At 51.1% G+C, this 108,497-nt stretch overlaps 38 protein-coding genes across 38 annotated transcripts; 22 read left to right on the top strand and 16 right to left on the bottom strand.

Moving 5' to 3' along the window:
• Positions 1 to 3,222: 3,222 nt before the first annotated feature.
• On the top strand, positions 3,223 to 4,542 carry LRP88_04473 (uncharacterized protein; the record flags this gene model as incomplete). Its single annotated transcript, XM_083241046.1, has 1 exon — positions 3,223 to 4,542. One exon carries the CDS (start codon positions 3,223 to 3,225, stop codon positions 4,540 to 4,542), a length of 1,320 nt encoding a protein of 439 aa, XP_083102194.1.
• Positions 4,543 to 5,523: 981 nt separating this feature from the next.
• On the top strand, positions 5,524 to 7,975 carry LRP88_04472 (uncharacterized protein; the record flags this gene model as incomplete). Its single annotated transcript, XM_083241045.1, has 2 exons — positions 5,524 to 6,756; positions 6,809 to 7,975. 2 exons carry the CDS (start codon positions 5,524 to 5,526, stop codon positions 7,973 to 7,975), a joined length of 2,400 nt encoding a protein of 799 aa, XP_083102193.1.
• A 398-nt stretch (positions 7,976 to 8,373) lies between these two features.
• On the top strand, positions 8,374 to 9,669 carry LRP88_04471 (aldo/keto reductase; the record flags this gene model as incomplete). The annotated part of the gene is made up of 4 exons (XM_083241044.1): positions 8,374 to 8,386; positions 8,444 to 8,458; positions 8,521 to 9,152; positions 9,208 to 9,669. 4 exons carry the CDS (start codon positions 8,374 to 8,376, stop codon positions 9,667 to 9,669), a joined length of 1,122 nt encoding a protein of 373 aa, XP_083102192.1.
• A 778-nt stretch (positions 9,670 to 10,447) lies between these two features.
• LRP88_04470 (sugar porter family MFS transporter) lies at positions 10,448 to 12,322 on the bottom strand (the record flags this gene model as incomplete). The annotated part of the gene is made up of 5 exons (XM_083241043.1): positions 10,448 to 10,638; positions 10,691 to 10,785; positions 10,849 to 11,242; positions 11,299 to 12,135; positions 12,208 to 12,322. 5 exons carry the CDS (start codon positions 12,320 to 12,322, stop codon positions 10,448 to 10,450), a joined length of 1,632 nt encoding a protein of 543 aa, XP_083102191.1.
• Positions 12,323 to 13,053: 731 nt separating this feature from the next.
• On the top strand, positions 13,054 to 13,975 carry LRP88_04469 (uncharacterized protein; the record flags this gene model as incomplete). The annotated part of the gene is made up of 3 exons (XM_083241042.1): positions 13,054 to 13,684; positions 13,748 to 13,836; positions 13,892 to 13,975. The coding sequence occupies 3 exons, from the start codon at positions 13,054 to 13,056 to the stop codon at positions 13,973 to 13,975; spliced, it is 804 nt and encodes a 267-aa protein (XP_083102190.1).
• Positions 13,976 to 14,793: 818 nt separating this feature from the next.
• LRP88_04468 (uncharacterized protein) lies at positions 14,794 to 15,865 on the bottom strand (the record flags this gene model as incomplete). The annotated part of the gene is made up of 5 exons (XM_083241041.1): positions 14,794 to 14,801; positions 14,870 to 15,170; positions 15,233 to 15,343; positions 15,399 to 15,709; positions 15,766 to 15,865. 5 exons carry the CDS (start codon positions 15,863 to 15,865, stop codon positions 14,794 to 14,796), a joined length of 831 nt encoding a protein of 276 aa, XP_083102189.1.
• A 508-nt stretch (positions 15,866 to 16,373) lies between these two features.
• On the top strand, positions 16,374 to 17,256 carry LRP88_04467 (SDR family NAD(P)-dependent oxidoreductase; the record flags this gene model as incomplete). Its single annotated transcript, XM_083241040.1, has 2 exons — positions 16,374 to 16,726; positions 16,794 to 17,256. The coding sequence occupies 2 exons, from the start codon at positions 16,374 to 16,376 to the stop codon at positions 17,254 to 17,256; spliced, it is 816 nt and encodes a 271-aa protein (XP_083102188.1).
• Positions 17,257 to 18,590: 1,334 nt separating this feature from the next.
• LRP88_04466 (transcription factor domain-containing protein) lies at positions 18,591 to 20,155 on the top strand (the record flags this gene model as incomplete). The annotated part of the gene is made up of 4 exons (XM_083241039.1): positions 18,591 to 18,998; positions 19,089 to 19,146; positions 19,282 to 19,857; positions 19,926 to 20,155. 4 exons carry the CDS (start codon positions 18,591 to 18,593, stop codon positions 20,153 to 20,155), a joined length of 1,272 nt encoding a protein of 423 aa, XP_083102187.1.
• A 222-nt stretch (positions 20,156 to 20,377) lies between these two features.
• Positions 20,378 to 21,323, bottom strand: LRP88_04465 (ketose-bisphosphate aldolase; the record flags this gene model as incomplete). The annotated part of the gene is made up of 2 exons (XM_083241038.1): positions 20,378 to 20,660; positions 20,722 to 21,323. 2 exons carry the CDS (start codon positions 21,321 to 21,323, stop codon positions 20,378 to 20,380), a joined length of 885 nt encoding a protein of 294 aa, XP_083102186.1.
• A 455-nt stretch (positions 21,324 to 21,778) lies between these two features.
• Positions 21,779 to 22,489, top strand: LRP88_04464 (SMP-30/gluconolactonase/LRE family protein; the record flags this gene model as incomplete). Its single annotated transcript, XM_083241037.1, has 1 exon — positions 21,779 to 22,489. The coding sequence occupies one exon, from the start codon at positions 21,779 to 21,781 to the stop codon at positions 22,487 to 22,489; it is 711 nt and encodes a 236-aa protein (XP_083102185.1).
• A 573-nt stretch (positions 22,490 to 23,062) lies between these two features.
• LRP88_04463 (uncharacterized protein) lies at positions 23,063 to 24,170 on the bottom strand (the record flags this gene model as incomplete). Its single annotated transcript, XM_083241036.1, has 2 exons — positions 23,063 to 24,004; positions 24,054 to 24,170. 2 exons carry the CDS (start codon positions 24,168 to 24,170, stop codon positions 23,063 to 23,065), a joined length of 1,059 nt encoding a protein of 352 aa, XP_083102184.1.
• A 1,949-nt stretch (positions 24,171 to 26,119) lies between these two features.
• LRP88_04462 (uncharacterized protein) lies at positions 26,120 to 27,123 on the bottom strand (the record flags this gene model as incomplete). Its single annotated transcript, XM_083241035.1, has 3 exons — positions 26,120 to 26,200; positions 26,263 to 26,779; positions 26,954 to 27,123. The coding sequence occupies 3 exons, from the start codon at positions 27,121 to 27,123 to the stop codon at positions 26,120 to 26,122; spliced, it is 768 nt and encodes a 255-aa protein (XP_083102183.1).
• Positions 27,124 to 27,918: 795 nt separating this feature from the next.
• Positions 27,919 to 29,876, top strand: LRP88_04461 (uncharacterized protein; the record flags this gene model as incomplete). The annotated part of the gene is made up of 6 exons (XM_083241034.1): positions 27,919 to 28,357; positions 28,413 to 28,686; positions 28,748 to 29,059; positions 29,120 to 29,178; positions 29,232 to 29,365; positions 29,421 to 29,876. The coding sequence occupies 6 exons, from the start codon at positions 27,919 to 27,921 to the stop codon at positions 29,874 to 29,876; spliced, it is 1,674 nt and encodes a 557-aa protein (XP_083102182.1).
• Positions 29,877 to 36,147: 6,271 nt separating this feature from the next.
• LRP88_04460 (uncharacterized protein) lies at positions 36,148 to 36,657 on the top strand (the record flags this gene model as incomplete). Its single annotated transcript, XM_083241033.1, has 1 exon — positions 36,148 to 36,657. The coding sequence occupies one exon, from the start codon at positions 36,148 to 36,150 to the stop codon at positions 36,655 to 36,657; it is 510 nt and encodes a 169-aa protein (XP_083102181.1).
• A 4,896-nt stretch (positions 36,658 to 41,553) lies between these two features.
• On the bottom strand, positions 41,554 to 45,542 carry LRP88_04459 (uncharacterized protein; the record flags this gene model as incomplete). Its single annotated transcript, XM_083241032.1, has 4 exons — positions 41,554 to 42,195; positions 42,247 to 42,799; positions 43,584 to 44,969; positions 45,382 to 45,542. 4 exons carry the CDS (start codon positions 45,540 to 45,542, stop codon positions 41,554 to 41,556), a joined length of 2,742 nt encoding a protein of 913 aa, XP_083102180.1.
• Positions 45,543 to 46,059: 517 nt separating this feature from the next.
• LRP88_04458 (uncharacterized protein) lies at positions 46,060 to 46,938 on the top strand (the record flags this gene model as incomplete). The annotated part of the gene is made up of 1 exon (XM_083241031.1): positions 46,060 to 46,938. The coding sequence occupies one exon, from the start codon at positions 46,060 to 46,062 to the stop codon at positions 46,936 to 46,938; it is 879 nt and encodes a 292-aa protein (XP_083102179.1).
• Positions 46,939 to 49,481: 2,543 nt separating this feature from the next.
• On the top strand, positions 49,482 to 50,477 carry LRP88_04457 (uncharacterized protein; the record flags this gene model as incomplete). The annotated part of the gene is made up of 1 exon (XM_083241030.1): positions 49,482 to 50,477. The coding sequence occupies one exon, from the start codon at positions 49,482 to 49,484 to the stop codon at positions 50,475 to 50,477; it is 996 nt and encodes a 331-aa protein (XP_083102178.1).
• Positions 50,478 to 50,746: 269 nt separating this feature from the next.
• LRP88_04456 (ABC-2 type transporter-domain-containing protein) lies at positions 50,747 to 55,696 on the bottom strand (the record flags this gene model as incomplete). Its single annotated transcript, XM_083241029.1, has 11 exons — positions 50,747 to 51,164; positions 51,223 to 51,493; positions 51,544 to 51,730; positions 51,781 to 52,163; positions 52,213 to 52,783; positions 52,872 to 53,178; positions 53,230 to 53,825; positions 53,875 to 54,362; positions 54,413 to 54,509; positions 54,557 to 55,008; positions 55,057 to 55,696. 11 exons carry the CDS (start codon positions 55,694 to 55,696, stop codon positions 50,747 to 50,749), a joined length of 4,410 nt encoding a protein of 1,469 aa, XP_083102177.1.
• Positions 55,697 to 57,734: 2,038 nt separating this feature from the next.
• Positions 57,735 to 58,706, top strand: LRP88_04455 (thioesterase-like superfamily-domain-containing protein; the record flags this gene model as incomplete). The annotated part of the gene is made up of 1 exon (XM_083241028.1): positions 57,735 to 58,706. One exon carries the CDS (start codon positions 57,735 to 57,737, stop codon positions 58,704 to 58,706), a length of 972 nt encoding a protein of 323 aa, XP_083102176.1.
• Positions 58,707 to 59,454: 748 nt separating this feature from the next.
• LRP88_04454 (SDR family oxidoreductase) lies at positions 59,455 to 60,597 on the top strand (the record flags this gene model as incomplete). Its single annotated transcript, XM_083241027.1, has 1 exon — positions 59,455 to 60,597. The coding sequence occupies one exon, from the start codon at positions 59,455 to 59,457 to the stop codon at positions 60,595 to 60,597; it is 1,143 nt and encodes a 380-aa protein (XP_083102175.1).
• Positions 60,598 to 61,622: 1,025 nt separating this feature from the next.
• Positions 61,623 to 62,240, bottom strand: LRP88_04453 (uncharacterized protein; the record flags this gene model as incomplete). Its single annotated transcript, XM_083241026.1, has 3 exons — positions 61,623 to 62,012; positions 62,086 to 62,151; positions 62,208 to 62,240. The coding sequence occupies 3 exons, from the start codon at positions 62,238 to 62,240 to the stop codon at positions 61,623 to 61,625; spliced, it is 489 nt and encodes a 162-aa protein (XP_083102174.1).
• Positions 62,241 to 62,885: 645 nt separating this feature from the next.
• On the top strand, positions 62,886 to 65,527 carry LRP88_04452 (beta-glucosidase; the record flags this gene model as incomplete). Its single annotated transcript, XM_083241025.1, has 3 exons — positions 62,886 to 62,942; positions 63,004 to 63,075; positions 63,134 to 65,527. 3 exons carry the CDS (start codon positions 62,886 to 62,888, stop codon positions 65,525 to 65,527), a joined length of 2,523 nt encoding a protein of 840 aa, XP_083102173.1.
• A 609-nt stretch (positions 65,528 to 66,136) lies between these two features.
• LRP88_04451 (uncharacterized protein) lies at positions 66,137 to 67,983 on the bottom strand (the record flags this gene model as incomplete). Its single annotated transcript, XM_083241024.1, has 4 exons — positions 66,137 to 67,046; positions 67,335 to 67,680; positions 67,751 to 67,856; positions 67,921 to 67,983. The coding sequence occupies 4 exons, from the start codon at positions 67,981 to 67,983 to the stop codon at positions 66,137 to 66,139; spliced, it is 1,425 nt and encodes a 474-aa protein (XP_083102172.1).
• A 395-nt stretch (positions 67,984 to 68,378) lies between these two features.
• On the bottom strand, positions 68,379 to 70,215 carry LRP88_04450 (uncharacterized protein; the record flags this gene model as incomplete). Its single annotated transcript, XM_083241023.1, has 2 exons — positions 68,379 to 69,910; positions 69,984 to 70,215. 2 exons carry the CDS (start codon positions 70,213 to 70,215, stop codon positions 68,379 to 68,381), a joined length of 1,764 nt encoding a protein of 587 aa, XP_083102171.1.
• Positions 70,216 to 71,076: 861 nt separating this feature from the next.
• Positions 71,077 to 72,312, top strand: LRP88_04449 (uncharacterized protein; the record flags this gene model as incomplete). Its single annotated transcript, XM_083241022.1, has 1 exon — positions 71,077 to 72,312. The coding sequence occupies one exon, from the start codon at positions 71,077 to 71,079 to the stop codon at positions 72,310 to 72,312; it is 1,236 nt and encodes a 411-aa protein (XP_083102170.1).
• Positions 72,313 to 72,558: 246 nt separating this feature from the next.
• LRP88_04448 (Zn(II)2Cys6 transcription factor) lies at positions 72,559 to 75,222 on the bottom strand (the record flags this gene model as incomplete). Its single annotated transcript, XM_083241021.1, has 1 exon — positions 72,559 to 75,222. The coding sequence occupies one exon, from the start codon at positions 75,220 to 75,222 to the stop codon at positions 72,559 to 72,561; it is 2,664 nt and encodes an 887-aa protein (XP_083102169.1).
• A 474-nt stretch (positions 75,223 to 75,696) lies between these two features.
• On the bottom strand, positions 75,697 to 76,661 carry LRP88_04447 (fumarylacetoacetate hydrolase family protein; the record flags this gene model as incomplete). The annotated part of the gene is made up of 2 exons (XM_083241020.1): positions 75,697 to 76,313; positions 76,376 to 76,661. 2 exons carry the CDS (start codon positions 76,659 to 76,661, stop codon positions 75,697 to 75,699), a joined length of 903 nt encoding a protein of 300 aa, XP_083102168.1.
• A 438-nt stretch (positions 76,662 to 77,099) lies between these two features.
• LRP88_04446 (2,4,5-trihydroxytoluene oxygenase) lies at positions 77,100 to 78,161 on the top strand (the record flags this gene model as incomplete). The annotated part of the gene is made up of 3 exons (XM_083241019.1): positions 77,100 to 77,891; positions 77,945 to 78,001; positions 78,051 to 78,161. 3 exons carry the CDS (start codon positions 77,100 to 77,102, stop codon positions 78,159 to 78,161), a joined length of 960 nt encoding a protein of 319 aa, XP_083102167.1.
• A 1,185-nt stretch (positions 78,162 to 79,346) lies between these two features.
• LRP88_04445 (uncharacterized protein) lies at positions 79,347 to 80,266 on the top strand (the record flags this gene model as incomplete). Its single annotated transcript, XM_083241018.1, has 2 exons — positions 79,347 to 79,607; positions 79,685 to 80,266. 2 exons carry the CDS (start codon positions 79,347 to 79,349, stop codon positions 80,264 to 80,266), a joined length of 843 nt encoding a protein of 280 aa, XP_083102166.1.
• Positions 80,267 to 83,308: 3,042 nt separating this feature from the next.
• On the top strand, positions 83,309 to 84,359 carry LRP88_04444 (uncharacterized protein; the record flags this gene model as incomplete). Its single annotated transcript, XM_083241017.1, has 2 exons — positions 83,309 to 83,974; positions 84,348 to 84,359. The coding sequence occupies 2 exons, from the start codon at positions 83,309 to 83,311 to the stop codon at positions 84,357 to 84,359; spliced, it is 678 nt and encodes a 225-aa protein (XP_083102165.1).
• A 772-nt stretch (positions 84,360 to 85,131) lies between these two features.
• LRP88_04443 (uncharacterized protein) lies at positions 85,132 to 86,461 on the top strand (the record flags this gene model as incomplete). The annotated part of the gene is made up of 2 exons (XM_083241016.1): positions 85,132 to 86,065; positions 86,115 to 86,461. 2 exons carry the CDS (start codon positions 85,132 to 85,134, stop codon positions 86,459 to 86,461), a joined length of 1,281 nt encoding a protein of 426 aa, XP_083102164.1.
• A 105-nt stretch (positions 86,462 to 86,566) lies between these two features.
• Positions 86,567 to 87,238, bottom strand: LRP88_04442 (glutathione S-transferase; the record flags this gene model as incomplete). The annotated part of the gene is made up of 1 exon (XM_083241015.1): positions 86,567 to 87,238. One exon carries the CDS (start codon positions 87,236 to 87,238, stop codon positions 86,567 to 86,569), a length of 672 nt encoding a protein of 223 aa, XP_083102163.1.
• A 1,054-nt stretch (positions 87,239 to 88,292) lies between these two features.
• Positions 88,293 to 89,580, top strand: LRP88_04441 (uncharacterized protein; the record flags this gene model as incomplete). Its single annotated transcript, XM_083241014.1, has 2 exons — positions 88,293 to 88,441; positions 88,491 to 89,580. The coding sequence occupies 2 exons, from the start codon at positions 88,293 to 88,295 to the stop codon at positions 89,578 to 89,580; spliced, it is 1,239 nt and encodes a 412-aa protein (XP_083102162.1).
• Positions 89,581 to 90,475: 895 nt separating this feature from the next.
• LRP88_04440 (class I SAM-dependent methyltransferase) lies at positions 90,476 to 91,898 on the bottom strand (the record flags this gene model as incomplete). The annotated part of the gene is made up of 9 exons (XM_083241013.1): positions 90,476 to 90,709; positions 90,761 to 91,115; positions 91,174 to 91,230; positions 91,283 to 91,437; positions 91,489 to 91,530; positions 91,579 to 91,585; positions 91,639 to 91,689; positions 91,742 to 91,779; positions 91,827 to 91,898. The coding sequence occupies 9 exons, from the start codon at positions 91,896 to 91,898 to the stop codon at positions 90,476 to 90,478; spliced, it is 1,011 nt and encodes a 336-aa protein (XP_083102161.1).
• Positions 91,899 to 94,018: 2,120 nt separating this feature from the next.
• Positions 94,019 to 95,581, top strand: LRP88_04439 (uncharacterized protein; the record flags this gene model as incomplete). Its single annotated transcript, XM_083241012.1, has 5 exons — positions 94,019 to 94,115; positions 94,184 to 94,452; positions 94,565 to 94,639; positions 94,697 to 95,302; positions 95,357 to 95,581. 5 exons carry the CDS (start codon positions 94,019 to 94,021, stop codon positions 95,579 to 95,581), a joined length of 1,272 nt encoding a protein of 423 aa, XP_083102160.1.
• Positions 95,582 to 97,794: 2,213 nt separating this feature from the next.
• LRP88_04438 (uncharacterized protein) lies at positions 97,795 to 98,718 on the bottom strand (the record flags this gene model as incomplete). Its single annotated transcript, XM_083241011.1, has 1 exon — positions 97,795 to 98,718. One exon carries the CDS (start codon positions 98,716 to 98,718, stop codon positions 97,795 to 97,797), a length of 924 nt encoding a protein of 307 aa, XP_083102159.1.
• A 348-nt stretch (positions 98,719 to 99,066) lies between these two features.
• LRP88_04437 (uncharacterized protein) lies at positions 99,067 to 99,747 on the bottom strand (the record flags this gene model as incomplete). The annotated part of the gene is made up of 3 exons (XM_083241010.1): positions 99,067 to 99,110; positions 99,351 to 99,617; positions 99,675 to 99,747. The coding sequence occupies 3 exons, from the start codon at positions 99,745 to 99,747 to the stop codon at positions 99,067 to 99,069; spliced, it is 384 nt and encodes a 127-aa protein (XP_083102158.1).
• Positions 99,748 to 104,238: 4,491 nt separating this feature from the next.
• LRP88_04436 (uncharacterized protein) lies at positions 104,239 to 105,568 on the top strand (the record flags this gene model as incomplete). Its single annotated transcript, XM_083241009.1, has 4 exons — positions 104,239 to 104,417; positions 104,478 to 104,650; positions 105,084 to 105,186; positions 105,244 to 105,568. The coding sequence occupies 4 exons, from the start codon at positions 104,239 to 104,241 to the stop codon at positions 105,566 to 105,568; spliced, it is 780 nt and encodes a 259-aa protein (XP_083102157.1).
• Between the last annotated feature and the right edge of the window lie 2,929 nt (positions 105,569 to 108,497).

The raw sequence follows: 108,497 nt of genomic DNA, 5'->3' as shown, positions 1-108,497 counted from the left end.
CCACTAGCGGGGTGAGATGAAATCTCGCTTAAGGCACAAAACTCACGTGATGCATGTTCATCAGGTACTAAGTTAGGATTAACATAAAGTACGGAGAGATGATAGGCGCTCGTAGTTGAAGTAAAGGATTAACCATAAGTGCATACGATGAGATAAAAGTATAAAATAGTATATTCTTTAGGCTAGTACACTTTAATACCAGTACTGGTCTATAAGCTAGCTAATATATATATAACGTACATGATAAGCGAGCGGCGCAGATAAGCGAGCGGCGCACTTTTCCTAACCTTCAATATAAGAACTCAAATAATAACATAACATAGCATTTAATCAATTAAAGTAAATCACTATACTATTACCTAGATGTATTAATAACTATCTGATATGTTCTTGTATTATGACCGGTCTTTCTGTATGTTTTATAATGCCTTTCCTTCGCTCGCGCCGACTCTACTTAACCACTACTTCTCGACGATTCGGCCACTCCCTGCGTATTAATGTCCATTTGATTAATTGCTTCTCTTCCCTTATCTATAGTTATCTTCCCTCTATTCTATAGGCGGGTTCTTTTTGCTTTATGCCGCTTACTAAGGGTCTTATTTGCCTGTTAAAGGATCTAATTCTTAGACTTTAATAGTGCTATTTAATATATTATTGCCTTTGTTCCCTTAGAAAATAACTTAATAGCCTCTAAAATAGATGCTAGAGAGCTGCTCTGATATCTCTTAACTCGTCTTTTAAGGTATTTAGACTAAGAACTAGTCTTAAGGACGGTCTTTGGGGTCTTTGAGACCCAAGGGTCAAGAAGGCTAGCCTCCTCTTCAACGGGTATTAGAGTCTATAGCTACACATCAAGCTTTAATATGATATTTTCCGGGTCTAAAGGAATAAGCCTAGCCCCTCTAAAACCCCCCTTGATATTGCTCTCTGTTATTATGGCCTGGTGGGCGGCGTAAAAGGCTAGAAAGAACTCGGTCTTAGAAACGTGGGTTATAGAGCATCTGATCAGATGCTCTATTTGCCGACCGTAGGCCTTCTTAAGCGGTCCAAAGCATCTGATATTAAGAGGCTAGAGCAGATGAGACGAATGAGCTGGCATATAAAGCGTAATGATATGATTATCTTCGTAATATTTTTTAAATTCAACTAAGTGGTGACTTTCGTGCCCATCGAGGATTAAAAGACGATAGCGACCGGTTGATCGGGCCTTTATATGCCGGTCAAAGTGCTTTAGCCATTCGAGACCTATATTATTATCGGTCCAGCCATTTTGAGTCGTCGCAATAGCCCAATCGCCCGGGAGGTTGCTTTCTTGGTACCAGCTGGCGAGGTGATATTGGCCTGCAACCACGATGAATGGCGGGATCGCCTAGCCTTCCATATTAATCGCCTAAATAGCTATAACCCATTCCCGGTTTCTAGGCTGGATTGATTTCGGGTTTCCACGCCTTTCTGCGCCCATGATAACTATTCCGCTTGCAATGATGCCCATTAGAAAGCCAACCTCATCAAAGTTATAGATATCGGCAAGGTTGATACCATATTTCGCGATTATATTCTCCACGAGCTTAAACCACTTTTAAATCTCGGCTAGATTTTCGCATTTAGCCCTCTAGTAATTATATCTATAAAAAAACCGCGTCTTAAGCTTATTATATCGCTTAACGAAGTTAGAAGCCTAGCGCTTGCCGACGGGTGACGCGTCGCGGTCAGCGAGCAGTCAGTTAGCCATTTCTTCAATACCACGCAGCCGCGGGGGAAATCCTCGCGAATCTAGGTCAAGAATGAACTAAACAACGACCTATTCTTCCAGGTCGGATAGTTTCCGCGAGTTGGGAATAGTATCGCGTCGAGATTGAATGCCATTCTGCCGGTGACGTAGCCTCTGCTCCTTGACCCCATAGATACTAGAAGCCCGCCGGAGACTTAATTTTAGATCATTTTGGAGGGCTTGAAGGGCAAGAAGGGTATTTGCCTCAGTATTTGATTGCGACATACTTAGTGGCGAAAATTTGATTGATGAAGTGGAAAGTTAGGTGTAGGAGGGAAAAGTGCGCCGCTCGCTTGTCTGCGCCGCTCGCTTATCATGTACGTTAGTCTTAGCACCTTGAGAGCACCCCAGACTAGAGCCTAATAAAAGGTATCTTAGACTTGTCGTATAAAGATAATATTTACTCGTGTTGTTAATAGTATAGCTAATGCTTCCCTGCCAGATCAACTTAGCAACAACAAATAAGTACCCTCTGAGACAAAATACAAATGGAATGACAAAGGGAGAATTTACATGCATGCCACCCCATTAGGCACAATGCATGGCTGACAAGGCGGATTTAGTCCTAACCCAACCAACGATAAAAGCCTTGCAGATCCCAACTGCGGTTTGGATTTACACTTGCCTCCCTCTACAGCCTATTGAGTTTACAATGGCGATTTGTACCACCTGCAGCAACGTGGTCGTCGCGTTATATCTCAGACTTGACGGACTTGAACCCCAGCGCAGCACTGAAGCGACTTATCCATCGTACAATGCAGCTGCAGTACAGAGTTGCTGGATCTGCGCCAAGTTCGCCAACTGGCTGAAGGATGACGATGACGAATCTTGGCAAGCGTGGTTTCAAGGCCCTTTGACGAATGTATTCCGGGTCGAAACATGCGCTTTGATTGGAGATGGATCCTCTGATCCTAGTTCTGTTGACATGGAAGAGGATCTCCCCGCTAACAGTATCGGCCGGCGCAAACTTCGCATCAGTAGCATGTTCCTATGGCGCTGCCTTGACGGCGAAGAAGCTGGATATGAAATCCAGCTAAACTTCCTCAGAGATACAGGTAAAACTCCTGGCGTAACAGATGTCGATAATGAGAACGGTAGCTAAGCAATGCGCAGATTTTCAGGGCCCGGATATGTATGTCAACCAGAAGAGCCCACCCGGCGTGGATATTGAAAGGGTCCGTGAATGGATCAAGGGATGCGAGAAAGACCATAAAAATTGCGTCTTATCCCATCAAATCTGGTACCCAACCAGACTGTTGGATCTGGGGACGCCAGGAGTCACCATGAAACTCATCATCGCCAAAGAGACCTCACCTACCGGACCGTACATGACACTGAGTCACAGATGGGGGAAACATGTCTATGAGCAGCTCACTTCTCAGTCAGAAGGCCGCTTTAAGGCGTCTATCGACATTTCGGCACTGCCACGAGTTTTCCAAGATGCAATCGACATGACTCGCAAGCTCAATGTTCGATATCTGTGGGTCGATTCGCTGTGCATCAAGCAAGACAAAGAGTGTGGAGACTGGAAGGTTGAGGCCTTGCAGATGGGCAATGTGTATGCTCACTCATACCTTAACTTGTCAGCGTCCTATGCAACCGAAGGCAATGACCCCCCGCTCTTCGCCCCCAGATCGTTGGACAACACTTATCCATGCCAGCTTGAAGTGGAATGTGATGGGCCGCTGAAGAAAGACTACGTGGTAGATGGAGACGTTTGGGCGGATGAGGCCCTTGAAGCTCCGTTGATGGGCAGAGGCTGGGTCTTCCAAGAACGGTTTCTTGCCCCGAGAGTTTTACACTTTGGTAAGCGGCAGCTGGCCTCGGAGTGCAATGGACTGGATGCGCTGGAGATGTTTCCTCACGGCTTGCCCAGGGGCATGGGAATGCTTTCGAAGAAGGAGGTGCACGTCGCCGTTACTCTCCCAAAGGAGAGTACTAAGCAGGCCGATTTCTGTCGAGTTTGGCACGACCTGGTCTCAAAGTACTCGGCTTGTTCTCTCACGTTTCCCTCGGACAAGTTGGTGGTTTTTGCAGATGTCGCCAAGATGATAGAAGCTCGCCGGAAAGACGAGTACATTGCCGGTGCATTGCAGAGCATCTTCCTGGCCGACCTGGCTTGGTTCCTTACCGAGTACAGAAAAGGACTGACCCCAGTCAGCGAGACAGCAACCCGCGCTCCCAGCTGGTCATGGCTCTCCCTGGATGGGGAGATATGCTTCTATCCTGAGATTCCTTGGGCTGACAAACTTACTGAGTTTGCCAGCGTTCTGGGCATGCCAGCTTCCGGTAGCGTGGGAAGCTCAGCATTGGTTGCCCACGGAGCCATTCGATTGAAAGGGCTGCGGCTACAAGTTACAAGAGTCATCTATGAGAAGTCAGGAAATGTGGCCAGAAAGTTTAAAGTGCGCGGGCACGAGTTTGAACAAGGCCCTAGTCCTGAATCTACGCGCCTGGACCCGGACAAACCCAAGTCTGACATTAAGCGTCTGATCGGGAATGGAAATCTGTGGTTTGTTCCCTTGTACGCGAGCCACGCGGCGATAGTCGCCATCCTGGTTTCTGCAATAGGGAAAACAGGCGATTATCGCCGGGTTGGCGCAGCTCAGATCCAGTGCCTCAAGATCCCGCACAAGAGTGAAGGACCTCATCTGGATGGTTGGACACCAGTCAATGGGAGCTCTTTTGTTGCTCATAAGGTTGCTCTGAGCCTGTATGCGGACATACTGAAATTGAAGGATGGCGAGGAGAGTGTGTTTAACCTGATCTGATTATAACAATTTGACGTGCAATCATGTTTCTTATTACGCGGGTGTTTATCAACGGTGTGTAGATCAAGTACCTAGTTAACCTGACCAAGGACTCAAATGCAGAATGCGACAATGTTATCGAAGTGAAAGGGTTTTCTGCTTAAAACGCACGCAAGCCCAGGGTTTAAGACTACAGACGTCGAGGTATCTGCCTTGCAAAATTTATCAACCCTCTCCAGGTTCAGGCACACACGTGACTGCCGGATGACGCGTACGTAGCATCCCTGAAACGTGATAAATTAACCTAGGGTCAGCCATGTAAACGGCCCTTTATGCTACGCGAATCCAAACACAGAACCCTGATTGCTGGAAATACCGTGCACGAGCCCAGGGAAAAGTTTTATCCTCTCCACTCGAGATGCGTAGATAAACTGGTTTCAGATATACAATTCCTCCATCATGCCATGAGGCCCAAGCTGGTTTGGCCTTCTTGTGCCTGTAACGAGGTCCACCAACCTCGGCACCAATAATGGCTCCGCGATAAAGGCTTACGCCGTTCCTCCTTGTCGCGAGGATATTACCATGGGGCATTGGGCACGGAGAATCTCGTGCTGAGTTTCTCCGAAGAGTTTGTGGATATAATGTTCCACCGTCGCTGAAACAAGGAGTCGGGATATGGTCGATTTCGAGTCAACGCCATTGGGTCCTTGTTTCGTGTTCAGGATGACAACCCGAAAATTCGGGATTGAAGTGCCGTTGGCCAAGAATAGGGAATTGCTTCTAGAATTTATATAATACAGGGCATGCTGCTCTTCCGTTGCATTAGGTAGTTTGCTTGCTCACTTCATTCTGGCCTGGCTTGCCCTTCATTCCTTTTTAGCACTGGTTGCTTGTATTTCCACGTTCTTTTCTCGCTGGTAGAGATTCATTCACCAGCACATACGTTCCTTATTCGTCACTCTTTTCCCCTTTAAGCCAGACACTCTCTCGCCACCAGACACGATGCAGTTCAAGTTTCTCCTTTCATCAGCGGCTCTGCTGCTGACTGGATTCGCCCAGGCCCAGTCAACCGCCTATACCGACGCCAACTCTGGCATCACGTTCCAGTCATGGACCGACCCCAAGAGCAACGCCACCTTTGGTATTGCCCTCCCCGAGAACCCCACCACCGACTTCATCGGCATGTTCTCTGCCCCCATCACCCAAGGTTATGCTTCCATGTCTCTGGGTTCGTCTATGGCCAAGAAGATTCTCATCGTAGCGTGGCCCAACGGCGACGCCGTTGTCTCGTCATTGCGAAAGGCCAGTGGATACTCCAACCCTGACGTCCTCGACGATAGCTCTGTTGTCCTCTCGCCCATTGAGAAGGGAACCACTGTGGGAGCATCTTCCTTCACCTTTACCTTTCTGTGCAAAGGCTGCATCAAGGACGACGGCTCGTCATTCAAGGCAAGCGATTCCCCTGGTATCTTGGGATTTGCTGTGAGCGACACTGCCCTCTCCAGCCCCAAGTCCGCCGACGGTGCGCTCAACTACCACGGCGCCGGCTTTGGTGGTTTCTCTCTGGACCTCGCCGCCGCCAAGTCATCAAAGTTCAGCTCCTGGACCGAACTTGCTTCTGATGGCACATCCAACACCGGCCCCAGCACCGGTGGTGGCTCCGCTGGCAATGTTACCACCATCGTCTCCAACGCAACCTATGACTACATCGTGGCAGGTGCCGGTGCTGCTGGCTTGATCGTTGCCGAGAGGTTGGCAGAGTCCAAGAAGTCCGTCCTCCTCCTCGAGCGTGGCAAGGCTTCTTTCTACTCCTCCGGTGGCCGTGCTGTCATGGACTGGAATGACACCGTGACCCAGTACGATGTTCCTGGAATGGGTTACTACCTCACCACTGCCGCTGATACCAGCGCCTACTGCACCGACACTGCAAGCATGGCTGGCTGCATCCTTGGAGGCTCGACTTCCATCAACGCCATGATGTTTGTTAGGCCCCAGCCCGTCGACTTCGACGACAAGTGGCCCACGGGCTGGAAGTGGGAAGACGTCCAGGCTTCAGCTGAGAAGCTGTACGAGCGCACGCCCGGTACTACATCCCCAACCAAGGACGGCAAGTTGGTGGACCAAGGAGCTTGGAATGTGCTGAGCAAGTGGCTCTCTGGGAACAACTTTGTTGAGGTTGACGGCATTGAGCAGTCGGACAAGAAGCGGTCCGTCTTTACTCACCCGCCTATCATGGTGAGTAATTAATGGCACTGTATCCACAAGAGCAAACACTAACATTGTACAGGTTAACAATGGTCTGCGTGCTGGCCCTGTCCGTGACTACCTCCCCCTCGCTCAGGCTCTTCCCAACTTCAAGCTTCAGCTCAACACCAAGGTTCTCCGCGTTATCCGAGAGGGCAGCACCGTCACCGGCGTCGAAGTCGAGACTGGACCTACCACCCGCCAGATCATCAACCTCAAGGCCAACGGTGCCGTGATCCTCGCCTCCGGTGCCCTTTCTACGCCTCGAGTCCTTATCAACAGTGGAATCGGCCCCTCGGATCAGATCGCCACCGTCTCCAACGGCACCACCCGCATCACCCTGCCCGCTAAGAATGACTGGATCAACCTGCCCGTTGGAAAGCACCTCATGGACCACCCCATCTTCACTGCCACGTTCAAGACCAAGCAGCCCCTCGCGGCTCTGCCCAGCACGGAGTTCACCGACCCTAGCCAGACCAACATTGACCTTTACGCTCAGGGATCAGGTCTGATGGCACAGTCTGGTCAACGACTCATCTTCTGGTCTTCCGTCAAGAGCGAGGCCGACGGAATCGAGCGATATGTTCAGGGAACTTGCAACGCCCCTTCCAACGATACCGTTAAGATGAAGATTTACCTGACTCACGGTGCCACTTCGACTGGATCCCTGGGCATGACCAGTGCTGGAGCTACCAAGCTTATCTCGGAGCCGTATCTGAAGACCGAGGGTGACAAGGAAGCTATCATCACCTTCCTCAACCAGCTCATCTCTTACGCCCAGAAGCCCAACAGCACCCTGACCATCGCCTCAAACACAACTGCTGAGTCCATCATCTCCGACTACACCACTGGCTCTCACTTTGTTGGAACTGCGAAGATGGGCACCGAGAACGACGGCTCCAGTGTTGTGGATGTCGACACCAAGGTCTGGGGCACTGATAACCTCTTCGTTGTTGACGCCAGTATTCACCCTGATCTTCCAACGGGTAACACCCAGGCCATGGTCATGGTGGTCGCTGAGCACGCTGCGGACAAGATCATCAACCGAGGTGGAACAGTCGTCACACCTACCGTTCCCACAAACGGCACTGCTTCATCTGGCACCGTTGGTGGAACTGTTTCGTCTGTCACAACTCCTTCCGCTGCGACCAAGACGTCTGGCTGCGGAGGTCGTAGACGTCGACGATCACTCCGACACCGTCACTGGTAGGGAAAGGCATGGTTCGTCAGCCAAGCTTGATGTTCTCTACCGGCGATATATGGATTTCGTGAAGTAGATATTAGAGTTCACTGTATCGATAGACCTGAAACCATTTGGTCAAATAAGGATTGTAAATATTTGTTAAATTTAAGTCAATACATAACCACATTGGAACCCAATGCCTCCAAGCCCAATGCTTTAAAACACATTAAGCCATACCTATATATACTGTAGTTATACCTGAACTAGTGTCAGAGTCCTCTGTTTCAAGTTACCCAACCAGCTGCGAAGCCCATACCCACTAAACACAGCTTATCCCTCGTCACGGGGGACAAACGCCCGGCCCAAACTCTGACACAGTTAGCTAGTCTACCCCACAGACTGTTACCGTATCGTGTCGAGGGAGTATGAGCTTGCCAGGTTAGCCAGGCCAGTGCCATGACTCCCCCCGCGCGGCATGAGCTGAGCCCATAAGAGACTCCCTCGTGCTAGGTTAGAAATCAGAAGACGACGCATCTATTGCAACACCATTGGCACCGGGAATAATCAGCCAGGTACCACCATGCATTCCACCACGTCTCTGCTTCGGCGCTTCACGGCTGCCCGCCTGCGACGGGCCACCTGGACTGGCCTTGCTTGCCCACGCCATCAACAAACTAGAAGCATCATGACCCAACAGACACGCTTCAAGCTCAACACAGGCGCCTCAATTCCCGCTATTGGTTTCGGAACGTTCCAAGATCCAGATGCTCAAGAGGACGCCGTGTCGCGAGCTCTCAAGGCGGGCCTGCGACTCATCGACACTGCACGGGTGTACGATGTAGAAAAGCAGGTTGGAAGAGGCATCAAGAAGAGCGGAGTTTCGCGCGAGGAGATCTTTCTTGGTACCAAGCTGTGGTGCAATGATTTCCACCCGGATGACGTCGAAAGGGCTCTGGATGCGTCACTGGCAGATCTTGATACGCCGTATGTCGACCTGCTCATGATGCACTATCCCTGTACTTTTGCTAGGGGCGAGGAGCGGTTCCCCAGAGACGGCAATGGTAAAATGATCCATGGCGAAACCACGTTTGTGGGCACTTGGAAGGCTATGGAGAAGCTTGTCAAGACAGGCAAGACGAGGGCCATCGGCGTCTCCAACTTCAGTAAAGCAGAGCTCGAGACAATCATTGGAGAGTGCTCAGTGGTATGTTCTACAGCGACTCCATAGAGAGATCCTTGGCTAACATCTGGGTGCTCAGGTCCCGGCCGTTCACCAAATGGAGGTCCATCCCTATCTACAACAGAAGGGTTTCAACCAGTGGCTTCGCTCGCAGGGTATTCATGTCGTGCAGTTCAGCCCGCTGGGAAACATGAATGACTTCTATCGCGCGACGGGATGGAGCAAAGAAGTCTCTCACATGAAGAGAGTCATTGACCAGCCTCTTCTCCAGGACCTTGGGCGCAAGTACGGGAAGAGCGCAGTCCAAATCGTGTTGGCGTGGGGTGTCAACAACGGCCGTTCCGTTATTCCGAAGAGCACCATCGACTGGCAGATCAAGGAAAATGTCGAGGCCGACTTCAAGCTCGATGCCGAGGACATCAAGGCGATTGAGGAGCTGGATATCAAGGCGCGGTTCAACGACCCTAGTCTTGACTACCAATGGAGGCTGTACGCTGATCTCGAAGGTATTGAGGGGACAAAGGACGGGCGAACTCATTGATTTGGTGATGGAAACAGTGGAGATCAAGGACGGCAGGAAACTCGACAAGTAGCGAGGAACAGCTGGGATAACTTTAGTAGCTCTGAAGTATTGTTAGCAATACACATATCACATCACGCACTGCATACGTGGTTGAGCGTGTTTGAGGAGGATCTGACCTTGCCTTGGAGTTAACTCATGCGCAAAATTCTAGGAGAATGGATAAAAGTAGCCAAAGACCGGGAAGTCAGTGATCTTGGCCATTAGTACTTGTGAAGTTTTATCGTCTGGGGAGAAACCCAAGAACGACGAGGTAAGTAGCTTCCGAGATATTGTAAAGCAGGCTATAACTGAAAAGGCTAAAGACAATGGTGTTAACATTGGTTGAGAAGAGCATTCAAAATTCTGATGTCGTCATGTATTAATAACTATATATCTTGCTGTTGCGGCTGACGGCCTCTCGTGGACTCTTCACTGAACACAATAATAAGAAAGAGCGTTCATAGCGACCTGTTTTTGTGACAGATAGATCACGCCTATCAAGGCGCGAATTTGCAACTCAAGTTACAAAGGAGCAGGAAACTGCTATTACGTCGCGAGAGTGCTAGAGAGACTTAGGTAGTGGTAACACAAAGCATATTGACTCACGAGCAACATGGAGAAAAGATTTAGTCATATATCCCAGCGAAAAAGTGTAACACTGAAAGGAAGCATCAGGCCACTCTGTCTCGTCCTTCTCCCTTGACATCAGTTGGCCATTCCTAGCCGCATATCCAACTTGGCCACTCTCATGAATCTATCACACACTCTCCACAAACTCGGCAGGGGTTTCGCTGTTCTTACCCTTGACCCCTTCGCCAGCTGCATCTCTTTCCTCCTTGAGCCTCGCGAAAGTCTTCTCGGCGTCCCATGCCCAAGGAGTTGGAGCTGCAAACAGGAGATCCATTTCTTCCAGTGTGCGCTGGTTGGACTCGGGATACAGGGCATAGACTATTGTTCATTAGCATACGGGGCCCCCTGCGTTTTTGGGATTGAAACATACCGATGGGGATACTGAGGACGTTGACAACGGCAAAGATGTACATCATCTTCTCGTTAATGGCGCTGACAATGTATGGGAGTAGGAGAGTGAGTGTCCTAGGGAGCTGTGAGCCACACAACGCAGGTACAAGGTAAACAATCGCATGCTGAAGTACTCACCCGTTTCCAATACTCCATCCAACAACGCCCCACGAATTCCCCTTTGCTCTAATATGGATAGGGAAGATCTCGGCCGGGTAGAGCCAGGGAACCGTAAGCCAGGTAGCGCCAAAGATGAAGGTATACAGATAGACCATGGACGCAGCGGCAGCACCCCATTGATTAGCAGTGTCGATATTGCCATCTGCTCTCGCGTTGAGGCCGCCACGGGAGAGTCCACCGACGAGGAACATGGCGATCCCTTGTCCAACTGAGCCCCAGTAGAGGGTCCATCGGCGCCCGATGCGATCAATGGTGTACACGCAGATCAAGGTTGCAAACATGTAGAAGATGTTGTTGAGGCCGGCAACCCACTGTGTCTTGCTGGGACCAAAGCCGGCAATATGGAAAATCGCTAAAGGGTTATTGTCAGCAACCGGCACAGAAGCGGGGAGTTTCTCGAGAACTTACTCGGCCCGTACATGGTCACACCGGCGATTCCAGTCCAGCACTGGATAATTTGGAGCCAGATGACCAGCTGCACCCGGCGACCTGTATGAAGTTTGCCCGACTTCCAGCCAAAGAGCATATGGATGTAGGACGTGGCTTCAGAGCTCCTCTCAAGCTCAATGGCCCTCCGGATATCGTTACACTCGGTCTCGGCAACGCCTGCATCTTCACCCTCCGTGCCCCGAAGGCGTCCTAGGATGTAAAGTGCCTCCTCATTGCGGCCAGCTTTAACGAGCCATCGAGGGGACTCGGGGAAGGTCCAGCATCCCGCAAGGAGGCATAACAATGGGAGGATCTGGAATGCAATTGGAAAGCGCCAACGGATCTCAGACTCGCCGTTGTCGATGAAGCTCACGCCATAGGCAAGCCAATAAGCCACAACGACACCAAAGATGTTGAGTGTGAACTCCATAGCGATGAAGGTGCCTCTGCTGGTGTAGTCGGAGAGTTCCGAGGCCCAAGCTGGGACGATACCGTTCAAGATACCGGTTCCGATGCCATTCACGAACCGAGAACCGAGCATCCATGATGGATTCATGGCAGACGACTGAAGAGCAGCACCGAAGATGGCCCAAGCTGCCCCAAGACCGATAGTTCCAATTCGGCCGTATCGATCACCAAAAGAACCACCGGCGAGACAGCCGACGAGTGTGCCAAGATAAAATATGGCCATGATGCCTCCCTGAAGAAGAGTTTTGGTGATCACAGGGCTCCCATCTTCGGCGAGATGTCCAAGGCCCATGCGACGGATATAGTCGGTGCTCTGGTTCACACCTCCCATGAGTCCCTGATCATAACCTATATAGCTCAAGTATGGTTACTAACTGTCGCTGGGAGTCTTGCAGATATAGATGGACGTTTTGAACATACCGAAGAAGAAAATGGACATGCCAGCCAGCGCGTTGACAGCCACCAGCAGCGATCGTTTCCGCAGGTGGGCTGCCACCATCCACGACCGGGTCTGGTCTACTGTGAGGAATGCCATTGGAGTGTGTCTTTGTATGGAATGCGATGGTTTAGAACATGGAGGTTGGCGAATGCAGATGAACTTTGAAGCGGAGGAAGTTGGATCGCAGACATATATAGGGCTCGTGAGACCATGAACGACATCCCGCGCCACTCCTCGAAGCTAGGATTCTGAGGATACGGGGGAATTGACACGATGTTTCCTGTGATCCGGGGTCCCCGGATTGATGTCACGCTATAGGTATTCAAAGCTGGGGTCTGGGACTTGGATCCGGAGGGCATTTCCGAGTGACCACCTAGCGCTTCCAGAAACAACAGCACGGTTCATGCCAGCTCGCCATCCGATGCCTGGTCTTGTCCGTGCATTGGGCAGTCATTCCCTCGAGACGAGCAGCATGAACCAGCCCCGGGTTGCCAAGGCTAGCGCAAAGCAGAATGTGGAGAGGTTAGCGTGGTAGTAAGGTTATTGTGCTCGCCAAGGCCATTCCCTCTTGCCGACGGACGAGGACCACCACATGATGTTGAATTTACTCCACGGCTCAGGTGGTGGGATGGGAACTCCCAACAAGCTCAGGCAAGCTTCCTGCAATCGGGGCATTGTCAATTGTCTATGCTTTATTAAGAGCTTAGTATATATAACTTCGGGGGAAAAGGGTTTGGAGGATTCAGATATTTCAGTTGTTCCTCGTACAATCTTGACCATCAACCAAAGTTGACGCACGATTGAAATCTTTCCCAGCAACCGTCACCATGCCTCTCAATCTACCGGAGAATCCGGACGCCCCAGTCCTCTCCCAGTTCTCCCTTGCCGGTAAGATCGCCATCGTCACAGGGGGCTCCAGGGGCATCGGCCGCCAAGTCGTCACCGCGCTCGCCGAAGCTGGGGCAGATGTTGCTTTCATCTACCACACCAACACAAATGCACATGAAGTGGCCTCTGAGATTAGCGCAAAGACCGGTCAAAGGGTCCAGGCATACCAGTCTGACGTGACAGACCGGGTAAGGATAGCAGACACAATCCAAGAGGTTGTCAGCTCTTTTGGAGGAGGCAGGCTTGACATCATGGTTGCCAACGCAGGTGTCTGCCAGAATGTCAAGTCGCTCAAGTACACGGAAGAAACATGGGACTTCATCAACAAGGTCAACTACGACGGTGTCATGTGGACGGCCATCCCAGCGGGCAAGATCTTCAAGCAGCAGGGCAAAGGCAACCTCATCATCACGGTGTCTGTGAGCGCAGGCCTGGTTAATGTTCCCCAAACACAGGCCGCCTACAACGCATCCAAGGCAGGGGCCTTACTACTCGCCAAGTCGCTCGCTGTCGAGTGGGCTGACTTTGCCCGGATTAACTGTGTCTCCCCAGGATACGTACACACGGAGAGTAAGTAGCCGAGCTTGATGGTTTTAATTCAACTCCGTCTTGAATGATACTGACGTCAGCCAGTGATTACGACCCAGCCAGAGGAGCTGATGGCGAAATGGCTAAGCATGATTCCAGGCGGCCGCACTTGTCTTCCCCAGGAGCTGAAAGGCGTAAGATCCCTCTCCTATCTTCGAGCTTTTGGTGAAGCTAACAAAATTGAAACAGTTGTACACGTTCCTGGCTAGTGATGCTTCAACATACATGACGGGCTCGAATGTGATAATTGACGGAGGCTTTACTTTACCATAGATTATTTTTCCTCGCGGGTAAAAGGATAGCTAGCACCTAAGATGAGAAACAGACTGGATACGAACCCATCTGCATCACCATGTTCAACCATGCTTTCCCTGTCCTCGGTCATTTCGTGACAAGCCAGTGTGGCTGCTGAATTTTGCCAAGGACATTTCCCCAGTCAACCCAACATGTAACCCACAACCCCAAGAAACAAACGTGTCAAGACTTGACCGCAGTCATGGCGTTCGGTAGTATCGTTCCTGTGGCAACACGAGACAGATGTCAGTTGCAGACTGACCAGGAGTTGTGGTGGATGCCCTTAATTGCAAGTGGGCAAGTGGGCAGAGAGAAGTTTACGGACTATCTATTCCTCAGTTATCCCATCGAGGGCTGGGCCTCGACTATAACAAATAATACGATAGCGGTTTACGATCTTCTGGCTCAGTTAACCAATCAAGGGCTGGGCTTCAACTATAATAAAGAACACATTATCAACACATCATAGTATCATGACCCAATGCTAACACAGTGGCCTTTTTTAACCTTCTGCTGCCTGCAGTCGAAGACTCATGCCTAGCTGCATTAGATAGCGGTTTACAGTCATAGCTGATTTTGGGCCCTTTTTCGTGGGTTTTATGTGCATGAACGTGGCTTTTCCCATTTACGCAAATGGGCGGACGACAAAGGAAGTATCCAAGGAGCCAACTTGGTTCGTGGAATGATATTGGATTGCACAGTGAAGAGAAGACACATTTTTATTTGCTTGGACATCTATCAGGTTCCTTCCACTGTGCTATCTACCACAATGACAGATGTTCTTCGTCATTTCTTGATTAGCAAACTGAGAAATTGTTAGCTACTGCTGTTCAACTATTCTTGGGTGATCCAGCCATTCGACTGGGCACTTACTTCCAATAACACCGTTGACAGGAATGTCAATAGATGTCGTATAACTTGCGGCGTCACTGAGCAGGTACACATATGCACCGCCGAGCTCCTGGATCTGTGCAAGCCGCGGCATGCCGCCATAGTACTTGAGCTGCTGCTCCCAGTCAGGTTGCTGAGGTACCCAGTAGGTCATGGCCGTCTCAACCAGACCAGGAGACACCGAGTTGACGCGGATACCATACTTCGCCCACTCCATCGCGAGCGTGTGGGTCATGTTTCGAACACCGGCCTTGGTCGCGCCGTACGGAGCCGAAGGCACACGCTGAAGATTGGGCAGTTAGCGACCATGCCAGACCTGACTGCGGATGACGGGATGTGACTGACCTTGTTGGGGCGGTAGGAAGCCATCGAGGCGGTGAAGACAACAGCACCCTTGATACCGAGCTTGATGTAAGCCCGGGCGGCGGCTCGGGCGCAGTAGAAGGCACCAAAGAGCTGGTGACATTGGTGAGCATCGCACCCAAGGTAAGAAGCAGATTGATATACACACGTTGATATTGAAAAGGGCATGGATTTCCTCCTCGGTGAAATCCAACGCAGCCTTGTGGTTCGTCCGACCGGCGTTGACAACCATGCCATGCAAAGCACCGCTTTCTTCAACGATGCGATCAACGGCGGCAGTGACAGTGGCCTCCTTTGTGACGTCGGCTTGGATGGCCTTAAGCTTCCCTGGCCATCTCTTTTGGGCGGCCGCAAACTCCTCGCCGGGTTCGGCGTAGTCGATCGAGTAGATGAGGGCGGCGTCGTTGTCGAGGCAGGACTCTGCTACACCGAGGCCGATGCCGCGGTTCGCACCCGTGACTGACAGGTTTTTGTTAGCGGTGGTTCAGAGAGCTTCTTTGAGGAGGTGGGCATACCCGCGATGATCTTGCCAGTCAAGGCGACCTTGGTCTGATGCTGTTGGTCAGCTGTCGTAGCTGAGGTGGTCGTGGTCGTTTGCTCCGCTGATGGACTCATTGTTGCTGCTGCTATAATCTTGGGTACAGGCTAGGATGACATGGTGCAAGGGGATTCACGTTCGGTCGTGTAGATATATATCGAGTCTCCATAATTAGGTGCAGGCCAATACATAGGATCGGGAGATGGATTCCGCGGCTCCAGGGTACAATACTGCGGGCCTCAAGGCAGTCATGTTGGCCATTCCTGCTTCCGAAGTGTGGTTTGAGCTACTGCGGCTAAGGCTTGATCGGCGAAGAAGTTGTCCTGGACCCATGAACGTTGGGAACACGATGAGCTCTGCCCTCGTCTCGAGGGAAAAGGCGCCCTCATGTCTCCACAACCCCGCGCCTCCACATCATCCATGGGTGACCCCTCCTCGTGCTGCCGCACGATTCATGACTATCAGGGACAAGGCAATACGAAAAGCTGCTCCTGGTCACCAATCAATAGGTAGCATCTATCCTCACCCTCAACCATCTCTTGTCCTCAGACATCCGTCCTTTGTGCACCACCCTGTTTGACAAACATGAGTGCAGTTGTCCGATTACTCGCCGGCAAGACGGCTGCAATCACAGGCGGTACTACAGGAATTGGACGAGCCATCACCCTTGAGTACCTCCGCCAAGGCGCAAATGTAGCTGTCAATCATCTCGGTCTCTCCAAGGATGAACCGCTTCGCCGGAGTCTTGTCGACGAGGCCAAGCGTCTGAGCAGGGAGGCGCCTGAGGGAGCACCAACCGGGGAGCTGCTGGAGATTGCTGGAGATGTAACGGATCCAGATACGGGGAAGGCTCTGGTAGCGGAGGCAGTCAAGAAATGGGGGGCTTTGGACGTGTTTGTTGCGAACGCGGGCATCTTCAAGGCTAGCGAGTTTCTCGAGTAAGTCCTCTCCACACTTCTATCACACGGCATAACCGATGCTCATCATCCATGTCTTCTGTCGTAGCATCGAAAAGGAGATGTTTGACAATTCCATGAAGGTCAATGTCAACGGCGCCTTTTACACTTGCCAGGCCGCAGCTCGACAGATGGTTAAGCAGGGCAATGGAGGTTCCATCATCGGCATCTCGTCCATCAGCGCACTTGTCGGTGGCGGACTCCAAGTGCACTACACGCCGACAAAGGCTGCTCTCTTATCCATGACCCAATCCATGGCCATTGCCCTTGCCAAGGACAAGATCAGAGTCAATGCCCTCCTTCCCGGCACGATCCATACCCAGCTGGCTGACGCCGACATGGCCAACGAAGAGAAGCGCAAGTACTTGGCGCACCGCATTCCGTGGGGCCGGGTCGGGAAACCCGAGGATTTGGCCGGGCCGGCTGTATTCCTGGCTTGTGAGAAGATGAGTGGTTTTGTTACGGGGGCTCAGTTACTTGTGGATGGCGGAATGTATGTACATCTTCAATAACGGGATTGCAACACAAGTTAGACCTACGAGAATGAGGGAGTGCCGCGAGGATGGTATTAGACATTCAAGTGACCATAAAGAGGAATCTGCTTCTGGTATCCAATTTTATATCCTCTTGTCAAATAGTAAATACTCTCATTTGAGACGCTGATAGTTAAAAGTCAATATCTAGAATCCTTGGGTGAAACTATCTCACCTCGCAGCCTCTGAGGCGTCATGGAGATGATTGTCTTTTTCAGAACAGTGCTGTAAAGAGAATTTATTACGTTCTATGCGTATTTTATCGTGAATGACATGATTTACCCTGGGACACTGTATAGGATAGTTATGGATCCTGGGGTTGCGAGCCTCATGCTACAGACAAGGTAGCGTAGGGTAGCCCGGGGTCCATGACTTGAGTGTTTACCTCCGTGGGGAACTACCAACCAACCGATGGTCTAGTCCGATTTTGCTCTAGGCAGTTTTGGTACGTGCGGAGAAGCTCCAGTAACTTATTAATAGTACCAGGGCCAATGACTCGGCCCTCAAGGCTCTTCATCGCTCCATCCTCTGACTTCCCCATCGACATTGGCAAACGGCGCCCACGCACAAGTGCAGGTATCAGTGAGGCCATTGGTTCAGCTGCAACCCACCAGCTCTCCCTTTATGCATGGATGACAACCAGGAACCTCGTCGCTTCACCAGAGGCCGGCTGTCACGTGGGAAAGGCTTGCGCAGGACTACAGGCTGGTAAGATGAGTCGTCTTCAGGGCCATGACGTACTGGGGCTATCGCTGATAAGACTTTGCAGCTTGACCTGCCGTCGGCGACATATCAAGTGCGACGAGGGCAAGCCGCGTTGTGGGCCATGCGACCGCATCAGTGCCGTCTGTTCCTATTCAGGTCCTAAGAAAGCTGCACGAAGGACTGCCCAACACTCGCTGGATCGCAGTGGCAATGATAAGCCTTCACGCTCTCGGGCAGCCCCAGTCGAAGACACCAGGCAGAACGAAGATGACCAGGATAACCAAGGCAGCCCCAGTGTTACTGAGGCATCGCCTCCTTCTTCTAGTGACAACCAAGAAGACCCTCAGCCTTCTGAGAGGGCTCAAGAGGAAGAACAAGCACCAGAGACCGAGCCAGTACCACGCGAGGCCGCAGAACATGGACTTGATGACTGCCAGAGCTATTCTGTGCTAGAAGACGCTCTTGAGCTCAGTGCAAGAGACCCCGGACTCTCCTCTACTACTCAAAGGGACGCAGAGAGCTGGCAGATGGGGTGCGAAGCCATGGCATCATCTGGAACAAGCCTCGGCACTCAGAATTGCTACACCTTCCCGCACGCGCACTCGGAAATGCTGTCGCCAACTCAGGCGGCCTTCCAAACGGCCGCTCTAGCATACCATAGCACTCCAGACTCGGGGGCCAACCATGGGAATGGATCACTAACTCTCAGATGGCTCGATTTACTCATTGGCGACGCGACTCTGAACTACGGACCGCTTCCAGAGCTTGAGATCGGTCCAGACGTATTCGGCAACGCTGTCACCCAGACACCAACCAGCCTCGACGAAGCAGCTACGCCGGCAACCAATGATGGCGGCTCTGGTATCACAACGCAGAGTGTTTACCTGCAGGAGCGGCTTCCCGATAGAAGGGGTCCCTCCAGTGATAAACAGCTCTGGCAGGCCTCGGAAGCGATAGCCTTGCAGCCGCAGGAGCATATCCTATTTCGACACTTTACAGAACATATCAGCCGATGGGTACGTGTCGCGTGCCTTGACAGGTTACACCCTTGGTTTGCTTCGATATGTCATTCTGTGATGCCATCTTGCTGACTCCCTCTACCTTAGATGGACCTCTTTGAGCCGCAGAGACCATTTGGAACTCTAGTCCCTCACCTCGCTGTACGTTTTCGCTGCCAATGGTTACTTTCAAGTCTAACAGGCACAAAGCTCCACAACATTGGGCTGATGAACGCCGTCTTGGCCTTGTCGGCTCGTCATCTGCGCATCGTCAATAGTGATTCCCCATGCCACGCCGGAGGATACCGGCCCAATCCAAACGACACCATCCGCTACTACTGGAAAACACTTCATTACAGCCAAAAAGCCATGAAGTATGAGACGTACCAGACCAGCTTGGAACTCTTGGCGAGTGCCATCATCATCTCGTCGTATGAGATGCTGGACGGCGCGAGCACCGACTGGGAGAAGCATCTCAAGGGCGTGTTTTGGATCCAACGCTCACAGGTTATACACGGTGACTCTGGCGGCTTACGGCAGGCTGTGTGGTGGGCGTGGCTATGTCAGGATGTGTGGGCGGCGTTTCGGGAGAAGAGGAAGCCCTTTACCTTCTGGCAGCCCACTCGCTCTCTTGCAGAGCTGGATCCAAATCATCTGGCTGCCAGAGCCGTATACAACTTTGCTCATATTGTTGGTTTCTGTGCTGAAGAGAGTGAGCCGGGAACTGCCACTCTCAACACCCAAAAAGCAGCCCTTCTCTTGCAGCGGCTAGAAACCTGGAAGTCGTATCTAACCGTAGAGTTCAACCCACTTCCAGGGCCAGATTCAGAGGATAATAAGGACTTTCTACTTCTTTGGATCCAGCCGGCCGCATTTGGTAAGCACATCATCGCCCTCTACTAGTCTCGGGGTAGGCAAATCGTCTGGCTGACCAGCATCTGGCAGGGATTGCCATGCAACTATACTACTGTTCTTTGATACTACTGCACCTGCATCAACCATGCTACGGGGGCTTCAAAGAGTATCTGGAGAGGCAAAAGACTTTGAAGAAGTGGGCGAGGATGGTGTGTGGCATTGCAATGACCTGCACCGACTACGCAGCCAGTGTCATGTCCTCGCAGTGTGTCTTTATAGGTAACATGGCACCTCTAGCCTCCCTTACAGCTTTCATGTGACTGATCATCTTGAATGAGCAGCGGGAATGGTGATCGAAGACGACGCCCAACGAGCCGCAGTTCTCGAATACCTCGATACGTGTAACAAGCGCGCAGGCTGGCCGGGATACTCGCTAGGCCGTGAGCTGAGCGACATATGACGAGCGGACTAGACACAATTGGCTACAATATTGCCAGTTGACGGTGATGGGGGGCTAACGCAAGCTGTCTTCTTGTATCCGTCTACGAAGAGGGCGCTTTACCCGCTGAACCAACAATCTCCATCCACTCAATCGCCTGGTTCATCACCTTCTCCACACCTTCCTCCATGAGAATCGTATGCGGCTTGGCCCTTACGTTCTCGGCTCTGAGGTGGGCGTAGTAGTCGTCGAGGACGGCCCTATTGACGTTGATCTTGGTTGCCCCGGCTTTGATGCACTGGCGCATCAAGTCGGGCGGAAAGCCGTTGGTGCCGTGGAGAGCAACATGTGCTCTCTTGTTGAGCTGTGCCTTGATTGACTTGAACCTGGAAACCAGTGAGTTTCTTGTCCATTTCTCTCTCTGCTGTCTTTCTTTGCGCCACTAACCTCTCAAAGTCGAGCTGAGGCCCTTGCGGCCCGTATTCGCCGTGCACGTTGCCAAACGCGGGGGCCAACACATCGACTCCCGTTGCGATGAATTGTTCAACCTCTTCTGGGGTCGTCTTGCTGGCCTCGAGCCCTGCCGTGCCGGTAACGCCGTCTTCACCACCCTCGATCCTACCAGGCTCGGCCTCGGTCGCAATCTGCCTGTCGTTACAATACAACACCCACTTGGCCGTTTTTCTTAGATTCTCCTCCATATCGTGGTGAGACATGTCGACCATGATGCTATCGAACGGCAGCGTATCCGCCGCGAGCTTGATGACGGCCTCATCTTGTGCATGGTCAAGATGGACCGAAACGGGCACACTGGCTCGTCTGGCAGCGTCCGCAGCCGTCCTCACCAAGAGTCCATCTGAGAACCGGATGGCCCATGGAAAGAACTGGAGGATGAGGGGAGATTGAGCCTTTTCGGCGGCACGGACGAGACCGAGGATCTGCTCGATGTTATAGGCGATGGCGGCAATAACACCGTAGTGACCTTCCTCGGCAGCTTTGAGGACCTGAAGATGGCGGTTTGACGCCTTCCAGTCGCTTGTTTGGCTCATCGTGGAATGGAGGATGCGAGTAGCTTGACATAGGACTGCGGGAGACTATCAAATAGGTAGCCAAGGAGTGCTCTGGCAATATTGCAGTTACAATGGTCTATAGGCAGTTATAGGAGATTCATGAACAAAACTACTATTTTTTGCTGGAACCTCCACACTTGACTCAAGGGACGAAGTGTCTGGGCAATCCTCGACCGAGACCGGCTCCGTTGCTGCTCGTCTCGAGGGCAAAGTGCGGACTCAAGCCACCATTGGTGGGTCCAAACAGGTCGACGGAATCTTTGTCGGGAGGCATTGTGCATGATACAGTTAAGTCTTGTTTTTGTACTCTGTGAGACAGGCGCTTGTCTTTACCATACGCTGTCGTGCTGATTATTCTCAATCTCTCGCGCCCTTCCTCAAGTCAGATTCACAGTCAAGCTCACCCTCGGATGGTTGCCATCACTCCCACTACAATGACGAACACAAACCACCCCACCAACACCTGGCGGATCTTTCAAGATGAATTCAGGGACATACTCGGACCAGAGCCGTCACTCCAATTGCTCCTTCAAATCGACGAGTTCCCCTTTGCCCATGAGGCTGGTGTCTTCCTGCCCGATAAGAATAAACTCTTTGTCACGAGTAACCAGTTCAAGGACCATTCCGGCCATTCCGGCGAGAAGACAGTCCAGGTCTCTAAGATTTCCCTAGGCGGTGACAATGGCCCGGTCAAGTTGGAAAAGATCAAGTGCGACCTCATTCACATGGCAAACGGCGGGGTCAACTATCAGGATGGGATCCTCATATGCGCCCAAGGCTCTGCGACACATCCCAGTGGCCTCTTCAAGCTGCAGACCACCGACCCCTACGAAGCAGAGCCCGTTATCACAACCTACATGGGGAGGCCCTTCAATGCTGTCAACGACGCTGTTGTACACCGCGACGGTAGTATCTGGTTTACAGACCCGTCGTACGGCCATGACCAGGGCTATCGGCCTAAGCCCAGCCTCCCCAACGCTGTGCATCGCTATGACCCTGCTACTGAGAGTATTAGGGCTGTAGCTGACGGACTGGGGAGGCCTAATGGCATATGCTTCTCGCCCGACTATTCGACCGTATACATTACTGATACAGACCAGGTGCGTGGCCAGTCTGTCGACTATGGTAGGGCCGCTTCCATGTGAGTCTCACATCTGTTGCCTGTGACGCCTTTGCTCGATTGCTGACCGTTGATAGATATGCATTTGACGTAATTCAACGACATGGGCAACCGTTCCTAGCCAACAGGCGCCTGTTTGCTCTCGCGGACACAGGGATCCCAGACGGCGTCAAGTGCGACACGCTGGGAAATGTGTACAGTGGGTGTGGTGACGGTATCAACACATGGTCGCCTGGGGGTGTCCTTCTGGGCAAGATCATTATTCCAGGCGGCGTGGCTAACTTCTGCTTCGGATCTGAGGGTCAGCTCTTTGCACTGAATGAACACCGGCTGTGGCGGGTACAGCTGGACAGATGTGTGAGAGGAGCATTGCTTGATGGCCAAACATAGCTAGAAATTAGTATTTGAAGCGAGATTATCCGATACTGGCTTGGGAGCTGTAGAATATCTAATACTATAGCATTTGTACAGACTCACAAAAGGCTGTGCCTTGTTGGTAGACCGCATGACTCCTGCTTCACCGCAAAACAGAGACTCAATGCCACTGAGCCATTGAGCCCCAACGCTTCCCTAAAGTCCTCACCTACTGCTCGTACAACTAGTAGACTGTAACGAGCTCAACAACTCCAGAACCCTTCTTCTGTCCAAGAAACTTTCCCGATGCTGTGATGAAACCTTCATAAGCTGAGTCAACCAGGTCTTCAGGCCCGTACATCTCCTGGTCTGGCCGAACAGACTTGACAACGACGTAGTCACCATTCTCAAATTCAAGTCTCCACGAGAGAGGGTAGACTAGTCCTGAGTTGGGGGATGTCCACGTATTTTTCATGTCGGGAATCAAGCCGTAGGCGAGAACAAGCTGCGAGTCACCCTGGCGAACAGTCGCGAATTGATAAGTGGTGTCGTCAGGAGGACCCATCTTAAATGCCCAGATACTTGCCTTGATATCTGATCCAGGAAAGTGCAACTGAAACCAGGTCCAGTTTCGAGGGGCTCCATAGGAGATCTGGCGGTCATACCAGGTGAAGGAGTTCTTGGGATCAATCTTGACGTCTGTCCCGTTGAGCGTGACGCTTCCAGTCGTCTTCCCAGCGGGAAGTCCCCACTCAGTCGCGTTGGTAGGGCCGGGGCCGAAAGCAATAGTACCCGCTCCACCGTTGAGAACAAGCTTTGAGGTCGCCTGCCAGCTGATGTTGAAGGCAAATGAAGCGTTTGTGTCGGCGTATGCGTACATCTCAGAGACGCTATCATCTGATGTGGATACGAATCCGTGAGTTCCAAAGTCAGCATTGATGGGCCCGGGCGAATTAATCGTCCTGTCGCTCTTAGCAGAGCAGTAGACAAGATCAACCCAGTAGTCGAGGGTGTCCAGGTCCAGAACAGAGGATCGACAGACGTTCTTGGGGGCAGTCAAGATGTGGTCTATGGCAAGGTACTGCTTTCCACGGGTGCTAGTGATGAAGGAGCTCATCCACCAGGAGGATCCTCCTTCATAGTCGTACTGAGACTTGGTGATGTTGATAAGAGCGGGAATATGAGCCTTTGATGCGTCAGCTTGATCTCGTCTAACACGGGGAGGGCACTCTTACGTTCTGGTAAGTGACCTCATTCTCTGGCTTGAAGGTGTACTTCTTGCGAGTGGCAGCACCCAGCGCCGTAGCAGCGAATTGGAGTAATGCTCCAAGTGTTGCCAACTTGGTAACCATGGTTAGGCTATTTGGGAGTTCTGAAAACGGTGATCTAGGCTGGATGAGTGATAATAAGAATGGCCTGAAAAGGTGTGTCTGGTGGATTAAAATTCTTCTCTTCTCGTGTCTAAGATGGCGACTTTTATACACTTTCGAAGTTATTGCCAGTCGGTTGAGCCGGGCTAGCTGAGAAGTTTCGAGGCAGGGGTTCTAGAGGGTCTGAACTACCAGAGCGGATCACGATCAGGCCACGGAGCGCTGGAGGAGTCCGCCGCCGCGTAGTCGCAACCGGAAATGAGGACCTGCACCTTGATACATGCATATACTACCAAGACGGATCGGTAGATTAAAATGAACGGTGTTCTGAAGTGGGTTCTTGCTGCAACTAAGCTTAAACTTAGAGTGGGATGAGCCACGAAGCGCATTCAAGGCGGTAACAATGAAAGTCCTCTGATGTAATTGTCGACAGCTTCGCTCTTGCAGATGAATATTACTAGAGTTAGGGACTGCTCTGAGCGGGGGGGATCTACCTCTTTGTGGGTCAACAACTCGATGTTGGACCGTTTGCGGTTGACCCTGCTCATCATCACCCTACGAGCGGAGGCAAAACAAGCAGCTACGGTACTCCCCTCATTCGGAAAACAGTGTCTACGATTCCGAGTTGTACCAGATGCCTCGCCCTGGGCCGCTACGTTGATTAAAGGGCCGTCCACGTAAGGCAAAGCTGGTATCGATGGCCTGGAAGTCAGTGGATATTATCTCGTCAGGGTCCTAAAATTTCATCATACGCCGGTGCTAAGCTGGCGCAGGACATTGAAAAAGTCTTTAATGATTCTAGTATCAGGAGAATCTTCTTCCGATCCTCGTAGTTGTTGTTGTTGCTGTTGTTGTCATGGTCCGAGGCTGCACAGTGTATTGCCGGCCGATGGAAGAAGTTCCGTTCATGATGCACTTTCGGAAATTGATCAAAGTGGGGAGAAGACTCTGGGGATGCATGGAACTCAAGACAATATTAAGCACTGCAGTTCAATCTGTTCGGTAAAGGAAGAGGCCTCAGGGAACAAGGGGGTGGTTTGAGCTCACGTGAGAGAAACGGAGCAGATGCCAAGCCTGGTCTTGTCCCGGCCTGTGATCCATCTCCGTCGCCTTTATAAGCGGAGACGGCCTTCTAGTGTACTCCGAATCGCCGAATCATATCAGCCTCCTCGCCTCTATTCAGAAGGCATTGCCACAAGGAAATCTCGGTCAGATTAATGTGGTATCAAGCAGGCTCATCGTTTATGGGAAACGCGCCTAAATAGTGGCCAGACGGGAAATAGGGCCACAAGGCTCTAGATATGGTAGTAGAACGCGTAATCGGGACCACAATCCCTAACACGAGAGACGTATATTCATAAAAACTACGAACAGATCTTATTAGTGGCGCGTCAAGAGCCTCGTCACAGCAGCATGCCCTCATACCGAATGGCCCGGTTACACTGTAAAACCCTTGCCATGGACATCGGCGCAACTGTGTTCTTTACTATGACTGCTGATGGAATATCGGGAACGAACATATTTTACCTCGGTTAGTGCAAATCAAGCTCAGCAGAGCCGTAGTCAAGATAACATGTTACCTTTAGGGATGGCTGATGGCTTCTGGTGGAAGCGTCATGACGTTCACAAGGAGCCCAGCACGATGGCGTCAGCGATAGATATAAGATGAAATTTGACAATGGTTATACCTGACCAGCTGGCCAAACCCCAGCGACCCTGAAGAAGAACCGGATGATGCAACTTGGACTATGTGTGGGTACTACATTGTACCTCTGGAGGCAGCGAAAGCATGACCCTCAAGCCCAGCTGACCCTGTCAAGCAAATCTTGATACCCTTGCCAATGGACTCGAGTTTCACAACACATGTATTTTAGCTCAACTTGGAATTTACATTGACATTTACCACTATATGAGACAGATAGGAATACATGTCAAGAGATAACAGCAAGTTGCCCATTAGACTGGCTAACCTCATAGTTAAGATCAGGCTGAAACTCGATATATAGTGCGTCCTGGAAGGATTAGTTTGCCGTTATTCACCATAACAGAATTAAAGAGACAACTTGCTACTTACCGGCTCTTGGTAGATCTTGGCAGTGTATTCAGCTTCTTCTTTGCTAATCACCTTCTTCGGAAGACCAGTACTTTCCACCATGATCTGCACCTCGCACGATCGCTCCAACAGTGTGAACAAGTAAGCTGCCTCATCGACAGTTTGCCCCGTAGTGAGAATGCCGTGGTTTTGCAGAATCACAACTCGGTTCTTCTCACCCAAAGCCTCGGCAATTCTTTGTCCCTCCTCGCCTTCTAGAACAATGCCTCCGAAGTTTTCGTAAACAGCCTGAATGCCGAGGAAAGCGCACGTGTCTTGGCTGATGATGTCGAGAGGACGCCCGAATGTGGACCATGCTTTTCCAGCTGGTGAATGTGTGTGGCAAGCAGCGTTGATGTCGGGACGCGCCTTGTGAATAGCTCCGTGAATCTGGAACCCCGCTTTGTTAACTGCGACTCGGTTTCCGCCGATGACGTTGCCGTCTTCATCAATGTGAACCATGTCACTTGCTTTAAGCATGGCAAAGTGCACACCGAAACTGGGAAATCATCAGAATCGTTTTCTCGTGCGTTGGCCAAGATCCACTTGCGGGTTAATCCAGAAGGTATTTGGTTGCACAGGGTCGCGAACACTAATGTGTCCGGCTGTTCCCTCGGTGAATCCTTTGCGTGCAAATACTCTGAATGCAGCAGCCATATGTTCTAGTTGCCACTGCCGCTTTTTGTAAAGGTCGTCCAACTTAGGGATGCCTGGAAACGAGTATGCACCAGTTGTGTACACCTGAGTGTGCTCTTCTTCCTCCTTCGCAACAGACTTCTGGTTGACAAGGGTGGTTCCAGCACCCTCAAGGGTCAGGGCTTGAACAGTGGTTGTGGAGATCATGATGTGGTGCTAGCGTCTTTGCAAAGATGTCTGTGTTAATGTTCGGGATCAAGGGGCGATTTGCCCCATGGTGAGCACTGATACCCTTTATATATATGCCAGGGATTCAGTCTTTCATTCTCACGCACGATAATGCGCCCAATTTCGAAAACGGAAAAACACGAGAGAGACCGAGTCACGCTCGAGTGGACCATGGATCCCCGCGCTGATCTGTTATCGTGCCTGAATCGTTGCGCCCGCGGGGGGAGCCAACTTGTCATCCCCGGCTTGTTTAACCCGACACAGTAAAATAATACAATGGTATCATGCAGGGTATGGATTTGATTACTTGGAAAAGAAAAGATTTCCAGGGACAGGGCGAGCGGCTGTGATTTCTTTAACCCGCCTGCTAGGGGTCTGTAATCTGTACAGTACATACGTGATTTCCTTGCGATGACGTTGGTAGTCGTTATCTAGTTATCTGACACCGTTTAGACCTTACACATTCGGACTGGACTGCAATCCACCCTTGCTAGTCTCTCTTCTGCAGCGCCCGATTCGCTATCCCGCAGTCAAGGACTCTACCGAGATTCCGGCTTGCATATGGCCAATAAGTGAGCTTCATCGGGTACTTAGACCCACCGTCGAGTCCGGAAATGCTGAGCCGATGCGGGATATGACGAGTCATGAGATTTGGGGATCACTTTTGTCTAGGGTCTACATGGAGATAAATATGGAGTCGATTTCATTGAGATACGATTCAGTAACGACCTCAAGTTCCCAGCCTTTCTCTCACCCAAATTCTGTTAACCAAAGATGGACTACACAGCTAAAGATGATTCCAACAAACTTGCCTCTGAGGGAATCAACGACACGAGCTCCATCCACAGGGCCTCAATCTACACTGCCAACGTGGAGACCAAACGTGGTCTCTCTCCACGACATGTGCAATTGATGGCTATTGCAGGTAGTATCGGAACTGCCCTCTTTGTTGGTATTGGGGGTGCACTCTCCAAAGCCGGCCCACTCTCTCTTGTTCTTGGATATCTCTTCTGGAGCATGTTTTTCATCTTGCCATGCACCCTCAGTGTTGCAGAGATGTGTGCATATCTCCCTGTCCGAGGGAGCATTTTCGAGCTTGCCAGTCGCTTTGTCGACCCAGCCCTTGGCTTTTCCATGGGCTGGACATACTTCTACGGTGGTATTATGCTGGTCTGTGTCGAATATAGTGCTGTCGCGACGGTGATGCAGTATTGTACGTGAAGCTCCCTGATGACGCGAGTGCTTTCTTCTTAACATTAGAATGACAGGGAATACTGCGGTCAACCCAGGCGTATGGGTCGCCATGGCCTTGGCCGTCTGCTTCCTGTTGAACATGGCTGCTGTCAAGTGGTATGGCGAGTCTGAATTCATCATGGCATCGACAAAAGTGATTTTGATCATCGGCCTCATGTTACTCACTCTCATTACCATGTGCGGTGGAAACCCTCGAGGCGATGCGTATGGTTTTCGATACTGGGGTGGTGGAAATGCCATGCACCCCTATTACACTGATGGGGCAACTGGCCGCTTTCTTGGCTTTTGGTAAGATATCTTGGCACAAACGAGTAAGTTGTGGATGTACGTCCTGACGAATAAAATGCAGGTCTGTCGTTATTTATGCTGCATTCACCATTGGCGGCCCCGACCTGATCTGCTTCACAGCTGGTGAAATCCAGAACCCCCGGCACACGATCCCGCGAGTTGCTCGACTTATATTCTATCGCCTGGCCTTCTTTTACGTTGTTGGAGTCCTTGCAGTTGGTATTATTTGCTCAAGTCGCGATGATCGGTTGATGAGCGCTATCGAGAATGGTGATTCAGGGGCGGCAGCTTCACCCTGGGTCATTGGCATTGAGAATTTGGGCATCCAAGGCTTGCCGCATGTGATCAATGCCGTTATGTTACTGTCTGGCTGGTAGGTATACCCAACATGAGTCGTGGAGTCCTGCGTGAAGTAGCTAATTGTGCTTCAAAGGTCATGTGGGAATGCGTACCTGTACTCGACTTCTCGATCCCTGTACGGACTTGCTCGCGGTGCGTCTCCTTCAAACACTGAACACACAAAACATCGTCTAACAAGTTTTTAGATGGACTTGCTCCAAAGTTCCTTATGAAGTGCACTAAGTCGGGCGTACCCATCTACTGCGTCATAGTTGTCACTTTACTTTCTTGCCTCTCCTTCCTCGTCGTTTCCAATTCGTCCGTCCAAGTTTTCTACTGGGTCAGTCAATTGTTTCAAATGTCACTGTGGTTTTCATACTGATAATAGCCTTTAGTTCGTCGATCTCACTACTGGCGGATTTGTCTACGTCTATACTTGCATGCTCTTGACATTCATCGGGTGGCATCGCGCGTTGAAGGCCCAACCAACCGTTGTTCCAGAGTCATCTCTACCATTCTTGTCGCCATTCAGGCCGCACGGCGCCTACTTCGCCTTTGTTCTGGGATGCATCTTCCTCATCTTTATCGGTTGGGATACCTTCTCGCCCTTTGATGTTGAAGGCTGGATCACCTACTATTTTGCCACCGCGTTCGGCCCGTTGATGTTTGTCGTTGGGAAGATTTTCAAACGATCACGATTCGTCAAACCTTCGGAAGCTGACCTGATTACGGGCAAAGCTGAAGTCGATGAGGAAACTCGAGTCTGGGAAGATCCTGCGGCGTTGGAGAATCAGAGACTGCGTCTACAAGAGATGAACTGGGCTAGACGATTTTGGGAGAAGCTTTGGTAGATAGTTGTTGGTGTGGCACGGAAGTCGGTCCATCCGGGTACAAGGACAAAGAGATCTAGCCCTCGTGACCCTACAACAATATGAGTGGGCGTTCTCTCTATCCCATCAGTGGTCTTAAGGCTCCAAGCAGGTCACGACGGGGGGTTGGGGCCAATTAAAATGCATCAAATGAAAGGTACTTAGCGCCGCACCTAAATTACATGATGATAGAAGTCCCAACAATTTTGACTATTACAAATCGCGACATTGCACAAGCGGCAGCCGTACCAAGTCTGCTTACGCTGGTTATTGCCGCTGAGCTCCCCAAGAGGCCTTATTTTCCTACCTCTTGACCTCACCTGCCCCTGCCGAAAGCCCTTACAAGCTAGGCAGCTTGACTTTACCTTGCGATTGACATGATTGACCTCTCGATTGATATGATTACGCTGTAAATCAGGGCTTTGGAGGTCACTCTCGTCGCCCGCGCGGTAACGTTGCCGTGACTGACTTTCCTGGCCATAAGCGTTAAACAACTCATCATAAATGCACTCTCGCCACTCTCTCTGAGTTGTGAATCGCTTCCAGTTCGGCTGAGGACCTCGTAGCTGAATAATATAGCTATTCACAAGTGCAACGTCAAGGAGGAAAGTCCAACAGAGAGCCTGCCAAGGGCCGCGGCGCAGGGGATGATCATAAGCATAATATGACCTCAACTGGTCGCCTCGATCAACGTGATTCATTTCATCGTTATAGCCGGCGGCAACCCCAGGGATAGAGATATCCCTGATAGCCTCATCGCCGAAGAAGCGGCGTATCTGCCGGGCTTCGGGCTTCTTAGAGGTGGGCTTTTTTCTGCGGCGTTCAACGCGCTCTTGGCCGGAAAAAACGGTGGTAAAGAAGAGGACGAGGCGGTTATCCTTCCAAGCGATTTGGTTGACCTTATGAGATGGCAGAAAGACAAATTAGTAAGGGATTTACATAGAAAAGTGTCTTGGCGTGATACCATATTATCAGGCGTGGGGATAACCTTGATCTGGTTAAAGTCATAGCTAGTACTGAGCCGTTTATCTCCCTTGAGATCGTGAACGAGCTCCTCGTGAATGCCGCTGTTAGGTCGAGCCGTGCCTGTGGCTCCGTGGCCATGCATGCGGAGGCTGCGGAAGAGATCTGCCGACGAGAAGAGGTTATCAACGAAGACGTGATATATCGCTTTTGGCAGTGTATTTGCTAGGGCCACGACGACACTTTGGGTCGAATTCAACGGGATAAGCTCGTCTGTGGTATCTCCCTTCGTGCGGCGGGTGCAGCGGCGCTTTGCAGGAGGAAGCTCAACACCAACGGCGCCGTATTGTGCGCCCGTGATGTGCCAGAACCAGTGGATAAAGAAGCCGTGTTGCGCGATAACCCAGATCTTGAAGCCTCGAGGAATAGGCTTGCCCTTGACGACTGTTGTATCATTAGACCTGCCCGTATAGCGGATCATACACTCATCTACAGCGAGATGAGAGCCCGGGATGAAGATCTCTGCCGACGCAGCCTGTATATGGTTAGACCACTCATCACAAGCTTGGAATACCTTCGGAAGAGGCGCAGTCTCGTCTATCTTGGTGTAGTCAAAGGGGCGAAGATGGCGGTGAAGGATATGAAACTTCCAATAGGGCATGAACTTGATGATGGAGTGTAAAGGGCGTTGTTCCCCCGGCTTTGGAGTACCCCAGTGGCTTTGAATGGTCCTTTCCTTATGTATACCCATATAAATCAGTACTGTAAGCCATACGTATACTTCTGCAACAGAGGTCCCTTGCCAAGCTCGTAGCCTTGCGTTCTTTATCATCGGGTGTTTCCAGCTATCAACAACGTTATTTTCCTTGAGCCACGAGAGCCAGCTTTGAGTGTATTGGACCCATCTCTCAACAAGGGAAATAGGAAGGAAAAGCTGGAATAGCTGCAGCGGCGTTGGCGGCGGTGTGCTGATGTGAAATGTGCGTGTTTCTACAGGGAAAGGTTCAAAGTTGGTGCCGCGGTCCTTTTCGGCCGGAAAAACAGCCACCCGGGTGGGGTCATTAGGGTGCATTTGGTGGCTATGATCTTCCTTAATAAAGCTCTTGTCATCATAGGCATTGAGGGCCTGTGCCTCTTGTGGAATTAATAGGGAATTCATCGTTGACTTGAAAATGATTTCTATGGTGTTTTGGCTGTGATAGCTTCATTGAGCTAACTTTTCGTACCCCGCTTGTACTAAGGCTATCACGTGTTCAATGTGGGGTGAGGTACGGCTTGGAGCCTTAAGACCACTGATGGGATAGGTAGGGTGGACTTTGCGACCCTTGCATTCTAGTACATAGCCCCTCGCCCCCCGGACTAGCTAGACTAAACAAGACAAGTCACCGCATCTATCACCTTTCCGCTCGGTCGTTCATGGTTCAATAGTCATGTTGTCTGACAGAAGAGGCTACTCCCGTACTGGCACGTGGTTAGAAAAGAGGGGAAATCTGGCCATCTCACATGACGGAATTCAACACAATTATCATCAGGTCATCAAGAACGCCTTTTGATCAATTGGCTAGCCTGTGATCAGGACCCTGATGTCACCTGTTTTATCCCTATTTGGATTATCCGTATCAGACCGGCCGTATAATCCTCGTCTGTCCTGCATATGTAAATAAGTAACTATTTAATGATTCACATATCGATCTATTCATTACTTTATTCAGACAAGACTGGGTTCTAGCTTAGAGCGCCGCGGGATGTCGGGCGAGGGCTCACGATCAGCGTTTCTATAATAAGCCACCAAGTCGAGAGAGGTCAGAGTAGCATGGGGTTCTAGGAAGATTGACTCTCGTTGCTAGGGCTTGGAGGGGTTCAGCAGACAAAGGACTGTTGTCCCCCACAGTGTCATGTTAATCTGGGGTGATATTAAGGTTGACTCTGAGCTTGTTATGGAGACTCGATCCTCGTATCAGGATTAAGTGATTACTAGTGCATCCTACACGGGGAGAGACAGGGATTGGTATCACTGTTCCCATGGTGCGGGCAACAGCTGTTAAGACAGCAGGGGATACTGTCCATGAAGGGGAAACATGGGCTAAGGGGTCCTTTTCTGGACTAGACGTATTTCTCCTCAATACCTTGTAAACTATAGCATGTCTATCCAAGCCAGCAATGGCCTCAGTAGTGTACCATGAGGCAGGGAGCGTGGTTAGACAGGGCATTTTGAGTCAAGATTTTAGGTCAAGGCTGTTTAAATGATGATTTTAAGATTGTCATAAAACAAATCAGACTCGTGGAGATGACCGCACACATAAATCACAACGGCTTCGACACGTAAGTCATGGTAACTCGAGCTACGCCCCATGTCTAACATCTCCAAGAAGACAATGGATGGTCTTCCCATCCCAATTAGGAAAGCCAATCCGCCCCTGATCGACCAATCATAAGCCCGGTATGACAGGTATCTTCATTCCGAATCGGGTAAGCCCAGTGTCATCCTTCACCCATCCCTTATCTAGATTAGAATGCTTGTCCATGTGATCAACGGGCTATCAGCGCGGGTTTCGATTGCCTTGATAGGTATGGCCCGATGGGCTTATCGCAATGATAGCATGGAAACCTTGAATCGTAGACGGACTCTCGATGGTGAAGACGGCATCCAGGCCGTGCCTACTTTCAATTTCAAGTGTCAAGTTCATAGAGGACATCCATGAACATATCCGCCATGCCTGATGGGCCCATCCAGATAATTGCCTGTGCAGCTCGAGGATATATCTCCGTCATCAGCGGTATCTGGGCAGCCTTCCCATTGTCATCGTCTTGATTAATGCATATGGCATCTATCCACAGTGGCTTTGCTGGCGGGGGTCTGTAAAGGTGCAAGGACTTGAGTGCCGTCTTTAAGCGTGGTGTGACTATAACGGTCGTGTGATGGTTACAGGTGATGGGTACCGTGCGTCCTTCCGTTCCCAAGACGTATCATAGAGCCTCAAAACTCAATCCCCGATCAAATTTTAAACGTTGAGCCGGATCTCAATGTTGTCGTCATCCGCTGAGACCATCTCCAGAAGCCGAAGACTGCTACTGTCTAAGCTTTCGGGATAAGGAGAGCCATGGGGGAGGAACGGGAGTGCAAATTTCACGTTCAGGGTTTTTTTTTTTTTTTTGAAAGGACTCCAGATGTTCTTTGGGGCCCCGGACTAATGGTCCAGCCAGTAGTAACTCTTCAAGACTGGCCCTCAGCTGCCACAGTGGTTCTTGAACCAGCGTTGTCCCTGTCAGCCCTTCCATCAAGGGAAGCACAGCCTCTGTTATTTCCTTCACGAGCACCTCAACACGGCCCTCACTACCCCAAGGTAGGATAGTCGATAGGTACGAATTGGCCGATGGAGTGTTCTTATCAAGTTGGAGGTTCCGTAGTACGGTTCATAGTCGCACAGCACTCTTGTTGCAGGACTGATGAAGCCATGATATAGGTCCAGAACGTAGACTCGTCTTCCCACCACAACACGATAGCTTCAAGACCATCCCTGAGGGCGGGAATCTTGTCGAGAACCTAGCGCAGGGATTGGGGGGTCTACTTGTGTCTTTTATACTCTCGTACGTTGCTATTGTGTCTTCCGAAATGGCATCCGTAACTTGAAGTAAAGATTTCATTTCAGACATGACCCATGAGCCTACTGGGGCTAAAGGAAAAGATGCTTGCGGGAAGACCGTCTTATGCAACATGTCGTTGAGTGGACACTTGCCTTTTCACGGAGAATAGAGAGCAAGTGGAGTCGACATAGGTATTAAAAGAATTGCGAAAGAGGGTGTTGACAATCGCAGGTGTTCGTTCAATCGGTCCTGCTGACATGAGGGGATGTTGTGTTTCTTGAAATCACATGGCTCTTAAATGTGGTGGCAGCTGCATGTTTTGAGACCAACCCTACCAAAGCCGGATTGGGCAGTTGTATGGAGATGGGAGATGCTGCCCTTGCAAATGTAACCAATGCAGCGTCTGAACCACCACAGTTGTAGGTAGTTACGCTTCTCTCTCCTCAAGGTGGGAGATACTACATATCTTTGTGTTATAAGAGCGATGCTTCCCACCATCAATACTGCGGTAATTGCCAATCCGGTAACACCCCGCTCAGATTTGCGGTGGCCTCCCTGTTTTTCCCTTAACCGGCGGGCTGGCACTTCGGCATCATCCGTCTTGCCGTGCGTGGTACACTATGACCAACAGGGCAGAAATCCAGCGACTCGGTAGGATTCACTTCGCCGATGCGATGGTCACCTTTTCATGGCAACTTTAAGTGGACGAAGGTACTGTACAGTAATGGTTGTATTGGTGTAGGGTTGGGCGTGAAGTATCCTGGTAGGTGGTGGTTGGTAAATATCCTCAGTTCTGCCTGACCCGTCACGGCTACCCCTTTGAGTAAGGTATTGATAAGTCTTGGTACTCTGCACAGTAAGCAGGAGCTGAGGCTGGGTGAACTATCTCCTCAGTGCCCACAAGACTGCAACGCGTACCTCGCCCCACCTCGACCACGTGATAGCCTTAGTACAAGCGGGGTACAAAAAGTTTGATCAATGAAGCTATCACAGCCAAAGTCACATACAAATTATTTTGAACTGAACAATGGCTACGCTCTCAATTCCACAAGAGGCACAAGCCCTCAATGCCTACGATGACATGAGCTTTATTAAGGAAAATCATAGCCATCAAATGCACCCTAATGACCCGACCCGGGTGGCTGTTTTTCCGGCCGATAAGGCCCGCGGCACTAAATTTGAACCCTTCCCCGTAGAGACACGCAACTTGCATATTAACACACCGCCGCTATCGCCGCTGCAGCTTTTCTAGCTTTTCCTTCCTATCTCTCTCGTTGAGAGATGGGTCCAATATACTTAAAGCTGGCTTCTTTGGCTCAAGGAAAATGAGGTTGTCGATAGCTAGAATACCCCGATGACAAGGAAGGCAAGGCTGCGAGCTTGGCAAGGGACCTCTGTTGCAGAAGTATATATATAGCTTGGAGTGCTAATTTATATGGGTTTACATAAGGAAAAGACTATCAAGAGCCATTGGAGTACTCCAAAGCCGGGGGAACAGCGCCCTTTACACTCTATCATCAGGTTCATGCCCTATTGGAAGTTTCAGATCCTTCACCGCCACCTTCGCCCTTTTGACTACACCAAGATCGACGAGACCGGGCCTCTTCCGAAGGTATTCCAAGCCTGTGACGAGTAGTCTAATCATATACAAGCTGCGTCGGCGGAGATCTTCATCCCGGGCTCTCATCTCGCTATAGATGAGTGTATGGTCCGCTTCACAGGCAGGTCCAACGAGACAACAGTCGTCAAAGGCAAGCCTATTCCTCGAGGCTTCAGGATCTGGGTTGTTGCACAGCAAGGGTTTTTTATCCACTGGTTCTGGCACATCACGGGCGCACAATACGGCGCCGTTGGTGTTGAGCTTCCTCCCGCAAAGCGCCGCTGCACCCGCCGCACGCAAGGATCACAAGAGACACAAGAGGGCTCCTCAGACGAGCCTATCGCCTTGAACTCGACTCAAAGCGTCGTCGTGGCCCTAGCAAATACACTGCCAAAAGCGACATATCACGTCTTCGTCGATAACCTCTTCTCGTCGGCAGATCTCTTCCGCAGCCTCCGCATGCATGGCCACGGAGCCACAGGCACGGCTCGAGCTAACAGCGGCATCAACGAGGAGCTTGTTCACGATCTCAGAGGCGATAAAAGGCTAGGTACTAGCTACGACTTTAACCAGGTTAAGGTGATCCCTACGGCTGACAATCAGGTATCACGCTAAGACGCTTTCACATATAAATCTCTTACTAATTTGTCTTCTCTTCATCTCACAAGGTCAACCAAGTCGCTTGGAAGGATAACCGCCTCGTCTTGTTCTTTACGACCGTTTTTTCCGGCGAGGAGCGCGTTGAACGCCGCAGAAAGAAGCCCTCCTCCAAGAAGCCCGAGGCCCGTCAGATCCGCCGCTTCTTTGGCGATGAAGCTATTAAGGATATCTCTATCCCTACTGTTGCCGCCGAGTATAATGATGAGATGAATCACGTTGATCGGGGCGATCAATTGAGGTCATATTATGCGTATGATCATCCCTTGCGCCGCGGCCCTTGGCAGGCTCTTTGCTGGACCTTCTTGCTTGACGTTGCACTCGTCAATAGCTACGTTATTCAGTTACGGGGTCCTGAGCCAAGTTGGAAGCGATTCACAACTCAGAAAGAGTGGCGAGAATGCATTTACAACGAGTTATTTAACACCTACGCCCAGAAAAGCCAGTCGCGGCAACGTTACAGAGCAGGCGACGAGAGTGACCTTCAAAGCCCTAATTTACAGCGTGTTCACATCAATCGAGAGGTCAATCATGTCTATCGCAAGGTAAACTCAGCCTGCCTTGCTTGTAAGGGCTTTCGGCAGGGGCAGATAAGGTCAAAAGGTGAGAAAACAAGTCCCTTCCAGGAGCTCAGCAGTAACTGCCAAAGCCGGAAGCAGACTAGGTACGGCTGCCGCTTGTGCAATGTCGCGATTTGTAACAGCCAATATTGTTGGGACTTCTATCACCATGTAATTTAGGTGTGGCATTAAGTACCTTTCATTTGATGCATTTTAATTGGCCCCAACCCCTCGTCGTGACCTGGTTGCAGTCTTGTGGGCACTGAGGAGATGAAGCCAGGTGACACCAATCGCGTTGTTCCGAGTATATTCTTGTCATCGATGACGTCTCCATCGGGCACAATGCAAGAGAACATACTGATAGACACATGACAGCATCGAAACCCAATTGAGAAAGACCGAAACCTAGATAAAATTAAGTTTCTATGGTGAGAGCCATAGAAATTCAAGAGTGGAAAGGTAAGTCTTACAGTGCAAGATGCCACCTTTCCTTTTCCCACGAGAGGATATCTGGCTTCCTCCTCGTTCCGAATACATCCCTCAGATACTCATAGAGAACTACGGTATGCTGGTACCCGAAGTCACGCAAGCTTAGGTGGCACCCGCAGGTTTTACCAAGCGATCGCACAAATGCCGCAAACAGAAGCCCGCATGCAAACCCTGCAGGAGGCGTTCGGAGATGCGGAGAGATTAACGCGGTGGACGCACAAATCGCTCGGAGCCCCGCGGACCGCGCCGGCGTCGGGACAATAGTTGATGGAGCAAGTGTCAGCAAATTTGATGGAACCCCAGAACCGGGATGAATCTTCTGCGAGATTAGAGTAAATGACAACAGACAAGGTGTGGTGAGTTACCCCTGGATCGTGTGCAAGGAGCTAGACGTAGGCCTGGTGGAGTGAAGAAAAGGCTTGATTCCCACCAACCAGCCTCAGGCAGTTTTCTTATTAAAGATGTTATTCTACTTGACAAATACAGAGAGCATCCCGCGGACAGGACCTTGAAGCCCGCTCGAGATTAACCTCCCACTCCATATCAGACTTCCTTTGGCCAGGCAGGTGCCCGACCCGTCCCCCATTTACCGTTCGCTCCGTCGACGGCTGAGATGCGGGCTCATAATCCGTAGCCAAAGCTCTCTCGATAATCCTCATGGTCGTCAAAAGGAAACAAGGGCAAGTCTGTGTCAAATGGAGGAATCGAATCTGGATTGTCGGGCTGTTCGGATTGTGGCAGATCGCCCCAGACATGAGGCAGAGAAAGAGGATCCATTGATAATAATGGATCATGGAAATCGTGCATGTGGCTTTGCGACGGTTCGTCTGATATTGGCCCCAGAACTGCATCTAACGCCCCAAGCCAGTCTGGTGTTTGAGATGCCACGAGATGGGTAACATTGTCTGGTGGCGTCGTGCCCGTGTCATGGATAGGTTCGGGATGTTCGCTATTCAGGGCAACAGAGGTTGGTGCGGAATATGTGCCGTCGCTACCGGGAATATCCTGAACTATCGGGAAAAGCGGTGTTGCGTATGCTAGATGAGGGCTGAGGGCCATCTCGGGACTTCTTTGGCTAGACATTGCTGAAGGTGAGGATGTAGATGACCCGCAGTGCTTCCGACCAGTCTTGTAGGCGCACATGCAGTCGCCGCCCTCACAGCAGAGGCATCGCTCTGTGAATACGCGATCAGCCGGGGTCTTGGATGAATGAAACACGGATACATACCTTGGCCGAACTGCTTGAGTGTGGCCTGGCGAGAAGTCGAGCCGCATTTGCAATTGGTATGAACTGATCTTGAGGTTCGAAGAGTGCGACAGTGATTGCACTGCGATACCGGGCGGCCCTTTTTTCCAACTCTTTTAAGCGGGCGATCTGCACGCGTCAGCATTAATCACACCGTCTTGAGGAGCCATCGAAGATATACTTACCCGTATGTTGACACTGAGCGACACGGTGGCCGCGAATACAGCTCTCGCAGGCGTACTTTTCCCCGTTTGTGATCATGACATTGGTGTTTGATAATGAGTGAAGTCTGAGCTGAGCTGGGATGAGATCTGCCTGAAGAAATAATGTGGGTCGGGGCCAGATTATTAATGAAAGTCAAAACGCCACACAAAGCAAGCGCCATGTACCTTTGCCGCTATTGATAGAATAGTCGCTGATAATTTGTGTCACTTGCTTATTGCCAAGGGGCTAGAATTGATCAATCTTCTTGAAAGGACAGATCATCAAAGAATGGGCCTAGTCATGCCACTCACTAACTTGATAGTGCCAGTTGGCGTCTTGAGACCTAGCAAGCATCCAACATTTTATACAACCTAGCAGCGACAATATCGGCGTTGCAGCTGATCCCAACTCTACCTATCCAAGGATAGAGAACTCGGGTCACGTCTGGGGAAAGCTGCACTATGATATGACCTCATACTTGAACCCAATCAAGTCTAGCTTTACCAACAATGCCTCCAGTCATGTGATCCCCCAGACCCAAGCTGACCCCACCAATTCAAGGGTCTGACTCAAAGCGTCAACTACCTACACAATGTGAAATGACCTGCATGTATCCTCTTGTCCTCAGGAAGCCCGATCTTCTACAGCCCAAAAAATGAGCCAGGTGGCACTTCATGCAACCGCCTGCAAAGGATGCCGCCGACGAGGCCGCAAATGTGATCGAACACTGCCGGCCTGTCTGAGCTGTCAGCGCCGAGGAGTCGAGTGCGAAGGATACATCACAAGATGGCCTGGCGTTGCGGCGAGAGGGAAGCTTGCGGGAAAGTCTATTCCGGTTTGCGACAGCTCGGTAAACACCTCAAAGCCCAGACCTAAACGAGCCAAGCGGGGGAATGTTCCTGTGTCACCCGGATCGAGGGACACCATCGAGAGGGTGCTTAGACACGACTCCAACGACTCGTATCTCAATACCATGACATGGGTTGGAGATGATGAGTTGGAAAGTCTAATTAAACATTGCAAGACACCCTCCCGCTTAACCATTGAATGTCATGACTAACTTTGGCGTTTATACAGACATCCAGGACCTCAGCAGCATCTTTTATCTGGGAACTGGGCCCAGCGATAATCCAATGTTCCGTTATGTGCTTCCACTTATAGACACTGTGCCTCCTATACGCTATGCCATCGCTGCATCGGCATCCTGTCACCTTGCGGCTCGAACCTTAGATAAAGGCCTCGAGAAGAAGAGCCTATATCTGCGTGTCCATGCTACGCATCTATTGGGAGAGATGCTCCGAGATCCTTGCCCGGCAACAGATCAAAGCATACTAGCCAGCATGTTGATGCTGGCACAGCTTGACGTAAGCTACACACGCATTCTGCCGAGTTCTTGTCTCACCAAGATCTAGATGTGTTCCGGAGACTGTCTCGAGTTTGAGACGCATCTAAAAGCCGCAGTCGTCATAATTCGGGGCCATAATTATGGCCACGCATCAAATAGGCACTACTTTGAACAGCGGCTTGCGTGGTGAGTTTGCTATCCTTGTAGCAGCAATTCTCTTCTAACAATGCCTTAGGCTCGACATGATGGCATCTACAACTTCTGCTCGACTACCGAACTTGTCCGCCACAGAATTTAAGGCGGCTCTCGGACGCTGCTCGAATCATGGACAGAGGCAGTGGAGCTATGATGTTTTCCCGTGCCCGATCGACCTGTTTGAGATACTTGCAGACATTACCATGCTTTCCAAAACCCAACTGGACGTGACGAGTCCAAGCCAGGAGACTGTGGAGGAGGCGCATTGTTTAAAATGCCGTCTGGCGGCGTGGGAATGGCTTGGAGAAACTTCTGGCCCACGGAAGCATATGGTTGAAGTTTGGTGCCTCGGCATCATGGCGTACCTCGGACGACTATTCCCGTCTACCAACTCCTCGGGTGCAGCAGATCTGACAAGTCAGGTTCTGTATCACGCGGGGCTCATCCCACCGGCTTCGTCCTGGAGCTACTCCTTGCTATGGCCCATCTTCCAGATCGGGGTAACTTTGAGTAATGAAGCACTGGATGAGAGAGCGTTGGTAGAGAAGCGTCTCAAAATTGCCCTAGAGGCTGTTGGATGTCGGCATTTTAGTAACGCGCTCGAGACACTGCGTTTTGTATGGGACAATGATGTGCAATATGATCCTGTCACTGCTAGCATGAACGGACGCACCATAATGTTGGCATAGTTTGCCCAATCGAGGTAGCAATACACTGAAGCACGCACACTCATATGGAATCTGGATACTACTCGCATATCTGTCGCGTTTTTTAGACTGTAATATATCTTGAAAAAATACCCTCAAGAAATGCATCTAGCCTAGGTATCTGGCTGCTACAGCCTCCAGCTCATTCCTAATCTCCTTCTTGCACGTCTCGGTTGCCCAGCACATGTCAATAGCATATTTCGTCAAGGTTACCATGTCGCGATTATCAAAGCTGCACATGTTCTTAGCCAGTAGCATATCGTACAGGATCCAGCAATCTTCCATGTACGCCGGATCGTCGCTTGCAATTGCGATTGGGATCCCCACGTCATAAAGGGTGCGTATTCTCGGAAAGATCTCGTCGACTGGCTCATGGCGGAGATATCCCCATGGAGTAATCGTCATGCCAATGCCCTTCTCCTTGATGAGATGCACGAGACCCTCATCTTGAACAGCATTTAGGCCGTGGTCAATGCGCTCGGCACCCGAACCTCCTACATCTGCCGCAACTTGGCGGATATGCTCGTGGGTGTCCTTTTGGCCGACATCACAGTGCGCGGTAAGGTGGAAGCCAGCCTCTTTGGCCAGAGTAAAGACCTCTGAGAACAAGGAAGGGGGACGGTTGTCTTCGTTCGAGTCAAGACCAATGCCAATAACCATGTCTCGGTAGGGAAGAACAGCTTGAAAGTGCTCCATGGCAGACTCTGGCGATAGATCGCGCAGGAAACACATGATCCATTTGGACTTGATCTGCTCTCGGGGTCAGCATATGTGCAAAATCATGGTCTGCCGCTCACTTACGCCCAGGCGCTTTTCTGCCTCCCCCTGAGCCGCTCGGAATCCCCCCATCATGGTGTCCCAGGAGACGCCACGGCGAGTGTGACCCTGTGGATCAAAGAAAGGCTCACAGTACCGAACGTTCATCGAGGCAGCATGCTCAAAGTAGTTCATGGCCAGGTCATAAAAGTCCTGCTCGGTGACAAGCACTTCAAACCCGCCATAGTAGGCCTCAAAGAAGGTAAAGGTCTCTTCAGCATTGTTGATGGAGTGGCCTTCCCGGGCTGGAATGATGTTGTACGACGCCTTCAGCTGCTCCAGACTCGTGTACACGGTACCAGTCCGCTCGAGCTCCAGGGTCTGGTTGTTTCTCTGGGCAAGCTTCCACCTGAGCTCAGGAGTCAAGGTGCCCTCGATATGGACGTGCAGTTCCACCTTTGGAAGGTCGAGCACGAACTGATCGTTGGCATCCAGCAGTTCCTGCCGCAAAGCTAGGCGTTCTTCGAGGGGCATGGCGTACTCCATTGTAAGGTCTAGGAGGCGAGCGGTTGCAGTTGGGTAAAGAAGGTTGTTCTGACTGATTTCAATTAGTGAAAGCTTCTGTTTTCTAGCAATTAAGAAAGAAGAGGAGACTATGAGGGCGATTCGAGGAGCTCTTATACTTGAGTTCAACACAGTCATCCTGGATCCCTTCATGTTAGTGGATGTCGGGGTCTCTAGAGGCCCACGATACTAGTACTAAATAGGCTGCAGTTTCAGTCGCCTGCATAGGCTAAAGTTGTCATCCTACCCCTACAAGCCCTGTTGTACGCGCTAGTCCCAACTTCGTCGCAGTTTCCGTCAACCTGCTGCACAACTCCTCTCTGTTGTACAATCAGTTTCTTCTTTTAGTATACTTTATCGGCCTTGTGTTGATTCTCGTTTCGACGTAGCACGATTGACTCATACCGAGTTTAATCTGCGCGTGACACTGGGCAATCAATGATGGAAAGTGGATGCAACAGCCTGACCCTTGCAATAGAGATGCTCTGTTAGTCGAGGTTTGCCCATCTTGTTACTACTATCATGAGGCTATACTGATGAAAGACCGCCTATTCTTAACCTTATCCACTATATAGACAGGATATCTCGGGAAGTGGCCAGTTTAAGATCAGATAGTCAATCCGATTCAGTTCAACACAACACTGCCGTCCTGGCAGCCGTCTAGCCATTCAAATGCAGCCTTGAGTACTCGCCCTCGGCCAACCCGACGGCACGGTCCTTTTTTCTCTGGGGCATGTAAATCAGGCCGTGTGAAGTTTCCAGATACGGCCAAGAAATCAACACACATCGGCTCCACCTCATCGTCCTGTCTCAAGTACCTGAGCAGAGGAAACGCAAATATGTCCTCAGACTCAAGATCGGCATCCAAAGCTACCCATCCAATAACCTGGTCATCTTTGGATGACAGAAGCGTGTTCGTGTCGGGATGCATACCCAACTCTGACCATCCAAAGTGCGTGTCAGGAGCCCATCTTTCACGTTCCGTATAGTGAGGAATGTCACCTATCCGAGCCCCAACTCTGATGCTCTGGAAAGGCCCGGAGATGTGTAGTTCCTGGATTCTTTCGTTTACTTTCGGTGCGCCAAACACGACTTGTGCCAGGAGTTCTGGATAGACGAGGTACTCATCGTGAGGCCACTTCACCGCCCCCTTCACATTCATCCAGCTCCAGGACGGGAATTTGATATCATTGAGCCCACCACGGCTGATGGCTGGAACCCATAGCAGCTGGGTGTGGAGGTGCTCACAATGTCCAAAATCAACAATCCCGTGATGAAATTTGTAGCCGAATCGCGTAGCCAGCCGCTCTTCAAATCCCATCAACGCATTGTGCTTGTCCGAGTTATAAGTTAGCTTGGTTACACTGTACTGATGTACTGTGTTCTGCCATGTCTTTCTCAGATTGTACTCGGCATCATAAGACACGCCACCGTACGCTTTCGTACCGTCCATGGTGTACTCGCCACGAGGACGCCGACACTCGGGGATCCCCGTCTGCTCCGTCTCCCAGTATCGGTTGCACCGCCAGCCGAGGTCGTACTCGGTGAAGAAGATGCATCTGCGGGAGAGTTCTCGTTCCTGGAATACCCAGCCGCGGGAGTGCCATGCCTTGAATTGGAGTCTGAGAGGGAAGGGATCGACGGTATCAGAAGCTTCCTGCATGATGACTTCGCAAAGTTCATCCACTTCTTGTTGTGATGAACTATGACTCGGTCCCGTGATGCTCTCTGCAAGTCCAAAATTATTCGTCCCAGTAGTCTTGACTTGAAACTTGGCAGTCCTGGCAACCGCTGGCCCGCTGACGAACAAGCCCGAATCGACCATCTGAGACCCGTCTGAGCCTTTTGCATCCACCGCAGCTATAGTGCAGAATGATTCCTCGAATATCACTCCCATGAGCCTTATCTGTGTCATAAGTTCAGTGGGGTCGTCCTGGACGATGCAGATGGAATCGATCCAGAGAAATCGCTCGCCCAATTCCCTTGTGAGCCATATCGCATCTCGAAACGTCTTGGGCAAACTCGCCAATGGGAGTTCCACCTGCCAGGCATCGACAGTATCCTTGGTCATCCTTGGCGGAATGACCTTTCCCCAGCAGTGACTGAGAGTCATGTAACGTCCAATTTCCTTGCCGTGTGTCGTATAGACGCGTGGCTTCTTCTCCTCGCTTCTACCATCACCAGCGAAACCAACATCGATGACCCTGAACGGGAGAGTCGTGGAGGAAGAGCCATCGTTGTATTTGTTCCCCGAGTATGTACCTCGCCCGCACTCATCGTGATGTAGCTGACAGTCTTGAAGCCATTCACGAAGCAGACGCATGTTTCGCGGAGAGTTGGCGTCTTGCAGGTCCCTGTGCGTGATGATTCGATTTTTAAAGACGCTTGATTCTACCAATAATTAGTCTTGGCCCTGAAGAATCCACAACCAAAAAGACAATCGTACCTTCTGACACGGAGATCCGATGCAGCCCTCCGTAATGCTGAGAGTCGAGTTTGAACATTCCCCAGCGTGCCCCAGGTTCTGATTGTTGCAACCTCCATATGAGTGGCCCAAGATGATCTACCTTGCAAGCCTTTATTTGATCACCCCTCAAAGCCGTCAATTTGTCATACTTGACACAGGTCTGAGACTTGTAGGCGTTGCTGACGATTTCGCAAAGTCGGCAGTGTTCCTTGGACTGAAGGACCTGGTTGTAATCGAGGGGATGCTGGAAGCCGTCTATCAGCATCGACAGGGTGACGTTACTGCATGCTGAACATAATTCCGACGCCATGGTTTAGGATCTCAGTAATACTGCACCAAACAGCTTTCATTAGCTTTGTTTTCGTCGTACGACAACTATCCTTGCGGGGTATGTCAAGGTAAGCACTACAGCTCTTTACTAGGATCTCGGTCTGATTTGTGGAATAAAGATCCGCCGACTGCTCCAGCTCCTATCATCCGTAGAAGTCCCCATTCAAACAGCTTCCACCTCTTCATGGCCACTTTGACCAGGCCAATTTTCAAGGACGGTTTTAGGCAACTCGCAGTTTCACCTAGCAACTCCCTCCTCCCTTAGAGGCGCCACCCGTTGGGATAGCTGTCTTTCACTCAGATAACTATGTTGTTAAGTATTATGGGAGCTATTTTTTCGTTATCCTGCACTACTGTCGTGATGATAACTAAGCCCCACCACCCAGAAACCGCCCACCTTTTCCCCACCAACACGTCAATCTTCAATTATCTTCAGACCGCGATTTCTCGTGCAATATTGAAGCTATCGCGATAATTCTTGTATTTTTAGAATCATCATGCCGAGTTACACTGAAATCGACATCCAAAACGCGCTCCAGGAAGTCCGCGAAGGCGTACCCGTGCGGACTGCTGCCGGGCGACATGGCATACCAGTATCAACCCTCCGTGGCCGCATTTCCGGCGCTCAAAGTCACACCGAAAGTCATGAACACTTCCAGAAGCTCTCAGCAGAGCAGGAAAAGCATCTCGCTACTTGGATCATAGCCCAAGACGACCTAGGCTTTGCACCGAGTCATGCCCAGGTCATCGACTTTGCTGGGCGTATTGCCCGACTCAACGGCAATGAGGAACCCATTGGGGTTCACTGGATGGACGGTTTTTTGCGCCGTAACGAAGGTATAAAGACATTACGAGGTCAGAGACTTGATTCGGCTCGGTTTAATGGAGCAACTATTGAGAATATTAAGGGTTTCTTTCCTCATCTCGCCGTTCCAGTTGTCAAGGAAATCAAGCAGGAAAATCGTCATAACATGGATGAAATGGGCATCATGGAGGGACTTGGATATAACAATCTTGTACTAGGAAGGGCAGAGAAGACCCGTACGATCGTTCAAAACCCCGGCTCAACAGACTGGACTACAATCATCGAGTGTATCTCGGCCATAGGAAAAGCCCTGACTCCGCTGGTCATATATAAAGGTCAGACAGTTCAACAGTCTTGGTTTCCTGAAGACCCTCATTTCCTTGACTTCCTGAAGGATTGGGACTTTACATGCAGTCAAAAGGGCTGGACCAACAACCAGATTGCGACGCTATGGCTCAAGAAGATATTTATCCCAAAGACAAAGCCGGCAAAGGAGGGAGATAAGAGACTGCTTATTATCGACGGCCACGGCAGTCATATTACTAACGAGTTTATGTTCGAATGCTTCTAGAACGATATATACATCCTTTACCTTATACCGCATTCTTCCCATGTTCTTTAGCCTCTTGACCTTGCAGTCTTTGGCCCCATCAAGCAGCGTTATCGTCGTCTTATATCCTCGCTTTCCTCGATCCAAGCACATACCCCCATCGGCAAATGCACCTTCCTACGATGCTATTACGAGGCAAGGAAAGCAGGGATGACGGCCAAGAATATCCTTGCAGGTTGGAAAGCCTCTGGACTTTGGCCGGTATCAATAGCAAAGCCCCTGATGAACCCCATGACAATTGCATTGCCAGAGACCCCAAAAACACCGCAAAAGAGGGCCCGTTCGCCATCCCCTTGTCTTTTTAAGACCCCTACATCATCACGAGAGCTTCGAGCTTCACTTGAGAGCATCCCATCGGCGTCAAAGCTCGATGGTGCGATGCGACTTTTCATGGGGAAAATTGCTAAGGATATAGACCGCAAAAACCTCACATTGGCGAGTCAGGAAAGGGAATTAATACTCTTCAGGCAAGAAAGAGAGGAAATGAGACCCAAGAGAAGAAAGAAGGTTCCCTTTGATCCCAATCAACGCTTCGCAAAGGTTCCTGATATTGATAAAGCCCGTCAGGAGATGTTAAAGCTTTTGAAGCCGAGAGAGACATCAGAGAAAGTCAGGAAGTGGAAAAAAGCAGATCTATTTCATGAGTGGCAATTGGAGATTACGGAGATGCCAGATTTAGTATTCTCATAATGTTGTGTTGTTGTTAAAATTGATGTTATTCATGATGCTTCAAATGAGCGATGTTCGTGAAGGTGGGCGGTTTCTGGGTGTGGGCGGTTTCTGGGTGGTGGGGCTTACCGACTCGAGACCAAAACCAAGTCCTTTAAGCACCCCCATTTCCTAGTCGCAACTCGCCTTGCGAGAGTATCAGATCCCTAATCAACTGCCACCCAATACTCTGCTTGTAAAACTCGCTCTCTTCATCTCCGATAATCATAGTCCACTTCTTCAAAAACCACGGCGCAGCCTCCCAGCTCTTCATATCCCATGGCTCATACGTGGTATTGGAGCGTCTCTCTGGCCCAGATTGGCTCCGTCGCCAAATAGTCAAACCTCCTCTTCCATAAATATCAAACTTTAGCTCCCAGCTGTTAAAGGTGTCAGGCATGGCAGCTGACAGCAGGATAGCCCTTTCACGGAGGAACGGGAGCGGGATGAGATCTAAACTGGCGTGGTGTGGAATGAGGACTTGTGCGAGTGTTGGTCGAAGATGGATAGGGATGCTGGTGTTTTTGAAAGATGCAGTAGAGGCGGCCCCCTGTTGCAAAAGCGCTGTTGGGTCGGTTGTTGAAGCGAGGCTGGGTTGGTAAAAGGGTGAGATGCAATGACCGCCACAGTTGGCAATAAATGGTAGGTCGAAGCCCATGGAGAGGGCGTTTTGAAATGCAGCGTTGAATATCGCTACTGGTTCGAACTGAAGCATGTTGAGGTACACGTCTGGTAATGTTGATTCGTCATGTTGGCTGTTTATCGAGGAGTGCGAGGTCCTGGATCTGTCTGATCGATAGCGAGTCGGAACCAACTGTAAGTTGTCGTCATGAACATCGTATGCGTTTATGTTCCCAATTATCTCCACGTCTTCTACAATCAGCGCATCGGATGATGGGGGGACGCCGTCGCCCGGAGCCGCTTGAGAGACAGGACCATGACATGCACTGGTGTTGCAGCGTGGAGTGCCCTGTGTTGATAGGATCTCGGCTTTTAATGGCCCTTGAACACGGCTTGGCGTATCATGAGAGCATTTGATGGGCTTGGAAGTGATGTCGCATCGCTTCAGCAGCGGTCGCAGTCGTCGTGTTTGATAGCGGCGTGACTCTGCCTCTTTGAACTGTTTACGATGCTCTTTTTGTCGCTTGCCTATGGGATTAGATATTAGGATAGAGTCTATGAATTTCTGACAGGAGTAGCTCACGATACGCCCTTTGAGCGACTCGGTTCTGCTCTCGTCGCGCCTCAGTCAAGACCCGGCGCTTGGATGGCGGTTCGGCCCCGGGAGTTCGCCCGACCGACTCTGTTGGCTTATCACTTGTAGCCCAATCAAGGCTGTCTTTGCCTTCCATATCGAGCTGCTTGTCATCAAAGTCTCAACGTCGCTAGTGGATGGCACAAGGGGATAAAGGTCAAGGTCATTGGGGATGAGGATCGTCTCCACACCATCTCTAAAGTCCGAAGTCCGTCTCGTATCGCCACCTGGCTTACTACTCTTTAGCCAATCAGAAGTGGGTAAATGGGTGAGCCGCCAAGACACACGGAATCACGCTGCGTCACTGGCGATGGCTTACTACCACTAAGTCCAGTCGATGCTGAGCATCGCGACATGGAATATGAAGGAACTAGTAAATGGCCTGGAAAGATGGAAAAATGAAGTTTAAGGCCGAGACGAGATCAAGCATAAATATTCTCCAAGACTCTACCCTTGGTATCTAATTCCCCAGCAACACATCAACTAACACGCCTCTACAACCACCTTTTTCACAACATCGCACACTTTTCACGTGATCATCATGTCTACCTCAAAGACCATCGCCGTTGTGGGAGCCACTGGAAACCAAGGCTCCTCAGTCGCAAAGACCTTCCTCAACCTCCCCGGCTGGAATGTCCGTTGTCTTACCCGTCGACCCACCTCTGAGAAAGCTCAAGCCCTCAACGCTCTCGGCGCTGAGGTAGTTGAGGCGGATCTCGACAACCTCGATTCTCTGATCACCGCCTTCAAGGGTGTTCATGCCATCTTTGTCAACACAGATTTCTGGGCACCCTACCAAGCTGCCCTCACCGCAGGACACGACCAGCCCACCAGCAGCGCTATGGGGTTTAAGACGGAATTGCAACACGTCAAGAACGCCGCTATTGCCGCCACCAAGACTCCTACCCTTGAGAAGTTCATCTACTCGGCTCTGGGTCCCATGAAGGTCGCGTCTGGCGGCAAGTACCCTCACTGCTACCACTGGGACAGCAAGGCTGAGGCTGTCAACTACATCGAGAAGGAGGTCCCTGAACTCGCCGACAAGGCAGCCTACATCTACCTTGGTGCTTACAGCTCCAACCTCTTGCTCTTCCCCAAGCGCAATACCAAGACTGGGGAGTACACTGTGGTTCTACCTGGCCCCAAGACAACAAGGTTCCCCATCATCGACCCTCTGAACTCCACTGGTTCTTTCGTCCGTGCTCTCATCGAAGACGAACCTGCTGGAACCAAGCTCCTCGCTTATGACAGCAACATAACCATCAGCGAGGCCATGGATGCATGGAGCGCCGTCACTGGCAAGAAAGCAGAGTTTCAGCAGGTCACATTGAGCGAGATGCAGGAGTTAACTAGTCTGCCTCTTGAGGTTCTCGAAGGACCTGCTTTCCTTGGAGAGTACGAGTTCTGTGCCGGAATTGAAGGAGTCATTACTCCAGAGCAGCTGAAGAACCCTGTCAAGACCCCCACATATCAGGAGTTCCTGGCCTCCAAGGACATTGAGTATCTGACTGGGTTTGACTATAACCCAAACTGGTGAGGAGGTATCAAGATGAATCTTGGCGAGGATGTAAAGAAACGCGAGTTTATTGTCTTGAATAGTATAAAGAGAAGATAGTACAAAGAGAAGAGATGAGATCTACCCAATGCCTCTATAACACGAAGGGAAATATGGACGACAGTCTATGTAAAGTTGTAACCGAACCCAAAGTCTATAAACCAATTAATATGCAATATGATCAATCTTGATCTAGGCCATTAGTGCATGATTGAATGTAAACCACCTCTTCTCCCCCTCTTCAGCTTCTCTTAGTTTCGCTTGACTCCGGCACCCTTGGGCACTCGGAAGTACCAGTAAAGACCAAGAGTAGCACCAATGTTGAAGGCGATGTAGACCCAAAGAAGGCCAAAGTGCCACCACCTGTCGCTGTAGTCAATCTCGAAATTCTTCAGATATTGCTCCGTCGAAGCGAGGCTGCAGTATTGGCAGGTGTCGGAAGACAGGGGGTTGAGAAGATATCCTCCTGCCTCCTTGATGAAGGGGCCCATAAAGCTTTCACAAGTCATGTTGGCAGGGGCTGCCATGTGAAGAACCTCGTTGTCGGCACATTCAACGTTAGAGCCGTATACAGCGGTCGACATGATGCCGCTGACGAGGTATGTGCCAGGAGATGCACGGTACATGAATGTCCAGAACTTGGGGATGTCGCGATAAGGAACACCGACGCTGCATGAACGTTAGCACCCATTAAATGAAGAGAAATAGTGGATAGGGAACAACTTACCCGCAGAAAGAAATGCAAAGCATCCACAGAAGCGAGGCGAGAACACCGGCCTCCTCGGCAGTCTCAATCCACACAATGGCAAAGTGAGAGAAGGTGCTTGTGAAGAGCATGAACATAAGGAGGAAGAGGAAGACGAGGAATCCACGAGTGCTGACATCGTCGGATGTGGTGTTTTGCACAAAGCCCACGGGATAGTACCAGCAGAAGTACATGATGACAGCCATGAAGCTGTTCCATGCAACTTCGACGAGGATGTTGGCAAGGATGTAGGCTACAAGAGTCAGTTTGATGTTTTTGATCTGAAGATGGGGAATGACTTACTGTTCCATCGGTAGATCTTGGAGGGTCTCTCACGGACTTCGTAGAGGGCGCGCTGGGGAACAAACATGGGCATGATTTGCTCGTTGATGTTGCCAAACAGGACGAGGTACATGAAGATGGCGAAGAGCTGGTTCTGAAGACCTTGGATACTGTTGTTGGCGTTGAAACTGAAACCGAGATACAGGGACTAATTCAACTGTCAGTGATGGAGCATCTCGTTGGTTGCAAGCGACTCACAGCGAGAACAATCAGGCTAGTCTTGGACCAGATGTAGGTAGGAGACCGCCAGAAGTGCTTCCAAGTACGGATAAGAACCTCCCGGAACTGCGTCGTGAAGGAAGCCACAAATTCATTGTGCTGAGATGCGTCACCATCGGCGAATGCAGAAGAACCTTCAGGTTGAGTAGATGCCAGAGAGTTGAGTCGCACAAGTTCCTTCTTGACGTCCTTGAATTCGGGAGAGTTTCTCCAGACCTGGTGCCAGTCGATCGTGTCCTCGTCATCATGAACAGGTTTGATGATTTGAAGCATGTACTCGGCGGGGTTGGCGTCAGGGGGGCAGGGAGGGGCACCGTTCCGTTCAAAGTACTCCAGGAGGGTCTTGGATTCGTTTCCGAGGTCTGAGATTGTTAGTGGAAGTATGCGAAACTGGTTTGATAGTAGACTGACCTCCAAAGTAGACAGTTCTTCCTCCAGGGGCGAGCAAAAGCAGCCTATCAAATCGCTGGAACAGAATAGCCGAAGGTTGATGAATAGTGCAGAGAACAGCCTGACCACTAGCAGTCAACTTTTCAATCAGATCGCAAATAGCCCAAGAAGTCTGAGAGTCAAGTCCTGAAGTAGGTTCATCAAGGAAGACAAGCAGTTGAGGACGAGCAGCCAGTTCGACACCGATGGTAAGACGCTTCCTTTGCTCAACGTTGAGACCCTCACCGGGCGTTCCAATAACAGCGTCGGAGAATTCCTGCATGTCGAGCATTTCAATGACCTGTTCGACGTACTTGATCTTCTCTTCACGGGAGATCTCGGCGGATTGGCGGAGGAGGGCGCTGAACTCGAGAGCTTCGCGGACTGTCATGGTGTTCAAGTGGACATCCTGTTGCTGAACGTAGCCGACGCGGTGCTGGAAGGAAGAGTCGGTTGGCTTTCCGTCGATGCGAGTGTCTCCGCTGACGACACCCATGGTGACACGAGTAGCGAGAACATCGAGGAGAGTAGTCTTTCCGGCGCCAGAAACACCCTGAGAGTGTTAGTCGAGCATTTTCAATATCAAGGAGCTCACATACCATCAATGCCGTGGACATGCCAGGTTTGACCCAACCATCAACATGATCCAAAAGTCGTCGCTCATTGCCCTTGATCTGAATATCATAGCAGAGATCCTCCCAGTGGAACACGGATGCACCAGCAGTAAGACCACTGGAGCCGTTATTGGCAACCTTTTCAGCAACAACAGGTCGTTCAGTCTTTTGCGCTTCAGAGTCACCCTTGCCGCTCTCCTTCATAGAAGGAGGCATCTTGCCCTTGCGGAAGACGAGGACTTCACCCTTACTCTGTGGGGGCTTGGCGTATTCGGCAGAGACGATGTAGGCGAGGAAGAAGGCGACGAGGAAACCACAGAGGATACCAACGTTTCTATAGCGATGTCAGTAGTTTTTAGTATGAGGTGAGAGATTTTCAACTTACCGCCACTTGTGAGCGTTGCTGTAGTCAAACGACATGTTGATGTACCTGTCACCGTTGACAACGTTGGATCCAGGCTCAGCACCAACAACAGCGCAAATCCTCGACTCGGGAGGGAGATCATCGTAGCCAGGGCCTCGAGGAACTATCTGGGCGCAAGGGAACTCTCTGTTGTGGAACTCATTCGCCATGAGGGCCTCGAACGCATAAGCCAGGGGGTTAATGTAGTTCATCCAGCGAGACCATCCGAGCATGTAGTCAGTGGGGATGGTGAAGCCGGTGTAGATCATCAAGCCGAGACTAAGAAGAGCAGAGGGAACCATAGCTTGGTGAGAGGTGCGAGTGAGACAGGCCAGCGTGCGGTAGATGCTTGACATGACCAGCGTGGTGAGGTATGAGGCGAGGCAGAAGAAGAAAAAGTTGCCTGCTTCTCTTCGTAGGTGGGCCATGAAGTACACCGTGATGTTGAAGACAAACATGTTGACCGTCTTGTAAGGAATGTCGATGAGGTAGCTGGCAATGGCCTGGGTGGACTGATGATAGAAGGCGTAGCGGTTGTGTTTTTCAACCACGGGACGCTCGACGTAGACAGTCAAGACCTGTTATTCAGTCAGTATCAGTCAGGCTTTGAATTAGCTGGTTGTTTACCTCAAGCTGGCTAGCAAAGGCGTTGAATAGCAGTGAGAAAAAGATGAGTCCTCCTCTGTAGTAGAATGTCGAAGAATCGTTCTTGAGGTTGTAAAACATACTTCCCAGAACCAGGGCCATAATCAAGTTGAACAAGAGTGAAGCAATCGTGAACCCGGGATCAGCAAGCAACCTGCGCCAGCTACGCCAGAGCGTGAGTCTGACTTGGTGCGCATACGAGATGGTGTAGGGAGACTTGGCACGCTGGCCCTTGAACTGCTCTGCACGGCGAGAGGTTTGATATTCAGCCAAGCGCTCCTCGCGAGGGTGGTTTTGCTCGTATTCGGAGAGTTCGCGGAGGAGCTGCTTGCGTGGTTCACTGGCTTGCCAGCGTTCGGCGAATTCATCGGGGGTTCGAGGGGCTGTGCGTTCATAGCCGGGCTTCACTCGTCTCTCTTGAGGGCTGGTCATTGAGGTGAGGAAGTCGGGAGTGGTTTGTCGATCAGGGCCTATCTTGTCAGTTTTTTGGAAAGCAAAAAGTGTTTGCAGGTGAACTTACACTCGAAGCCGAGGCTTTCAAAGTATTGCTTTGCTTCGGTGATCTTGCCAAAGAAGATCTGCCGTCCCTCGTAAAGAACAGTAACACGATCGAACAACTACCAAATGTTAGTTCTCCTCTGATAGTTCCTGATTGTAGACTTACATCATAAGCTGACTGAGGTGCCTGGTAGATAGCAACGGCACCAGCAACTCCCACAAGATCAGCCTGCAGCCTCAAAGTCTTGCAAAAGTTGATGGCGTTCCCACTATCCAATCCACGCGTAGTGTTATCCCAGCACTGCAACTTGGCGCCCGTGAGAGCAGCCTCGGCAATGCTAACACGCTTCCTCTCACCACCACTAACACCTCGAACAAAGTCATCGCCAACTCGTGTGTCGACAGTGTGGCTGATGCCAAAGATGGCCATCATGACGTCGCGCATCATTGTATCCGCCTGCGCACGGGTCACGCCGCCGGGGACGTGACGGCGGGAGTGGGCGCTTGCGGCGAAGGAGAGGGTCTCGCCGACTGTGAGGTGGGCGAGGTGGGTGTCGACTTCTGCGTTGTAGAGGACATCGCCGCGGAACGAGGTTCGCATGTGGCTTTCTTCGATACCTTGGCAATTGTTAGAAAGAGTTTATACATGAACCAATTGATGCTCACCTCGGAAGTTCATGTACGACTGGGGGTCAACTTCAAGACCAGCTGTTTCACCCGCAATGGTCTTGAGAAGAGTAGAACAACCAGATCCAGGAGGTCCAAGCACAAGAAGCAACTCGCCCTCCTCCACAACACCCTCAAAGTTGCGAAGAATATCGACACGTCTCTTCTTTCGAGAACTCAAGAGATCCACCAAAGACTTGACAACATCCAATGGATAGTCGATAACACTCTTCTGGTGTTCAGCACCGGTACCCCATCCGAACACATTCAGGTCTCGAAAGGCGACACCGAGACTGCGAGGAGGTGCAGAGCCAGCTTCGGACTCGTCAAGCTTGACAAAGGCCTTGACCCATGCTCGTGCATCAAAGTTGGGCGAACCGGGATCAAGTCGGGTGCCGGGCTGAGGACAAAAGGCGTGAAGTTCGGCGCCAACTGTGGTAGAAGCTCTGGTGAGTTGTCGTGCAAGAGCCTCAATCTCGTGGTTCATAACCCTCGAAGGACCTTCGTCTGAATGGGAGCTGCTAACTGCTGTGTCATCCTTGATGCTGGCGGCGGTTGATGTTGATGTGCCATCCTCGTGGTGGTCGGCTCTTTCGCCCGGGGTCAGACCTCCGGGTGTCTTTTCGTCTTCAGGGGCCATGTTGAAGGCGCCAAGGATCGATCAATGGTCGAGACTTTTGTTCTAGATGGTATGATGTCCAGAGGCTTGTCGAGTTCAAAATCAGATCAGATCAGGGAGCACAGGTCTTAAGTATAAGAACCATCAACAAGCCTCTACCATCAAACCTGTTAATCCAAAAGATCTGCAAAGTTGAAGTCCGCAAAGAAATAAGGTTGACAAGAAAGAACCGGGGCTCCGGACCCGAGTGGAAAAGTCCTGTGCGGACAAGCAAATTCGTATAAAGGGAACGGGGCCCGCGGGTGAATCAGCACTCGCCGCAAATCCGCAGAGACAAATTCCTTGCAGTAGCTTGCGAGTCACTTTCTTGGCTCTCGAAGCTGAGTCGCCCCGAACCGACGGAGTCGGGGGATATGATTAAATGTGTGTGGACCGGGTCCCCACAAGGAGCCCGCGGAGGCCCGAGCCCGGGGGTCCACGGGTCGCCTTCGCACTCGTTTTATCGGAGGGGTTCAGTTTGGGGCAAGGCTGCGACAGGTTCGCTTAAGAAAGGGGATGCATTTCGTTGGCATTGATTGGCGAGGTCGGGTTGACCGTCGAGACTACGTGCTTCACTGCCGTCGTCACCTGGCATCACTCCGCAACGAGTTCTACGAAGTTCAGTGACGTATTCGCACAATGAGGGATCTGAGGTGTTACTGAATGACGTAGAGAGTATCGTCAAATGGTCTGGTTTCATCGACATTCAAGCTTCATTGCTTGTTGCTGTGCCATTCATGGGGATCGATCAATCACGCCACTCTCCCACCATCAAGAAGCCGACTTCAGGTCGCCTATCATATACCTTGCAGTCGACGAAGGATCTCATGCTTTATATGCCTCAATTTTTCGAATATGCACGCGGCGCCACATCGACCCCGATGTGGCTGTTGTTGATGTTGCTCAATGCCTGTAGGCTGTCTTGCCCATCACATCACAATCACATCACCCTGACCATCCAGAGTCACAGGCATAGTTTCCAAGAGCTCATGGCACTAAATAGCTGTTGATCAGCGTGACTAAGGTCTCTTTGGCTTCCCGCAGCTGGGTTCAACGCCACCTTGCGGCTGAAATGACATGACACGTGGCTTGGTTCACCACTGCAACCTCTCAACTTCCATTGGTCTCTTACGAAGCCAACTAATCCCCTGCTAGTGAAATTGCGTGCGTGCTTGATTCAACTGAATTAACGGACGATTGGCTTTTGTCGGATTCTGAGTCAGTGAAAGATTGTGAAATATGGCCGGAGCTACAGGGTAGGTGAGTGATTTAACCGGTGAAGACTGCTTTGACTCGAGACATCAGTAGAAGGGCTTAAGAACTGGTTAAAAATTTGTCCAAAGTGTAGTAAAATATATTCATGTATTTTGTTTATACAGGCTGGGTTGATAAAGGACGCAAGGCGTGGTTTGAGTAACATCACAAGCTTGATATGTCAAAGGGCAGATGTGAGTGCACCATGGACAAATGTCCCATGGGTTGTGCTGAGTTCTGAATGCTGACGGCAATCACCTAACCCATGGCATCCACCTCATATTAAAGTTAAATACGTCTCCAGCCAGTCAAATGGAGACGTTGTAAGATCCCGTCAGCCTTATCAACTTTTCTTGCATGTGTCGCACTGATGTCCATATCCACCTGCAATTGTCTCTGGTATCAGCGACCTGTCCTGTATTGGCCATTTAAGTTTAAGAGTGACCATTTAAAATTGCAGTTTCTCAACGAGCCATTAGACATTACATAACCCTAAACTGCCGTGAATCTGACCTTCATCGTACCCAGAACTTTGGCTGACATTGTCTTTCACGTGGAGATATTCTCCGTCGGAGTTTGCTTTTCTGGAGCCGATCCAATAGGAATGGCGAATGATGCTCCACTCCAACCGAGGCATCTCCACCTTGGCCGAAACGTCATCAAAACCAGGGTCTCCCTTGGATAAGGAGCCGAGGAATGTCACCTGCGATCTCATCTTTATCTTCAACTTAGACTTTCTCTTTCCATCATCTCGTCTCATATCGTCATGGCTCCGACTCTCGCTGAACAAGTTGCCGTGGAGCAGCTGGAAAAGGGAGAATATGTCTCCAAGACGCTCCCCATCAGAATGGGCAATTCCATGCCCATCGCTTACGGAGGATGTACTGCAGGCGTTGCCGTGAGCGCCGCCTGTGCAACTGCACCTCCCACCATGGCGTTGTACTCCGTGCTGGGACACTTTCTCGGCCCCGCTTCAACCGATAGAAAGTTGCACTGCAGCGTTACACACACCAGAGACACCAGGTCTTTCGCTACACGACGCGTCCAGGTTAAGCAACAGCAACCAGATGGCAAGTTTCGCGTCTGCTTGGAACTCATCGCCGACTTTCACGTGATAGAGCCATCTACTCTCACATATACGGAACCACCGAACCCCAACTGGCCTAAGCCGGGGAGTGACAAGACCGAAAACATGGCTGAACACATCAACAAACTAATCGCCGACGGAACTGTTGAAAAGGAGCAAGCCGACGCGTTCCTAGAGTCATTTTCAGCTTTCGACACCTTTTTCGATGCCCAGTACTGTCTTGAAGGTGTAGCCGGTCAAAACATGGGTGGGGCGATCAAGGACAAGGTCACAACTCAAGATGATCGTCACGTCACCGACAAGGCATCGGCAGAATGGCAGCGCGCCAGAGATCCCCTCGTAACACATGCCGACAACATGGCCGCTCTTTCCTTCCTGATGGACGGTGGCCTTTCGTTCCTCCCACTCAGCCACAATCATCTCTGGTTTGATGATGTGACGGTCTGTTCGAGCTTGGACTTTGCTCTGCGGATTTTTGTCCCCGACCTCAAGTTGAACGAGTGGCATCTTAAAGAGCGGAGGACTTATAGAGCTGGAAATGGGAGGACGTTTGCTGAGGGAAAGCTTTGGGATGAGCATGGCAACTTGGTGGCGTCTGAGAGTCAGCAGTCTATTCTACGGCTCCAGAAGGGAGTCGAGCCAAAGCTCTGAGGGGCTTTGCATTGTTTATCAGGGACTATAAGGATAGAAAAGCGATGGTATAGCCTGGTGAGACTCAGGCTGTCATTAGGTTAGAGTCATCTCTGGAAAGGGAAATGCTCAAAGCGGTTTAGATATGAATAGATATGAATCACTTTCGTGATATCTAAATGTTGAATTAAATTATCCCATCAACCGACAGAAACTTCCGGGGTTCAAGTCAATCACATCCGTTTCTGTGAGGGATACTTCAGTCTGCACCTAGCTTTGCCCAACCAAGAAGCACAGAAAGGGACAGGATATAACAGGTATGCTCATAGTGAGAGAACTATCTTTGTTATCAACACTAGTGGGCCGGCACGGAGCGGAGGTTTCCGCCGGCGTACAGTATGGGATAGCTTAAAGATACACAACACACAGCCCCAGTGGTCCGTTCAGTTAGGGGCCATCCCCTCAAATCCGAAAAACAATGCTAACTAGACCATGGAAAACGCCAAGTGGCAAGCTAATCCCCGCGGCCCATGTCGGCAAGTCATGGGCCGATGGGAGGTGGCGGTTAACGGCTCGTGGATGCGGAGTAATAAAGTTCAGATCGGATGAGGTGGTTTCAAACATCGACTTGTCTCTGCCGTCCGCTAGAGCATAAAAAGAGACGTCATTTGAACTCCTCTATGCCTCGTCAGCATCAGCACAATACCTCGGATTTTCACAGTCACTTGAGACTCAATACCATTAAACCCTGCACATATTTGCCTTAAACATGCCACCCAAAGTTGCATTCATCACCGGCGCCAATGGCATCACCGGGTCCGCCCTCATCCGGCATTTGGCTGAAAAGACCGGCCCCGACGAATGGTCCGAGATCATTGCGACATCCCTGTCACCTCTCCAATGCACCGTCAAGGATGACCGCATCACCTTTATTCCTCTGGATTTCACCAAGGATGCCAATTCCTTGATCCCAGAGATGAGGCCAGTCTGCGCAAAAGTCACCCACGCATACTTCTCCTCCTACGTTCACGAGGACGACTTCCAAAATCTCAATAAGGCCAATAAAGCCCTGTTTGAAAATTTTCTTGATTCCCTCCTTGAGGTGGCCCCTAACCTCGAGAGCTGCGTTCTGCAGACCGAGGGTAAGCACTACAACGTCCATCTCGGCCCTGTTCCTTCTCCTGCCCGGGAAGAGGAACCCCGGCGGGAGACTTCTGTCGGAAACTTCTACTTCCATCAGGAGGACCACCTAATCCAGAGGCAAAAGGGCCAGAAGTGGCTTTGGAACGTTATCAGGCCGGAGGCCATCATCGGTTACACCGTTAAGCCCAACGGCATGAATGAAGCCCTTACCATAGCCCTGTACATGATGGTTTGCAGGGAGCTCGGCGTCGAGGCAAAGATGCCCACCAACCAAATATACTATGAGGGGTACGACGACATCTCGGATTTCCGCTTGATTGCCGATCTCACCATCTGGGCGTCGACGCATCCCCACGCGGGGAACCAGGCCTTCAACGTCACCAACGGCGACTACTTCTCGTGGAAGCACATGTGGCCCCGCCTGGCCGCCTACTTCGGAGCCAGGGCAAGCAGCGATCAGGCATTCTCAAAGCCGCGGCCCGAGTACGGCCAAACTCAGCTCGACACCAGCTTCGAAGAATGGTCAAAGGACAAGCAAGAAGTCTGGGAGCGCATCTGCGACAGGGCTGGATGCCCGGCGGCGAAACCTACCTGGAAGGCCGGGACATGGGGGTTCCAGGACTGGGTGTTTCAGCGAGGTTGGAATGCAACGCTTAGCATCAACAAGGCCAGGGCTTTTGGCTGGAATGGTCACATTGATTCCTATCAGTCTTTTGTTGACGCCTTTGAGAGGTTTGCTGAGCTTGGTCAGCTACCCAAGTCGACTTGACAAGGACAGATAGGTAGCGAACAATGGAACACTGATTGATTAAGCCTCGATGTAAAGCACATGCTTCCAGCTGGGTGCATCGCATACTATTGCTCTTGTTCAGGCTTTGGTTGGTTGGCACCGTGTCTTCTCCTCCGTGAGTGAGACAACGGAGCCAATGTGGCAATATATGAATCGCCTAAGGTTGAGGCCTCCAGCAAGAGAACCTCCTATAATATCTTGCATTCAACTAAACCCAAGTAGAATGCTGTCTTACCTTCCAATAACTGTCCAACTTTGACTGTATTGGGTCTGTTCCCTTCCCATGCCCTTAACCGAAGATGTCGGATTTCCAACTTTCAATGGCACACGGAAAATGCGTAGGTCTCTTTGATGCTAGTAGCTTTTTGTGTAGCTTTTGGAATATCTTGCTACCCTCTGATGCCACGAGCCAAGTTAAAAAATAGCATTGAAAGCAGATGAAACCATAGAATAGACTGGGGGAAGCAGTATATCTCCCTCTACACACTCCATCATGCGATGTACACCCAGAAAACAAAGAATCTTGTTCCTACTAAGGGTGTAAAGATTGACACAACCACTAACCTGGCACACTGGTTAATCCTATCTAAGTGTAACAGTGTGGAGCAGATTGGTACTGTTGAAAAACCTCGCGATCATGCCCGAAAATCACCTTGGCCTTTGTGATCTTCTGGAGAAAGTGCACCATCTGGTTCGACTGAGACCACGCATGATGGTCTCGGGTCAGCCAGCCCTGAGTCCCAAGTGAGTCATAATTTTCCCGAACAATGTACTGATCAGATGTGAAGATCCATATCCCGCTCTTCTTCAAGTTGATCTGGATAATGCAGAGTCCTGGGGTATGCCCTGGACAGTGGTGGATGAATATACCCTGTGCAAAGCCGAGGCTGCTTCCATGGAACGGCTTCCAATTCAAGTCGAATTGGAGGTACGATGGCAAGTAAAGACCTGGAAGATGGCCGGAATTTAGCCCTCGGAACGAAACAATACTATATAGATTGGGCTTAGGACTCACCGAGGTCTGTCTTGGTTGCAACACTGTAAAAGGCATGCTTCAGCTCCAGCTCATGGGCGTAGATCGGGACATCAGTCCCCCTGAAGTGCTCAAGACCTCCAGCATGGTCCAAATGCAAATGACCAATGATGACGGCTTTGACATCTTTGATGTCGTTTCCAGTCTTCTTGATGGCCACGTCCAGCTCCATATCCTTGGTGTAGCCCTCCCGAGCAAAGAGGTCCACCAGCATAGGGCCCCAGATCTCGGGGTAGTCTTTACCGGCTCCAGTCTCAAAGAGGATCAACCCCTCTTCCGGGTGGTAGATGAGCACTGAAATCATCACCATGCATCGTCGGGCATGCTCGGGCTTGGGGTTGCTCGAGCTAGAAGTATTTGCCTATGTCGTTGAGAGGAGTGCATTAGGGTCATTTTCTAGGTTCACCGGGAAGAGAAAAAGAGCACGGACTGACATGAGGGAGAAAAAAGCCTTCATCTGCAACGAGATTTCCAAGGTGTAGCAGCCAGATCTTGGTGCCCTGCCCGGTTTCCATGTCAGTTTGAAGATACACGTCCTTTCTCGAGGATTACTGACCTCGGGCGCTGATTCGAGGTTGGGGACCAACATTGTACGCGGGTGAGTTCAGGAAATTAACGGGGGGTCAGGTTTTCATCAAAGGCTCCCGACAAACTGTGCTCTCACCCAGCCTGAGAAACATCCCACTTTTGCATTTATATCCCCATGCAGAATCTTCAAAGTAGCATGTGAGAACCGTGCGGGGAAATAAGGTTTCGGATCCCGGTTCTACTTTCTGTATTACCACGTGGGCAGAAACAGGCACTTTCCGGCAAGACTCTTCGCGTGGCGGTCGGATATGGTGGCCACCTTTTACCAGACCAGACCGCGGTTACTAAGGGCCAGGCACCTCCTGTTGAACACACAACACAAAACAGTGAGTCCCTAGAAAATCCCGATGAGTTTTGCAAAATAAAAGTAGGTGGCCTGGTGACTAGTCTACTTCTTTATGCCCCCAGGTAACGCGTGAGTTTTCGCTTGGGCCCTCGCAAAGCACCATGCTTGAGTCGGATAAAGTGGTTGCGTCTGCAGATCCCACCGATGCGCGTTGCCGTTGAAAGGTAGCGGGGTACAAACACACCTAATAAATTCTGAGCCTTGAGTTGCTATAGCTACTTCATTTCGGATACATCGTACTGCAGCTTTCTTACCGTGCTCTCTCCCATCAGCTGCACCACCTACCTTTCGAGCAAGGCCATGGAATCCACCGTTGATATTGAAGCCATTCTCACGTCTTTAACGCTGGAGGAAAAGGTGAGTGTCACCCAGAGAGGAGTCTTCTCGTCCGTGTCCGATATAACGAACCAATCTGCAGGTCACACTTCTTTCTGGGAGGGCGCTCTTTGAATCTGCGCCAATTCCTAACAAGGGTGTGCCTTTCATCAAGGTTGGTGTCCCATTTCCTCCCTAACAACATGATGCATACTGACGCACTTTGTCCATAGTTCACAGATGGCCCTAATGGCACACGAGGTCCCGCCGCGGACGGCAACACAGCCGCCGCATGCTTCCCTGCAGCGTGCAGCATCGCCGCGACCTTCGATCTCGGTATAGCCAGAAGAGTCGGTCACGCGCTCGGCCAGGAAGCTGTGGGCAAGGGGGCTCGATGTCTGCTCGCCCCTACCGTCTGCATCCATCGTCATCCCCTGGGAGGACGCAACTTTGAGAGCTTCAGCGAGGATCCGTTTCTGTCTGGGAAGCTCGCCTCGCAGACGATACAGGGAGTGCAAAACCACGGCGTCGCAGCTACGATAAAACACTTTGTCGCCAACGAGCAGGAGACGGAGCGTTTTACCGTCAACGAAGCTATTACCGAGCGAGCCCTACGAGAGATATACCTGCGGCCATTCGAGATTGCAATTAAGGAGGCCTCTCCTTGGGCAGTGATGACGGCCTATAATTGCATCAACGGCATACATTGCGACGCAAACAAGTGGTTGCTGGAAGACGTGCTGCGAGGCCAATGGAACTGGAAGGGCCTCGTCATGAGCGACTGGGGCGGCACCAATACCGTCGCCGAAGGTCTGAAGGCTGGCCTCGACCTCGAAATGCCGGGACCGCCGCAGGTACGGAAGCTTGACGCCGTGATGGAGGCGCTGAAGCAGGGGGAGTTAACAGAGAGCTATATCGACGATCGATCAAGGACAGTCCTTCAGTTTCTTGCACGAGTCGGTGCTTTCAACGATACCGAAGCGACGGCATCCAACGTCATCCCAGTCGCAGTTGATAGGCCCCAGCATAGGGCTTTGATCCGAGATGCTGGAGCGCGCGGCATTGTGCTTCTCAAGAATAGCAACCATGTCTTGCCGATAAACAAGGAGAACACCAAGGGCAAAAAGATTGCCTTGATTGGGTACGCTAAAGTCGGCCTCGCTCACGGCGGCGGCAGCGCAGCTGTCAACGCTCATTATAAAATCACGCCCTGGGATGCCCTCCATACAGCCCTCGGGGAACATGTCGAATTCGCGTTTGCAATGGGGGCCCATAGGGAGCGCCTCTTGGCTCCCATCACCAAAGACGCTGGCTACGGAGAGATCATTGGTCTTGACGGTCAACCTGGCTTTACTCGTCAGCTATCCGAGTTTTGTGGGCCCTTGGCCTCGACCATCCACGGGTTCCCAGCATCTGTCTACTCTCCACTCGGCTCTCAGGAGTCGCTATGGAAAGACCTGGACCTTATCGGGTACTTTACTCCTAAAGAGACAGGCACACACTACCTCGCCTGCTCAGGCGTTGGCCCGACCCAGGTGTTCATCGATGACCGTCTCGTCCTTGATCAACCCATGAACTATTCTGACCCAATGGGGGCTTTCTTTGGCGTTGCCAACGAATCGGAAATCAGAGTTCACCTCGAGGCTAACAAAAAGTATCGCCTGTGTATCCATAGCAGCCCGCCAGTCAACGTCGGCCTCGAGATCCTCGAGGGCCGGACGGGAGTGAGAATGGGCTTTTCCCTCGAGTCAGAACACGACGCCGACTTGGTGACGGAAGCAGCCCAGGTAGCAGCCGAAGCTGACATTGCTATTGTCTTCACTGGCCACGACCCTCAGTGGGAGTCTGAGGGTCGAGATCAAGAGGGCTTCCATCTTCCGCGGAACCAGGATGCCATGGTGGCAGCCGTTGCAGCAGCGAATCGCAGAACCATTGTAGTCAACTCAACGGGCGTCCCGGTTGCGATGCCCTGGGTCGACAAGGTCGCAGCTGTGCTGCAGGCATGGTTCCCTGGACAAGAGTGTGGCAATGCCATCGCCGATGTTCTCACTGGAGCTGTGAACCCAGAAGGACGTCTTCCGGTTAGCTTTCCGAGAAAGATCCAAGATGCACCGGCCCATGGCAACTTTCCTGGTACCTATGTAAATGGCCGCCTGGAGGTCAACTACGCCGAGGGCATGTTTGTGGGATATCGGCACTATGACCGTGTTGGTCATGACAAGCTGAACTTTGCCTTTGGTCATGGTCTTTCGTATACTGCCTTTGCCTATGGGAACCTCAAAGTGTTTCAAGAAGCAGACAACGCCTTCGCGGTCACGGTTGATGTCTCAAATTCTGGGTCTATGGACGGGGCGACGGTTGCGCAGATCTACGTTGGAAAGAAGAATAGGAATGCCGACCAACACCCTGTCAAGGCTCTTGTGGCCTTCCAGAAAGTTTTTCTGAAGCCTGGCGAGGAGCAAACTCTGCAGCTCTCCGTTGCTATGCGGGACTTGGCTTACTACGACGAGGCGCTAGGGCGGTGGGTGGTACAGGCAGGAGAATACGACTTTTCGCTGGCATCGTCGGCTTCAGATATCCTGGAGGTTATTCCCGTCACTGTCAAGGGCACTAGTTACTCGCCATAGGCTACTTGGGATCTGGAGTCGGATTAAGGTTTTTGATAAAAGAACGCAGCGAAACGTAGGCGTCTTTAGGAAGAGATCCCAATCTCGAGGCTACCGTGTTTGTGCCGCACGATTCAACCCTTCAAGGTGATTAAACTACGTTTGACTCAGAACTGCCGAGTTACCTATACATAGACTGTATATTGAACTTCGTGACGTTTCGAAAAGATGGCTTAAGAGCTATTAATCTGCTTCACAAGAATCTTCTGGCATTCGAATTGAGGAGTCAGGAAGGAGGGCAGGATGGTAGTGGCTCGGCAGTCTTGTGATCCCAGGTCTACAGATAGTCAACTCTTAGTTTCTCAGACGCCGGGGTGAAGCAGTAAATGGTGGGCGAGGAACAGTTTTCTATCCAGTAGTGACATCTATAGAGACCTAATCCTATCCAATATAGTCTTTAGTGCATGGTAGTTACGATAATTGAACTTGATACCACCATACGCGAAACAGGATCATGTAGCAAGAACAATCTCCCGGCGAGAAGTGTGCCAAATATGTGCATCCCAATCATGGTAGGCCTTGCAATGGCCTTGCCTAGATGTAGGATCATGATACCAATAGCTCACCCCGTCAAGAACGCTCAAGCTCCTTGTGCTGGACATGCCTGGTAGGAGTGGCTCTGCCATCCCCTTTGAGCTTGTCTTCATTCTCGATGTCCCTATCGGTGGACGATTCACCCTCAAAAACCTCTCGGATCTCCTCCAAGGTACGGCCCTTTGTCTCGGGAAAGAGGAACCAGATGATGGCAAAGAGTAGACCAAGGATGCAACAGAAGACAATGTAATACTTCCAGGCGATAGCCTTCATCGCGATAGGGTTGACCTGATTTCCCACGATAAGGCCCGTAGACGCAGTGATATAAGTGAGAGACAGTCCGCGACTGCGAAGCGTAAAGGGGAAGATCTCGACGGGGTAGGCCTGCAACAGGGGTGTCCACGCAATATCATAAAAGAAGTAAAAGATGAAGATAAAGGCGACCACAGCGCGGCCGGCTGCTTCGTCGCGGCTGCTAACAAAGTACGAGGTAAGGCCGGTCCAGACGATATAGCTGGCTAGCATGCCTGCGGTTGAGACCAAAAAGAGGAAACGTCGGCCGAGGCGGTCAACCATGAGAGCGCCTAGAAAGGTTGCGATGATCCAGTTAAAGATCTGAAGCAGACCGTTGATGAGAGTCTGGTCCTTTGCTTCCGTGATGCCGATAGTGTTGAGGACAAGGGTAAGGTAGTACGATGTCACGGCGACGCCGCACCATTGGGAGAACCAGCCAACGATGATGGCGATAAGAGTGCGCCTCCTATTAGCTTGTCCTCGAACAAGATCGAGCCAGGAACTTTGGGACATTTCTTGACTTTCTTCGTTGAGCGCTTGCTGGACCTCGTCCACTTCAAAAGCCACCAAGGGGGAGTTGATGTCTCCCCCGGCGTGATAGGTGGCAAAGATCTGTCGGGCTTCCTCTTTCCGACCACGAGACGCGAGCCATCTGATCCCGCATTAGCTAACAGATGATGTCTCAAGAACCATGCAATATACCTTGGGGATTCAGGGACGAAGAACAGGCCTGCGAGTTGAATTGCCGGTATGGCTCCCTGGAGCAGGGAGGGGATGCGCCAGCTCCAAGTTGAACTAATCTTGAAGGTCCCAAAGGTAGACCAAGCAGCGAAGATGGCACCGAAATACTAGTCATGGCCAACATGGTTAGCATGATATGAACCCAGCCATCTGTGGACGTGAGGCGGTGAGGGAGGTACTTGCATAGAATGTGTTGTACATGGCCGTGATCTTTCCTCGGTGAGTGGGATATGCAACCTCAGTGATGAGAATAGGGCTCGCCTGGCTGATAAACGAGGTCGCGCACCCCAGCAGGGCTCGAGCCGCAACAAAGGTGCCCAGATTCTGAGACAGCCCTTGCATGATGGCAAAGCCAATGCATGTCACCATGCCGATGAGGAGAGGAAGCTTGCGACCCCAGCGATCAGAGACATACGTGACGGCCACCATGCCGAACACCTTGCCCAGCGGGTACACAGAGTTCATGAGGCCAAGGATCGCTCCCTCTGGCTGATCGAAAAAGGTTCGCCACTGAGGGAGGGTTTGGAGGCCGTTCATCATGGATCCTAGAAATGTAGAAACATGTGTTAGAACGAGCCAAGGTCGTATGTACCCCACTGAGTAGCTGTCACATACCATCGTAGCCTAGGGTGGTCGAGGAGAGAAGAGGCACCATGAGACAGCAGTTGAGCTTTAAGAGGTATCCAATCCGGTACCAGGGCCTTGGGTCATCCGGAAGGACCTACAATGTAATGTCAGAGGAGGAGCCGTGGAAAAGAGTTTACTGCCCCCATCGGGCTACGTACCGCAGCGAGGGCTGGGCCAACAGACGATTCATTGTGCTTCTTTCCGCGGTTCAAAACCCCCATGTTGCGTGATATCCTGTGAGAAAGAGGTGTTGTGGTAAAAGGAAAACTATCAAGGGGAGGATCGACAACTGACTACTTATTCTATTCCAGTAAGCCCCATGGGGAAATCCCCAGGTTTGGCAAGATGAACAATAGCGTCTAGCGGGCGGATGATAAGGTCACAAACCACATTATCCGACATGTCAAGACTTAGCCTCCCGCTACCATGGACTACGAGAACTCCGCTCACTTACCCGGCATGTTGGTATAATGATACTCTTTGAGGATTTATTTTAGATGATGTAAAAGGATATTGTAGATGCCAAAATAACATGAATACGGCTCAGCCAAAATAGGGAGAAATGGATTTAAAAAAGCTCAAAAATAATAATGTAATTATCAACTATACAATAGTTTTAATGCGATCTTGTCCCTAGTATCCCTCCTAGAACTGCCCTGAGTTTCGTCTCTGGATCACTAATCAATCTACGGGACCTCCAGGCTACAAAGTGGTCCGGCCGAACCAGCACAGCGCCATCCTCATCCACGCCCCTGACTCGCACCCATTGACGGTAGCAATCCATGTAGTCGCAATGGAAACCAATCGAGTATCCAGTGACTTTTACGCCAGTCTCTACGGTAATGCTCTTGGCAGCCTTGATCCAAGCCTCTCCGCCGATGCCCGTGAGAAGAGTAAAGGCGCCGTCACCGCTCAAGTCCAGCGTCGATATCCGCGGTGACATTGCGTCCGCTGCCAGCCAGACGTGAGGCAAGTGGTATCCGGGATACGTGGAAACGAACACTTGCCTGATGGCATTCAGATGGTCAAAGTTGGGAGGCTCGTCATCTGGCTCTGCCAAGACTGCTGTTGACTCCTTGTAGACTTGGTTCATCTGTATACCCAGCGCCTGAACCTCATCCTCGGTCGCCTCCATGGCGTCACGGAGTTGTCGTCGTAACCCCGCGCCTTCGGGGGTGGCAGAGGCTAGCACCTTTGTCGCCTTGTCTCGACTTACGGCGTCGAGGCCCAAGACGTCCCAGAGTCGGCGATGAGCTTCCATTCCGTCGTTGGCCCGACGGACGATGCCGTCACCGACAGGCTTTCTCTCTACCGTCAAGGTCTCGAGCAAAGAGGGCGCGGCAAGACCCTTTAGCACGTATGCTAGCTTCCAAGAGAGGTTGAAGGCGTCGGAAATGCAAGTGTTGCTACCGAGACCGTTGATGGGTGGATGACGGTGCGTAGCGTCGCCGATGCAAAAGACACGCCCTTGGTGCCACCTCTCGGCGACCTGGTCATTGATAGACCACGAGAAGTAGGACAGGATCTCAATGTCGACGCTGGAGTCTCCAATCATCTCATGCAGACGGGCCTTGAGAGACTCGTGGGTTGGCTGGAACGAGGTCGGGTCCTTGGTGGCAGGGTGCATGGAAACCACAAACTCGTTCCATGGCGTCACCATGCGGAAGTTCCCCACGGCGGACCACTCGGGTGCTTGAGTGTTCAGGACCCAGTTCAAGCTCCCAGGTCTGTGTGCCAAGTACTTGGTGAGATCGGCTCGGATGTGGACGTTGAAGGCCGTGTTGACTTGGCGTCCGTGGATGGGAATTCCTAGCTGTGTGAGAACAGCGCTCCTGGCCCCATCTGCGCCCACGAGAAATCTCGATGTAACAGTGTACTTCTCGTTGCTGCCTCGATCGCGGAGGACGGTAGCAACTCCGCCCTCAATCTCCCGAAACTTGACAAATTCGGTGTGGAATCTGAAGTCGGCCCCGAGCCGCTTAGCCTCTTCGACAATGACAGGCTCAAGAACCGTCTGGGGGATGTCCGACATGACGCATGGACTTGCGGCAATGTAGTCACCACGCTGTTCTGGCTTATTCCCCCAGGCCCAGAGGCGACCGTACTCCTCGCCAGTCAGAGTGTTGAGCCACGAAGTGGGTTGCATATCTGCCCCATTTGTTGTTCAGCAAATGACCGCAACAATGAAGGCATGGAAGAAGTAATAGAGCATCTTGCTTACCATCAGCGGGCGTTGCTATATCTCGAAACTTTTGCTCGAGGCCAGCATCTCTCAGCACCTCCATTGCTCTTTGGTTGAAGATGTGTGCCCGGGGGGTGTTGGCCGTGCTCTTGTGCTTGGAGACTACCATCGATTTGATCCCCATTCGCGCGAGCAGGAGGGCGGTCGTGGCCCCCGAAGGGCCAGTACCAATGATCAAAACGGGGGCTTCCATATTAGAGCGTTGATTCATTTGAGCGTCTTTGGAAATATGCAATTAGGCGAGAGCTGGTGATGGATGACTCGGAGTTACACCCTGCTCAGCAGCGACCGGTCAACTATTTCAACTCCGTAGGCCTCATCGACGGACAACGCGACAGTATCTGGAAAAGTGGTAAATGGGCTTATTCATGCCTTCAAAAATCCCGTGAGTGTCTCCAATTCCGCGAGACAACATACGTGCCGAGGATCATCTCCATGGTCGGCAATCCCCGTGGCCTACCACATTATCCGACAACATGACCTTCGGAGCGGCTGGCATTGGACAATGGCCCTCCCCCAGGGCCAACCCCTTCATTCCCGGCAAATTCCCCACGGGTCCACTGAAGGATCCTGGATACGGGGAAGAGAAGCAGAATGAGGTGCCTCGGCGGGCGCTTCAAGATAAATTCCCATCACTGCTGCCCCTCTACAGACTTGATCACACCCAGATACCGCCAATCTGACTCTGCTGGCCTTTTTGAACCAGATATACAACAAGTCACTCCATTTTCACCATGCAAATCCTCCAACAGCTTCCTGACTTGAGCCTGGCTGGGTGGAGTGCCATCCTGTTAAGCCTCTATATAGTTTATAGCAAGGTACTCCAAGCCCACCATGTGTCCATACATTCATTAAAGCTGACATTTCCCTTTCTTCCTAGCTAATCTATCCCTTCCTTCTCTCTCCTGTACGCCACATCCCCGGCCCTTGGTACACGCGAGTCTCGCGACTCCCACTACTATGGGCAACTCTAAATCGAGCTCGAACCGCATACGCCACGAGATTGCTTGACAAGTACGGTCCCGTCGTTGTCATAGCCCCAGACCAGGTTCATACAACCGACGATTCCGCCATGAAGATTATCTACAGCCGGTTTTCCAACAAGACGAGCTTCTACAAGTCTATGGGAAGCTGGAAAGGCGTCACCTCGACGCTTGGCTTTGTCGACTATCGCGCTGCTGCTCCTTCGCGCAACAACCTCTTGCAGTGCTTCCAGAATCGCAACCTCTCGGTCTTAGTCGAGAACCTGGAGTCTCACGTTGACGAGTTCATCCAGCTGTTGAAGACAAGCACAAAAGAGAACAGCACAGTAGACGGTGTCGTTGTGTTTCGGCTCCTTGCCCTGGACATCGTCACTGATGTCTTGTGGGGGGAGACGGATACTCTGCTGTCAAGCAGAAACGCCCAAAACGAGGAGACACCTGTTTTTCTACGCCGATTCCACGCATTCAGCACGTGGAACGCTCTCAAGAGTTTCATCCCTGCCCTCGACATGCTGGTCCAGACATGCGGGAGCAGAAGCTGGAAACAGCTCCGAAACGACTGCAATGACATGGACATCACGGCTCGCGAGGCGCTTCAGCGGTGGAAGAGCGGCGGTGCTGACAAGAACCGAGAGAAGGATGTCTTGTCGATGCTCCAGTCCATGAACTCTGCAAATGCACCAGCGGTTCCCACTGAGGATATTCCCGCATACATGGTCGAGATGCTCGCCGCAGGGTCGTCCACCACTTCCCACACTGCGGCCTTTGCCTGCTGGCTTCTTACGCGTCATCCCGATGCTCAGGATTGCCTGCGCAGGGAGCTGTTTGAGCGATACCCTGATCCTGACGACATCAACATCCGTGAGATGATGGACCTACCGTACCTGGACGGCGTCATCCGCGAGACCATGCGTCTGTACCCGATGATTCCGGGGCCCCTAGAGAGGCATCTCGGGGAAGAGATTGTTGTAGCTGATAAAAGAATTCCCAAGGGTGTCGTGGCATCGACAGCTGCGTACAACCAAGGCAGGTTGGAGGAGGTCTTTCCCGAGCCCAACAACTGGACCCCCGAGCGTTGGATTGACGCTGATGAGAGGATGAGGCTGAACTGGACACCGTTCGGATACGGCTGCCGATCCTGCCCGGGGTCCAACCTTGCCATGACAGAGCTCAAGTACATGATTGGCAAGATCTTCCGGTTCTTTCGAGCTGTGACGCCTCCCGGACACGAGCTGGATGCTCTGGAGCTGGCAGATGTGTTTGCTGCTGGATCAAAAACGGGCCACGTTTGGCTCAAGTTCCTAGAGGCTAAGGAAACGATCTAAAAGAAGAGCGTGGGAAGTGGCCTAAGGTCCATGGCGAATAGGAGGAAGGGAGGTTGCTGGACGTGTGTTTAGTAGTAGCAGATATATTTTACTGCCATAGGCAAGAACATTTGTCACATGAGAATTTATCCATAAACCCAAGTCCACGCCTCTTGAAATGTTTACTTAGGTCGTGAAGATGTATAACAAGAAAATCGTCAACCACAAATGTGTGAATAATACTAGGTACCAACAGGTGCAGCAAAGCTACCCAACCATGGCTGTATCCAACGAACCTGCATCAGGGAACTCATTCCTCGCCATCGCTTTCATGGGCTCAACAAAAGAAGACCATCCCGCAGGATCAATCCGGCCATACTGGTCAATGAAGGGCTGCAAAACTCGTGACTCGCCGCATCCCTCATGATCAACCGGCAAAGGAAACGAATCGTCAAACCCAAGAAGCGAGAGCCACTCGCTCTCTGGCTTGTCCCTCCTGCATCCTGCAAACGCCCAGAGCAGGGCCGCCCCGTGATGCAGGCCGATAAAGGCCAGGATGTTGACCTTGGAGCGGCTACTCGCAGCTCGGCATGACTCCTTGTCAAGTAGCGACCAGACTGAACCGACGCGGCTCATGGTGAGCTCCGCCTGCGGCGAGTGTGCCCACTGAATGATCTTTTGGATCATGGCATCGTCTACCGGACGCCTGTTCATGATATGGTACTGAACCTGGTGGACTTCTTCGATAGGCGCCAGCAACCTCATGTATCCTATATGGTATAGGATGAGACTGCTAAGGATGAAGCTGCGATCCTGCTCAGTCCGAGAGAATGTCTTGACTACGGGAAGAGCCCGTTCCCATTTTCCAAGGGCATGCAGTAGCCTTTTACGGTCGGCCAAGAGGTCGTCCATACGCCTAGAGAGGGCATCGAGGGACTCGGTCTCCGAGGTCATCGATTCTGGCCTTTTCCGGCCAAAGGAAGGCTCGCTCTGCTGATAGAAAACCTGACATAGATCCTCACTACCTGGCCTACCTGTCAGACGCTCCAGAAGTTCCCTGTCGTGTGAAAAGCGCCACAGCGGCCACTGGAGCCCAAATAGTAGCAGCTCATGGGCGAGAGGCTCTAGCGGCGGGAGGATTTCGCCTCTGTCCATCATGATATGGTACATGTCAGAAGCAGGTAGTGGATTGTTGGGCGTGCTGTAGTGGTCGATCAGGTCCAGAGCCTGACGAGCCTCCAGCTTCTCCCCAGCCCAGACAGAATGGCAGGTTGGGAACTCGAGCTCGATCTCTTCCAAGGTCACCAGGGGCTTCGTGCTGAGGACGACACTGGTGAAGGTGTCGCCCCTGAAGATGCCAAAGGCGAGACGTCTCCGGGACTCGGTGCTGAGCCACAGGGCGAGACGCTCGGCGTCGGGATACACGGACCTCGAGCGCCGGAATAGGGCAATGCCGTTCCTGTAGAATGGCGCCGAGAATAGACTTATCTTGCGGGCCTGGGCGACAAGTAGCACCCCAAGATGCTGAGCAAAGGAGAAGGCCCTGGACTGGTTAAAGTAGAGGGCTGCGACCTGGGTGAGGAGGCGGGCTTGCGCAAGCCAGATATGATCGCTTCCGTCGTCTTCAAGTTCCAGCTCCAGGGGAGCGCAGAGGCAGCTACACAGAGCCGTGTGCATCATAGAGCCGTACTCCTTTGCAGGACCACCGTCGTACATTGCTCCGATGCTCGAAAGAACCAGGTAGAGGTACGGGTGTAGTTCTCTGGGCTCTAGATTCTGGCGGCTGAGAAGCGGCCACAGGGGGTGGAAGTGATCCAGGTAGAGCTGCAGAAAGCTGTCCATGACGGTTGATGCTGAAGGATCGATTTGGAATGCCTGGGCAATCTTGCAAGAGACAGAGTCCCAAAAGAGCCCGCGGTCCAACGCAGAAAGACCCCTCGCTTCAAGACCCGCGGACCGAACTACTTCGTCGACAGTTCGATGCTTGTGGATTGCCAGGTCAAGCGAGGCACCAGCATCCGTGACTGACGTTGTCCCTCCGGCCCGTCCACCTGTGGCAGAAGTTGATGTGTGTCCGATATCTTGACTTGTAGGTGAAAGTATTGGGGCAATGTCGGACGGTCTGCATTGGCCAGTCTGACTGGCAAGTTGACAACCATGACCCTCTAGGACGTCCCGATACAAATCAAGAGGGAGCCCAATGTCGGCCGATATAATCGAATTCATTGCTAGATTCGTATCGTCGGCCAAGAAGGCATTCTCATGCAGCCAAGCCCACGGCATCAAGTCGAGCATAGAGTTGTCGAGGTCGTTGGCATGGCTCTCTTGAATATTCGAGTTACACTTGGAGGGCGGTTCCTCCGTCCCGGGGCTGGCGTCCACCGTCATCGAAACTCGGCCTTGGCCAGCATCTCCATGGGACCATGTGGTAGATGAGTTGCTCTCGACAGTTTCCAGCGTCGCGCCATCGGCCGACCCAGGGGATTCTGACGGGGAGGATCGCCTCTCGCGGTTGAGCACGCGACTCATGCGTTGCGTCGACGTGTCGAATTTGCAGGGCTTACTAGCAAGCCGACAAGCCGCGCAGGGCTGGTGCCCATCGCAGCGCTTCTTGGAGTCACGGCAGCGGTCGCATGCAGTATGGCATCGCTTCCGGATGCGCTTCATCGAGTTGGACCCGCCTCTCAGCGTCGCCCTGTCGGTGTGTAGCTTCATATGGCGGGTTAGGAGATCGTGGCGGAAGAAGCCAACTTCACACACTGGACAGACATCTGTGCACTGATCTGAGTGGTTCTTTGCATTTCGGGCTAAGGCCGTAGCGCTGGAGAAACGTTTGTCACATTGGGCATCGTTGCAGATGAAGGAGGGCTCCTCGGCGGGCAACTCGTCAGTTGCTTTTCCAGCAGCGTCTGTCGTTTCTGGGCTTTCCATGGTAAGATCGAGGTGTTTATACAGGCTACCTCCCTTAAGACAGTGATTGAGGCAATTCAGGTTGTGCCGGGCCTGCCGCGTTGTGGAAGTGATGGGTGGTGAAGAGGGTGGCAAGGAAGGGGATTGTTGGCTGGCAAAGGAGGAACCTTATGTTTCCAAGCACAGCACTATGGCACTCGACCCCCGCATCGTTAGCGTCATTACCCCAGAAACAACCATTGGCTCTGTAGAAAACCCCGCAAAAGCCATCTCGTCAAGTTCCCCAACCCCTCTACCATACCCCAGTTTCTCCAGCCGGCCGGATCGAGTGGTACAAGGTTCAAGGCTTCAAGACTCTCCGGCAGTTGGAGAGAAACTGGTTTCGGAGAGATTCATCACCGAGGCAAGGTATGGTAACTGGATGAGGCCCCTTAATGGCTTAGTTTGGCTTGGCATCTACTAACAAAAGAGCTGCCTACTTGGTCGAGGCTGTAGTTATTCCTTCTCGAACACGATACGGTTCGTCAACCTTCCAATCTTTTCAATCGAAACCTCGACAACATCGCCGTCCTTCAGGAACACAGGCGGCTTCATGAACAAACCCACGCCACCGGGGGTCCCCGTCATCACCAGCGTTCCCCGCTGAAGCGTCTGTCCCTGACTACAAAAAGCTACGAGTTTCCGCACGCCAAAGCACAAGTCCGACGTGTGGCCATGCTGACGGACTTGCCCGTTGACAATAGTCTTCAAGTCTAGATTCCCCGCATCCCTAAGAAGCCGGGAAGACACCAGACCGGGGCCGACCGGGGCGTACTTGTCAAAGGACTTGCTAAAGCTCCATTGTGGAACGGGCCCAGCCTTGCCAGGTTCCCGCTGCCAGTCGCGAGCTGAAACATCATTGCCTACGGTGTATGCCGCAACGTATTCGAGGGCGTCCTCCTCGCACACGTTCTTTGCGTCCTTGCCAATGACAAAGACCAGTTCGCCTTCGTAGTCGCACTGGCCCTGAGCGATGACGGGGATGGGGATATCCTCGTTGTGATCAGCTACTGAGGTACTGGGCTTTGTAAAGATCGTGGGGCATGTGGGCAGCGGGCGTCCGGTTTCGAGAACTGGCGACAAGCGGCTAAGTTAGCAACAGGGAATCCGTGGTGAGACAGGGTAACGGTCTTACTGTGTGTCTTGTAGTTCAGACCGATGCATCGAATGATGGGGATATCCTGTGCCGTGACTGGTCCAAGCAGCTTTCCGACGGTCTCAGTCTGCCCGGTGGGCTTTGCGTCTAGAAAGTTTAGGCCCTCGAGGACTTTGACCTGCAGCTGGCCTTGTTCAGAGAGCTTTGCCATGTCGCTTTGTTCATCCTCCAAGATGGGTTCACCCCAGCGAACTTGGTTCGAGCCGCCTTGCGGGAGGTAGCGGATCAAGCGATCCCAGGCTGGGTAGACAGACGAGGTAGACATGTTGAAGAGGGCGGGCGTAGTCGGAATCTTGGGGATGCAGAAAGTTTTGTAGCTGAGACTTGAAATAACCAAAGGCCCGGCGGCATCTTGACATTACTTATTTGTTGTCCTTTGGGGCTCATGTCTTGTGGATGACGCGAGTTCAAATCATAGCAGATACAAAATTATTGGAGATCGTTCGGGGTTGCTCCCCTCGGTACCACTTTATCCGCATCCAAAACCACCTTACCCGACGCCCTTACTGACAACCACCCCGGGGCCGGAGCCTCTCTAGCTCGGTCTCGGCTGCTTAGATGCCTCGATTGGAAACTTATCACCAGAGATTATCAATCAGCTGGAATCTGCGGTGGTTATATATAGGAGCGATTGACATGCTAAAACACGGGCCAGACATCTCCAATTGACCGCTTCTATAACTTTTACGTCACTTGTATCAAGATGCCTATCCCAGAAAATGACAGCCGAATCCGTCTCTTGGCGACGGCCTATGTAGACTATTCCCATGCTGATCTCGACGCAGCAAAGACTTTTCTCCAAGACTTTGGCATGACAATTGTCGAGGATCGCGGCGATCGAGTTTATTTTGCCGGCTACGGGACCGAGCCATACATCTATGTTGCCCGCAAGGCCGAAAAGAGTGCATTCGGCGGTGCCGCATACGAGGTTGAGTCACGAAGAGAACTTGAAAGAGCCACTGAGATCCCCTCCGCTTCCCCTATCTCCAAGCTCGATGGCCCCGGCGGAGGTGAGATAGTCACCCTCACGGACCCCATGGGACACAAGGTCCATCTTGTTGCTGGCCAGGTCAAGAAGGAGGCGGTCCATGTGAATCTCGAGAAATTAACCGTCAACTACGAAGACGACAAGCCACGCAAAGGCAGGTTCCAGAGGTTCGAACCCGGCCCGGCGCCTGTGCACCGATGGGGCCACTACGGGGTCACGTACACCCCCGGGAAATACCAGGAGACCTTCAACTGGTACACCAAGTATCTTGCCCTGGCCGTCTCGGATGTGGTGTACAAGCACGACCAACCAATTACTTGCTTCTTCCACATCGACCGGGGCCTAGAGTTCACCGACCACCATGCCTTCTTCTTCAAGCCAGCCAAGCCTGGACAGGAGCTGAACGTGGCTCACGCTGCATTTGAAGTCCACGACTTTGATATACAGCAGCTTGGGCACCAGCATCTGAAGGGGAAGGGCTACCAGCTCTGCTGGGGAGTTGGCAGAGTGAGTTGAATCCCACGCTATCGCTGTTGACATGAAGGGCTGACTTGCTGTAGCACGTCCTAGGAAGTCAAATCTTTGACTATTGGTTCGACCCTAGCAAATTCGTTGTTGTAGGTACCTTTGACGGTTGCCTGAGGGATCGTTTCTAACCCTTGGCAGGAACACTACGCCGACGGTGACCTTGTCAACTCGGAGACAAAGATTGCCAAAGTGCCTGCAGGCCCAGATGCCTTGTCTGTGTGGGGTCCGCCTGTTCCACAGGTGTTTTGAGATGGAATTGTACTTGGAAGAGGATGAGAGGATGTAATAAGGAAACCTCTGAGCTAGGTAGTTAGTTTATCTATTGCTTGGTATTAGATATTTGCACACTAGGAAATGACTTGCCTAGAAGCAAACCTAGAGGTTGTTGCTAGGTTGGAGTTATCTCTCGATAGAGAGATACTCAGCGTGGTTTAACTGTGATATTTACGCCTTGGATTGAATCATGGCCTTTTTGGTTTCATGGTTAGAAAATGCGGCAACTTCAGACCTCTCACCTATTCTTCTTTATATTCTCAACTGTCTCACAATATTCATTGTGATTGTTGCGAGATGAATCGACTAGGCTACTCCGGCCTTTAACTCCGTCCGGCAGCTTAAGGGTAGCTAGGCTGACTGCTACACCCTTGCCAAGGAGAAGAGGGACCCGATCGGACCCTTGTAGATACTCGGCAATCAGTTTTGGCAACCTTTGCGACAAGCAAATGAGATTAAAAGCATGTTCATTCCAAGGTTGCAAGCTCTTGGATTAATTTATTTACCGATCTGGTATCATCTTTCGCCGAAACTTGGCCTCCCAATAAAACAGGGAGCAGCTACAACTGCGGCTTTGGGTGCACACGCATCTTGAGACGACAAGATGAACCAACAACTTTGGGCAATGAAGGTTGGCTAATTTGCCCGTAATTAGCACAGCTTTTTATCGTTATCAATTTAACCCAGATCAACTCCCAAAACCCCAACTTTATTTGAAACTAACCTTGCACCAACCAACCTCTCGGGTGCCAGGGCCATTGGGGGCTGAAACTGCGCCTTGATTTTCACAGCCATTCGACAAGGTTCTTATGCACGTTGGCATCCTGCTCATTCAAATCAGTGCCCTGGAAATAAGAAAATGCGCCTGGCAGGATGATCCTCCAGGCAGTTTACCTCCTTGACCTTGACAACGGGCGATCCCGTGATTACGCCAAGGGTCTCAAGCATCCAATACACATTCAGACATGGGGAGATGACTCCACAGCCTCAAGGGATCATGCCATGAGCTGAAGATCCTTCGTCCAACACGGCGGCTATGCAGGTAGAGAGGCCAACCCTAATAATCTGAAACGCGCCCGGTTCCATCCTCCCGATTCCTTCTTCTTTCCAAAGCTTCATATTCCCTCATCTCCATCATCGCCACCATATCCGATTAAAGCAATGCGCTCCTCTTCAATATTTCTTGCCCTTGTCACGGCGACTTCACAATGTTTGGCGACAAGCTGCGATTTTGATGGTGGCTTTTCTGTCCGCCGGTCCAATAAGTGCGGAGACGACACGGTGAGCTGTAAAGCTGGCGCTAGCTCGAGATGCTGTCCTCAGGGATCTTGGTGTTTTTACACAGAACCCGACAAAGGGGGCAATGCCTATTGTTGCCCAGAGAACAGCGATTGCCTAAAAGACATTTTGGATTATCCTCAGGTAGGCATTTGTCCTTGTTACAGTCTCCACGACGAGACACCAAGGTCCGGATCTCCCATACTTACCTTGTTATTTAGTGCGCGTATGGCAATCGAACTATCTGGGTAGGAGAGGGCCGCGAGGTGAAGCAATCATTCTGTTGCGACGCTGGCTACCGAGGAGTAATTCGAGCCGACGGTGTGGGCGCCGCTTGCTCCCAAGGTTCATCAATGAGCAAGGGCGAGACTAGAGCGAGTCGGTTCGAGCCTGATGCGACCTGCGTCGATACTTCGACCACGATTGCGAGTACGAATAGCGCCGACACGACGACGAGCGAAGCGGCGCAGACAACCTCGGCCGAGTCTGAAGCGGATACAGTTACGGACGATGACTCTTCCATCAGTGGAGGGGCCATTGCTGGGATTGTAATAGGCAGCGTCGCAGGCGTCGCACTGATCGCTGCAGCCGCATTCTGGCTCTTCAGACGAAGAGCGAAGGGCCAGAACGGGGAACAAAAAGCACCGTACTCAAATGTTGAATACGGCGAGGACAATGCCAACCGTTATGCTACTGGAGGGTATCCCCCGACAGAGTTGGATACCCCCCAGAGCCCACCGCAAGAGCTAGCTGGAAAGGAGATCCGGCGTGAGGAGCTTCCTGAAGGTCCGCGGCAGACATGACGTACTGTTTTATGAAGCTGGACGATAGATTGACTATAGATTGCACCTCAGGATTTGGATAATTATTAAAAATACCCATACAAGAAGACAATAGCTAATGCTAAAACCAAGAATATCCTCTTGAGGTCGGTTGTCTGTTAAATGCTCGACCTCTACAAGGTGCCTACTTCTGGAGATGCCCAGGGTACAAGCTTCGTCAACAATGCCAACGACTGGGGAAATGACCTGACCTACTGCAGGGGAAGCGCCTGCCAAGACTTGACGGAGAAACATGTCAAATTGGAACCAGATGTCTTGAGAATACGGCATCATACGCCCACTATCTTTCACAGGTTGCTAGGTATATTGGAACAGGAGCATGTGAGAACACGGATTTACTCTTCTTTGGATGTCCAGCTGAACCAGGTGTCAGAGGTAATGAGTAGGTAGGTATATGGACAACGCTTGTTGACGCTCAGGATTAAGGGCCTGCCTTCAGGAGTAGACAGCTCGAAGTCAACTGACTCGATCTGTCAACACACGTGTCTCCGTCACCTGCGCTAGACTGGCCGACCCTATAAAGAAAACCTTTGGACGCTTTAAGCCTGGAGGTGGTATTGGAAGATGGGAGGTTTCCACCGAACATCAGAAGTGACGATGGCTTCAAGAAGATTGGAACCAGCTAGTGAAACAGGATGTCTTTTGCATAGAGGTGACACCCCTCAAGTTCGTTATAGAATCAGTAGCGCAGGAAACGTAACAATAGAGGAACGCCACTGTTCATTGCGACATATTGGCTGGGCTCGCGGAGGAGATTGGCGGTCTGAGGACTCGAAACCAGCACAAGATGAATAACCGCGGCTTCTTCTGCAAAGTGTGGACTGGGCATAGAAGATCATCTGGTCATGAGTAAAGTTCAGACACTCTCAGTATTCAACTCACTGTTAATCCCTTCCTCAACCTTGACACTATAACATATAGCATGGGACGCCACCAATCAAGTGGGGTAGCAAAAGACTCCGAGCATCCGAAGTGTCAACCAACCAGCCTGCCGGAAGGACGCCTTCGGGTTGGGTCAAGACTCCGGAGCAGAAATGAATCGCGGAGTAGAGAATTGGGGCACCCCTGGGGGCGGCTCCCCTTGGACAAGAACTGATCAGGGATGCCAATGTTAGCAACCATCCGCCGAGAGAGTGAAAAAGAAGCGAGGGAATAAATCTCAAAATTTCAGGCGATGTCGGCTGTAAAGGTCCTCAAAAACGCAATATGTGCAGTAATATTCAGATCGGCAAAATAATGTTGTGCATCATGATGGAGAGTGATGGGTGATTCCGGTGAAGAGGGAAATCTTACCTGGCTGAAAGGATGCCTCAGCAGAGAACTGGAGAGTCGAGCGCTGATAACCGACTCATGGCTGGAGAATAAACTTTCAATGACAGAGAAGAGTTCTGGATATTTAATACAGGAGACTTTGTGATCAAGATGCCCTCAACGGGCGGTCTCCTATTCTGCTCCGTGGACACTACGGCTCACCGCAACGACATTCCCGCCGTGTTATTGAGAAAGAATGAGAAATGATGGATACTATTTTTCTCATTATGAGTCACTCTGAGGGATATTGATGCCATCTGCGGCTGGTATCATAATGATACCTTGATCCTTGAGGGCTCCAACCTCCACACAACCTGGTTGTGACATGTCGGTGTCGAGGCCCCACGTGTCAGGTCGGGTTATTATCCATAGCGTGGTCCATTAGGTGGCCCTTTCAAGCTTCATGTCTTATTCAGAGCTCGTTCTTAACCACTGTTTCTCTGACAGGACGGGATTACAGGTCATTAACGGGAAGATGGGCTTACAATTTTCGGCTCCAGTGAGAACAAGCCTACTGAGGCGAGTATGTTTAACGAAACTGATTTTAACTATTCACAGAGTCTCGTAGATGTTATAGGTGTGTCTCTAGCGAGTTTACCCTGGGGAACAGTAGCACGAGCCTCGGTGGTATTACAAAACCCGCCGTCCCCAAACACCGACCGACGGGAGAGCTAACTAACGGGGCAGCCACTACATGACTGCCACTCACAGGCTTTCGAGAAATTTGTCCTGTTTTAGTGCAGTGTGCGGCAAGGGCCAACGTATATCCCACAGCTGGGCTTTGACCTTGATACGTTTTGCGGGAATGTGGGTTTGCTTCTAGAGATTGCCGATTTGATGCCACGTCAGACGGCGCATGAGAATGATGCAATGCGCCCTTGACAAGTTGTTGTTACAGTTGCAGCAACAAGGGGCGTATGTCATCTTCACCCTCAACACCACTTTCAACAGCAACGCCCGAGACCCCGAGAATATCTGCCAATAGCCAGATCTAATAGTGGACCATAAGGGTGACCTAGCGAGCAAGTACTTAGTGGGGGAGTTTCCGGGGTGTCACTCTGTGAGTGAGTGAGTATGCAAGCTGAATCAGAATGACTCATAACGCTAGTTTCCATTCTGGGCTTGCGTCAACGTTATCAGATGCCCAAACACCGATAATCGCCGGCCACATCACTAAATGCTCCCGTTCATATTTGACTCAATATGAGACTAAAAACCAATATCAGACATCAAAGGCTCGTTGGGCGTATCGACCATGGTTGAGTGTTCTTGAAAGGTGATGGTCTAGACAGTGGCTAGAAGCCCCCATCGCTCGAAATAGCATCTTTGACTCCTTTTTATTTTAGCAGGGCATACCGTTACTCTTTTCATTTTCCATACACAGATACAATCAAGTTCACAGCATGAAGTGCCGGATATTCGAGGCATCGTAGGCGTTCAGGGAGCCCAATCGGCCAATACCTGTCTCAACAGCGCTCCAGGCTTTGTGTATATTTTCTCCTTGTAGGAATACCTTTGTGAGAATATTTTGTCGAATTCGGCTATAATGAGCTGCTCTCAACGGTTTTGCAGTAGAGCTATCTTTACTGCCAAGGTCGATCTGACGCGTGGGCCACACGTCTTTGCACCATGTCAGCCTCCACTTGACGCGACGTTGTCATGTCATCTCTTTTCATCTCGTGGCATGCAATTATGAAGCCTTCACTTCAGAATCTCACCGCCGAGATCTTGTCGGAAATATTTGGCCAATTTTGCCTCCACTGCCGCGGTGAGTTCCGAGAACCCGTTAGACTCGGCGCCTCGTTTCAACATGAGAACCCGCGTCCCAAGCAGGACCGTTTCGAGAGCTCTTGGTACGCGTTGTATCGAGATGCGCTATTTTCTCTCAGCATCTCGTGCAGGAAACTGCATCCATTAGCGCATACTGTTTTGTATCACGAGTTTGTGCTCGGATACGGCGACTCGGCCTGCTCGAGGGTGTATGACTTTGACGGCTGGCTCGCGTCATTTATGCGCACCGTTGGACGGCGAAGAGACCTCGCGGCCAAGGTTCGTAAGGTTGCTATTCATCCCCTTCTCAGGGATAGTGTCAGCACCGAGGAAATCAGGGGCTTGCTGCTCGAGTCGGCGGCAGTTCTTGGAATCGATCTGGTTCAGGCTTGGAAGCGACGCGCAGATGAGGCTTCAGCGGATGAGCGGAAACGATGGGGTCGGCATTACGATGAACTCCTCCGAATATTTTTGACTCCCGAGCTCAGGGATCCTAGAAAGGCTCACCTGGAGATTATGGGACCCCCTTGTGACTTCAAGGCCGTCGACGCCGAGCTCATCACCATGCTCATTGCTCTCCTCCCAAACGTGGATCACCTCAGTCTCTGGCAAGAGCAACGGTCTCGACTGCGCTTTTGTCCGTCAGCGTTTCGGACTCTGGGAGTTAATAGTCTGCCCAATTTGAAAACACTTGAGACTGAAATTAATCCCCATCCCATCTTGGCCTTGGCGAATGCCTTAAAGACGCTCAATGCGCGCGAGTTTCTACCCTCCCCAACCCAAGACGTCGACCTACCCAATCTCAAAACCCTTCGCCTTGCTCGCATGACCTGCAAAAAGGAAAACATCCCAGCCATTATATCTCGATGCACTGGAGGCCTCAGGGCCTTTTTATACGAACAAGAGGCATCTGCGGCGACGCCTCATACTGACGATTACTATTTAACCCCCTCGCAAGTAGTCGATGCATTAAAACCTCATCGGAAAACACTAGAAACCCTTCACCTCGATTTTCGGGACATTTACTACACTCCTCCTCCCAACCCTGCCTTTTGCGGCCTCAACGGCTTTTGCCCGCTACAACGCCTTCTTGGTTCTACAGCGGCCATATTCTATTCACCACCCGCCAACCCAGATACTCAAAGCCTTGAAAAGGATCGTGATCGTATCTGGTCTAGATTGCCACCGTCCATCATCTCTCTCCATCTGATCAAAGACGATGCCACAAAACTTGAGCCCATTCAAGAAGAACTCATCGGACTCGCCGACATGAAGAAATTCCACCCGGAAATGTTTCCAAATCTTGTACAACTTCATCTTGGAGCTTGGGACAAGCTGGACGAAGCTGTCGATCGTGTGATGGACGCGGCTGGGATCGCATTGACGGTTGAATTCTTGCCGAGAAGTGCCAAGAGGCCGAGCAAATACACCAGAGCGGCATCGTTGTCTGACACGACGTGTCATCGCGGTGTTCCCGCTTGGCTAAATGCTTACTTTGAACGAAACCGATTCCGCCCAGATTTCCGGTAAGACCTTGTTTCCGCCTGTAGGAAGCGGCATTGGTCGGCCGGGGCGAGCTTAGCCGAGGCGGCTCCATTCCGCCCGGCCCCGCATTTGGCTTCGGCCCCGCGTCATCGGCTTGCGGCGGCTTGATGATATAATACAAGTTCAATTGACGTCGTCTTCTCTGATGCAATAATCTTTTGTGAGGCCCTCGTTGTATTCTCATTCATTACGCCGTTACAATGTCGTGGCTATCGATTCCTTCGGGCTCTCACTTCTCAATCGCCAACATCCCCTTTGGCGTCATCTCCACCTCTTCAAACGCATCCCCCAGACCAGCCATTGCGATCGGTGATCATGTGCTAGATCTTGATGCTTTTGCTCGCGGGGGAGGTTTCGGGGCAAGCTCAGACATTCAGAAGCACGTCGGCGTCTTCTCGCAACCCGCCCTCAATGCCTTTGCCGCCCTAGGTCGCCCGTTTCATCGCGCTGTTCGCAGCTACCTCCAGGAAGTGTTCGCCAAGGATAGCAAGCATGCTGCAGTGTTGAAGGACAACCAGAAGCTTCAAGATGCGTCCCTTTTGAAGCGATCCGATGTGACAAATCATCTGCCACTCACGATTGGAGATTACACCGACTTCTATGCTGGCAAGAACCACGCCTACAATGTCGGCGTCCTCTTCCGCGGACCTGCCAACGCTCTGCAGCCGAACTATACGCATCTTCCCGTCGCTTATCACGGCAGGGCCAGCAGCGTGGTTCCATCTGGTACACCAATTCGACGACCATGGGGTCAAATCCTCCGAGCCGGTAACAAGGCCCCCGATCTCGCCCCTTGCGAGAGGCTCGATCTTGAGCTGGAGATGGGCATGTTTATTTGCCGCGAGAACACACTCGGAAGCCCTGTTCCTGTCGATGAAGCTGAAGAGCACATATTTGGTTACGTGCTCATGAATGACTGGAGTGCACGAGACATCCAGGCCTGGGAGTATGTGCCGCTTGGCCCTTTTACCGCTAAGAACCTGGGCACAAGCATCAGTCCTTGGGTTGTGTTGGCCGATGCTCTTGAGGGAGCTAAGGGACCTGGTATCAAGAACGACAATGAGCTTCTACCTTACCTGAAGCAGAAGGTGCAAGACAATGTGCTGGGCATTGATCTTGAGGTGGATCTTATCAGTAAGTGGCCGGCAATGACGATACAAGATTGTCACTAACATCTACTTAGCTGCTGCCGGAAACAAGACGACAATCAGTCGAACCAACTCCAAGAACCTCCTCTGGTCATGGCCACAGATGATCGCCCACCACACCATCACCGGCTGCAACCTCCGACCAGGTGACTTGTTTGGCTCTGGCACAATCTCGGGTACCGAGTCTGGCACAGAGGGTAGCATCCTGGAGCAGACCCAGGGCGGCAAGGTTCCTATTCAACTCAGCGGTGGTGAGGAGCGCAAGTTCCTGCAAGATGGCGATACCCTGGTTATTCGAGGTTCCTTTGGAAGTGGTGATTCCGTGGTAGGATTCGGTGAGGTTTCTGGTACTGTTCAGCCTCCGTTGCCTTTGTTCAAGTGACGGTGGGCGAGTTTACTTTAGAAAATGAAGGTCGATGATGATATGATACAATCAAAAATGCATTCTTATCCAGACTCTGCTGTTCTTTGCCTCTACTAGCACTATCTACGCCCTCAAATTCTCAGGAGTGTCTGGCTGGTTTTGCCAATGCGCCTTGACCACAGCAGGATGATCCTTCAAATTCTCCACAACCCTGCTGATTGTAGGGAAAGCCTTCAAGTCAACACCAAACCTCTGCGCGTTCCAAATAGCCGGGATGAGGCAAGCATCCGCCAGAGTAACCTCGTCTCCAAAAGAATACTTGCCCGCCATTCCCGCTGCCACGTTCTCGTAAGCTGCCATTCCTTGCGTCATGAGCTGGAGGTTCCAATCTTCGGCACTGCCTCCAAGTTCCCTGACTCGACGCATGATGCGGAGGTTTGTAGGTGGTTGGATGTCCACGCACACAATGTCGACGAGTGTGCGCACCATAGCTCGAGCCTCGGGGTCAGAAGTTGGCGGAAGCATTGGGACATCGGGATGCTTCTCCTCTAGATACTCTAGAGCAGCCACCGACTGGCCAACCTTGAATGGAGTGCCTTTTGAGGTCTTGCTGATGAGAACAGGCACCGAGGCGGATGGGTTGAGAGCTTTGTGCTCATCTGACAGCTGTTCGTTTTTGAGGAGATTGACGTAGACCATATCATATTTGATCGACTTGATATTCAGAGCGATCCGAAGACGCGCGGAACAGGAAGACCTGAAGTAAGAGTAGAGGGTGTAATCAGAATCCGACATATTGAAGGCTTGCTCGTCTCGCTGATTGAAATTTAATTGATCTAACGCGAACAAATCTCAGGGCACCTCTTCTCCTCATCGTCCTTGACAGCCACGCCCTTCTTATGTCATCACAACGTCCATCATTGTCCGTGAGCCATGCGCCTTGATATCCGCTGCTAGCCTCCGACTGCCGAAGCCGGCACATGTTTTCTCCAAGGCTTGGTAGTACCGCGGGAACGTTCCGACGGGATGCGGGGGCGGGCCACGGAGCTGCAGACGCGGGGAAGCTGAACAACGCGCGGAATGGTTGGTTTTATACCGATTCCTCCCCTGGCAGGAGAGGATTCCGAAAGGGGCACGTTGATTCAGTTCTTACGGTCTAGACTTGGGGTGGGTATGCCAAGTCAGCCCAAAATGCTACCCAGGCACGGCTGCACCCGGACACATTATTGACGGCAGGTGGAGAGAAGGGATAGGTACTATCGGTCTGTCGGAGGACAAGGCTTGGTGGAGAAATACTTAAATTGAGAAGACCTTAGGAATTTTGGAGTAAACAAGCAAAACCAGCCATGGCGAATGAAGTGCTTGGTTCCAAGCCGGAGCTTGCTCCATGGCCCAGGCCGTGTCTCGGACAGCTCCCACCGCCCATAGCAACACAGCAGCCCTGCCACATATTAGCTGTCACTTCTTGGCCTCGTCCTTGGCTATTCACAAAAAGCTTAGCGTGGTAGCTCTGATAAGACCATCGTCTCTCAAGGCGGGACTCGGAGAATAGCACCCAACCATTCCCTCGTATATCCCCAGAAACGACAGAGTTGGAGCTAATGATAACTCTGATCAAGAATTCAATTCTTTCATCAATTCCAGCATGCACATGCCGTGGTCCCAATCAGGGACATCGTGGCTCAATCCTGCCAAGCTGACATTCCAGTGCCACTTTTAACTCACACAGTTACGTCATGGAAGACGACCCTTTCTCCCTCCCTACGTCACCTTCTCACTGTTTGCTCTTGAACTCTTCTCTCCTTCATCTACATCATTCATCGCGACAACTTGACTCTACACACTCACAATGGCAGAAGTCGCAGCTGGAGCTATTGTCGCCGAGCAAATCATCTCGACGGGTGTCGAGGCTGGCGCCGCTGCTGTTGTTGCGCGACCGTCGCAGCCATTGACGGTCGTCTTGACCCAGATTGCTACGACTCCAGCAGAAGACGATTCGTAGGACTCGCTCTCAGCATACGTACGAGACCAAGCTGACAGACTGCAGACTCGCATTGGCTCGATCCCATCACACAGTCACCGTCATCAACAACAGAGCCTACATCTTTGGTGGTAACAAAGAAGACGGCCAGCTGTGCTCCAACGAAGTTCATGCTGTATCTCTTCCAGGCGAGCAACAGGGCAATGGAGAGTATGCATGCTACCCAGCCGTGGGTGAAGAGGATGCTTGTCCAGCCCCCCGAGTAAACCATGCTGCCTGTGCTCGTGGTGAAGCTCTCATCATCCATGGAGGACAGGAAGGTGATGGCCAGGCACCCAACGAAGCATCTTGCTTATGGCTTTGGGACGCCAATACGCTCAAGTGGGAGAAGATTGAGGCCGTGGGGAAAGCGCCGGAATCAAGATCGAAGCATCAGATCTTCTATGATCAGGCGCGGGATCTTTTGGTCCTCCATGGCGGCCTTGAGGACGGCGAGCCGACCAAGGACACTTGGATATTCGACTTTACAACACGCCTGTGGAACGAGCTGCCAGCTGCTCCCGCCGTGTCTCTCGCGGCGCAGTATGTGGATAGCACACTCTACTCCATCAGCGGCGACTCGGACGTGCACGGCTCGATTCACTACATCAAGCCAGGCACATCTGAAGATCAAGCCGAAGGACCAGAATGGTCAACCATTGACTTCCCCACTAACCCATTGGCCCCTGGACCTCGACCTCGTGTGGGGGGTGCAATGTCTCATGTCACAACGGGCTACGGACGACACTACCTCCTCTGCCTATTCGGAAGCCGAAAAGACGTCGATATATCTTCAGACGAAACCTTTACGGAAGACCACCCCTTCTACTCCGACATGTGGTCCCTGCAACTCCCCTCGGGCGGCTTCACCGGGTCCCGCGTCAAAGACGCCATCCGCGACGCCATCCCAGGTGTGGAGTCTGGGGAGTTCAGCTGGCACGAGCTTGAGATTGCACCCACCGAGTTGACACAAACGACCGGAAAGGTGCACCCTGGACCTCGGGGTTTCTTTGGAGCTGATACTTGTTTGGATGGCAAGGGAGTCATCATGTGGGGAGGCATAAATGCCAAAGGGGAGACTGAGGCGGATGGCTGGCTGTTGAAGATAGGCTCCTAGTGGGTGTCGGGAGGGTTGTACTAGGTATTGGGCGCATACCTGAAAGCATAGGTCGTGCAAGGAGTTGCTGAGAATATATCTTATTGGGCAAGCGTTTTTCCACTACGCAGGATGGGTGCCACTGAAAAGTCGATATGTTGTTTGCCTGAAGGAACAACGTGACTTTCGCATAAATCGGCTGACAGATGGATTCCTGACGTGTTGATGACGTACTTCGATTTCCCCAAACAAAACCCAGGACAACATAGGCTCCTTCGCTTCCTTCCTATTTCTCTCTTAAAAGGCAATTTTCATGACTCTCTTCATACTATATCGACAATCAATATGATGCAACGTACCATTTTAACCTTGAGGCCGCTAATCGCTGTTCGCTCAAGACTCCTTCACGCCACTACCATACGAGCAGCCTCACAGCCAGCGCTTTCAGAAACAATACCAATGGGATCAAGAACCACCGAAACAGTCAAGTCATCCGTCACAACTACCCAGAATTCTCCATCCGAGTTGAAAGTGCCTAAGAAGACAAGTGCGCAGCTAGATCAGGAGCTTAGAGAGAAGCTAGAGATGTTGTCTGGTGGAGGTGGAAGTGCCGGGGTTGAGTATGAGAACGGGAAAGCCGAGGGGTTGAAGAGGGGAGTCAAGTCGAACATGTTTCGAGTGATTTAAGGGCATTTTACTTGTTGATGATAGTTGGATGTCTGTCAAGTTCTGATAAAGCTGACGATGCACTGCTGGAATTTGAAATCTATGTAATTGTTAATCATTGCTTCATAAAAGCTCCTCACAAATCATTAGTGATTCAGCGCTCAACTCCAGAATGTACCAACTTCAAATCTTCATAAACAGTACCTCCTCTAGCTCCCGTCACATTGACCATTACTTATTGCACCCGCCATCACTCAGGCTTTCTACCCCAGATAAAGTACACAGGGAGATAGAGGTGAATAGACGGGCTCGTGATATCCTTCTTGACTTTGGCCATAAAGACCTGGATTTCATCATCTTGCCAGCCGAGAACGCGTGAGAAGACAGCTGGGGTGTATGAGGTGATGACTTGAGACTCTTGAGCGGCTTGATACTTGCCAATCTCCTTGAGTTTGGGGTCCTTTGGCCACTGTCCAATAGGGCACTTTGAGAAGATCAGCATACTCGTTTAGATAAATTGGGTCAGGGCACAAACCTTGTAGACTTGTTGTTGAACGTCTTCGAAACCCGCGTCTTCCATCGCCTTCTTCCACCCAATCGCGCAATCTAGGGGCTTTCCAAACTTGGCAGTGCCGTCAACCATGTGCTTCATCCACACAACGGCGTTCTCGGCCTTGTCCTTGGTACCGTCATCGGACTTGAAGTCTGTATACACGGCTTGCATTTCCAAATAACCACCGGGTTTCAAATGCTTAAAGGCTTCGCCAAAGAAGTGCTTATCGCTGCTTACACAGCCTCCTAGTTCTCGGGCGTGGATGTAGTCGAAGGGTTGTTTGTAGAGCCAGGGTGATTCAAAGTCGTCGACTTCAAAGACACAGTTGGGCGGGGTCCTATGTACAAAATCATAAGAGGGGGTATTCTGGCATTATAAGGATGAGTGGTTCGTACCATGTAGGTTGGATGGGGCTAAGATCAGTGCCCAGAACTTGAGCTGAGGGAAACTCGCTGGGAGAAATAATCAGAAAAAGAGCCAGATATTGTAGTTGCGAGGCCTTACTCTGCAAACTCCATGGCCCAAATACCAGTTCCGGTACCAAGGTCAAGTACCCGCTGAGGTTCCTTGATAGGGGCGAGATAAAGTTTTCCACCAAGAAGCAGACGATAGATGTGATGACCTAGATCCATGCGGTCTTGTTCATCGTCGTCGTTTGGCTAAAGCTATGTGAGACGAGTAGTTACACGCCGTGTGATAATACGTACCACAAGATAGGCACCCTCACGGAATGCATGATAACGGCGTCCATTCTACAATAGTGTTGGTGAGACGTGACACATGTGATCGACACCACTAACCTCATATCTGAAGGGAACCATTAGTGGGGCACCAAGGTAAAAGAGACTTCGATCACATACTTGTAGTTGCGAATACTAGAGTTGATGGACGTATAGTAGCTAGAAGAGTCTCTAAAGGGGGCATGTCAGACCATGACTAATCCAGATCGGTCAGGAGACTCACGAGCCACCGAAACTTGAATCGACGATGGAGGCAGTGTCCTGTGGGTGTCAGCACAGAATCTGTAGCAGTCACATGTGCCGCCTACGTCGGCCTGCAGAGGGTTCTCAGCCAGGGTCTCTTGCAGCTGTCGAGTGTTCTCCTGAGTGGGTTCCGCCATGTTTGCAGATCAGATCCTTTTCGATCGAAACAAAGTCAAACCAACAGAGATGCAGAGAAGAGGAAAAGTGCGGGCCGTTGCCGGAGCCACGTTCTTCTTATTCCTTTGTTTTCCCCGCCCCCCACCCCATCAGGCCACGGGCAATTCCAGAGCGCAAGCCACCGCTCAGTCGAATATTGTGCCCAGACTCTTCTCCCTCCACTTAAAACAAGGCTGACAGAGTCGACAAGCCAATGGGAGACACAGACTCCCGAGGGCTTGGTTTAGCCTGAGGGTCAAGCATCCGGTCGGGGAGCGTTCCGGAAACAGGGGAGACAAAGCGCAGGAGAGGCACATGCGCGGGGGGGCTCGGGCGTTGCTTACGGTTCGGGAAGTTGGTCGGAAGTGTCGGAGTTGAAGAATTGCTGTTGAACGTTGCACTTGGTACAAACCATTCATATCAGAAGTTGTTCTCTCTGAGAGACAAACTCAAGTCGGTGCTACTTCTCGTCCCTGAGACGGGATCATCCCACTTTGTGGGGGATTTCCCAGAGAATATCGTTTAGGTCGGTCACTAATCCAATTGCAAGTTTAGCTAGCCCGCTAGGGCTGGACAGTAAAAAACGTTGTATTAAACGCTCAAACCTCTTAATTAAAACCATTGGATTTACCCTCAGACTCTAACGGGACTTTCCGTTAATGGAGGGCTGCCTCACAATTTCCCTTCCTCCATTCTTTGTTCTTCTCTCTTTCCCTTTTCCCGGCATTTGCGGAAGGAGCGTCAGCCACATCCGGCCCCATGTCTCTCGCTGTGATTGGATAGAGCCTAGCCGAGACACCGGATAAAAGTGGGTATTCAACCTTTGATTGGGTATCGGTATCGGGATGAACCCCTCTTTTCGGGAGTCGTTGAAGCCCCGCAGCCGTTCCTTGGCTCAGGCTCAGGGTAGCAACCATCACGTTTGTCACATGTTTCTCTCCGCAACGCCCTTGACGACTATCTAATGATTGAAAAGATAGAGATTGAGTAAATAGATTTAATCCAAGAAGGTGGCTCTGTTTTCTTTATCGAGACGATTCAATTGTACTTAACTCTCTCCATTCTGTGAATTTGTACCTTTGGTTCCCTCCTTCTCGTTGAGGTGATAATGGTTTAGCGCATAAAAAAGCACCACGATGCTCTGCTCTACTTCACCTGAAGCAAGAAACATGATACAGCCTTTGTTGTGAAGGTTCTTTTTATACATTAAGTATACTTCCAGACCTCTGTCTATCATTAGTCAGGTTGACGGCAATCACACCGTTATCCCCATAGTTCGCATAGTGCCTTGCACAACGTCAACGCCCCACAATCGATGCGCAAATAGAACAATTTCGTTTTGCCTTTTATTTTGATTGAAATTTTACAACTAAGGTCTCCTGGATCCAATGTGGTCAATCAATGAAACGCAGGTGCTAACCTGTATGACCTGTGACAGACAGTTGGGTTTGGCATAGCAATGGGCAGTGCTTAAATGCTACGAGAAAGCCTCCAAAACTGACCATGAAGGGATTTTTAGTACCTATTGACTAGTATGGAACTGAGTCGGCGTTGGACATTAGAAGAGACCACCATGCAATATCGCCATTTACAGGAAGAATGACGCGATGTTCTGGTTTGACGACGATCACTGCCTCTGGGTAACTCGGGGTGGGAATCAAAATGCAGCGAACCTTGTTGAACAGAAGAAACGCTATAATTGAAATTAAAACTAGATTGTAGGTGGCGATTCACACAGTGAAATTATCCGGACCGTGCATTATTGCTCTGACAAAAACCCCTTTCGCCGAGTGATGAATTTGGCTAATGATATACCACATTCAGTTGTATGCATAGGTACCTCGACACACCTTGATAATTCTTTACCCTATCCACTTCTATTTCCACAATGTGTTATGCAGATAAATCAAGACATATGACTCTAACAGAGGCCTGACGAAAGTCTGAGGGTGCATGTATAATTCGCACCAGTTTGGGTCCAAGGTTTCGGCGTGACTCACCACTGGATCGGCGTGCCAGTCGCTGATAATACTCTTGTCCCCTCTCGTAAGTTGATGGCTGACATCATCACTTTGTGCATTGCTGGAAATCGTCAGATAACATGCCGGAGAAAAAGATCCTTGTTCTTGGTAGCGGCATGGTTGCAAAGCCATGTGTCGACTACCTACTTCGAGACGAACGGAACAGCCTCACAGTCGGTCAGCGTGCCCCCCAGGCCTGCGCTTTCTACCCCTCTGACCCCCTCTCGCTTGTCGAACCCTCTCAGCCGCGGAGAAGTTGGTTAGCCAACGACCCCGTGCCAAGGCTATCGCCCTCGACGTCAAGTCCCCCGACCTCGACCGCCACATCGCCGAACACGGCGTCGTAATCTCGCTCGTTCCGTTTATATACCATGCCGATGTCATAAGGTCGGCGATCAAAGCCATGACACACGTGGTGACTACAAGCTACGTGTCCCCTGCGATGCGTGAACTCAACAATGCAGCAAAGGAGGCTGGCATCACAGTCTTGAACGAAGTTGGCGTTGATCCTGGTGTCGATCACTTGTATGCTATCAAGACCATCTGAGAAGTTCATGGCAAGGGGGGCAAGGTATACTTTCCCGGTCTCGACCAAGTCCTGCCATAGTTACTTACTGTAACGATAGGTCAAGGAGTTCTACTCTTTCTGCGGCGGAATTACCGCCCCTGAAGCAGCCAACGACAACCCTCTCCGATTCAAGGTATGCGAATATGAAACTTACTGTGTCTTTTCGAACAAGTCTGAACACACTTGATAGTTCTCCTGGTCTCCTCGTGGTGCTTTACTATCCCAATACAACTCGGCAACCTTCCTCCGCGATGGAGAGGTGGTGGAGATCTCCAACCAGGACTTGATGGGCTCGGCCAAACCGTACCATGTCTTGGATGGATACTCGTTTGCCGCCTATCCAAATCGAAACTCGGTTCCCTTTCGTGAAGCCTACGGCATACCAGAGGCTCACACCGTCATCAGAGGGTCTCTTCGATATGAAGGGAACCCCGCCATGGTTAAGGCCCTTATTGATCTCGGATGGATCAACCCAGAAGAGAAGCCGTGGTTGAAGGAGGGGATGACATGGGCACAGATTCAGCAAAACACAACCGGGGCTTCCTCGGGTGAAGAGAGTGATCTTATCGCCAAGGTCGACGAGCTTTGTAATTTCTCTTCCGTAGAGAAGCGAGGTAGGATTCTGACTGGCCTTCGCTGGATGGACCTGTTCTCTGATGAGGCTCCAACTGTGCATGGGAACTTACTCGACACCCTTTCGGCACAGTTGGAGAAGCTGTGCAGCTTTAAGCCGGGCGAGAGTGACTTGGTGATGCTCCAACACAAGTTTGTCGTTGAATGGAAGGATGGTACTCAGGTAACACAGCACCCCTCTCAGCATCTCTTAACTTGTTGTTAATAATCAAAACAGGACACCATCACGTCTACTCTCGAGCTCTTTGGCGATCCGAACGGAGATTCAGCCATGTCCAAGTCGGTTGGAGTCACATGTGGGATTGCTACGCAACTCCTTCTTGACGGACATGGTCCTCTTAACAAGCCTGGTATTTTGGCGCCGTATTCTCGTGAGATTTGCGAGTTGATTAGAGCCAAGGTTGAGGAAGAGGGTATCAAATTGGTGGAACGGATGGTTTAATAGTAATCCGACATTGGTCTCGAGTGTTGTTGCGCTGCTGAATGCTCGTCAAGGCACCTGACCGCCAAGTGATGGCCAAAATCGCAAAGGTATGCGTGAACTGTTGGAAATCTGCCTTATCACTTGTTCGTCCACTCACATTCAGTTGGTGGCTTGATCTATTGATTCGCAACCCCCACTAGAGTCGCAGCAATGTGCACATTGCTACCACCCATTCTCAGCCGCAGCTGAAACTCCTTGACACATAGAAAAGTCTCCCCTCTCACTTGATCGATCCTAATTCCAAACAGAAACGTAGACATGGACCCAGTCAGTGTCGTCGGCCTCGTCGGCGCCTCTATGGCAATAGCGGCCCGAGTAGCAGACCTCATAAACACTATCCCCCGCCTCGTTACCACCTACCGCGAGACGGAACGCTCCGTCCGACGGCTGGGATCACAGACGGAGCTGTTCCAAGGCACAGTCACGGAGCTTGGTGAGTGGCTGTAACGTTCGCCTCGCGTCTTGGATAGAGTCAAAGACACGTTGAATGCGTCCCTCATCTCGTGCAAGGATGTTATCGAGGACATGGAGGCTCACGTCAAGAGGGTCATTTCGTCAGAGGACGGTAGCGGCTCTGGCTTCTCAGGTCGGGCCCGGCATGTGTGGGATGAGGCGTGCGTGAATCAATGGCAGTAGAAAGTCCTAAACTAGATGCGCAAGATGGACATTTACATCCGCATGCTTCACCTGTGAGTGTCTTTCACCACACTTTATAGATACCATTTGTGTTGGTACTAACTATGCTGCCTGGGCAATAGAAATACTGCCGCCGATAAAGACTCTGTCTTGGATAGCAAATCTGCCGTTACGGCCTTGGAGCGAAGCAACGAGGATGCAAAAGCCGTCCGCTCTGCCTGGGGGGAGGTCACGATAACACTTTCCCCGTCCCGACAAGCCAACCCTAAATCGAGGAAGTAAGCCAAGCGGCAGTCTATGATGGCGAGGCTCAAGTCCTTCACTCTCACCCCCAGTTCGCGTCGCCAATTGGCCAATTAGCTGGTAGCCGCGTGCAGGAATCGCAACACAGTCAGGATCCACGAGTTGATAGGCCAGGGCGCTTCACCGAATGAGCCCGCCGAGGACGGTACCACGCCGCTCATCCTCATCGCCGCCGCCCGGACTGGCCAGTTCACAGTCACCGAGACAATGCTCCGGTATGGAGCCCAGGTCAACACTGGTGAAACTCAACAATGCCAGCAACCTGGACCCTTGGGGAGTCATAGCTCCTCTCTTTGCCGCAACAGACACCGGAAATGCCACGGTAGCCAAGCTCCTGATTCATCATGGTGCCGCAGTGGTATGCAAACATCCCGCGTTTAGGCCGCCCCTGTTCTGGGCTATCGAGTCGGACAACGCAGACATTGTCGCCGTGCTGCTGGAAAGTTCTTCAAGACAAAGACGGCAATTTTTAGGCTTGCTCAAGACAACAGACGACAGCAAATGCAAACAAGGCGATAAGATATAACTCATTGCTATCTCGAAGGGCACTGCCAACTATACCGATATCCAGAAATGCCTTGAGGAGAGAGTATTTCGAAAAAGCCAAGAGGGATCTGAGCACTGTATAGTATATTTTGATGAGAATGGGTTGTGGGCTGATACTCGGGGCCTGTTCTTTAACTCCAGCAACTATTACATCGCGGGCAAATCTGGCTATGAAACTCAAAACATACGGTTGGAAGAATACTGGGGGGGGGGGAGGGGGGGGAGACGAGATATGCCAGTTCTACAATGTTCTTTGGGTCGAGAAGAAGGAAGATGTTTACTATCGGGTGGCGTGTGGACGGATTGCGGAGGAAACATGGATTGCGAAGCGGCCTGAAGAGATAGATGCTGTTTTAGGTTAACTTCTTGAATTACCAGTGCGGTTCCCGAGTTTCTCTATTGTCTTCCTGGATGAACTTTGTATCAGTGTTCTTTGTTCATATGACCAGCCTTGTTGGCCTGCAAGAACATTTCTCTGAGAGCGAGGGGCCTCGAAGGAGGCGAAGCATATCACCGAAAGTGCCGGCAAGGAAGGCTGATGAATGCAAACTGTTATGACTTCTAGAGGCCCAGTCCGCTTGGATAGAGCGTTTACCTTGCGAACGGCGTTGAAACCCTTTTAAAGAATGCGCCGGAGATGATAGTGCAGATGATTACGACTTGTTATCCTTCTTGCACCAGACTTACTACCTAGGATTATCGCCAGTGCTGCTATCTCGGTGATAATACGGGCCATTCTCATAGCAAGTGTTGCCAACACCCCAATCATAGCGTTTGTCCTTGAGTTTCTCCATCAGCTCGTCAACTGCCTGAATAGCCTCATCTTTGCGGAAAGCATGAGGCCATCCGAACTCCCTATAAAGCTGCCTGATGTACTGAACATCCAGGGCGGTCCCCCACCATTCAGCTTCCTGAGAAAGGACTTGTTCCTCGGTAATTACGCCGGTGTGTTCTGGAACAAGATCGTCGAGAATCTCCCTGTTGTAACAAGGGATGAGTCTCAGGTTCTCGAAATGGCCTCTGAGTTGGTCGAAGTATGTCCTCATATCGATGGGGGATCCTGAATCCATGCGAAGATTCTCTTCGCTGATCTCACCGTCCCAAACGTTGAAATACATGGCTTTTCCACCAGATTCCCAACCGTGTGAGAATGGGAAAGTATCAGGGATGTCGATATCCATTCTTCTTCGCTCGGAGTAGTGGGCATCGTCAAGAAGGTCTCCCATCATACCAAATTCCTCCTCAACATCCCGGAGAGACATTCGAGTGTAGTCAAGCAGGCGTGACTTGTAGTGAAGAAGTGCTTCGGGAGCATCGTCAAAATATGGTAGATGTCGTATTACTTCGTATACCCGATCGGACTTTGGCGAGGCAATGGACTTGGGGATATTTGGCCATCCACCTGGCGGTGGCATCTTGAGGTTGACATCCCGGAAGTGGATGGTCTTGAGAAAGTTGTAAAAATCGAGAAATATTTCCGCCATCTCTTCAATAGAATAGGCAGGTTCAGTAGGGACTTCGTCATCACTATCAGACCAGTCTGATTCGAACTCCCCCGACGAGGGCGGCGTTGAGGGGGGCGTGGATGGAGATTGGTTCCGTTCTGACATTGTGTCTTGTGAAGTTGTTTTTGTTGTAGAACTGGGTTTAGCAAAAGTGGAAAGAAAGTTTAAAGAAGTGTTGGTTGGACACGTCGAGATATTTATGAAGCGAGAGTCCGCAAGGGTCCAGGGGCAGCCTCAGGCACCCAAAAACTCGGACATTACCCTTCTTGACATGGGATCCATGATACGCGAGTGTTATAAAGACATTTTATTGTGTTTTGCAGCATTGTTTTCGTGTAATCATTTGTTGATAATCTTGTTGTCTATTGCTACGACTTGTGCCTCCATGCAGAAATAAACGCGTCGTCAAGATAGCACATGCGTTGGCATTTCTTAGCCTCACCATATTGCCACTTAGTGCAGGGTGAATGTGGACCACTGAGAGGTCTCCTGAATGACTGCACTGTAGTTATGGCAACTCTGATTCCATACCGCCGAGCAATTCACTTTGACCCTGGGTCTGGTGGCCAAGGGTTCATGCGTCATAGTGGAAACAACGGAAGATTCCGTGATAGTCTCGTCTTTGCTGTTGCAACTTCGAAGCTCGAGTATGTTCTGGACCACGCCCATTGTCTTTGTCCGATCTCCGGGCTCGATGCTGCATTTTTTCGTCCGAGTATTGCTGGACTTGGGCTTACTGGGGCCGACACCTGTGCTCTTGCCGGGCTGAGATCGGGGGTTGCCTTCGTCACCTTTCTTGCCGCTGTGCTTCTTGATGTTGGTTGGCTCCTTGTAGCTCGACTTGTCTTTCGGTGCGAAGCTCAGGATATCAAAGGCTTGCTTGATCTCAGCCGGCACCAGATGGGATCCGCCGCACGGACTCAGCCACCACTCAAACGCGCCCAGGGGATCCTCTTCTTTTGAGTATACATAGTTGGTCAACTCCACTGCTGTGAGCGCCATGTCTGCTCACAAGCGTTAGTAATGATAGCAAAAGCTCAGGGGGGCCAGTCGATACTCACCAACGCCGGCAGTAAGCGCTCTTCCTCCAAAAATGCTCAAGCCGACGTCTATGACGAACTTCAGGGCTGACATGAGGATAAATCAGCCGATCTGGGGAGATTTGTTATTATAAACAGCAACGGACGGTTATGCAACGTACCTGGGCAATGGCTGGTAGCGCTTGAATGAAGTAGTCTACCATGTCATTCGCAAACCAGTTATCACAGCTGCATTTGCCTCCGGTGACGAGCCTTCCAGTCAACGGTTGTCGCTGCCACGGTATACTCTTGAGGCCACCCTCTCTTTCAGGGGTCCAGAGTATGCAGCCGTAGTTGCTGGTTCTGTTCTCTTCCTTGGCTTTATCCAGTGTCTCCTGGCAGGCCTTCTTGCAACCAGTGAGCTGCTGAGGGTCTTGGTAGCCGTCTTTGTAGATGAGGCATTGCTTATCGTTTTTTTCTCGGTTTCTGACTGAGCCTTCGCCAAAGTCTGGAGGGACTGTTATTGGCCTTCTCCCAACTTGGGCCTTGCCGACGTGGCGTCAAACCCGTCTTCCTGGAATGTTGGCAACTCTCGGCGCCTCAGATTGGTGGAGGAAGTTGACTCGTGTTGAGATACGACAAGCTCGGGATCTTTCCCAGTAACATCCAATACACAGCCGTCTTGGAGCAGGCCTGTGGGCCTCATGTCGCCGATCGGCGATGGGAGATCTAGGCCATCTCCACTGGCAGGCCCTACGGCCTGTGAATCCTTGATATCGATAGTAGATTGAGAAAATTCGGTATGGGAGAGAAAAGAAACAAGTAGTGTTGTCAGATAAGGGCGCATGATGACATGCGAGGAAGTGTAGGGGCTAGGAGAGAACTAAGAGGTATAGGCTGAAATTGGACGAATGAGAGAACGAATAATTAAACTAGAACCAGGGTAATTATACGGATGAAGAGATTCAACCAACTACAAGTCGATTTGCGTGTAAGAGAATGACGAAGCGAGTGACGAAGCGCCTGACTCACTAGACCTATGTCAGGAGGTATGTCTTCACCTGCTTGATCACAAACCAAGGGCACCGTGAAAGAGACTAATGTGGTTTTAACCGCTTCTCCATCATGCAAGTCCCTTTGAGTGCCCCAGTCACTGTTAACAAATGTTCAGACGCAAATTGAGAACCACGATGAGCGCATCCTTCGACTGCGGTTCATCGTCGACTCCGCACTGACTTGATGTCTAGACAAGCAGCATATCAGTGGGCCAATAGTTATTGTGTATCAATCACGGGCTACCGACTAAAACTCATGAGACTGGATTTATTAGAATACCGCCAGCAATGGCCAAGTCCCTGATCTATGACCACCTCCAATCCTGGAGGTTGGAAGTTACAGAACAGTAACAAGGCTTTCATCTGCAACCCTAAAGCCCCCGAAGCGCAATTTTTCACGTATTCAAACATAAAACTCTAGCTACCTTAGGATTGACCAGAGAAGGTAAGGCAATGGCATTCAAGCACTGTGGAGATTCTTGTCTATCCAAACAGCTTGGTTTTATTTGTATGATTAAGTCGGCCTTTTGCAAAGACCTACTCTAGAGAGAGAATAGTCTGTGCAAGATACAGAATGATAATGTAACAAAAGATAAGTGCCTGTCTAGACCTAGCGACTCGGACCTAGCAACACTCTAAAACATTATCCCAACTCAAAGCACCTCCAAAAGATCAAATGCCGCAATTGCAACGCCAGGCCGGACGTGGCTAGCGGCTTTGAAACAATAGCGCATGCGAGGCGCGTATAGTAAATTAGGTAGATGTGGTAAAGTACGGAATATGGCCAGGTCTGTTAGGGGTTATGCTGGTGCAGCATCATGCCTCGTCCTCTTCACTCTGGGCAAGGATCTCATCCATCCTCTTGTCCAACGTGTATCCATCCACCATTTCCCCCAACTTAAGGTCCATAAACCTGATATTATCTTTTGGGCAGGGCCAGGTCAGATACTCCCACGCGTCTTGCCATGAAAGGACACCATCTCCGCAAACGACATACATCTCGTTGAGATTAGTAAACTCCTTCCATTCGGGAGATATGGAATGAAAAAAGTCCGACGAGTTTTCTGACTGAAACTTGAGACGGCGAACGATGCGGCGGTAGTCACCGAGCTTGTGAAACCAGATCTTCCCAATAGATATCAGATCGATATCAAAGTTGATCCAGATATACCGCGGCTCATCCCCATCCGCAAGACCGCGCTGGTACAGGCCGAGATTGCGGGACTCGTGGCAAGCTTGCATCACCGCCGGGATGGGCGTTGTGGAAGTCGCGTAGAGTGTGCGAAATGTCCAGGCGGGTGTCTTGATGCGAAATTCGACCTGACGAGGCTCAACTGTCATTTCCCAAATAATATTGCGGATTTCAAGGGGAAGGCGAGGAAATGGGTGGAAAGTAGCCATCTTAGAAATGGACCTTATGGCGAGGAATTTCGCGACAGCCGTTGTTGGTTGATTTTTTGTCGTCTTAGGGACGTCCACTTTAGACAGAGCTGTCAAAAGTACCGAGGTGTTGGTCGCAGGCGGCTTATACAATGAGGGCCGTCCCGAGTGAGTCATGTGTCAACCACGGTACCCTGTCTGCGGCGCAGGGATCAGGAGAGTTAATTTGTTTCATGCAGTTGGTTGAGCACCTGCCTATAACAAGTTGGTCGGATGCCCATTTCAAGACCAACACAGACAGCCTGTTGGATGAGTCGGCCGATAAGCGGAATAAAAGGAGCTTAAACGCACCATCTTCCCTCTTCATTTTTTTTCTTCGCCCTCAACCTGAGTCATATGAGCAGAACCGCGAGCAAACTCAACATGATGACCTCAATTTCACTTTCACTTCTAGCTCTCATTATCGGTTCTCGATTGTGTGCCGGCAGCGCAACCCCAAATCTTCAGTGGGACCCTGAAACAATCGACTCTTGCGTCGAGTGGTACGACAATGCAGACGGCGAGACATGTGAATATGTCAGAAAATACGTTAGCATCACTCCCGAAGAGTTCACAGCATGGAACCCTTCTGTCGGCCTCGACTGCAAGCCGTGGAGGTGGCAGTCTTACTGTATAGTTACCAAAGAGAGGTTGGCCACTGCACCACCCAAGCCGAGAACAACCCAACCGACAACTACTACCACGTCGACTCCATCGACTACCACTCTGGGACCCTCTCCTGCTGCTTGGACTCACCTGGGATGTTATGTCGATAACGATACTGCCTGGCCAGTGCTGGAGAAGCGCGTCAGCAAGGAGGGTGGCGACGCCACCTTGACAATCCCAAAATGCGAAGATACTTGTTACCGCGCTCAATTCGAGTTCGCCGGCGTCAAAGAGGGTAATGAATGCTGGTGCAGCAGCTTCGTCGCTGGCGAGCGGACACGCAACGAGACCAATTGCAATACGCCGTGCAGTGGGGACAAGACCAAGATGTGTGGCAGCAAGAACCTCATCAATGTTTTTGCATCCGACTGGAAAACTACCAGCGAGGTAAATGAAGAGACATCGACTGAAGCTGATGCTACGACGAAGGTGGAAAGTCAGGTTGTCAGTGGCATGACAAAGATGGAGGGTACGGTCATTCGTGCCCCTTCTTCCACATCTGGAGCTATGAAATACCACCCAGTATTCCAATGGTTGGCTTTGAATAATAGAAGAAGTACAGAGAAATAGAATATCGCCATTTACCGCTCCCTCGAAGGTGGCCATGCTATCGTGCTTTGAAGACTTGGAATGTGCCCACTACCCAGCCGAGACGCCTCAAAGAACCCAGTTGACTATCATGGCAGCCATACAAGTGCCAGCAATCTTCCAAATACCAACGAAGTCGGAGACGAAACTCAAGGGTACCAAAATCCATTTCCGTTTCCAGAGCTGTCGGAGCTCGGGCTGAGCTCGGGCTGTGCGCTTGACTGGTAAGCCCCTGGCCGCAACTAACAGCACAGTTGTCTGCCTCGTCCAATGCACTGAAACATTTGGTGCATTGTAGCGGTTAAGGCTGAGAAATGATTCGCTCTGCCACCCCGTATCTCTGCAGTACTGCAGTGGCGGAGCTGACTTGCAGGCATTGAGAATTCCCCAACCAGACAGCCTTGTGTTGGGATTCAATTAATATCTCAAGCCAACCTCCCGCATTTCTCGCCCGCTCATTCTAGTACGTGAAGGTATCCCTTTCTCCTCATTCTGCTCTTACCCACCATCGCGCCATGGATCCTTTGTCAGTCTCTGCTAGCATTGCAGGATTGGTAACCCTCGCCGACCTTGTATTTCGAGCCACCTTGAGGTATGCCAAGCAAGTCAAAGGAGCGCCTAAAGAGGTCTAAGATTTGATGAACGAAGTCAAGGACCTCTCTTGTGTCCTGCATAACCTGTCCCTCGTCGCCTTCAGCCTGGAAACAGACCCTGCTCCGCAAAACGCCAATACGCCCAAGCCATACCATCTGCACGAATGTCGCCAGCTTTTGAGGCTACTCGAGGAAAAGCTACCTGTCCTTGAAACACAGTCCAGCAGGCAGAAGCTGCAGAGCCGCCTGAAATAGCCCTTCTCCTCTAGTGAAACCAAGGAAATCTTGGCCTCGGTGAGCCGTCACAAGCAAACCATCAACATTGCTCTGGCAGCGGATTCGATCAGCAAATTGAGCCTCTGTCTATCTCAGCAAGAGGTCACCGGCGAAAGCATCAAGGATCTTCAGCACAATGTGAAAAAGATCCTCGATATCGAGATCAAGATCTCCTTGGACAGGAAGAGGTGAGAGGTTCTCAAGGCCTTCAACAAGGTTGATGCTCGACTAGAGCTTGAGAAGAATAGAACTCTGCGGCATCCTATGACGGGTCTCTGGCTTACAGAGAGCAGCGATTTCGAGGACTGGTATTCTACTCCAAAGGCGAGAATCTTGTGCAGCGGTATTCCTAGAGCAGGCAAGTCGGTCATTGCAGGTGCTATTGTTGACGAATGCCTGCAGCGCACTCAGACCAAGCCAGGTACTGCCGTTAGCTGTTTCTTCTGCACATATAGAGACCCTCTCACATTCACGGCCAACAACACCCTCTCCTCTCTATGCTCCCAGCTTGCCTTGCAAGACGAGACAGCGTATGGGATTCTCGAATAGTACCACGACGAGTTACAACCAAACCATATTCGCGAGTTACCAACTACTCCGGGACTTGTCAAAACCCTCTACGCCATGTGCAAAATCTCTGCACAGGTTTACCTCATCGTTGACGGTCTCGACGAATGTGGTGACGAGGTCGAATCGACCGTGGGTGATCTTGTATTCCCCTCTAGCCGACGCGAACCACAATATCCACCTCTTCCTCCTTAGCCGTGATGAGTTCATGATTCGACAGCGAACTATGCCTCAGTTTCATTGGATTGAGATAGAAGCCCATACCTAGGATGTGCAGCTCTATGTAGCTACCGAGCTTGAGCAGCGCATCGGCAAGAAGAAATTACGGCTTCGGGGCATGGCTCTCAAAGATGAGATCCTGGTGAAGCTGGTAGAAGGGGCAAAATGGATGTCAGTGGCAAGTCCATCGAATTTACCTGAAAACTCATTATTCACACTTAAGCAAAGGTTCCGATGGGTGGCCTGTCAACTAGATCACCTGTGTGGTCTTCCTCATGACCGAGCCCGCCGAAAGGCTCTGAACAAGTTGCCGCCAACATTGCCGGCCACCTATGAGCGCATCTTGTTGAAAATGAACAACGACTACGACGAAGAGACCAAGCAACTTGTGCAACGAACTCTCCTCCTTGTATTCCGTGGCTTCCCGGCCGAACGTCTTAGCGTCCGAGAGCTATGTCAGGCGATTTCTATTTCAGAAGATTCAGACACGCTCGATGATGACGAGATTGTGGAGGAGCAAGACATCCTTCGATGGTGTGGATCCCTCTTGTGAACGGCCAGAGAAGGCCAAGATATTGAGTTTGCGCATTACACAGTTCAGGAGTATCTTCAGAACGACTGCCAAACACATCCGAATTTGGGTCTTTACAGCGTGTCCGAAGCAAAGTCACGCGATCTCTACCTACGCCTCTCCTTGAGATATCTGACTCTTCGGGATTTCGAGGGACCTCTGGAAGCAAACGAGAGGGGAATTCCAAGTGTTCTTGAAAGCAAAGAGCGACATGGCTTTTATGAACACGCGTGGATTTACTGGCCGGCTGCAGCCCTTCTCGAGACAGGCGAAAGCTTAGTTGCAACGCAGCTCTACAAACTTTTTGACATCAACAAGATATCCCAGTTCTATGCATGGGCGGTAGAGTTTATCAGACATTGTATACTTATTGGAGGCAAAGGCAAACCGTCATTCTGGTTCTATAAGAGGTCTGACTTTGGAAGAAGCGACGATACTGGCGTCAAGGTCATTTCTGCTGTTCTCAGACCTGACTTTACCCCACTGCATCTGGCAGCTGCTCTTGGATTGACCCCTGTCTGTCAGTACTTGCTGGAAAACGGCGCCAAACTGAATCTGAGGAGCGGGTTTGAAACCCCTCTCCATTGTGCGCTTGGGTGCTTGTCCGTATTTGCGGATGTGGATGTTTCCGATGTGGAGTTGCACTCGAACACCCACGGAGAACTGCGACATGGAATGCAGCCAACGGCACGGCAAAAGACAACGCGATGACTCCTACAAGCTGGTTCAAAGACAAACATGTTGCTCAATACGCCATTCAAAAGTTCAACGATTCTGTCCCTTGTCGTCTTTAGCTCCCGGTATGGTCACGATTTTGAAATCATAGTTGATATCATCAAGAATGGAGTTGCCGTGGAAGAAGAGGATCTACAATCCCTTGCTGAACATTATCAGTTCGCCAAGGCTGTATACAGTCCAGAGGCCTTCAAGAAGAAATATCACAATGGTCAAACTTTCACGAAGCTTCTTGAGGTACTTAGGACGCCAGAAAGAACAAGTTCGCCAGAGTCACGATTGTACGGCTTGACTCTCGAGTTTGCCAGTGCAATGAAATTGAACATTCTGGAGCAGGTTGTGGAACCATACCTCGAGAAGAATACGAAGGATGAAGACCCGCGGGGCTTCATGTACTCCGCTATTGTAGAAAATAACGTCACGATCCTGGAAAAACTCCTCTCCAGCGGCCGATCTAAATTGGTAAACTCCACAGGACTCGACCCTGCCATTCCGAGTTTTACACCTCTCCACATAGCTATTCGTGAAAGATCCTTAGATGTCCTCAACATGTTATTGGCCTCAGGGAGTGGTCCAAATATACCTGATGAGGGAGGCGATACACCGGTGCACTTGTGTTGGGACGACGAAGACGAGGACATGCTTTGTGCCTTGATCCGGCGCGGCGGAAGCACGATCTCACTTGACAACGACGGCGACACCATCTGGCATCTCAGCGCCATGAACAATTCCGTTAGAATCCTCAAGGTTCTGGTGGAACAGGATGAAAGAGACTCGGCATTACATATGGCCTCAGCCAAAGGCAATACCCCGATGGGCTAAGCAATGCTCGATGGAAGCAGAGACGCCGCATTGTTCTTCCTTAAATACTGCGGCATAGAAAATCACTGGGTGTGCGATGAACCTATTTTCCGTGCAGTAGCAGCTCTCGGGTGCTCTTTAGTCATCCAGAAGCTGCTTGATGTTGGCGTGGAAAAAGATGCTACCGATGAGAAGGCAGGAAACCCGTTGCATCATCTCAACCCATTTTCCGATTTGCAGTGTATCTAACAGCTCGAGAACCTATTTTCTCTTACTTAGAGACGGAAAGAGGATCTTAGAACCCCTTTTGAGCAAATGTGCTTATCCTTACTGGGTGAGGAGGACTCGCGGGTGGAAATGTGTTATAATCTGCTTATCGGCCTACTACCAGTCGGCGTCTTCTCAGAGCCCCATCAAGCTAGCCCTGTGTGGTCCTTTCTATGTTTGAAAGTTGTTCCATAGGCTACGGAGGATTACCCAGATAAAGCATGGGTCAGAAAACTTGTCGCAGACTTGCTAGATCGCGGAGTCTCCGAACTGTACGAGGAAGAAAACGGCACCTCTGCATTGTTGCCATTCATTTCTGATTTGGTTGAAGTACGGTCGTCGGAGCTGGAAAGTTGGATTGAAGACGCAAAAGAGGGACAAATCACAGATTGCTTCGCAACTTTTGGGAATTGGAAATGGATCTCGGAGACCACAGCGCGACTCACAAAGGACACCAAGTTCCAGGCCAACGTCGCGGCTGAGCCCAGTTTGATCCATCTCCTATCCGAAGCCATCATTCAAAAAGACTTGGATATGGTAGGACTGCTTCTCGAAGTAGGTGTGGATTGTCATTCAAGAGTAGCTGGACTCTCCCCCGGCCACGAGCAGGTTACCCATCGCCATGGTGAGCAAAGCCTCGGCCATAAGCCCCAGCCGGATCATGAGGAACCAGTTCTACCAGGTTGTGTATGCAATTCTCGCAAGGCAGCGTATGCACTGCTCGTATATCAAACGGTAAGGAATGACTTGCAAATAGGGTCAGATATATATTTCAATTGATGTTATTGCTGCTCAAGTTAGAGCAGTCTGCCTGCTACTAAACAGATAAACCGCACGCCTATCTTCCAAGTCGCGATGATTCGCTCCCAACCACCTTGCCACCAACAGTAGATACAAAAGCTTTCGATAGTGGGTTATCGGGCGAGCGGTCTGCGATGACGTCCTCCTGGCTCTCGGTAGGGTTCTGCCGGTGAATAGGGTCATTGCGCGACCGATCCGCAGCAACATCTGCCTCGGATTCGGTCGGCTGTGGATTATGCTTCTGTGAGAGGGGAGCTGACTTGTCCGAGGCTGCTGGTTTTCCAGACGCCGGCTCCGCGGATGTCCG

Source organism: Fusarium phalaenopsidis (genome assembly GCF_050370095.1).
Source record: "Fusarium phalaenopsidis strain FUZ10S chromosome Unknown contig_32292, whole genome shotgun sequence".
Classification (NCBI taxonomy): domain Eukaryota; kingdom Fungi; phylum Ascomycota; class Sordariomycetes; order Hypocreales; family Nectriaceae; genus Fusarium; species Fusarium phalaenopsidis.
Note: the sequence above shows the minus strand (reverse complement) of the source record. Positions and strands in the feature narration are given on the sequence as shown.